Source organism: Theropithecus gelada, chromosome 18, assembly GCF_003255815.1.
Source record: "Theropithecus gelada isolate Dixy chromosome 18, Tgel_1.0, whole genome shotgun sequence".
Lineage (NCBI taxonomy): Eukaryota > Metazoa > Chordata > Mammalia > Primates > Cercopithecidae > Theropithecus > Theropithecus gelada.
In genome coordinates this window covers 59,773,604-59,917,782 of record NC_037686.1, presented here as the reverse complement: position 1 = coordinate 59,917,782, position 144,179 = coordinate 59,773,604, and the positions used below count along the sequence as shown (strand labels likewise).

Here is a 144,179-nt window from a genome sequence, read left to right as displayed (position 1 = left end):
TTTATTTTCTAGGGTTACTTCCAGGATTTTTAGAATTTGGGGTCTTATATTTAAGTCTTTAATCCATCTTGAATTAGCTTTTGGTATGATGAGTGTAGAAGTCCAAATTCTTTCTTCTGCACATGGCTAGCATGTTTTCCCAGCACCACTTGTCAAATAAGTTACTCTTTACTCATTATTTATTTTTGTTGACTTTGTCAAAGATCAGTTGGTTGTTAAGTGTGCAGCTTTACTTCAGGGTTCTCTATTCTGTTCCATTGGCCTATATATATGTATTTTTTTTTGTATCAGTCCCATGCTGTTTTGATTACTGTTTACTTGGAGTATAGTTTGAAGCTGGGTAATGTGATACCTCCAGCTATATTCTTTTTGCTTAGGGTTGCCTTGGCTATTTGGAGTTTTTTGTTTGTCTGTTTTGTTATGCTTTGTTTTACATAAATTTTAGAATAGTTTTTTTTTTTTTAATTCTGAGAGAAATGATATTAGTAATCTGATAGGAATAGCAGATAATTTGTAGATTGCTTTGGGTGATATGGACATTTTAATTATATTAATTATTTCAATCCATGAGCATGGAAGTCTTTTCCATTTGTTTGTCACCTCTGATTTATTTCAGTAGTGTTTTGTAGTTTTCCTCGGAGTCTTTTACTTCCTCAGTTAGATGTATTCCTAGGCATTTTATTTTTTGTGTATGTGGCTGTTTTAAATGGAATTGGATTATTGATTTGGTTCTCAGCTTGAACTTTATTCATGAATAGAAATGCTGCTGATTTTTGTATGTTGATTTTCTCTGCTAAACATTTTCTGAAGCTGTTTATCAAGTCTAGGTGACTTTTGGTAGAGTATTTAGGGTTTTCTAAGTATCAAATCATATTATTAGAGAAGAGAAATACTTTGACTTCTACTTTCCTATTTGGATGCCTTTTATTTCTTTCTCTTGCCTGATTACTCTGGCTAGGACTTCCATACTATATTGAATAAGAGTGGTGAGAGTGGGCCTCCTTGCCTTGTTCCAGTTCTCTGGGGGACTACTTCCAGCTTTTGCTCATGCAGGATGATGTTGGCTGAGGGCTGTTACAGACATGTCTTATTATTTTGAGGTATGTTCTTTCAATGTCTAGTTTGTTGAGGGTTTTTGTCATGAAAAAATGTTAAATATTATCAAATAATTTTAGCACCTGTTGAGATGATTATATGGTTGTTTTTAATTCTGTTTATGTGGTGAATTACATTTATGACTTGCATATGTTAAACCATCCTTGCATCCCAAAAATAAAGCCTACTTGACTGTGGTGAATTAACTTTCTGATATGCTGGTGGATTCAGTTTGTTAGTAATTTTTAGAGGATTTTACATCTCTGTTCTTCAGGATATTGCACTGTAGTCATATTTTTTGTTGTGTCTTTGCTCAACTTTGGTATCACTATGAAACTGATTTCATAAAATGATTTAGGGAGAAGTCTCTTTAATTTTGGGGAATATTTTAAGTAGGAATGGTATCAACTCTTCTTTGTACATCTGGTAGAATTCAGCTGTGAACCCCTTTGGTCCAGGACTTTTTTAGTTAGAAGGTTTTTATTGTAGATTTAATTTTATTATTTATTACTGGTCTATTCAGAATTTTTGTTTATTCCTACTTCAATCTTGGAAGGTTATGTTTTTCCAGGAATTTATCCATTTTCTCTAATTTTTTTAGTTTGTGCACACTGATATGTCTGCAGTAATCTCCGAGGACCCTTGTATTTCTGTGGGATTTGTTGCACATAAAATAGCATAGTTAATGCTATTTTAATTGTGCATGTAGTAATAGGGGTTTCTATTAATGTGTGTTATATAAGAAAAACAGAAGTCACTCCAGATATTTAAATAACCAGATGTAGATATCAACATTTCCTTTAATACAGGAAATTAGAAGCTTAAGTGATTATTCAAATGACTGGGGAGTAAAGATTAGTGAAGTATCCCTATGCATCACCAGATCGAATGGTTCTCAAGAGCTCATCTAAAATTATAACTTGCTCAAGAACATTTCTTCACCAACATTTTCAGTCTGCAAAAGCAGAGAAGTCAGTAGTTCATCTGTAAAATAATTTGAATTTCATTTATGCTATCTGATCAAATTCTTGCCTGCAGTTGTCTCTGGAAAATAATAATTCCTTCTCTTCTATCAAGTCTCTTGGAGGAACATATCCAAAAATAATGAGACATCTATAACAAACCCACAACTAACCTCATACTGAATGGGCAAAGGCTGAAAGCATTTCCCCTGAGAACTGGAACAAAACAAAGATGCCCACTTTCACCACTCCTATTCAACATAGCACTGGAAGTCCTAGTCAGAGTAATCAGGATATGGAAAGAAATAAAAGGCATTTTATTTATTTGCCTGACAGACTGTAACCTGTACCCAGGTATATAAACAATTAATCTTCTGTGCAATTAATTAGTAGGCCCCCCTGTATTGAGTTGCTATACGTTTACATTAACTTTCATCATTAGATGTAGGAATACTCACAGATAATTCTCTGCTTTCAGATGAACTCCTCCCTGCCCACACTGGGTAGTAGTATTCTGTTTTCCCTAGATAAATTGGATTAGTCAACCCAGCCAGCAATAATTTCTCTGGTTGGTTGGCACACAAAGAGCTACAGTAGCATGAGGAAAATCTCAGCTTCTGATAGAATGGAAATTTGTTATATCTGTTGTATTTCTTTGAACACTGAGATATACACTTAAAAGCCAAAATTTTAAAGTGTATTAGGGTAAATAGTAAGAAAGCCACTCTCATGTCACTTCTTGCTTTCTGGACACATGAATTCTAGCCACATATGGGCTTTCCTAACAACGTGTACGAAAGCACCTCAGCCCCACAAGGTGTTGTCACATAGCTAGTACCATAATCAAATTTGGAATAAGCCATCCCACCTTTAGTCAGAACAGATGCTTCAGGATGACATAATACATAATAAGACCAGGGCATCTCATAAGTGTGAGAACATTCCTTGCCACTTTTGCTGTGAAATGAGTTTCTAGTTAGAAGCAGTGCTGTGTGGAATATCATAAGGGTATGTAATGTATTTTTCATGTAATATATTTTTATTTTCAAAGGTGGTGCAAACAAAAACAATGAATATAAAGACTAAGCATGTATTCCATTGAAGAAGAAAATCCCTGCTCCTGTTGTAAAGGATCCATGATGATCCACAAGGCACCAGGTGCTTGGCTATTCCTTTAGGAATACTGCCATTTGGAGAGCTCAACAATTGTTACCACTGTTTTCCAGATGGGAGCTCAGCAGGGGTCTGAGCCAGATCATGAGCCAGATCAGCCTTGATGAGGTTAGATCTATTTTCTGGTGGCCGTGCTGGATAACCTCCATCGCGCAGCCATTACCTTCTTCTTCATTAGCCCATTACATATTACTGGGTAGGTGGCAAAATCTGACAATCGTAAGCCAAAATGACCTAGTTATTTAGACCAATTTTCCTATACAGTTTATGTCTTTTGGTGAGCATTTTCATGAAACTCGAGTTAGGCACATTGTCCTTGGGATGGTACCACATGTCTTTATTGTTCTTCATTCATAATTTCTGTATATCTTGCCAGCCAATCTACCTTCTAGCGTATGTTATAGTCTATTCATTAGAGGTTTTTAGTTCTTGATGGCTGTTTTGCATATAAACTGAAAAATAATCTTATCAAGGTTTGAGTAAAAACTCAGGGTTGTTACCTCTTTTTAAAGAGCTGTATTAACACACATTTAGTTTTATTTATTTACATTTATTCCCAGATATTAGTGTTATCTGATACTATTGTAAAATGTATTTGATTCTGTTAGCTCTGAGTTCTTTCCCTACCCCTTCTTATTTCCATATAGCCCACTCATCTTTGTTTTTACTTCTTTTTAAGTACACCTCTTCAAATTATACAATTGTATATGTGGCATCTGTTTTCTGTTGCATCCATATCAAACACATGAAACTAACATATCATATCGGTTTTCTCTTTGGTAAGGTTATGAATTCCATTTATAAATTTTTAAATATCAAACCACTCTTGTATCCCTAACATAAATTTCATTTTGATATATGTTTTTCATAGACTTGGTTTGATTTGCTATTGCCAGTTCTGCCATCTCGGCACTTACCCTTTGGTCCTAAGTAAGTTAAATGTGCATGAATTAATAATACAGGTACCACCCTCTGCCAGCAGGTAGGGCTCACCTCTGCACCTGCAGACCACAGCACAGTGGCTGGCACAAGGAAGTGCCAGCCTATTGGATTTGATTTGCTCATATTTTGTCTAGGATTTTGCATCTACACTTACAAATATTATCGCCCACCTAGAGAATTTCTGTTTTAACAATGCATTTTCCTGCATTCACTAACATGATTATGCTGTTCTTTTGGAATGAAATACGTATTCTTTATCATTTGTCAAGAATGAAGAAAATAGAGATTTAATTTTAGCTTTATGGAAATTATAAGATTATTTCAGTCTTTCAAATTTGAAGGATAAGATATTTAATCAATGCTTTAATTTATTTTAGTAACTGTATTACTGTTTTTAAATATTTTCTGAAGTCAGTTCTGGTTAAATATGTGTATGTGTGCATATATGTGTATATATATGCGTGTGTGTGTGTGTGTGTGTGTGTATGTAATACCTTACACAGAAACATAATATTTCGTGTTTTGGTTTTCAATTTGTTAATGTAGTTATTCATAATAGTCCCTTAACTTTGTATCTTCTACTTTAACTGTAATTTTGTAATTATGTTCTCATTTCATTCATAACATTGTTTATTTGTATCTTTTGTCTTTTCTTGACTCTCGATCAGTATTTCCAAATGTTTGTCTATTTTGTTAATATTTTCAAATAACCGACATTTTGTTTTCCTGATATTCTCCATTGACATTTGTTTTTTATTTCATTATCTTCTGTCAAACTAATTATCTCTCATTCTAGAATATATGGAATTTCTTTGTTGTACATTTTCTTATCTCTAAAAAGGAGTACTTAAATTATTATTTTCATAATTTTTAATACAATAATCTAAGGCTAGAAATTGCTCTTGAAGTATGATTTTGTGGCATCTCATAAGTTTTAGATATGTTATAATTCTTTAATAATGCAATTTAAATTTTATTTTGTATAAATCAGTTCTTAAATTTATATTTTATTTTGCAACTTTCCCTGTGTACTACAAACATGTATTCTCAATTTCTTACATGAAGATTTCTGGATCATTTCTTCAGGTTAAAACTTTTAACTGTGTTTTCATATAACATTTATTCTCCTTGATTTTCTCTTTTCTTGACTGTTATTAAGATTATATGTTAAGTACACATAAATTATAAATTTTATTATGTAGGGTTATTAATAAAATTATTTAAATTTGCTTCAATTTAGAGTCCATATCCTTTATATTTTATAATCTGGAGTCTATATTTTATTTGATATTAATATAGTCACTACATAAATAGTACTTTTTCTTCAATGAAGGCATTTCTTTTTTTTCAGAGATATCTAGAGTAAGGGCTTGACAATTTCCACTAAATCAGGATTTGTGCCAGTTAAGGCTGGGTTGTAGCTTTAGTTTTAGTTCTACTCTGGCTTTGTATGTCCTCCAAATGATATTTTTTGAGTATTTCTTGCCCCTACTCTCAGTGAGAATTTTGATTAAGGAATTTAGGAAAAACATTTCTACACTCCTAAGACTGATTTTTCTATAGCCGTGGTAACAATTAACTAACGGTTTGAAATTAATTTAAGTGATTAATGGCAGCACCTCATCGGCACAGTTTTCTCACTGGTACAGAGTTCAGTAATGAGAGTTTAATATCCAGTGAAGATTGATATTTCCAAAAATCAGTTGGTAAAGGCCTCCTTTCAGTATCCAAGCTTCTGAAATTCAAATATTTTATTCAGCAACTGCCACATTCTAGTGACGTTTCTACAGTCTGCTTGTAAAACATTTTGTTCTCAAAAAAACCATTGAAATCTTCAACTCTGTAATTCTCTAAATCATAGCTTTGCTTGTAGACACTGGGCTTAATGTTCATAGCATAACTTTAAGTAAATTATAAATTCATTCTTTAGATTTCTTTTCTGTTAATGTCTACATCTGTTAATGTCTCTTACAATTTGTCTCCTAAACAATACAAACCTGAATACCTCTCTTTACAGACCAGCCACAAGTATTCCATGCTGCTCTGCATTTTGCCAAAGACCTTTGGGGAACTACTGGCAGGTAGGGGGACTGTCTCTACCGATGGGCTTCCAGAGATACACGGAAGAATATCAGTGCAGCTAATAAAAGCTCCTTGTTTTTTCCTTACTTCATCAAAGGTTTTCTGTATATGGCAGACCTAGTCCTCTGTCCATCTACACCTAGATTTGGCAATTTGGTGCAGTCTACGGGAAGGAAGGTGAATATTAGTCTCTCGTTCCCCAAGAGAGATTCTTGTCTTTAAATAACTTATTACCGTAACCTGTCTTTGCATTCTGAGATACAAAATGATTTACCCATTGGATTTAGTTATTACTGCAGGAAAGTATTCAGTATCCTTACTGTCAGAGGTATCTTTTAACTGGTGAGTTTAAACCATTTAATTTTTCAAAATTATCAATTTGGATCTCTTTTTTAGAACTAAATGTAACATTTCAGTTTGATCTGCTTTTAATGTTTCTTATTAACTTTTTATTATATTTTAAACGATGTCTATATCCCTTCCCTAATAAGGAAATAACTTTAGCACATCTTCAGGTCTCTTGTTCTCCCACGACAATTCCATTGTTGTATAGACTTCATCTAAATATTAAATTTCCTTTAATTCTGAATTGCTACAGCTATATTTCCCCTTTTTTTCACTTTATTCTTTTAAAGATGACAAAATACTTACCAATAGTTATAATTTTTGTTTGCTAAATATCTATAGGCATGTTCTGAGTTTAAATATCCTCTTCCTCAAACATGTCATGTTTTCAACGTGATTGTGGGGAAGTATTTTTGATACTTTTAATATAGTAGGAAATATTTTTAACATGCTCTTCTATTTGAATGACAGGTTGGCTAAATATTCAATTCCAGAACCTAAAACTTTTTAAAAAACAACCTGACACTTCTCTATTTGTACTTTTATCCAACATTGCTTTTGAAAAATGTGGTATCAAGCTCATGTTTGTGTCTTTGTAGGTCATCGTTCTTTCTCTCTGAAAATTTTAGATATGATGTTTGGAATTCACCACAAATTTCCTTAATGTAATTTACATTTTCCTTTTTCTCCTTTTTGAACTTGTTTGGGCTCAGGTCTAAAATCTGTTTAAATTACAGAAAATTTCTTGCCTATAGGTAATCAAATTACTTTCTCTCTATTTTTATTTTTCTCTTCCAGGATCCTATTTTATGCAGAAAGGGAAAAACCTATTCTATAGCTATGGAAGAATTGTGTCAAGCAGGTGGAGGTTCAACGGGTTCCTAATTTTCACACCACTCCAAAAATTAGTGTGCTGCTCTGTGGCAGTAAAGTTTTTGGCCAGGTCTTTGGAACTCCATAATTTTTGCTTTTGGTCTTTTTTTTTTTTTTTTTTTTTTTTTGAGATGGAGTCTCGCTCTGTCGCCCAGGCTGGAGTGCAGTGGCCGGATCTCAGCTCACTGCAAGCTCCGCCTCCCGGGTTCCCGCCATTCTCCTGCCTCAGCCTCCCAAGTAGCTGGGACTACAGGCGCCCACAACCGCGCCCGGCTAATTTTTTTTTGTATTTTTAGTAGAGACGAGGTTTCACCGTGGTCTCGATCTCCTGACCTTGTGATCCGCCCGCCTCGGCCTCCCAAAGTGCTGGGATTACAGGCGTGAGCCACCGCGCCCGGCCGCTTTTGGTCTTTAAAGACCATTGAGAACACATCTGTAGTCAATGTCAAGTTTATAATTTGCTGAAGCGAAGGGAAGTGTTAAATGAAACCATGTTGTCTTGGTGTTTAATAAACTTGAGTGTCTTAGTTGCTTTTCAGGAAGGTCCAGAAAGTTGCAGAATGTATTCCGTTGCATGCTGTGAGGAGGCAAAGGATTTATCATTTTAATCTTTCTTTTCTTTTCTTTTTTTTTAATTCAGGGGGGCATAAGGAATGTAGCAGGGATAGAGTTGTCACAAGTAAAGGAAAACAATAGAATGCATCAGACAGGGTAGGGGCATGCTTGATCAGTGTTGTGACTGCATAGTGTTTTGGTGACTGGCTTGATCCATTATGATAATGGATGACTACTGTATTGATATTTTGGTAAATTGTTTATGTTTGGCAGGAAATATTCTGATCAGATTATTATTTGACTGGCTAGCTATAAGCTATTACTATTTAAATATTTTCTTTTAGTCTAGATCTTATTTCTTTACCTTTACCTTTAGGTTTCCACTTAAGAACATATAATTTTTCATAAAACTTTTCTATTTGATGTTTTATTTGAATTATGAGATCTTGAAAGGTGATATGATTTATATTTCCAAATGTTTTCTTTCTAAAATCATTATTAGAATTTCTTTTAAATGTAACTGTGCAGTGTGAGAGAATTTGGACTGTATGATATCAGTTATGTTGTTTTTGTTGAGACTTGCTTTGAGAGTTTTTACATGATTTATGTTTATCAATGTTATACATGTGAAGAAGTATAATATTTCCATAATTTAAGATAAAATTCTACATATGTCCCTTAGATAAAAGTTGCAAATTTTTCTATTTAACTTTCTATATCCTTACATTGATTTTATTTATTCTGTTTGTCAAATACACACAAAGTTTTAAAAAATCTTTCCCTATGATTATAAAATTGTTGGCAGCTCGTTATAATTCTGTAACTTTGATTTTATATATTAATATTTACAGTTATGTTTTTAAGTGAATAGAAGTTTATGATTTGTTTCTCTTTTTTGGTGAAACATTACTTTTATATTGATTTAACATGCATTTGTTTTAGCATTCAAGGATTTTGAATTATGCCTAAAATATAGAAGAAAGTTAGAAGCAAATTATCTTATGAGACATTCTAGACTTAGGTAAAGCAAGTGGAACTTATGACATAAAAGAGATTAGAAAAAAAAAAAAAAAGCACTGATAAATAGCAAACAAATACCCATGGTGTATTCAAAATGTATCTGTCTTTAATTATCCATCCATTAGTGACACTCATTTCAGCTCAAATCTTCTGAGTAGGAAATACAGATAAAAGGCAGAGATTCTCATGGGCTAACTGCTGAGCTGTGATGTAGACAGATGTATCACTCCCTTATCTCTTTATTAGAACAGTTGGATGTTTCCTCTAGGAACCTACTCACACGCCCCTATTACCCAACCACAGCTCTTTTCTTTTACCCAAGATAACTTGAAAAGATAAGTTAAAATCATTTTAAATTGACTATAATTAGATGCATTTTGCTAATTAAAATTTGTAAATTAAAGGAGATATACTGTTTGACAGAGTCACACATAAAGATAAGCATAGGAGAGGAATTAACCTCACGTGATGGAGTAAGTATGATTTTAACTCATCTTTTCAATTTGTCTTTGCAATATTTGTATGCTCTTTCTAAATCCTTCCATTTGATGTTTAATTTTTATTTTCCTACCTTCTCCCAAAATGATAGACTTGGGATTTTATTTGCTTTGTTTTGTTTTATTCTCTGTTTATCTCTTTTAATGGTTTGGATATGTGCTATGACTAACAAAAAGTGGATATCTTATGACTAATAAAATTAGTCAAAAGTAGTGTCAGAGGCCATTCATCTGATAAAGTAAATACTCTTATCTAACTGTGACAACAGTAAATATAAAAATATGCTGTCATGTTTGTATTAGGACATTTCAGAGCTTTCATTAGGGCATTTCTGAATCACAGATTTGTACATTTCATACAAAGTTCATTCTAGAAAATATATATTATTGCATGAATATTTTCACAGTCTAGTCAATTCACAACTAATGAAGAAAATAATAATAATTATTACTATTTGTAGCCTCAAGAATAGAAAAAGTTAAAAGTATATATTGCTAGTTTATTTTTTCATATTGTAGAATTCCTTTAAAGATCACATGGACATAGGGAGGGAAACAACTGGGGCCTGTCAGGGGTTGCGGGGCAAGGGGAGGGACAGCATTAGGAGAAATACCTAATGTAGGTGACGGGTTGTTGGGTGTAGCAAACCACCATGCCACGTGTATACCTATGTAACAAAACTTCACACTCTGCACATGTACCCCAGCACTTAAAGTATAATAAAAAATAAATAAATAAAAAAGATTTCTGGCGTAGGTCTGTTTTTACATGTTAAACATGAACACCAACGCTCAGTGATGACTATAGGTATAAAAACAACAGAGAAACATAATATTGTGACTTCAAAAAAGTCAGTTCCATATTATTTCTTGCAGTTGATATGTGTGCATAATATTATAAGCGTGGTCCCTCAGCTTTGTTGTCCATGCTACAACCCCACATCCATCACTTTGGTAAAAAGCTGAAATTCTCCAGTTTCCTTTCTGTCTATATATATCAATATGGATATAGTAGTAGTAGAGATAATTTGGATAAAGCATTTAACAGAGTTCTTGAATATAAAAAAAGTTAATAAATTCTATCAGTTATTATTTATTTATTGCATTAAGATCCAAAAAGGAGACAGAAACCAAGCAGCAAATTGAATAGGGATAGTCTACCAAGAATTATTTACCTCCACCTACAACATATCTGTGTTAAGAGAACAATAATGACGGCTCTAGTACTGAGGAAGAGTTTCCAAAGAAGGAATATAATTGGGAGGCTTCCTTTCTATCAATAGAATTCAGACATCATTGGAGAGGTTGTAACTGAAACTCCAGGAATGGCAGTGAAATTTGCTGGGTTTCTAGGGCCAGAGTTATTCACTAGCCAGACAGTTTATAGCACTGATGCACGGTATGTGCATGGGAAGGGGCAAGGGTGCAGAGCAGCTGAGGCTGGCAAGTGGTCAGCCGAGTGAGTTAAGGAATTAGAAGCCTGATTATTGCAACTGGAGGCCTAGGATCCATGGTGTCTCTGTTTTGTCAGAGGTTTATGGCAAAGTGGAACCTAAAGAGACAACTTCCAATTTCGTTATGGAACAAACTCTATAAAAGGAATGAAATTCCAGTTCACTAGTGATCATCTTGCGAGAATCTTTCCTACCAGGAACTGCATCCCCTCTTTGCCTGAATGTGGTTTTCCATGGAAAGTTACTGTTTAAAAATTCATACTCTATATGCCAGAGATCAGAGACTTTGCTGATACCTTTTATATGAGTTTAAGGATAGAAACTCACTTTTCAAGTATGTTGTCAAAAATAACCTGACTGTTATAAATGTGCCATAAAGATCTATCATATGTCATTATAAATGATAAAACTCTTGACATACGCTGCTATATTTTAACACCCTGCCAATGCCTTCCCTGATAGGACATTTCGATGGGAGCTATCACAAATGCTGCTGTGGCTGTGTGGACATGGGGATAAAGTCTGGCCCTTTGTATCCTTTAAACACGAGGAGCATGGCACTACCACCTGAGAGGGGAGGGAAAAACATCTAAAGCACCACGTTGATGTTCTGTGTTTATGACTGCTGCATTGTTGAAATCCTCAATGAAAATAGTAAAAATAGTATTATATTCACCTTTGAATGAAGCCATTTTTAGTAGATCTTGAGAAAGTAAAATGCTATGACCCTTAAAGGTAAAATAAAAGACTACATATATATTTAAGACCTGGAAAGCTGAATCTGAAAGAATAGATGAATAGGAATTTATGAGACCTGTGTTTCTTTTGCCTTAAATATATGACTTTGAATTAGTCGCTTAACTACACTCAGAACTCATCTTCTCCCTATATTTCTAATGTTGGCTATATATAAGTTTTAAAAAGCCTATAAAATATTTTATATAATAGTAGCATGCAGAAGTAAAAGAATGAAGGAACAGATTTTCACTACGATAAATATATTTAGATTTTAGATAAGTTGAATACATTTTATCTCCTTGAAAGTTACACTGAAGCATTATCAATATTTAGGTATGAATGCATCGTCTTTTTAAGTATGCTAAATCAATTATTAGGACAGAAACGAAGTTACACTGAATTGCTGACAGCTACGTTGAGAAAAGAGAAAAACTTAATATTCAAGTCATTAAAGGATTTCAAGGTCAACTGCCTATCAATGTTTGGCAATGCTGCAAGCAGTAGTCGTCATCTACTAGAGTTATTCTGGCCTTTGCTGAAAAATATTTTGAACTAGTAAGTGCATTTCCATTTTAATAAGAACATTTTTTACTACCATAGTGATTGAAGTTATAAATTTTGTTCATAGTTTATTTTTGTTTTTTTATCATTTAAAAATGGTCATTAGAACTACCTTTCCCTTGAATAAGCCAGTTGGCGAACACTATGCTCATTTAACAAGAAGAGATAATGAACACAAATTGTTAAACTACTTGACCAAATTTATCAAACAGGAGGCTAAAAAGATAAACAACAACAGGAGATATTAAGGACTTAGACCCTGTGGAAACCAAAGTTTGAGTTATTACTCTGTTAATGCAGCAGGAGATATTAAGGACTCAGGCCCTGTGGTTAGAGAACCCAAAGTTTGAGTTCTGACTCTGTTAATAAACTGTAAGATAATAAGCAAGTTACCTGAATTTAAGCCCCAGAAATCTTATTTGAAGAAGGAGCATAACAATATCATAAGATTGTTGTAGAATTTAGTTAAGAGTTTGGCTCGGAATGCCATTTGAAGTAGAATAAATATTTGGATAAATTGATAATCACATTGAAAAATATGTATGTATTTCTGTTTAACAAAAAAGCTTCCCAGGTACTCTTTTGTATCCAAGAAAACAGATGACTTAGCAATAAAAAGGTGAGACACTGGTACTCTGAGTGGGAAGAACTAGCATAGAAACTTTTCCTCCAGCTAGGCAGACACACAGTGGAGAAAGAAACAAAAATAACTTAATGTACATAATTAGCTATGAGTTTGATAAGTCAATAACTTCTTTAAATCTCAGATTTTTATAATGTCATGAAAATAATAATACTTACTTCCCATTAGTAATATGAAAATTAAAGAAATAATAAATTTCCTAGCTCTTTGAAAATGTAAAGAGCCATAAGGCATGTTAATGATCTGCAGTTATTAACAAAGGAAGAGAAATATCGACATGGTTTAATCAAATGCTCTTTTAGATATTAATAAAATATTATTTTCCTACAACTGATCTTACTTTTGTATTAACTAAATTATGATCTACAGTTGAATCCATTCAAGAAATAGGAGGAGAATAATAAAACTGTCCTCATAGCTGAAGTAAATGTCTGGGACATCTATCAATTTACTAACAATGTTGAAAGCCATTCTGCAAGACTATTAGTTTATCTTATAAGCTGGATTAGAAATTAATTTATCTTATTACCTTGTTTATTTTTTATTTATTCTGATTAAAATTTATAATAATCTACATGCTTTATTTATTTATATATTGTCATGGAATGAAAATATTAGGCAGACAGAAAACAACGTTTTGTTTTTCTTTAGTTTTTGTTCCCGTATGTATCTCTGCCGCAAATTTGTGTGAAAACAGTGTAGGCATTCAGTAAGTATTTATGGAAAGGAAAGAAGGAAGGAAGGGAGAGAGAGAAAGGGAAAGGAAAGAGAAAAGGCGGGAGAGAAATGGTACCGACCTCACAATGAGATTTTAAAAGAAAAGGATCGAAAAAGGTAATATGATACTGTTAGATATAAAAAGAAAACACAAAGCCATATAGACACATATATTGGTTCCATTTTGCAAAACATGGATGTGCTTATGTGCTTAGGGGTGTGTGTGTGTGTGTGTGTGTGTGTATATATATGTACAGAAAATGTAAAATTTAATGCAGCAACCATCAGGATTTATTTTATCACTTATATTCCAGGAATAATTAACTTGTATATATTCCCTTTTACTTTTCTAGATATTTTAAATATTCTATAATTATAAAGACTCACCTTTATAAATAAAAATTAGAAGTTATCATACCAAACTTATGTTGGTATAAAGCTAGTTTTACCTAAAGCTCACCTGTGTATTCTAATTTGATCTAACAGAGATTATTATAATATGATTAATTACAGAGCATATAGCACATTGGCACATACTGTAGTGTTTAAGGTCACAGATTCTAAAGCCCGATTTCTTGAATATTAAGCAAGATATGTCATTTCCTAGTAATATAACTAGGTAATCGTTTAACCTTTCCACGCTTACATTTGCGCTTTTGTCCTCACAGAGTTGTTTCGAGCACACAAGGGTTAGTCAATGCAAACCTCTGAGAGTTATACCTTTCACACAGTGACTGAAAAGCAAATGAAGCCAGACTGACAGCATAGCCCATCGTACAGCAATGAATATACACAAATCTCAAAAATCCTATTTTTTCTCAGCTTATTTTTCTCACCAATTAAATATTTCTCCATTCGAAAGTTTTGTATCCACTGCCCACTGTGAATGAAACTGCAAGTTTCTGTTAAAATATATATGACAGGCTATAACTTAATTCTTCCTTAAAATTATTTTAGTTCTCAGTGTTCTACCAACAAATGCCAAAGTAATAAAGGGGATCTAAACTTTTTAAATCTAAATTAGGATGAAAATATTATCCAAATTTATCTTTAGTATATTTTTTCTCATCTACTCTTCAAGCTGAAATGAACATGACATACTGTGCTTTCATATTCACATGCTCGCTGTGTTCTTGGTATTACCGCCATAAATATCCCTTTCTCAATTACAAGATGTCTTCTCATATAATCATGACATTTCTGTTGATGTTTCATATTTTCTCCAATCAGAGTATATATTTTTCATTTCTGTCTCACTACACATTAACTGTAATAGAATAATACATATATTTCATTTTACCTGATATTGCAATTACTTTTTCACAAAGGTTTCTTTAGGTTTATGTTACCATAGAGACCACATCATGTTCACATTTTCATTTAGCACAATAATTATAACTATTTTTTACACATACTGCTGGTGCTCCATTAATGTTTTTGAATAATTAAATGCCTCAATGAATATAGGATAATCAGTACTGAGGCTGACAGTAAGAATTAGAGTTGATTCTATTAATGTTTCAAACTATATCGATTGCTCAATTTCTTATATCATCTGTAAGTATGACCTTTAAAATTTCTGGCAGCAGTGATAGAAATTAAATAAACAAGAGAACGGAAACCAAGATAAGGGGAATGATTACATAGAAGATGAAGAAATGGGAAATTTAACAATGTTAAGGAAAACAACTATTACATAAAGGTCATACAATAATCTGTTCTGTGCGCATGAATTTGCATTATGGAATAGGTATCATTCAGTAATTAAACACAGTTGCTAATTTAAAACTGGCAATAGAAAAGTAATTTATTATAAATAATTATAAGGCTTTCCCTATTATAGTTATTTACATCATAATGAGCCAATTATTATTTGCTGTGTTAATTTAGTGAACCTCAATGGCAAACAAACAGAAAGGACAATTAACAGGCACTATAGACACAATGAAGCTGGAATATGTTTCCCTTTGTAACTTTTTCAATATATTTTGTAAATTATTCAGATTTTTATGCAGACATGATAATTTTAATGGTTGACAATTATATGTGTATAATATTAATAAAAAGCCATATATAAAGTGTATATAGTGAAACATACAGTATAATGGCTAAGATCAGGGACTCTCAAGTAATTTTGTATAGTGTTATAATTTAGATGTGCAATTTATTGCTCTGCAACTTGGGAAGCAGCATATCTTTGTGCTTTAGTTTTATCATCTACCAAATGGGAATAATAATAATAATGGAACTCTTGTGAGAAATAAAATCTATATCATGCAGTGTTTTGACCATAAAATTTGATATTAATCAGCATCCAACAAATAGCAATTATAACAATAGAAGTAATTATTATTATGTAAGTCTTTGACTCACTCAAGAGCAAATAAGTAAAAAGAAACACTGGAATATCTAGTTTCAAGATGACAATCTGCAGTTATACATAAATTTCTCCATTTATAATAGATCACAATAAAAACATAGAGATAAATATATAAAATAAAAAGGAACAAAATAACAGAAGGAAGGATACTTCCAAGAAACCACTTTTAGGAATGTTTTCAACCATTAAAGACAAAAGACTCCAGTTATAGGAAAATATAGTGGTTGCCAAACATGCAAAAAGAAAAAGAGAGAAAAAGACAAGAGTATCCCTCAGAATTCAGTGAAGAGGTGTCTAGGACAGCAAAAGAAAATCTCCTGGACCCAGAGCTTAAGGGCTGGTAGCACGATTGGATCATGAGGCAGGTAGTGACTAGTGCATTGAAATGATCTTTTGGAATTTACTTCAGGGTCCCACACACAGAGTGTCATGGTCCTATGTCTAAGTTTCCCATTTCACTTGCCTTTTATTAATCAACAGTACAGTACTAATCATAAGTCAAGAAGCTTGGATAGAAGAATGTCTATACCTAAGTGATTTTTTTTTCCACCACAAGTATGGCAGATATTTCTGGTTTCAATTATATGGAGTAGAGTTAAACCATGTAAGAAGATCTATTTTTTTGGTTGTATCTCTCTCTAGATTTCACTGGAAATGAACTTCTAACATCACAGCAATGTCTCTACACCCTAAAGAAAAAAAAAATGATAAAATAGGTGAGTTGAGAAGCGCTCTGTAAAGGATGGTCAGAAGGTCCAATAGAACAGCTCTCACACATAAAACGCATTACTAAAGATTATGCTACATGTTTCTGGGTCTTTGCCTCTCAAATTCCAAATGCATGCACAGAGTTGTTGGTCTGTGAACACTGTCAGAAACTCTGTAGCCTGGCCCTTTGTTCTCATTGTTCCCGTAACAGTCTTTCTATATGTACCAGTGAAAACATCTCCTATTTAATGAGAGTACTGGATAGGATGGAGGGTGCTATTCAGGGAGACAGAAAAAGAATGATTGAAAAGAGAAGAGACTTGCTAGAAAAAAATGGATTTAGTACCTACAGAATTGTTGGTTGTGTAGCTATCTATTAATGTGAACACTGTTTCCCTATCCCAGACTCTACTGGGGAGCCTTTTGAAATCCAATAGACATATTATATTTCAATAAATATTGCTAGAACAAAAATAATAGGAAAAAGATTTCTAACTACTACATGTATATTGAATTCATGTGTATAAACCATTAACAGGAATTTCTCCTACTTTTGCAACTTTTGTAAGTTTTTATTTTCAATATTCAATGCATATATACTTTGAAAAAACACCATATGTATAAATTTAAATTTTTTAATGTGACAATTTTGTTAGCTTCTTGTTTGCTAATCTAATTTATATTATGCCCGTGACATCACTACTCAAAGGTAATACAATGTACATAAAATATTGTGTTTTGTTTTAATAATACTTTAATAATACTCAAGATATTGGCCTGTTGATGGAAATGGAGGTTCAATTTTAGAGTAATTTTATAGTAACCACAGGAATTTATTTATTGAAAATGAAACAACTAATCCGGTAATATCAAAATCCATCTTCAAAGTTTCACTTATAGTCAGTTCCAGCAACGTGTCTTTAAAGGTATTGTTAAATTTAAATTATCTCTTGATGAAGAAAATAAATATATATTGTGTATTTTATGCATGTTTTACTTTATTTAAAATTATTGAGATAATTTTAGATTTAACTGCTGTCTTAGGAAAGTATACAGAAAAATCTCACCTATCACTTATCCATTTTCCATTTTCTCCAAGAGGTAGCATCTTCAAAATATCACAGCTAGCTAGAGCTTTGACATTGATACAATCTTCCAAGGTTACTCAGTTTTGTATACGTTTTGTATATACTCAGTTTTTTATATATATATTATATATATAAAATATATATTATATATTTATATATACACACATACATATATATTTGTTATATGTATCAAATATATAGTACAATTTAGTATAAATATAAATTTAAGTTTACTATATATTAAATATACATAGTACATATATACATTTGTTGTGTGTGTATATTTAATTGTATGCACTTTTGCCACGTGTAGATTTGTGAGTCAACCACCATATCAAGGCACAGAGAAGTTCTATCACTGCAAGTATCGATCATGTTATCATTTTATAGGTACACCTTCTTCTCTCCTCTACTCACCACTGGTTGCTTGTCCCTAAGTCCTGGCAATGACAACACTGTTCTTCATTACTAAGGTTTTATTTCTAAAATGTTATATAAATAGAAACATGGATTATGTAACCTATTGGGCTTGGCTTTCCTTTTTCCTTCACAGAGCATAATTTTCTGTAGATCCATCCAAGTCATTATATATATCAACAATTAATTCATTTTTATTGCTCAGTAGTATTCTCTGGTATGCAGCTGTAGTCTGCTTAACCGTTCATTCACTGAAGGTCATATGTTTTGTTTGAAGTTTTGGACTATTATGAATGTGGTAGGCTGAATGATAGTCCCCCAAGACGGACACTTCTCTGATAGTCCCCCAAGATGGACACTTCACAAGTCTGTAAATCTGTGAATGTTACATTATATGACACAACCCTGGCTTTGAAGACATGATTAAATTAATAATTTTGAGATGTTAGAGATTATTCTGGATTATCTGGGTGCGACATAAATGTGATCATAAGGGTCTAAGAGCCAGGCCAAGGGAGATTTATATGCAGACAGAAGAGGGGAAGGCAATATTATCACAGAGCAAGGCAGAGGTTCAGTGAGACAGAGGCAAGCCAAGAAGTGCTGGCAGCCCAGTGGAAGCTGGCAGAGACGAAGAGCACTCTCCCCTAGAGGTGTGAGAGGGACTGATGTCACCTTGATTTGAACCAAGGGATGCTGGTAACGGACTCTGGCTTCCAGAAGTATGATGGAGTAAATTTCCGTTGTTTTAGGCTACTAGGTCTTTGGTAATTTGTTACAGCATCAACAAGAAACTCATACAATGAGTAAATGTACTGCTTTAAACATTTTTATACAGAATTTTATGTGAAGGTAAGTTTTAATTTATCTGGAGCAAACTGCTCGATCATATGAAAAATGTGTATTTTGTTTTACAGAAACAGTCAAAGTTTGCCAAATGGCTTTACCATTTTATGTTCCTGTTAGCAATGTATGAGTAATCCAGTTTCTCTTCATCCTCAACAGCATCTGAGGCTATCATTGCTTTAAAATTTTATCTGTTCTGATAAGGATGTAATGATATCTCATGATAGTTTTAATTTGCATATCCCTAATTGGTAGTGATATTGAACACATTTTAAAGTGCTTACCGTCTGCAAGTGTTCTTCATCGAAATGTCTGTTTATGTTGCTTGTCCATTTTCTAATTAGACTATTTACTTACTGTTAAAATAGAAGAGTTCTTTATACAATCTAAATACTAGTCCTTTCACAAATATATACTTAGCAAACATTTTCTCCCAGTAAGTAGCTTGTATTTTCACTCTTTTAATGGTGATTTTCACAGAACAAGTTTTATTTTTAAAAATTTTAAAATGCAACTTACAAATTTTGCCTTTTACTGATATTGCTTTTGTTATCAAGTATAACAATTCTTTTCCTAATTTTTTCTTTATTGAATTCGTTTTGCACCTTTCTCCAAAAGCATGATGACATCTTTGGGCATCACTTCTACCACAAAAATAGAGCTAGAAAGTATTCAAGAACAAGAATATTTCCTTCAGTTCAACAGAACTTGTAGAGGAAATAAAGAAATGCCCTGTTCTTGCAAGACTGAGAGGAACCACAACAGGTAAGAGGAATGGTCATTTCAGCTTCAGTTGCTACTTCCTATCGCTGGCATCATAACACTCACAGGGCATTTTCCTAGACCCGGAATCTCTGAGCTAAGAGGAGGGAGTTGGAGGGAGATATTCCATCTTTCTACCAGTCTGGGAATTTTGATGGGAAGGTGACTCTAGTCACATTATATGGGAAACTCTGGGAGCACAAAGAAGGCTTAACCACCCAGAGTGAATTGCAGACAAAGAGAGTTTCTTTAATAAATGGTGCTGGGGCTGAGCATGGTAGCTCATGCCTGTAATCCCAACACTCTGGGAGGCCAAGGTGGGCCGATCACTTGAGGTCAGAAGTTTAAGACTTGACTGGCCAACATGGTGAAACCCATCTCTACTAAAAATACAAAAATTAGCTGGGTGTGATGGTGAGTACCAGTAATCTCAGCTACTTGGGAGGCTAGGCCAGAAGAATCACTTGAACCCAGGATGTCGGGGGTGGGGGAGTTTCAGTGAGCCAAGACTGCACCACTGCACTCCAGCCTGGGTGATAGACTGAGACTCTGTCTCAAAAACTAAAATTAAATACATACATACATACATACATACATAAATGGTGCTGGGAAAACTGAATATCCACATGCTTAGGAAAAAAATTAAACCCCCATCATTCACCATATAAAAAGCAAGAGAAAATCTTTAAAGTTTTAAATATCATACCACAAACTAAATCTACTAGGAGCTAATAGGGGAGGTGTTTCAGGATATTGGTCTGGGCAAAGAATTCATGGCTAAAACTTCAAAAGTGCAGGTAACAGAAGCAGAAATTAACAAATGGGACCATCTGAAGGTAAACACATCTGTATAGCAGAGGAAAAAATCAACAGAAGGAAGAGAACCTGCAGAATAGGAAAAAAATATTTGTACACTATTTGTTTCACAAGGGGTTAATAACTAGAATATACTAGGAATACAAACAACAGCAATAAAACAAATATGACAAAAAATGAGTAAAGAATCTGAACACACATTTCCTAAAAAAGATACACAAATGGCCAATAAGTATGTGAAAAAATGCTATTCACAATAGCCAAGAGATGTAATCAGCTCAAGTGTCCATTAATGGCTAAATGGATGAAGAAAATGTAGTTTATAAGATAATTGGATACTTACAGCTATAAAAATAATAAAATTCTGTGGCTCAGACCCGGGAGATGGAGACTGCAGTGAGCCGAGATCACACTACTGCACTGCAGCCTGGCGACAGAGCAAGTCTCCGTCTCAAAATAATAATAAATAATAAATAAAAATAAATAAATAAATAAAATTCTGTCATTTGTAACACGCATAAACCCAGAGGACATTATGTTAAGTGACATAAGCCAGGCATAGAAAGAAAAATATCACATGATCTCTCTCATATGTGGACTCTCATAGAAGCAGACAATAGAATAGTGGTTAGCAGAGGGTGGGGAGAGAAAGGGAAGGGGAAGATGGACAGAAATTTGTTAAGGGTACAAAGTTACAGTTAGATAGGAATAAGAACTTCTTGTGTTCTATTCCACAGTAAGGTGACTATAGCTAATAACAAGGCATTATATAATTCAAGATAGTGTGAAAGTTATCACCATAAACATAATAAAGCCTTGAAGTGATGGACATACTAACTACCCAGATTTGTCGTTTTTACCAACTGTCAATATTGAACTATTTTCATTATTGAAATTTCTCCCTGTTTGTTAAGAAAACTATCTTTTTGTCATTGGATTTCATTTGCTTCCGTTTCAAACAAACAAACAAACAAACAAATAAAAAACAACTCTGGTTGATCCATGCAGTGGACTGTTTTTCCTGATAAGAAGTGACCTATCAAACCATAACAAGATATGGAGGACACTTAAGTGCATATTGCTAAGTGAAAGAAGCCAGTTAGAAGAGGCTATATATACAGTATAATTACAACTCTCTGACTTTCTGGAAAACCTTATAGAGACAATAAGGAGATCAGTGGTCGCCAGAGGCTGCAGGAGGATGAAAGAGGGAGAAATAGGTGAAGCCAAGAGGATGTTAGGGTGATGAAACTATTCTGTATGATAGTGTAATGGTGGATACATGACATTTCATATTCACCAAAACCCACAGGACTGTACAACTCAAAGAGGGAAGCCTCTTGTGAACTATAGACTTTAGTTAAAAATTATTTATCAATATTAGCCCATCAGTTGTAACAAATGAAACAAACGAACGCAAGATGGAGATGTCACAGGATCCTTGGGTGTTACTTTTCCAGCTGGAAACCTCTGCGGCCAGTGGTACCTTTTCCCGAGTTTTGCTTGGGTCTACTGGGCTCGTTCTGACCACTCAGCCTGGCAGGCTATACTACCAGCCTGGATCCAATGCCTGCCAAGAGTGAGCCAGGCATGGAGCAGTGAGGGGTGTGTAAGTGAGTGAGCATGGGGTCTGGCCTGTCTACAGACAGGCATGCCAGCTGCAGCAGGGCAGGCAGCTCCAGGCCCTGACACGGGCACCAGCTACCTGTGTGACTGCGGCTGGAGCAGGCGCACCATAAGAAGCTTCCATGGCTGGCACTGGGAAACACGGTGGTTCCTGGAAGCTTGGAGATGCCATAACTGGAGAGCTCCAAAGAGAGTGTCACAGGCCTGGGTTTGGGGAGCTCCTAGGTCTGGGATCCCCTAAGAAACACAGCTCTTCTCTCTTCTTTTTCGTCGCCCACAACATGGGGAGCAAAGGGTGTGTTTAAGCCTTGTTCGTTTTACAGCTCCTTCAGCCCTGTCATTTGGCGGGTCCTGAGTTCTTGTCTTGCATCCAGTAAGAATGAGGTACGTGGACAAGTGGAGGGTGAGCGAGGCAAAGAGGTGCGCAGACAGGTTTTCCTAACATCTGCCCAACTCTGGCGGAGTTCAGGGTTTTTTCTGGGCTTCAGAGGGGAGGAAGTGCCTGCTGACTGGTCCATGGGCAGCATGGGCAGCTATGGGTAGGCTCAGAAAAATCACCATAAGTTCTCACTCTGGTTCGTGGAACTGGCAGCCCAGCCCCAGGTCCGCAGACCTCCCTGGCATGAAGGTGGGGTTTCCAATGGGGACCGACCCGTTTCCACCCACGAGACTGTCTGCCTCCCACCGCCATTAACTGGCTGCCCATGGTGCCCACAGCATCCAGGCTGTTTATGCTGAGGGTTGCCTGCAGGCTCATGTTGAGCAACCCTCAGCCCGCCTTGGCCTCCCTCCCATGCTCCTAGGCGCCCATAGCCTGAGGGTGCCCAGGCAGCAGAGTGCTGGTGTGTCAATGCTGCCCCAAGTGCAGGCACAGCTGGCTGGGTTGTGACAGCGCTGGGACTCCATCACAACTTCGCTAAAAAATCAGGGCAGGTGCTGGGAGCAGGGAGAGGCCAGGTAAGGGGAGCAGGCACTTCCCAGCCTGTGGGGGTAGGGGAGCTTCCCGGGCCTCCAGGAATGCAGAGAAGCCCAGGTCTGCAGCCATGGCCAGGAGGCTGCAGCCCCTCTTGGGAGGGCGAGGCTCCCACCCTTCCAACTTGGAAGTGGGCGGGGTTTCTGCCTGTCCTGGCTCACATTGGCTCTGTGGAGTACATAGTCCTGGCCATGCCTCCCCCACTGCAGCTGGCGTCATGGCAGTGGCCCCTCCAGAGGGTCTGCCATTATTAACAGTAGAGGAAACTCTGTAGGAAAATGGGAGGAAGAAAGGTATTTAAGTATTCTTTTTACTTGCTCTTCAATTGCTGGATAAAGTTAAAACTACTCTAAGAAATAAAGTATTTTAATAAAGAAAATGAGGAATAGAATATTAGTAAAATATGAATATAATGAATATAATAAGGGATCTAAAATCAGACAATGACATAGATATAGAAATAGTAATAACATCTGCCACCATTATCATCATATTATGTCATTTCTGTAGTGATGCATGTTTACACCCAATGAATCGGTATCAGAATACTAACGGGGAGATTCATGACCTTACACTTTCATGTTCAGGCAGTTATCATGCATGTGTGTGGGCAAAATGCCTACATCTCCAGACATAAAAGACATCTTACTCATGTCTACTTTATGAGGAACTAATAACTCAACATAATAAATTACCCACATATATTTGGAGAGAGAGGAAGGGAGAGAGAGAGGCATTAAACAAAATGTCAAAACAAGAATTAAATTTATAATGTCATAAACATAATACAATTCAAAATTATTAAGGTAGGGACATATCAATTAATAATAATAACATATATTATTAAAAACTTACATTTAGTTTGTATTTCTTAGCAACCAGGTAATATTTTAGGAATTCACACACACACACACACACACACACACACACACACACACACACCCATATTTGTTTAGTCCTTATAGCAATCCTTATTTTTACTAGTCACTTTCCTTCTATTTCTGACTTATCATGCAGCAAAAATTCACTAAATTATATTTTTGAAGTATAATCTTAACTATTAGCAGAAACTAGAAGTTAATAGTTCTATTATAATTATTATGCTCTATAATTCACATTTTAAAGCTATCTTGTTAAAAATTAAAGAGCCATAAACTACAGAATATTAAAATTAGTCAAATTACACACATATGCAGTAGGAATCATTTTTAACTACTTTTAGATTTTGCTTAAGTTGGTAATTTAAAAAATGACCAATAGAATCTAAATAAAATCATATTTATGGATTGACCCTTTGATAACATACCAATTCAGTAAACTAAATCTCACTGTATAAGTACAGTTACTTTTAATTATACCATTTATACAATTACTTCAAAATAAGCTCTGAATTAAATAGTTTCATTGAATAAATACTGCATTTGGAAGCAATGCAGTTTGGAAGTTACTTGATTCTCTTCACAAAATGGCTAGTCAAAAACAAAGATTCAAGGGACATTTTATGTTAGATTATCAGAAGTTAGTGGCTTTTGCTGAAAAATCATTATTTATTTAGCTCCTCCATGTATAATCAACATTTAAAACAAAAACGTATTGTTGTATCTTTAAACCAATCACTGAGTGGAGCACAGTGCCTATCTCAAATTGGCAATACCTAAGTGTAGCTCTGAAAACAGAATCAATATTCCCTGTGTAATTTCTTACACGGTCTTTTATTTTATGCATCCCATTTCCCATTTCCTTTCTGCCTTCATTTTTGACCTGGTTTTCAAAGTCTTTTTTATAATCAAATCACTAAACACCTTTCAGTCTTCACACTTGTGGGGATCAGATCTGTCAGTGACTTACATACTTCGTTGCTCAGCATTGATTTGATTCATGCCTTAGAATGTCAGAGCCTAAAAGTGCCATTCCACTTCACTCTTCAAAGCCAGTTTCAATATCAACATATAATTGAGTAGCTAGTATTTAATATAGTTCTTCTTCAGCAGGCAATAATACTTTACCCCAAGGATCTTTGTTTTATATTGAACAAAAGAATGCTGAATCAGAAGTTTTTTTGTTTCTGTTTTACCCCCTGCTGCCACTTTAACTCGAGTTGAGAAAAACAGTTTTACAAGTTGAAATCCCTAAATTAGCCAAAAATATAGATTTTTAAAAATACTTTTAGTGTTTTAAAGGTAATGGATTTTAATTTTAAAACACTGTACTAAAATCATAGGAATGTAAGTGCTATCAGTTATAAAATCATTCGAAATAAATTGAAAGAAATATATTTATAATCTAAATATTTTCTTGATACTTACTGAAGATTTGATTAACTTCCCATGACTGATATAGGTCAAACATTATTGCCAAATTTAAATATCAAATGAAGAAAAATACTTTCTAAATAAACGCACTTCTTAACTCTGATATCAGCTCTGCCTTACTAATAAAAGCCAGTATAAGACAATTGAATAGGCATTACTCCTACTTACACATTTTCAAAAACATAGTATGTCAAATGGGCAAAAAGCCCTCAGCTTCTCTTAAATTTCTCCAAATGATTCCTCTCCAAATTCATAAATTTTAATATACAATGACAAAGTGAAGTTAAAATTAGAGAAAAATATCACTAAAGATACAGTAAAAATGTTTTTTTTTCTGAATAATTTGTATAGTTTTATATTTTACATTTAGGTCTACAGTCTATTTTTAGGTGAGTTTTGTTTATGACATGAGGTCTGTAAATAGATCCTTATATATTTTTTTTCAATGGCTGTCCAATTGTTTCAGCACCATTTATTAAAAGGATTATCCCTTCTCCTTTGGATTACATTTGCTATCTTATCAAAGATCTACTGCTTATACTTGTCATTTGTGTGGGTCTAATCCTGAGCTATCTGTCCTGTTCATTTGGCCTATTTGTCTAATTTCTCACCAATGCTATCATGATTAGTGTTAGACTAAGTCTTAAAATTGGGTTGTACGTATCCCCTGAATTTGCTTTTTTTCATTATTGTGCTTCATATTCTAGATATTTAGCCTTTTCAATTGAACTTTATGAACAATTTGTCGACATTTACAAACTGATTTGCTTAGGATTCTGATTAGGATTTCACTAAATTTATACATTAATTTGGAAAAACTGATGTTTTCATAACATTGATTCTCTTAATCTATGAGCACAGAATAGCCTTCCATTCATTTAGAGCTGCTTTAACTTATTTCATTGCTATTTTATAGTTTTCCACATACATATTCTGTACATTAGGGGTGTATATGTACATTTTGGGTGTTAAGTCAACTAAAACAACCGCATGTGTATAATTCAGAGACGCCTAGCATAATATCCAGAATGATCAAATTTCAGTTGAAAAATCATTCATTATATCAAGAAACAAACACAAATTGAATGAAAAAAGGAAATCAATAGATGCCCACACTGACTTTGTTACATAATGTTAGAATTATGTAACAAAGATTTTTAAATAGCCATCATAGAAATGATTCAATGAGCAATGATAAGCATGCTTAAAACATATGAAAAATATTGAATCTCAGGACAGAAATAGAAGATATAAAAGAACATAACATTTTATGATTAAAATGTGTAGTAATGAAAATTTAATGGGTGAACACAAAGGCAGCATATAGCATATAAAGGAAACAGAAATCAATGAACATGAAGCCAGAACAATGAAAATGACACAACCTGAACAGCAGAGAGAAAATAGAATGGGGATGAAACAACGAAAACAACAGACCTTCAAGGATCTGTGGGACTACATAACAAAAATCTTAAATTTACGTCACTGGAATTATGGAAAGGGAAGACAAAGAGGGCATGGCTGAAAAAAAAAAACAAAAAACTGAAACCATAATTGCTAAAGAATCCCCAAATTTGGCAAAGACATAAATCTGATAATCAAGGAAGGTGAACAAGTTCAAATGGGGTAAATCTAAAAGAAAGCATACCAAACTACATTAATAGTCATAGTTCTAAAAACTAAAGACAAAAATGGCCAGATATGGTGGCTCATGCTTATGATCCCAGCACATTGGGAGGCCAAGGTGAGAGGATTGCTTGAGCCAATGTGTTTGAGACCAACCTGAACAACATAGTGAGACTTTATCTGTACAAAAAAAGAGAAGAAACAAACAAACAAACAAACATTAGCCAGGTGTGTTTGCATGCATCAGTAATCTCAGTTACTCAGAAGACTGAGGAGGGAGGATCCTTTGAACCCAGGAGTTTGAGACCACAGTGAGCTATGATCATGTCACTGCACTCTATTCTGGGCAACAGAGCAAGACCCTGTGTCAAAAAGCAAAAACAAAACAAAAACAAACAAAAAGAAGACCAAGAAACATCTTGAAAGCAACTGGAGACAGACGATACCTAACCTGTAGGGAAAAAACAATTTAAATGATAGTGGATTTTTCCTTAGAAACCATGAAACCAGAAAGAGTGGCACAATAGATTACAAGTGTCAAAATAAAAGAAGTATCAACGAAAAACCTCATATCCAAAGAAAATACCCTTCAGCAAAGAAAAGCAAATTAAGAAATTCTCAGATAGACTGGGTGCGGTGGCTCATGCCTGTAATCACAGCACTTTCGGAGGCTGAGACAGGTGGATCACCTGAGGTTGGGAGTTCGAGACCAGCCTGACCAACATGGAGACACCCCGTCTCTATTGAAAATACAAAAATTGGCTGGATGTGGTGGCCCATGCCTGTAATCTCAGCTACTTGGGAGGCTGAGTCAGGAGAATTGCTTGACCCGGGAGGCAGAGGTTGCAGTGAGCCGAGATTGTACCACTGCACTCCAGTCTAGGCAACAAAAGCAAAACTCCGTCAAAGAAAAAAAAAACAAAAAACAAAAAAACAATCGATCAAATAACTGAAACTCACCGCATCACCACATCTGGACAGTGAGAAGTGGGATCCCTCACTCATTATAATTGCTTCCTTGTCTCTCCGTAGTTCCTGTTTTTCACACATTGTTAGATTTCTTACCTACTATATAAATCTCTAATTTTAGTCAGTCAGGGAGATAGATTTGAGACCCAGTTCCCATCTCCTTGGCTACAGCACCCGATTAAAGCGTTCTTGTTCTTGTTTGGCAATACTCATCATCTCAGTGATTGTCCTTCAATGTGGTAGATAACGGGACCTAAACCGAACCACTGCTGTTTCAGTAACAATACTTCACTCTTCAATTTCATATCATAGATGAAATATGCCAGCTTCTCAAAACACCTTACCCAATTATAGATATATAATTTGAATAGACCTATAAATATTCAGAAATTTAAATTTGTTATTAAAAATTAACAAATTTCCAGGCCAAATGGTTTCACTGCAGAATTTTACCAACATTTAGATATGAATTAATACAACTTCTACATAATCTCTGTCAGAAAAAACAACAGTATAAATATGGACCACTTCTCAGTCATTTTTAATAAAGCTAGTATTACTTTGATGCCAAAATCAGATGAAGAGAGTTCAAAATAAGTAAAAGTAAAGACCAGTATCCATTGTTAACATATTGATACCAGTAGCATACAAAATACTATAAAATAGAATGAGTAATGTATAAATAAATTAAACACCATGATAAAGTGGTGTTTATTCCCAGTATACAAGAATGATTCAATATTCAAAAAACAATCAGTGTAAAACACCTCAATAACAGGCCGGGGTATAAAAATAGCAATATCATATTTATCAGTGCAGAACAAGCATTTAACAAAATCTAACATCCTTTCATGATAAAGCTTTTAAAAGGAATAGAAGAGGAACTTTCTAAACTTGAAAAAAGAGCATCTACAAAATAACTGTAGCTAATACCATAGGTAATGTTGAAAGAGTGATTGCTCTGTTTTTAAAGTCAGAAATAAGGTAAACATTTGTGCTCTAAAGGCTCCTGTCCAACATGATGTTGGAGATTCTAGCCAATGCAATAGATAAGAAAATTAAAGGAATTATATACAGATCAGAAGGGAGAAAATCGAATTGTCTGTATTTGGAGATAACCTGATTGTCTATAAAGAATGGTCTGAGAAATCTACAAAACCTGAAATTAATGAATTTATAAAAATCACAGGATACTAGATAAAAAAGAACAAAAATCTATTTTATTTTTAAACACTAGCAATGGATCTGTAAATCGATATTTAAATTACAATGCCACTAAAAACACTCATAAATGAAATAAGTAGGTGTAAATCTAACAAAAGGTATACGACTTCTATGCTAATTATCTAAAAATATGGATGGACTAAAAAATATGTAAATGAATAGAAAGTCATACTATGATAATTGATTGGAACACTCAAAGAAAAAAATATGTCATATGTCCTCAAGCTGCTGTGTGGGTTTATCGCAATTCCATAAAATTCTAGAAAGGTTTTTGGGGTTTCACGTTCCTTTGCTTTTTCAAAAGTTTTTTTGTAGATATAGACAAACTTATTATAAAACTTATAAGAAAATGCTAAAACTAGTGAAAACAGTTTGAAGAAGAATAAATTGGGAGGATTGTCTTTTTAATTTCATAACTTGTTACATAGCTACGGTAATCACAGTAATCAAGACCTAGTAGTATCAATAGAGAAATACACACTGTAATCAATGGATTAGCATAGAGATCATATTAATACATACAGAAAAATAGGACCTAGATTTGTTTCACAAAGGCACAAAAGCAATTCAATGGAATACAGTTAGAATTTAATAAATGTTACAAAAAAAAAAAAACCCTTGAACATATACAACTCATAAAATAACTAATTAAAATTTATAGTGAATTTAAGTGGAAAATATAAAACTATAATATTTTTAGAAAAAAATAACCTTCATGATACTGGGACAGGTAAAAAATTTTAGACTTGACACCAAAGGCATAATCCATAAAGAACTTGATAAATTTGACTCCTAATTATAATTAAATATTTTGAACTCAAAATACTGTTACAAAGGATGGAAAGATAAGACACAGAGTTGAATAAAGCAATTTAAATCCATATATCTGAAAAAGAGTCAGTATCTGAAACTTAACAGAAAAACAAACAAAAATCTAATTGGAGAATGAGCAAAACATAGGCAGAGATATTTCTTTGAAGATGATATACAGATGGCAAATAAGAATAATCAAATGCTGGCAAAGATGTGGAGTAACTGTATGTCTCATACATTGTGGGTGACAATATAAAATAGTACAGCCACTCTGTAAAACTGGCAGTTTTCTACAAAACTAAACATTTAACTACACCACAATCCAGCAATGGCTGAGTGAAAATTATGAATGGAAAAAAAAATCCTGAAGTGTTACATACCAAATGATTTTGTTTATATAATAGTCTACAAATTATAAAATTATAGAAGTGGGATAAATACTATGGATTGCCAGAAGTTAAGTATAGGTTGGGCAGAATAGGAAAATAAGTGTAGTTATACAAGGATAGTGTATTAGTCCATTTTCACTCTGCTATAAAGAACTAACTGAGATGGGATAATTTATAAAGGAAAGAATTTTAATTGACTCAGAGTTTCATATGACTGGGGGATCCTCAGGAAACTTACAATTGTGGCAGAAAACAAAGGAGAAGCAAGGCACATCTTACACGGTGTCAGGGGATAGAGAGGGAGAGCAAAGAATAAGTGCCACACTTTTAAACCATCACATCTCATGAGAACTCACTATCAGGAGACCAGGATAAGGAAAACCATCCCCATAATTCTATCACCTTCCACCAGGTCCCTCCCTCAACATATGGGAATTACAATCCAAGATGAGATTTGAGTGGGGACACAGAGCCAAATCATATCAGGCAGTATGAGGGAGAGGTCCTTTTGGTGAAGCAATATTCTTAACTGTATCAATATCAATATCCTGGTTGTCATAGTATACTATTGTTTTCCAAGGTGTTAGCATTGAGATAAACTGGGTTAAGTGTACATTGAATCTTTCTCTATTATTTTCTAAAAGATTCATCTGAATATACACATATAGCAACATTTTAAATAAATTTTAATAAAAAAGATTACCTGTAATGATCTGTAAACACCAGCTGTATTTTTGTTTTTTCCATTGCTGCTTACCAAATTACTACAAGCTTAGTGGTTTAAAACAACAGAAATTTGTCAACTTACGTTTCTGGAGGTCAGAGTCGAAATCAAGGTGAAGACAAGGCTGTACTCCTGGAGGCTATAGGTTGGAATCTGTTTTCCTGCCCTTTTCAGATTCTAGAGCTGTATTCCTTGAATTCCTTAATTTATGGCACCTTCTTCTGTTTTCAAAGTCAGGTGTGTAGCTTCTTCAAATTTCTCCCTCCCTTCTTTGCCTTGCTTCTCTAATGAGGTTAACTTCCGCACTTGTGATCGCCTTCCTTCCTCTAACAAGGAAATCTGCGATTACATCAGAGTCACCTGGAGAATTCAGGTGAATCACGTTCTCCAAATCCCTTTTGCTTTATAAGATTGGATTCACATGCTCTGGGGATTAGTGGAGGGGAGTTTGCATTAGCTAGTTTACAACACAAGCCAATAATGAACTTTGGGAAATATAGACAACACCATAGCTTGTATTGCCAAAGGGTAGTAGAACCTGAATTCAAAGGATAAAGTGATTTAAAATATACATATGTTTCTTACATTAAGGTATAGTTCATAAAAATGAGAAAATCATTAATTTTAAATAGTTCATGGTGATTTCTAAGTATTGAATGCCATCAAGAATACATTTAAGCATCTGTTATGGTATCGTGAATTAAAATCAGGTTAAACACACATGACATTAATAAATTGCCACATGGAAATAATTATATCCTGAAAAATAGGAGAGTATATTCAATAGTTAAATGCATTAATTTAATTATATGGTTTAATTATTGGTGGGGTTTCAAGATAGTAATGAAGAGTTTTCAGGTTTGAAAGATAAAGCCTGTTTATTTTATCTTAATTTTCACATACTGAAAAGAAATATACTAAGAAACTACTCAAGGGAAACATAATTACTTTGATAAACAACCTTTATTGAAAATGTTTGGAGGACTACTTATTACAGGTGCATTGCATTTGAAGTGCAATTTAATGGAATTAATTAAAGCTGTGTTTCAGACCGCTCACCTCATTCACTGAATCATTTGTTGTTGTTGCTCATGCCCAAATCTAATAGAGTGTACAGACAGAATCAATTTGTCTATCAGTAAAAGTGTAAAAAAAATGCAATTAATTGAAAAATACTGTTTCTTTGCTCTGTCTAGAGGAAACGAATGTTTTAAGATGAGCGTGAATATTAAAAGCTAAAAAGTTGGAAATTCTCTAGTTACCGTGAATTAAATTGCATTCTTTTATGTATGTTTCTAGGATTGTTTGTATAATTAATTCTATTTTCTATATTATAGGTAAAATATTTTTCACATATGTTGCTGTCATCATATAGGATCAGCTAGGCATCAACAATACAGAGATATCTAAGAGATTGGCATAATATCTGACTTCAGTAAATGTGTCTTATTCTTTCTCATTTTTCTCCTCAATGCAGTCAATAAACAGTTTTATAGAGCTTGATTATTCTAAAGTCCTTTGTTCTGTGTTTTCCTGTTTGCCCAATGTTGAGACAATTTAGTGATGATCTGTAACTAGAAAAATAATTGAGAAAAGATTAACTTTGCTACTTATTTCAATTTTTTTCTTACAGTGAATTAATCCTAAAAAAAGTTATGAATCTAATTAATCAAATTTGTGAATATCCCATTGCTAATGTATTTGGATTTGTTTCCACAAAAGTAAGAACAAACACCATATGCCCTGCAGAAAATTAGCCAGCCAGTAGCTCAATGTGATATTCCATAATCCAGCTATGTGCATTGAGTATATACATTGGAAATATTTCCCTATCCAAAAAGTTCTAAATTAACTGAAATATTCATTTTGGAAAGGAGAAACTGAAGGAAAATAGTTATATCTTATGTTTATCATACTTAAAGCAAGTTTAATTACAATCTCATTTATTTATTAAATAATTATGCAGTACGTACTACTGTCAGATATTCTAGTGTACACAGTTACAGAAGTGGACAAACGATGCAAAGCTCTTATTTTCTTGAAGCTTGTCCATTTTGCTGAACAGAGAGACAAATCTGAGTTAAAAGCATGAAATATCAGAAATTATATATATATAAAAAATTAAATATAAAAGAAAAAATAATACTTGAGTATTTTATATGGTTATATGAAAGATTTTGTAATAAAGTGCAATAAATAAAATAAATACATAAAATAAATAAAATAAAGTAGTACAAATCCAAAGGACCTATCAGTGTGAACTATGTGGTGACTTGGGGAAAAGAAAGCATTTGTAGCTAAGAGAACAACACCTGTAAAAACTTTGAGGCAGAACTGTCCCTTCTATCTTTAAGGAACATCAAGAAAACAATTTTGTGGAATGTGGTTAATGATGTCGGAAAGAAGTTGTGTAAGAAAAGTTCTACAGGTAACTGGGGCCAAGATCAAGTGTTACCTTGCACAATGTTATACGAATTTTATCTTTTCTTTGAATAAAGTGAGAAGACATTGGAAAGTCTCAAATGAGGGGAGAGACAAGTGTGTGTAGTAGATTAAGGAGGGGTGCATGAAGCCCACTTGAGAATTTATTAAATGAGGATTGCCTGTGACTTCTTCAGTGTGGTGATGGAGGATATGAGAGGAAATATTCCCCTTGGGTAAATATTTCAAAAACAGAGACAACCGCATGTGTTGGTGGTTTGAATAAGCGATGTGACAGCATGAAGGAGCTCAATAATTTTTTTTAACGTGGGTATAACCTGAGTAAATAAAAGCCTGAAGGAACAATTCACTGATACAGGAAGATGGAGAGGAAACAATGTCTGAAAAACAAAAGTTAAAATATTTATTTTGTATTACTTAAATATGGCATGCCAGTAGTGTGCTGAACTCTTGTATTATTTCTTGCAAGAAACTATTCTTAATTTTCAAAAATTTGACAGTCTAGTTCTTAAATTCCGTCACAATTAAAAATTAAATTAGATGATTTTGCAAGTAAATAAATTATAGTCAAAATAAAAATTCAAAGCTCATTGCCTGTTAGCTATCTTAATTCATTTTACTTTTATCAATGCTATGAAGGTTCATGCCTATTTTATCATATGGTGAGTGATATTGTTTGTGTTCCCACCCAAATCTCATCTTGAACTGTGGTTCCCATAATCCCTACATGTTGTGGGAGGAACCTGGTGGGAGGTAATTGAATCATGGGGGCAGTTACCCTCATGCTGTTCTCATGATAGTGAGTTCTCATGAGATCTGATGGTTTTATAAGGGGCTTTTCACCCTTTGCTCGGCACTTATTTCCCCTGCAGCTGTATGAGGAAGGATGTGTTTGCTTTCACTTCAGCTATGATTGTAAGTTTCCTGAAGCCTCGCTAGTGGTGAGGAACTGTAAGTCAATAAAACCTCTTTACTTTATAAATTACCCTGTCTCAGGCAGTTATTTATAGCACCATGAGAATGGACTAATACAGTGTGAGTAGTACGTTATAGTGTGCTGCTGAGGCTTGCTCTCCAACTCCATAGTACTCAAAATAGGTCATTGTGGATGCATTTAAGCCACAGAATTTAAAAAAATACTACAAATACCAAAACTTGATTTTTAATTTTCTGGAAATAAGAAAATAATGGAAAATGATAATAATGCTAATTAAACTTAAAGCTGCATCATGTCTATAGCTATTATACTGTGAATAGCAGAAAAATGTTGAGAATTATTTTTTCAGTATTCCAATGCTTCTATCCAGCTCAGCAAAGATGCCACTCCCATCATTGATAAGCTAGTTGAATGTCTTCATTGTGCTATTTTCATGTTTTTCTCTAAGGAAAATGAATACCAGACAATATTTATGTGAGAACAATACTCATTCATGAGTGACATAACTTCTTTGATGAATCAGAAAGTAGTTATGCATTTATTCGCTGTCTAATTTCGTCAAATCATGGCTAATTTCAGCCACAAGTTGGCTATAGATAAAAGGATTCTGTTCAATTAGCATATTTCCGGAGAAACAACTGGGTATGTAGGCTATATGATAAAGAATATTTTATATTTTACTATTGTTTTTTAAATTGTGTACTATGAATACTTTATATCAGCAAAATTTATGATGAACTTATATATGTACATATATACTGTATTAGCCCATTCTTGCATTGTTCTAGAGTAATACCTGAGACTTGGTAATTTATAAAGAAAGGAAGTTTAATTGGCTCACAGTTTTGCAGGCTTTATAGGAAGCATGGTGCTGCTATCTGCTAGGCTTCTGAAGCCTTAGGGAGCTTTCAATCATAGGGGAAGTTGAAGTGGGAGCAGGTATGCCACATGGTGAGAGCAGGAGTAAGAGAGAGAAAGTGGGAGGGAGGTGTCACACACTTTTAAATGACCAGATCTTATGAGAACTCATTACTGTTGCAAAGACATCACCAAGCCATAAGAGATACACCCACGATTCAAATACCTCCCATCAGACCCCACTTCCAGCATTGGGCATTGTATTGCAACACGAGATTAGTGCAGGGATAAATATCTAAACTGTCTCATAGACATATGAGACTCCCGCTTGATGGGTTTCTGTGATGGTTCATTTTACATGTCAGTATTATTCTAGGTGTGTCTTTGAGGGTGTTTCTGAAAAGGATATGCATTGGAATCAACAGAATGAGTGGTGGATTGGCAGACATCATCCAATTAATTGAGGGCCTGATAGAACAAAAAAGGCAAAGGAAGGGGGAATGTGCTCTCTCTGCTTGAGCTGGGACATTTATCTCTTTTGACCTCAGCCACTGGTGTTCCTGGTTCTCAGGCCTTCAGACTTAGATGGGAATTGTACCAGCTTTCCTTGTCCTCCAGTTTACAGAGAGCAGGAGATCATGGGACTTCTCAGCCTCCATAAGTGGACGAGTCAATCTCTTATAATAAATATCTATCTATCAATCTATCTATCTATCTATCTATCTATCTATCTATCTATCTATCTATCTATCTATCTATCTATCATCTACCTTCTATTGGCTCTATTTCTTTGGCGAACCTTGAATAATACAGTTATAGGGAAAATTTTGGAGTAGGCAGTTATACCTATGTGTCTGAATGAGGCAGAGCACAGCAAACGCCCTTAATCAAGATGCCAGAGCTGAGAGGCTGGGAAACAAAGGTTGTCGGAGCTCCCAGAAGAGAGGAGAGAGTTGCACAGGATCCTCCGGGAGAAGCCAGCAGTATAGTGATGTGCACATAGGCATAAGAAAACTGTTTGAGACAAAGGAAATAGGTACTCAAAAAACTATAGAACAGTACCCGGTGTTCTCACCAGGCCAAGAATAGTGCCCATTTCCATCGGTCAGACTGTGAAAACCTCATAATTCACCGGCTATTGATTAGGGTAATATATTCAGAATTACCTTACCTGGGCATGTTACATATTCTGCCAACACTTTGTATCATTATGGGTGAGTTGTCATAATACCTTGTAGCAGCCTTTCCTACACTGCAACCACTAAATACAATTTCTCTATATAAGCAAATTATCATGAGCCCCCCATAATCATATGAACACCAAACCAAATATCTCCCCACTTCCATTTCCCATTACCTGGATCCTCAGAAATCCTCACTGACAACTAACAATTGAGGAAGTATAAAGGACAGCCAATTAGAATTCAAAAGTAGTCTTAGCTTCTTGCCATTAAAGTGTTTTTCCTTTTACAAACTATTAAAAATCATGTAATACCATGTAAATGCATTGTTAGAACTCTTCCTGGGGCCTGGGAAGGGGCCATGCAAGGATGTGAATTCAAGTCAAATCTTCATTAGATTTATGATAAAGTCATGTTTTCTACCTTTGCTAAATTAATTAAAAAAATATTTTGAAGCAGGCAGAGGTATACAGGATCCAATAACTTGCCCAAAGGGAAAATATTACTAAGTAGTACAGTGGATCCATAACATATCAAAACATGAGCCTGTAATTAATATCCTTTTTTGTTTCCACTCCAGAAGCAGATTTCTGTTGCTTTTTACAGAGTATTTTGGTCAGGCATGGTGGCTCACGCCTGTAATCTGAGCACTTTGGGAGGCCGAAGTGGGTGGATCACGAGGTCAGGACATTGAGACCATCCTCGCTAATATGGTAAAACCCTGTCTCTACTAAAAATACAAAAAATTAGCCGGGCGAGGTGGCGGGCACCTGTAGTCCCAGCTACTCGGGAGGCTGAGGCAGGAGAATGGCGTGAACCTGGGAGGCAGAGTTTCCAGTGAGCCAAGATCCCACCACTGCACTCCAGCCTGGGTGACACAGGAAGATTCAGTCTTTTTTTTTTTTTTTTTTAAAAAAAAAGCTATACAGAGTATTTTACCATTATTTTGGCTCATTGTTTCTCTCTACTTTGTTTTGTTTTTGTTACTGTACAGGTAAAAAGCTACCACTTATTTCTTGTGTATTTCATGGCTTCCTTTATAAGGGGGATTGTTTTGCTTAGGTATTTCTATTGACATAAGGTCTGCATTGTCTTGTGCCTTATGAACCTGATGATTTTATCCATGTGTGTTTGTTATTCTGTCACTGCACTGAGAGTTACCATTATAACATAGTTCATATCCAAATGTCCTTCAAGGGATAATATGAGTTCACTAATTGCAGCCACTCCTGAAGCAAAGTTACTTAAAAGGCAAAATACAGACTTACGGATTTTCTCTCCCTTAGGTCAAATTTCACTTCTAATGTAATCTATTGTTATCAGGATTGTCTAGTTTCACTGTCATCTGTCTTCAGTAAGAGCCATAGATATAACAGACATCCAAATTGATCAACTTATCTGAATAATTATACTTCCAATTTGTCAAAAGTCTTAAATTACTGTAAACTGAAAACTTTTCTTGATAACATTCTATCTCATTTATATCTAATTTTTCTCTAATCTATAAATAACAAAAATAAGTATAAAATGTAATCTATAATTATCAAATGATTTGAAAACCTATTTGATCTGATATATGTAGATTCATATTGCCAATTAGGCTTAACACAATTTTTAATTTTCTCATGTTTTTTAAACTATTATTAATAATAAAGACTATATAAAGTTCTATATGATGCATATTTTAAAAATATGCTTCAAAAATTTTTTATTGTTAAAAAATAGCAATTACATTTTCATATATTTCTGAAATAATACTCATGTCAAAATTATATATATATATACACACACACACACACACATATATATATATATATACACACACTTTTTTTTTTTTTGAGACAGAGTCTCGCTCTGTCACCCAGGCTGGAGCGCAGTGGTGCGATGTCTGCTCACTGCAAGCTCTGCCTCCCGGGTTCACACCATTCTCCTGCCTCAGCCTTCCAGCAGCTGGGACTACAGGTGCCCGCCACCATGTGTGGCAATTTTTTGTAGTTTTAGTAGAGACGAGGTTTTACCATGTTAGCCAGGATTGTCTCGATCTCCTGACCTTTTGATCTGCCTGCCTCAGCCTCCCAAAGTGCTGGGATTACAGGCGTGAGCCACTGCGCCTGGCCCAAAATTATATTTTTAACACACTTTAAATAAACAACGAAAACTACATTCAGTCTCACAGTCACAGACTATATGATCAATTCAGCAATATTAATAATGTGATATATTTGGGTGTTACTTCAAATTATTTTCTTTACCATCTTGTAAATTATCACTACAATCTCTCTTATGTAAGGAAAGTTGAGAACACTTAGTAACTTAGACACTTCTAAATAAAAGAATATGAAATCAATTTTTTATTATTACCTAAATAAAACACGTACATATATTGTTAAGCAAGTTACAGAAATGGAAGAAAATAAAGCATTGAAAAGTTTGCCACCTGTCAACAATGATACTGTGAACTGCCATCAATCTTTCAAGTTAGCTATACATAAATATATACTATGTATATTCAACAATGAGAACATACTGCATAGACCTTTTAACCCTACATTTTTACTCAACAATTCATAATATACTTCAGAGAGGTAAGTCATTCATACTTTTATTTTCATTCAATATTCTTAACTCATTGCAAATTATTCATTAGCAGAAGAAAAATATTTTATCCAGTTTTCCCTATATCTGCCAAACTACTGAAAAACATCTCTAGGAGAAGGTTCAAGCTTGGTGCTTTTTTCCTCTCTACCTCTTAAAGATGCATCAAGTGTTTCTAGGAACTCCACATTTTTAAATATTTCAAAGAATAATTTCAGAGCCTTTTCTCACCAAAATGTTTTCATTCATTTAATCAAATGTTATCTGTTGATTGAAAAATGGCAATGGTGTGGTGGTATTGTCCTCTGTAATAATAGACACTTTGATTTTAAGTGCATTGCTACATGTAAAAATTGTATTGATTTTAATATGCATTTTAATGTAATTTGAAAACAATTAAATTAGAAAACATTCCTTTCAAATCTAATTAGATAGATAAATGGTTTGTGTTATTTATGAAATATGTTTCCACTCAAGAGTATAACAGACTTTTTTTAACCATGCCTTGATTAAACTTAAATCTGCATTTTAAAAATAACCATGCCTTAAAAGTTCAGATAATTGATGGAGAGAAAATGCTGTGTTTTCTTTTGTATTATGACTGAGGTTGATTATTACTTCATGAGAAATAATATCTGAGATCTTTTTATTATTTGCATAATCCTGATAAGAAACAATCGAACAAAGCCCACATAACCCCTTCAGTCATAAATGTCAGTTGTACAAACTGTTAATCCTTAAAAGAAACCATTTCTTAATTCACAGCTCCATTATGCCTAATACTCAAGAACATATTCAGGTTTCTTACAGGAAAACTCAGCTTTATTCAGACTTTTCCGAACATGTTTGGGTAAGTACATATTCAAATTAAAATCTGACCTCTCCTTTGAACATTTTGCTGTTTTATGAAGGAGGGTGGCTTATTTTAGCTACTGTATAAATTTACTGATTTATCAGATGCAGAGTTTCTTTCTATGCTATTTCCAAGTAGTTGAGAAATAATTTCTCTCAAATATTTATTTATTTTAAAATCACACGTCTCTAATTTAGAACTTGACTAGATTAAATGTTTTCAAAGGAAACAAACATTTTTAACTCACTAGTGGAAGATCACTAGAGTCAAAAAATATAGAGCCTTGGTTTATCCAAATGTATTCATAATACAAATATGATAGAAAAAATGACAGAAAAATAGCATGTATTAAATGGCTTTTTCCCATATATTTTTGCCATTTAATTTACAAAATAAAATAATATCATTATGTAATGTATAATTTTGTATAACAGTATCGATATTAATTTTGAGTTCTATGCAGTTCTAATTGTGTATGTGTATTCAGAAGCCATTTATAGGAAATATGAAAACAAGTTTAAAAAATAATTCATCTTGATAGTTCTTCAAAGGTTATGTTCATTTTCAGTAACAATATAATTAAAAATAGTGGATTTTAGTAGTGATTTTATTTCTAAATAGTAGTTGTACTTATTGAGAATTATCTCTTCTTACTTACTCAACAAAACTGTTCTAGTAGTTAGTCTCTCTATACTGTGTCATCAGTTCTTTCCTCCACCAGACCATGCCCATTAATATAAAATCACACCGTTTGCCTTCACTCCATTTTTCCCCTCTAGCAACTACTGTTTTCTCCTCTTCCAATCAAGCAAAAATTATGATCAAGCAAAAATTATGGCATGATCTCTACTCTGTGTCTCTAGGATTTCTCTTCACATTCTCTGGTAAGTTTCTATCAAAGTAGTCTTTGTTACCTCACTGCAAAGATTCTTATCAAAGACAACAAATGTAATGGTAAGTAGCTTATCAGATGTTATCATCTTTAACAATCAGTGGTGGTAGATTTTACGGAGCTCACCTTTCTCCTTGATAAACATAGTCTCTCCTCCCTTGGCTGCTCCCACTGAGTCCCTTTTGCTGATTAATCCTCATCTCAACCTTTAAATGCTGAACTCTTAGCCCTTAGTCCTTGAAGCTCCTTTATTTTCTCAGTGCACTTCCTGTTTTGGTCAGCTCATCTAGTCTCATTATTTTGAATACAAATAAAAGCTGATTGCTTCCCCATTATTTAAATACAACAGGGATTATTCCTGTAGAACTTCTGAGATCCTGATATACAAATCCATTTGGAGTGATAATAATTATTTAAAAATTGTTATGTCGCAAAACTGGTTATCTTTTTCTCCCAAAGTTGATTCTCTCCTTGTACTCTTCCTCTGTAACGGTCAACTCAATTTTTTTCCTTGTACCAGTCAAAACTCTTAAAATCATCTTTGACAATTTTTTTTCTCTCACACTCTACATCTAACCTGCCACCACTCCCGGCTAATTTTTGTAGTTGTAGTAGAGACGGGGTTTCATCACGTTAGCCAGGCTGTTCTCAAACTCCTCGTCTCAGTGGTCCACCTGCCTTGGCCTCCCGAAGTGCTGGGATTACAGGTGTGAGCCACCATGCTCAGCCAAACAGATACATTTATTCAAAGACAGCTAGTGTTACTGAAATCTGTAGTTTCATGTAGATCATCTGCTGTTGCTGAAACCTGTAGCATTTTTGTTTGTGAGTTACTTATTTGGTAGAAAGAAAAAGATTGTTTTTCTGAAAATGACACTTCCTCCTATAATTTTAGTCTACATCTACTGACAACACAAATAATTCTCTTTATTGTAGTTAATTGTATGTGTCCTATCATATGTTAAATGAAAAATCATCTTTTACTACTAATCTAGTTATCAATAACTTACAATGGTACATTAATACCATACTTTCCATCATAAATAGATGGTTGTAACATCTGTGTTAACATACTGAAGAACAGTGCTTGCTGATGAAACAAAATGAAATCTCCAAGTGAATCAAAGCTGTCATTAGAAGTATAGATGCAAGATTCTTTTCTTCTGCAAATTAATAGTGAAGAACCGTGGGATTCTTGGTCTCACAGATTCCAAGGAATGGAACCTTGTGTCATGCGGTGAGTGTTACAGCTGTACTAGAAGCTGTGGGTCACTGAAGAGAACCGTGAAACCTAGCAACTAGTGTTCAGTTCATTAGCACGAACCCGGGCACTTAGCCGCGCAGGAACAATGCTGGGCCTCTAGCCCCATAGGGAGAGGCAATGGGTGCCTCCCTGGATCAGAAGCTCAGCAGATATCCTGCTGCATCTGGAGGGGTGGAAGTCATCGGTGGTCTTCGTCGGCGGCAATCAGCAGTGGTGGACGGGGGAGGAAAGCACAGCTCAAGCCAGAACACACAGGGACCAGAAGAGTGTGCAGCTGCAAGATTTAACAGAGTGAAAACGGAGCTCCCATACAATGGGAGGGGAACCAAAGCGGGTTGCCCACTCCCTGCTTGAATGCCTGGAGTTTATATCCCAATCATTGTCCCTCCCGCTGTGCTCTCAGATGATATAAGATTTGACTGTTTCTTTCTGTCCTGCTTTTAGCCTAATTTATATTTTAGTGAGCCCTCTTTCCTACCTGATTGGTCGGGTGTGAGCTGAGTTACAAGCCGGGTGTTTAAAGGTGGGTGCGACCACCTTCCCCAGCTAGGCTTAGGAATTCTTAGTAGGTCTAGGAAATCCAGCTAGTCCTGTCTCTCATCAGTATCTCACAGCAGTACCTGGTGACTACAGAAGATTACTACCTAAGTAAGTAGGACAGAGACTCTGGAAAATGGAGGAATTTAGGACAGGAAGAGAAAGTGTAGGTTGCCTTAGGAATATTTAATAATAGATTACACTGTTGGTAAAAATGAATTTGCATGCAATAACTTCAATGGATTTTTTTTTTTCTTCTCTCTATCTGCTTGGTAGGCTGAGGCAAGAGAATCACTTGAGCCAGGAGTTCAAGGCTACGGTGAGCTGTGATTGCACCACTGCACTCCAGAATGGGCACCAGAGCAAGACCCTGTCTCTATGCTCTATTTAATGTTACGATGCGGAAGAATAATGTCTAAGACACATAAATATTTGAATACTTTTATTAAATAGCACACAGTTTTGTTATGTATTATTTCAAGGAGGTAAGAATGGTATAGTTACATTTTTATCATGTTTTCTTATTGTTAGAAACAACAGAGAAGAAAGCAAACAAAAAATGGAAATGGCTTCTGTTTCACAATCCTTTCCTAAAAGACAATTCATTTTACTTTGAGAAAAGATAGGCACTTGCTTTTTATCTTAAACTGTAATTGAAACTGTTAGTACAACAAAGTAACAATGTATTGGCAAAAATACGCTTCTACAGTAGTTCCTTTCTTTTGCAATGAAAGCACTTTGCACCTGTGGAGACAAAAGCAGTATTTTTCCTTGTCTAAAATGTCATAATGTATAATGATAATAGTGATGTTTCTATGAGTGAACTACTGTACTATTTCAATAGTGTGAGACATATTGAGTTCTAGTTCAACAAATCGTGCTCCTTGTCCAATTTCATAAAATACTAGATACATTAGCCATGACAGAAAGGGCTGCTGAGTTACTGATAATGTGAGTTAAAACAAGACTTTAGGTAACATTGTATGCTTCTAAAATTTTTATTCTTTTCTTTCTTTCCATAGAATAGTTCTCATGGAAGGTTAATCCTTCGTTTAAAAAGTTATGGTGTGATATTCTAGTATACTCGTGCCTTAGTGAAAAAGTTCAATCATAGTTTTTATTCCATTGTATTTTAATATTTATCTCTACATGTAAAACTTGGGTTTAAATCTTCAAATTCAGAATAAGCTCTGGACATTATGCATACATCATACCAACTAAACATTACTATATTTTACCAAGATTTATCAAAACAGGATTCTGACTGAACACTGTTAATAAGTCAATTTTGAGTCTTTTATTATAAAGTTATTTTTACTTTATTATCAGTGTAGTTGGGAACAAATCAAAATAACAAGGCTATACTTTTATCTCCACTTATTCTTCTTCTGAAATAAAATTCCTAGTTTCAAATAACAAAATTATTGGTCTCATGGCATTTGTATTCACAGAAGACACACTTCAAACTCGATAAAACTACTGGTAGCTGCATGATTTAAAATGTAATAAGGAAACACTAGGGCTTGGTGCACTGAGCATGTTTTTGAAAAAGCAAATGAAATCACTACAGCCATTACAATACGCCCCTCACTGTGACGGAGTAATCACCTGGCTAAGAAAAGTAAGCCTCACACTTTTGAAGCAACATACTGATGAGGTGATTTGAATGGATACCTATCCAGGTAATAAATTAACATTCAATATAAAGCTATATCACATTTGCTGACAACATGTTTAATACTTTTTTAATATGCTTATTTTTAAGTTATTTTGGCCATACCCAATCCATTTATCATTGTAGAGCCATATTCCATTACAAGATGTTTGCACTCATACACACACCTAATACTGAAATAGAAAATAAAAGTAGAAAGGTTAAAGAAATAAACTGTTATTAATTATGGCAATGTTATAGCTCCATGGTTAAATCAAACTTATGCTAGAAAATTTTGTTGGAAAGGCAAAATAGAACTATTATCCAGGTGCCTAAAATTTTGAAAGTAGGTGGGGAGACCTGTGCTTTATAACATAATGTAATTACTGCTTTTTAAAATTTACATGCCAGATAATTTCTTTTTCTGGATATGAGCTTTATTTGAGATTTAGGGTCAGTAAACTGTATTTAATATTACCTTATTAATTCCTAATTTAACTATTCTTGGACACACATGGACTTTTATTGCATAGCAAAACATTTATTCTTAATCTTTTAGACACAATTTGCCAAATGCTGCTGCTCTGTCACTTACTAACGTGACTCTGATATATTTTGTTCTCTTTTTCAGATACAACTGTGCAATGTATAAAGCAAGACATTCATTAAAACCGCAGATGTAAAAGTCTTTGAATCTCAAACAATTTTCTTTTACAAATAATATAATTGATATCTTGAAATGAGTTCTGCATGACATAGTAGATTATTACAATTAAATTGTAACCATAAACATCACTGAATCATCCTAATTGTCACTTGTTATTTACATGCAAAATTACTAGATTCTTCCTATCGGGTTAGAATTTTAACATTTTCTATGATTTTAAATATCACTGATGTCAAATGATAGCTACACAAGATATCTTTAAGAGCATCTAACTTGAGAGAAAATATAATTAATGTTGAAATCAGCATTGTCATACTTTAGAGAAAATGATGTAGATGTTTCTTGTGGAAAGTCTCCAAAGTGATACTGTACACTAAGAAAACTAAAAAGGACATGAAGTTCAACACAGCAGACTGCAGTTAAACTGTTTTATAAAAGCATTATGTCTCCCATGAAGAACATAATGCTGACTGCTGTGATGGCAGTTAAAAACATATATCCTTCAAATAGTGCTATCAGCCACCCAAAAAGAACAGAATACAGAACACATGTATCAAAAAACATGAAATTTGACGAGTTGCAGTTTTCTTCACGCTAGCAAATATTAAGGGTTTTCTTTTGAGTTTATAAGCACGATTTCATGAGGTGATTGTGGACGTCTGAATGTGTGTTAAGAACACCACCCAGTAAGTGAGAAGCTGGGGTTGGGAAAAACTAACAGTTCAGCATTTTCATACACTTGTTACCAAAGCTTTTTTTTTTTTTTTTTTTTCTCCTGAGTCACTACTGATTATCCTATAATTTCAAACATATAAAATATTTTAACTCTTTTCTTCCTTGAAATTTTTTATCTTAAATTTTTAGTCAAACTGTTTTTCTAGGCACCAGTGGGAAAATTAATAAATGCTTAATTGACAAATATTAAATATTTTTAAAAAAAGTAATCCTAGTTTACTTAAATACTTAATATGGTGGGGAGTATCTTTTAAATGCTTAAAAATTAAAAATAGGATGTTTCTAATATGTTCTTTTTTCAGTTTTGAACGTGGCTAAAACTATAGCATGATTCAGAAAATATGTCTATTTCATATGGGCTCTTACAATGTCCCTATAATATCAAAATATTGAATAGAAAATTATATTGCATGAACATTTTTAGAATCTGGATACCTTTACAAATAAACTTTACTCACCATATCCAAATGTTAAGTAAACACGTAAAATAACATATCTTCATAATAACTGAATAAATGGGTTACCTAGCATACACTAATAGGGTTAAGTTTAATAAGAGTTCTTGCATGTTACTAGATGACCTGTAGAAAACTTGTTTTTTTATTTTTTTATACAACTATTGTTAGACACGTACTTGTTATTTGAGGAAAAAAAGAAAGATGAAGGGAAGGGAAGAAAATGGCAGAATGGAAATAACCCAAAGGCATTATTTTAGTTTTAGCAATATTTTCAGAATAAAATGAAAGTTGGGTTGCTTTTGCAAAAGATAATTCCAATTTCAAAGTAAATGTTTCTTTTAGAAATGGTAAATCCTATCTGGAAGAAGCTAATAAAAGTGATATATCCTAAATCCAGGCAGTGGAAATGAATAGTCACAGCCAAGTCCCACTTTTTATATTTCTGTGAGGTTATTTTTTTTGTGTGTGTGTGTGTGTATACACACTATATATACACTATATGTGTATATACACATATATACACACACACTATATATATACACTATATGTGTATATACACGTATATATACACTATATGTGTATACACACACATATATACACACGTATATACACTATATATACACACATATATACACACATATGTACAATATAGACACACATATATATACTATATACACATATATACTATATATACTATATATACACATATATACTATATATACACACACAGAGACATACTCTATATGTACACATATGTATGATTTCGTAGTTTGTTAAAAACAAACCAAACATGTAAAGCAAAACAAAATAAGAAAGCAACAGAAACTTCTCTTCTGCCGTTAATCTCATCTCCACTAAAGGTTTCACAAGAAAGCTATTGCTATAATTGTTACTTAGATGTTGTATGACATAACTAAATAAGTATAATCATAAAGTCTTTAAGGTAATAGGAGTTATATAGATAATTATGGTTTTAGAAAGGATAAGAACTTAAGAATATAGTGTTCCTGTGAAGCGGAGTCTGGAAAGGCTGGTTATTATCAAAATGAGGCATCATGAAAGCTGAACGCTGAGGAAAATTGCTTATGTTTAGAGTGAGCAGGGCTGTGTATTCATGTCCGAAAATAAGAAAAGAAGATGGGTCCTGATATACGTTACCTATAAAAAGACACCAGAAACAAAGGTCATTAAATTTGAAAAGTTTCATTATGACTATGTCTTTATAGAAAATTACAAGAATTCATAATAGCTTTTGTCTTTGATGAACATTTTACTATCCCTATAGTCTTAAATTCCTGATTTGGGGTATCAATGTGGATGAGTCACAGACTTGGTGAAGATATGGTATCAAAAAGATCAATTATCTCAGCCTATTAGTCAAATCTCTTTCAGTAATGCAGGCTTTTTCATGAAATTATTTAATCTCTTTTTTTCTCCTATTTAGCTCTAGCCCATGTATTCTGTCTTCAATTTCATTATGTACATCACATTTCTTCTGTTAAACAGATGACCATTGATTTATTTTTTATATACAGTATTTGCTCCATAATTATTTAATTTATGAACATTAATTCATTTATGAAATTAGTTCATTTCATGAACATTTTGAGTACTTACCATGGACTATACAAGATATTGTGGGCTGGAAGTGTGATAATGAAAAAAATATAGTCCCTGAACTACAGAGAAAATGTTTGTACTGGATCAAGTGGTTTATATTGGCAAAGTACTTTTCAGTTTGTTTTTCCATAACTATTTTCAAATTTAATTCTTATTTCTCTATAATCTGGTGTATTGCATTAGTTTCCTCCCACATATTTCACCTAATGAACCTCAAATATTATATTTACTTAAGTTGTGTCACTTTTCTACCAAATAATTCTTTACAGGTCTACAGTAACTATATTTCAGACAAAATATTCTACTCATTGTTTTTTATCAGAACTTTTACTTTCTATCTCTAAGTCTTTTCTTGGGTTATTTCTTACACAGTCAATAGCTATGTACCATATCAGTAAATACAACTGTAGAAAGAACAAAGTATTTATTTACTATTTAGTACAGATGGCTCTAATTCTACTAAGTTTCTTTAATTTTAGATTTTTAATTTTACTCTTCTTAGTTTTATTTTACTACCAATTTATTAAAATTACCTTTCAAATTGTCATATTTCACTAAAATATATTAAACATTAGGATGAGAATATTGTGATTGTGTGCGCGTGCGCACACACACACACAGTCACACATGCATTTAATTCCTAGTGCTCGGTGAGGTTGATTGACATAAATTAAGCAAAATACAATCTACCAGTTATTCATGATTTATAGTGCAATGGGCAGGTGTTGTTTAATACAAATTTTATAATCCCACTTTATTTAACAACTGTTATTCATTATTTCTGCAAAATTGTCCATAATCATTTATCTTCATCCACGTATACAATGGCTCCTATACATGATTGCTTTTTGTTTTTTCTTATGGAGAGCATGAAAATCTGACAAAGTGGAGAAATTGTTTATTTTTGCATTTAGTTCTGAATTTTATTTCTTGGAAGATTATCATTAAATATTCTTCCTCAGATAAAAGTGACAGCACTAAGTGTTGGAACTCCTTGAGAATTGAAGAACTAGCTCAAAAGCCATCCACCTTATCTATACATTGTCTGAAAGTATCCTCAATAAGCAGTGAATTATCCAACACCTGAAATGTAGTATACTTTATTTGTATGTGAATTGCATAATTGCCTTAAGCTTTAATTCAGGTATCATAACCTTCAAGAGACCTTTTGCAAGTTTGGTTGAATGCCTACCCCTTCTGTTTTTTTCAGAACTGAGTGTCAAATGCTAGCAAAAACTCAAGGCCTTAAATGGAAAATATTTGTTAATGTGTACACCTCTTTCATAGATGTACTCATCTGGAAGATGGTTTTATTCAACCAATTATTCCCTATACATATCAAACAATTTGACATAGAGTAGATGATAAATGAATGTTTCTACTTAAGTGACCCTTTAATTACATTCTATATAATTCCTGACTTCCAAGTCTGAATTAAGTTAAGAAAACATTTTAAAAGCACTTATTGTGCCTTACATTTTTAGCCTAGCAGTACAGTATATACAATATGTATAATATTAAAAGGATTTATGCAGTTGTTTATTTTTTACACTAGAATGTGAACTACTTAAGAGATTGGTTCTTCTTTTAATGTATCTGGAACATATTAGGACCAAACTAACTTTTTTTCTTTCTTTTTTTTTTGTTTTTTGAGACTGAATCTCACTCGCTCTATCACCCAGGCTGGAGTGCAGTGGAGTGAACTCAGCTCACTGCAGCCTCTGTCGCCCAGGTTCAAGCATTTCTCCTGCCTCAGCCTCCTGAGTAGCTGGGATTACAGGCACCCGCCACCACACCCAGCCAATTTTTGTATTTTTAGTAGAGATAGGGTTTTACCATGTTGGTCAGTCTGGTCTCGAACTCCTGACCTCAACTGTGAAGACAAGAATGCACTGTATACACTTTTAGCACTATACTGTGTTCATTTTTCTGCTCTCCATTTAAAACATGAGAACAACAATCAACAATTAATGTATTAATTATTGTGATTATGTCATCCCATACATGTAAAATAATATCCAAAATTAAGCTTTTTAGGTAGAGGCCAGGAATTGAAAATGTAAGCGAACTAAATGTCTGTAGTAAAAGTGATAAAGATTTACACTGAAGAAGACAGAACAATAAAGCAAAAGGAGGAATCCTGACATAGAACAAACAACAACAATAAAATTCTACATCCTGTATCTATCATTCTTCTTAAGCAGTATTATTAAGTATTTATAATGCAACACATAATTTGTGCCGGTCATGTGTTACTCTTTACTCATAAAAAATGAGTATCTTTAATATCCTTAAGCTCATATCTCTTCCTTGATATATTCACAAAATTAAAGTTCAAATCCTTTTGTTTCAAAACAGATGGAATATGAGTCAATTTAGCCACTTGGGAACACTAAGTCAACCACATGTAAGGATCGACATGCCTTATGACACATAGGCATATATCTACTTGAATACACACACTACTTGTATTGAATATTGACGATGATCAGTTTCTGGGAGCTTTTTTGTAAAGTTTATAAAATATCAACATTAGTTTCATAATGTATTTCCTTCCTGTGTCTAAAAATATATGAATCCACTCAGTGATAATTTTTGTGTCTTCCAATCTCATAAAACAGCAACACAAAATGAAACATTGTTATCTTTATCTTGGAAAGAGAGAGACAATTTAGAGTGAATGTACTTGGAAAATTTGGGGAATTAGAGCTGTCTTTGTAAAATGGCCCTATGTCTGGCAGCAAATCCATAAACTTAAAATTTTGGGTCAATGTTGTAGCTTCTTGACCTTTAAATTCCAACATTAGCACAGGTGGGTCAATACATCTTAGTAATGTCCTTAATTAAAGTTGCTATGTCCTTGCTATGATTACAAGAGAACCGCCATAAACAGTTTGCTGTAAAAGCAGCCTAAGTGAATGGAAACCTTTTGCCTTGTGCGTATCGTGGTCATCTTCTGTGATAGATGCTTTTGTAAGTCAGTCTGATGACTTGAACCAAGTTAGAAACAATATAACCCTATACAGAGATGTAAATATAATAAGATTCCAGAGTATTGGCTTCCCCAAGATACATAGTACAGTGAAATTCTATTAAGCTTTTCACAGAATTAGCAGTAAATAAATATGAAATCATCGTACAAATAACATGGTCATTTTTTAAGATGATAAACTCAAACTTACTTTTGAGGAGTCTTCTCATTCAACAAGCACACCATGAATTATAACTAATCAGCAATGTAATAGGTTAGTGGTGACAAAGATGAATAAGCCAGTATCACCACTTTAAAAAATTCATGGAATCCTGAAATAACCATTGTAAAAGCTCACCATCATAACACAATATGATATTGGATGTATAGAGATTTTTCCAAGTTACTGTGGGATACCTGAGGAAGAAAGGATTTTGTCTGTTTGTAGAAGTCCGAGTTTTCACAGAGTAAATGACCAAGAAGTGACAAACACAAGTAAGGTTTTGGGGATCTCAGGATGGACCAGGTGTGAAGAGAATATACAAGGAAAAATTTATTTGAGGATATTACGTGTCCTTTAGAAACTGCCAAGTGGTATTGAGGCTTGTGAAAAACTGCAGAACATTAGGCTGGAAAGACACAATGGAATGTAAATGGTTTTGATGTTGATCTGCTAGAGAATATACTATAATATCATTAAATTGCACAGAAAATTATCTTAGATAAGTCAACTGGTAGCTTCAATGTTCATTTTTTTCCCACCCATGGTTATTATAGTTATCAGATCTGCTCAAATTCATGTTTTATTACTCTATATGTTTTTTTCCTGGTTAAATTTGTTTCTGCTTTTAGAATTACTACAAATACTTTTCTCCTAATATTTTTGCAAGAAATGTAGAAATTTTGTGAAACGTCTGAGATATTAATATCAAATAATAGACTTCCGGCAAAACTGGCGCTCTGTGTTGACAAATTCAAATTTCAATGACTAAAACGGTATGTGACTGGTAGGGTTGTAAATACTTCTAAGTCAGAAAATAAGTTAATATGGACTATCTCAGAAAACCAAGTTATAATCACCTAAAGAAAGCAAGAACATAATTATGACTAATTTAGTCATGTTATAATATTGCACATAAGAAAGCAAAGGGCAAGTTAGAAAGCAAATAGAGATAAGATTTGTACTTTAAACCATTTGATTGTACTCAAGCAAATCAAATACCATTTAAACTTTTTTAATTATAACGAGAAGATTAATGTTGGTTTTCTTTTTAAATATGACATTACACAATAAAATTTACATCACACATTTTGACTTTTCCTCAAATTCTTTGATGTCTAGAATATGGTTCACTTTGTTGTAAAAATAGAAAGACGTCCTTGCCTGGTCATCTGCTGAGTATTGGGATGCTTCCTCATTCATAAGCAGCTGTGAAAATTCAAACTACAAGGATTTTATTCAAGAGAAAAATTGCCCGATGATCTATCTTACACATATTGAAGTAGTTTCTTGAAATATAACTACAATTATTCCTTGCTTAATGATGAGAATACATTCTGACAAATGCATTGTGAGGCAATTTTGTCATTGTGTGAACATCGCAGAAGGTACTTACACAAATATAGATTTACAACCTACTATTTTCCCTAAGGTATATGGTCTAGACTATTGCTCCTACACTACACACCTATACAGCATGTTACTATAATGAGTACTGCAGGAAATGGTAACAAAATGATAAGTATTTTTGTATCTGAACATATCTAAACAGATAAAAGAAACAGTAAAAATGTAGTATAAAGATTTTTTTTAAAGTACACCTTATAGGACACTTACCATGAATGAATCTTGCAGAAATGGAAGTTGCTCTGGGTGAGTGCGAAGTGACTGTGAAGGTGTAGGACATTACTGTACCAGTACTGTATGCTTTATAAACATTGTACACTGGGCTACACTAAATTTATTGAAACTTTTTATTTCTTCAGCAATAAATTAAACATGGCTTACTATAACATTTTTTACTTTACAAACTTTTTAACATCTTTAAATTTTTCTAATCCTTTTAAATAAGTTTAAAACACGAAGGCATTTTACAGTTATATGAAATACTTTTAAATTTTTTTCTTATTATATAAGATTTTTCCTTTCTTAAATTTTTTTAACTTTTTAAACTTTTTTTGTTGAAACCTAAGACACATAGCTGTATATTAGCCTAAGCCTACACAGTGTCAACATCATCAATTTCAGTGTCTTCCACCTTCGTATCTTGTCCCACTGGAAGGTCTTCATTGGTAATAACATGCATGGAACTGTGATCCTATGAAAACAATGCCTTCTTCTGGGATACTTCCTGAAGGACCTACCTGAGGTTGTTTTATACTTATCATGTTTTATAAGTAGAAGAAGAAAACACTTAAATAATATTAAAGTTACAGTATGGTAAATTCTAGGTGATGGAAAATGTTCATCTCCATTATAATCTTATGGAGCCACTGTTAAATATCTGTCCATCATTGACCAAAATGTCATTATGCAGTGCATGAGTTATAGACTTGCCAATGTGGTATCTTCATCAGTGAATTCCAACAGTACAATTACACGTTCATTGGTCAGATTAGGAAGGATTTTATCCACTATGGTTTCAATGTTTTTGCTTCCTTCTAAATTCATTTATTTTTATTTTTATTTTTAATTTTTTTGAGACGGAGTCTCGCTCTGCCACCCAGGCTGGAATGCAGTGGTGCGATCTGGGCTCACTGCAAGCTCCGCCTCCCGGGTTCACACCGTTCTCCTGCCTCAGCCTCCCGAGTAGCTGGGACTACAGGCGCCCGCCACCACGCCCGGCTAATTTTTTGTATTCTTTTAGTAGAGACGTGGTTTCACCGTGTTAGCCAAGATGGTCTGGATCTCCTGACCTCCTGATCTGCCCGCCTTGGCCTCCCAAAGTGCTGGGATTACAGATGTGAGCCACCGCGCCCAGCCCATTTCTAAACTTAGTTGTCAATGCAACAGTGTTGGGAGGGTGAGCCTAATGGGAGGTGTTTAGGTCATGAGTGGCCTGCCTTCATGAATGAATCAATGCTGCTACGAATAGAGCCTGCAGGAGGGGCTTGCCCTTTAGGGTCTTCTGTCAAGTGAGGAACAGTGTTTCTCTTCTCTAGAGAATGCAACATTCAGGGTGCCATCTTGGAAGTAGAGCTGGCTCTCAACAGACACCAAACTGGCTGGCACCTTGATCTTGAACTTCCCAGCTTCCAGAACTGTGAGATATAAGTTTCTTTACAAATTGTCTAGTCTGTGGTATTCCATCATAGATGCAAAAGCAGACTAAAGCAGTATCTGTACAATCAATATTAAATTATAAGGTTATTGGGGTTTTCCCAGAATTCTTAGGAACAATCCCAAATCATAAAGTTAACAGAAGTACACAGAGTAATCCCTTTTCCAGAGTACAGAAAATATATTAGCAACAGCTTTGACTTTTACCGGCACAAGCTTAACTAACATTAATTGATTGACTGTAAAATAATAATGCACCAAACTCAGCGCTTTGTTCAAAATTATCTGAGAATATCATTGTTAAAATATTGCACAGCACACTTAAAAGTTATCTCTAGAAATAAGAAAAATGTGAAGAATCTTTTTTATGTTTTGTTCCTTGACTAAAAAAAATGATATTAATTCATTATTTACTATTATTTCTTATGGCCTATTTTTACTTTTAAGGCCTTTTTTGGTGTTATAATTTAACATGTCATTATGTATATCACTGAAAATAATAAACTGCCATACACACTACAGCATTTTTCAACAATACTATAAGCATAAAACTGTTTAAGAAACTGGTTTGTGCTCATGAGTTTCGAACTCAATTATAGGATATGCTATATAGTAGTAAATGTGTTTGAAAATACAGTAAACCTTTTTCTCTACTTTTTAAGGATTATCAGGAATGCCATGCCAACAACTTTCTTATGTGTGATTACATGAGCCTATTGTTAATAGACAATTATAAACTACTTAAATATGAATTATAAATGATAATGGTAGTTTTTACTTCTCAATAACTAAAACTAAAATTTCCTCATTTTCAGAAATCAATATCAAGGTAACTTGACTGAAAAGATCACCCATTTATTAACACTTGGGTAATGTCCAAAACAGTTCCACAATTGACTCGCCGGCAATGACTTCCCAAAGTAATCTGATTGAATTGAAAGAGAAAAGAATTAAAATGAATGAATGAAGAGGTGAACTATCTGTGTTTAATCTCCAGTTTCATCAGAAATCGATTAACTAGCTGACTTTGGGTCCAAAAGAATTAATTACACTCAGTCTTTAGTATAATTAACAACACTATGGCCATCTCCCAAAATATTCATTAAACAGTCAGGAACAATATGAAATTCAAATTAAAATTGGAAAAGAGATTAAATAGAAGTAGTCATCTCTAAAAAGAATCATACTACATCTGAGATGAAATCATTTGAGCAATACAAAATATGGAAATACATTTTGTGTTACATTTAATTATCATTAATTCCAGCACTGCAAGCTGGCAGCTATTTTAGGCTCATTACAACGACTAAAATGGGCTAGAATGTTAATATGAATCTATCCTCATTGGAATAATGGGAATATGTGAATATGCTTCAAAGTTAAAGAAAGTTTAAGAGTCAAGTTGAGTTTCAGTTAGTTTCCTAAATTTTTAATTGGGGATACACATTATACATAAACTGCTGATAATATATTGATAACAATACAATAAACAAAAAAAGTCCAGTGACATTTTCTTTCTGATGAAATTTTAAAATATATACCCTATTTTGTGGTTTCTTAAAAGCAATTTTTGTTTTTGTGCTTTAGTGAATTTAAACACAAACTTTAAACACACTATTTCAACACAAAATGTAAATACACTAAACACACAGTGTTTAGTGACTATGAGTCATAGTATGAAATGCCTCAAAGGAGGGAACACCTATTGTTTTGTTTGAAGTAAGCAAGCACCCAAACTTATGGGGATATGCTGTTAGAATATCTTATAAAACTACAAGTTTTTATGATATTTGGGACTTCTTGTTCCTGGTTTTTCTACTTGTCTGGCACACTATTTCTTCAGATGATTATTTAAATAGAAGGATTTGAGGCCTGCATATACATGACATCAGATGTACATTAAGTACCAGGATATTTCATTCATAGCCAGAGCTCATTAGTTTGTAGTTAAAATGAAAAATTTAATGTGTAGAAAGATACTAGTTTAACATATTTTGAAAATTGATATATGCTTAATTCTTTTACCGAGGATTGGGTTTTACATGCTGAAGGTGTTAGTATGGTACTGACTATTCGGTTCATTATGGGTTTGTGTTGTCATAATTTTCTAACAGAGCAAGAATTTTAAAATGTCCTTATTTCACTTTCGCAAAAAAAAAAAAAAAAACCTGTTCTTAAAGGCATAACCAAAGTTATTTTTGCAGTTTTGACAGTTGCAGTTTTGAAATGTATATATACTTGAAATACATACATATATTTCAAATATATAAACACACACATATATACAAACATTTGTATAGACATATGTATATACAAATATTTATAGATATACATACATTCACATATGCATCTATGTATTTATGTTCGTTTTAATGCATATAACTTAAATGAATGCTATAATAACCTTTTTAAATGTCCATTATCTTTATTTTTAAATTTAGAATAGTTATAAAGAATACACAAGAAATTACATTTTTAGAAACTGGAAGGACAAAAATCCTCAAATAATGGCTTTTAATTACACAGAAAACTGGAATCAGACTTAGAAATGATGACTGATATGAAGCAATTACTTCATGTAATTGGTAGTATACAGACAGGGCAAAACCATCATTTCTCCACGTGGACATGAGGAAAGAGGAATAAAAAAAAAAAAGCACTTTGATGGCCCTTGGATCCATGTGTGTTCTAAGCAGTATCAGTGTTTTATGGGGTTTGTAGAGCAAACCTCCAGGCTGCACATTCTCTTGAGCAAGAAAAGTTTACGCTGTGCTTCAGCTTAGCAGCAGCATATCTTCAGACATAGTTCAAACTGAATTTTAGACAGGCTTACAGGGGAAATAATGGACATGAGGTTAACTGGAAAATATTGCTGAAAAATTTAAGAGTTTTAAAATTAGAGTAGTAAAGCAAAGTGTAACACAGCAAAAACTAGGAGAAAAAGTAGTTCTGAAACGCCTAGAAAATATGAGATAAATGCAGGAAGACTCAATCTGACATACTACCTAGAAAAATGTAATTATTAAAGTAAGCTGAATACAGGTGCACCTTTTTTTTTTTTTTTTTTTTTTGAGACAGAGTCTTGCTCTGTCGCCCAGGCTGGGGTGCAGTGGCCGGATCTCAGCAGGTGCACCTTTTTATTGCACTTTGCTTTATGGTGCTTCACTGATACGTATTTTTTATAAATTGGTTTGTTGCAACTCTGTATTATGCAAGTCTGTCAGTGCCATTTTTGAACACCTCATGTCTCTTTGTCATATTTTGGTAATTATCATAATATTTCAAGCTTTTAAAATTAGTATTCTGTTTGGTATGGTGATCTGTAAAGAATGATCTTTGATGTTACGATTGTAATTGCTTTGGGGCACCACAAACCACACCCACATAAGACTGAGGACTTAACAACTGTGTGTGTTTTGACTCTTTGATTTATAGGCCATTCTCCCATCTTTCTCCCTCTCAAGACTGCCTATTCCCAGAAATGAAGTAATATTGAAATTACACCAATTAATAGCCCCACAATGGCCTCTAAGTGTTCAAGTGAAAGAAAGAGTTTCACATCTCTCACTTCAAATCAAAAGCTAGAAAGGCTTACGTTTTATGTAGAAGGCATATCAAAGGCTGAGAAAGGCCAAACGCTAGGCCTATTTTGCCAATTAACCAAGCCGTGAATATAAAGGCAAAGTTCTTGGGGAAAAAATGGAAAGTGCTACTTCAGTGAACAAATGAATGATAAGAGAGAGTCTTATTGCTGATATGGAGAATGTTTTAGTGGTATGAATAGAAGATCAAAGCAGCTACAGTATTTCCTCAAACTAAAACCTAATCCAGAGGAAGGCCCTAATTCTCTTCAATTCTCTGAAGTCTGAGAGAGCTGATGAAGCTGCAGAAGAAAGCTCGAAGCTAGCAGAGGTGAGTTTATAAGCTTTAAGGAAATAAGCCATCTCTATAACATAAAAGCTTAAGGTAGAGCAGCAGGTGCTAAAGTAGAAACTGCAAGTTATTCATAATTTAGCTACAATCATTGATGAAGGTGGTCACGGTAAACAACAGGTTTTTAATGTAGAGATGAAACAACCTTATTTTTGAAGAAGATGCTACCTAGGACTTTCATAGCTAGAGAGAAGTCAATGCCTGGATTCAAAGCTTCAAAGTACAGATAGGTTTGCTCTTGTTAGGAGTTAATGCAGCGGGTGACTTAAAGTTGAAGCTAATGCTCATTTACTGTTCTGAAAATCTTAGGACCATTAAGAATTATGCTAAATCTACTCTGCCTGTGCTCTGTAAATGGAACAACAAAGCACGGATGATAGCACATATGTGTACAGCATGGCTTACTGAATCATGAGCCCACTGTTGAGACCTACTGCTCAGAAAAATGATTCCTTTCAACATATTACTGCTCATTCACAATTCTCCTGGTTACTCAAGTTCTGATGAGGATACACACGGGAATTAATGTTTGTATGCCTGCCAACACAACATCCATTCTGCACACCAGGGACCAAGGAGTAATTTTAAACTTCACATATTATTAATTATGTATATAATTAATAATTATATATATATCATGTTGTTAGCATATATATATGTACACATACATATATGCCATAACTGCCATAGTTAGTAATTCCTTTAATGGATCTGGGAAATGTAAATTGAAAACAATCTGGAAAGGATTGAAAGGATTTACTTTTCCAGATGCCATTAAGAACATTTGTGAATGATGGGAGGAGGTAAAAATATGAACATAAATAGGAATTAGGAAGAAATTGATTTCAACCTTCACGAATGACTTTGAGGGGTACAAGATTTTAGTGTAAGAAAGAACTACAGATATGGTGAAGATAACAAGACGACTAGAGTTAAAAGTGGAGCATGAAGACGTGACTGAATTACTGTAATCTCAGTGGAGAGGAATTGCTTCCCATAGATGGTTTCTTGAAATTGTATCTAATTCTGGTAAAGATGTGGTGAACATTGTTGAAATGACAACAAAGAATTTATAATATTACATAAACTTAGTTGATAAAGCAGTGGTAGGGTTTGAGAGAACTGACCTTTATTTTGAAAGAGGTTCTGCTGTGAGTAAAATGCTATCAAACAGCCTCACATGCTATAAAGAAATCTTTTGTGACAGGAAAACCAGTTGATGTGGCAAACTTCATTGTTTTTGGTTTGAGGAAATACTTTGGCTGGTTTAGTCTTCTATTCATACCACTAAAACTTTCTTCAGATAAGCAATAAGTCTCCTCCTTATTACTCATCTCTTCACTGAAGTAGCACTTTCCATTGTTCTCTTATTTTAAGAAATTGCCACTGCCCTCCTAACCGTTAGCAACCACCAACCTAAGCAGTCAGCAGCCATCATCATGGAGACAATGAAGGCTGAGAGGATTGTTAGCATTTTTCTAGTAATAAGTATTTTTAATTAAGGTATGTACATTGTATTTTGTTATGATGCTAATGCACACTTAATAAACTACAGTATTATGTAAATATAACTTTTATATGCATTGAGAAATCAAAAAATGTGTGATTTATTTTGTGATATTGGCCTTACTGTGGTGGTCTGTAACAGAACCTGTAATATCTCTGAGGTATGCCTGTATATGGTAAAGAAATATTTGTAGATAAATAGAAATTAAATGTCTATAGATTAGAAGAGGAAAGATGAACTGTAATTAAACAAATCCTCTGAAAAGAAGAAAATGAGAGACCCATCTTAAATTTCCTACATGACCGTGTTTTTCAGGTTGAATTCTGGTATACTCAGGTATTCTTTGGATTCATCAAATCAAAGGCCTATTTTTCTATCACAGTGTCAGTTACACAGTCCTAAGAATATCATACCATGTTTCACACAGAGTAGATGAAGCATTTGTGCTTTTCAGAAAGGATGCTGAAAAAGAAAATTGTTTTCTTCATAGGTTATACTTGTTTTTTGGTTATTTTTTAGTAATAAAACATTTATTTGCTATGGTTTTTCAAAAGAAACTCCCCAAAGACACCTAACTTTAAAGGATATCTTGAAGAGATATAAAAAATATTTTTTGATCCCCATTTTCTATATTCAAAAGACCCAGCTATTATACCAAAATACCAGGGACACTGAGCCATTAAACAATAATAACAACAACAAAAGTACCATTACAATCAGAAATTGTAATGAAGAATGCATATTTCCATGTAGTAGTTGCTGGCTAAATGTGTCTGTTGGCACCAGCTACTGTTACCAGGGAAATTGTTATAATTTTCATTTAGGAATTGATTTCCATACTAGAACAAACTTATTACACTGTTTAACTTGGCTGAATTCCCATTTAATAAAAAACACCCAGTGTTATACTATACATGTAAGTCACATAGTAACTGTAGTTGCAGAATATATAAAATACGTAAACACAGTTTCTTTATTGTACAATATTTTAACCCTTTAATCATACACATATGCGAATGTGTTCTTTATTGTGCATTCAAACTAGAAGAAACTTTGAAAGAGCTTGTCAATATACAAAACGGTCATTTTTCACCATGTTGTAGCTTCTAAAAGGATCTGCTTCAATCAAATCCAGAATTAGCCAGTGATAGCCACGAGAATAAGCATAATTTTGATGGCATAAAATCAGTGAAAGATACACTCTGGGGAACAAAAGCAAGTTAACAAGTTTTCCATGATGCCATGCAAAGGAACAACTAAGATCATTCAAGCAGTATGAGTTTCTAAACACCTTTAAATTCTACAAACACATGGTATCTCATGAAACTGCTACATAATCATGAAACATCATTTTCATGATATATTTTGCAGACTCTAAGTTTGACTAAGTCCTTTCTTAGACTTCCAACTTTTGGTGCATAAATAATGCTTGCCTCAAAAGTAATTCATAAGTGAACAAACACATTTATTTTAATAATTCATAAAGAAATATGAAGTTTACCACATAAAATGCTGAAAACAGTTAGTAAGTACCACAACATCAATACAGGTATAATATATTAGTGTTTGGCTGAATTTTGTAAAATCAATCTGAGTCAAATACTCAAATAAAAGAATCAGAACATCAATTTATTATGGTGGGAGAGCAGATGTAACAAACTGAAAGAAGAGCAAATAAAAGACGTAAGACATTGAAGATCTAGAGAAGCAGAAGTATAGGTTGAAAAAATCTGCGGGCAAACTCTAAAGTTGCTGTATCAACTGATTTTTACCTTTATAATGTTAGCACACATCTTCTAACAGGAGGTGAGAACAGCAGGAAGCTACTTACCAGTCCCCAAATGAATGAATCCTGTTGTCAGCACACCACGATATAATCAGTGTGCGATGTCCGCATATTTCCTCAGAGTATCCTCAATTTCTCATAAACTCAGCATACATTGAGCAGGCTTCAGAAAACTTTGTGAACGTCAAACCACTCATTCCTCTCAGAAAAGACAAAGTAGACACCACACTATAAAAGTAACAATAACAACAAATATAAACTATACATCATATTCAAGAAAAGCTTCTTCTGCACTAACTTGCTTATCTTGTTGTTGTTCTCAAAAGATGTTAACCTCTAAGATTGTGTTTAATCTTTTCAATCAAGAAGTATTTCCTTTGCCTTCAAAAAATATCTGTCCAGGTCCTTTGCACATTTTATAATCAGGTTTTTATTTTTTGCTACTGAGTTGAGTTCCTTCTACATTTTTGATGTTATCTCCTCCTTACATATATGATTTGCAATTATTTCCTCCCAATTAATAGGTTACCTTTTTATTTTGTAAATTATTTATTTTGCTCGGCAGAAACTTTTTAGTTTGATGTGGTCCCACTTGTTTATTTTTGCTTTGTGGACTATGCTTTGGTATCACGTCAAAAAAAATTGCCAGAACCAATGTCACGGAATTTTATGATTTCTGGTCTTATATTTACATTTTTAAGCCATCTTAAGTGGAATTTTGTGTATCGTGTACAATAAGGGTCCAATACAAATGGAAAACATGTATATGAAAAGGTGCTAAACTTCACCGATTATCATAGCACTACAATTCAAACCACACTGTGATATCAACTCACAGTTGTTAGTATGGCTGTTATTAAGAAGTCAAGACATAGCACATGTAGGTGAGGATGTGGAATAATCAACTAGTACGTTGTGGTGAGATGTAAACTGGTATAGCTATTAAAGAAAATAGTATGAAGTCTCCTCAAAAAAGTAAAAATAGACTTTTCATATGAAATGCAGCAATCTAACTTCTGGATAAATATTCAAAGGAAATGAAATCAGCATTTAAAAAGATACCTGCAATTTCATGTTCATTACAGCATTAATTTACAATAACTAAGATAGGGAAATAGCCTATGTGCCTTTCAAGAGATGAATGGATAAAGATATATATATACACACACACATATATACACACATACTATGGAATACTGTTCAGCTTTTAAAAAGAAGAAATAAAAGGGTGAAAACGGGTATTTTTGTATTGTTCCATATCTGAAAGTCCTCGGAAGAGCAATTCAGCAAGAGAAAGAAATAAAGGTCATCCAAATCGGAAAGGAAAATGTCAAATTTTCCTTGTTGGCAGACAACATAATCTTATATTTAAAGAAATCCAAACACACCAGCAAACAATTATTAGAACTAATTAAAAAATTTGGTAAAATCCACATACAAAAATCAGCATTTCCATACACTGACAGTAATCGATCTGAAAATTAAATTAATAAAGCAATCTGATTTACAAACTACAAAATAACAGAATACTTAGGGATACATTTAACAACAGAAAAGATAAATGTCTCTACAGGGATAACTGTAAAACACTAATGAAAGAAACTGAAGAGGACACAAAACTAGAAACATTCTCCTTTCTCATGAATCAAAAGAAATAGTATTGTTAATGTGTCTGTGTACCCAACGTGATTTACAGCTTAAATGAAACCCCTATCAAAATATAAATGACATCTTCAAAGAAATAGAAAAAAAAATATAAAATTTGTGGAAATCACATAAAAATCTGACTAGACAAAGAATCGTGAAGAAATAGATCAAAGTTGGAGGCATCACACTACCTGATTTCAAAGTATACTGCAAAGCTGTAATAACCAACAAACATAATGTTGGCATACAACAACAGCAGCAACAACAATGGAACAGAATAGAGAAACCAGAAATATATCCACACACTTACAGCCAACTCATTTTTGACACAGGTATCAAAATTAAACACTGCAGAAAGTGCAGTCTCTTTTAAATGGTGCTGGGAAACCTGGATATCCACATGGAGAAGAATAAAACCAGATCCCCACATTTTAACATATACAAATATCAACTCAAAATGAATTAAAGACTTAAATACAAAACCTGAAATTATGAAACTCCTAGAAGAAAACATTGGGGAAACACTACAGGACACTGATTAGGGGAAAGATTTTTGGGGTAAGACCACAAAAGCTAAGTACACCAAAAGAAAACTAGACAAATGAGATTGTATCAAACTTAAAAGCTTCTATACAACAAAGGAACAATGAACAAACTGAACAAAACGTCTACAAAATGGCAGAAAATATTTGCAAATTATTTATCAGACAAGGGATTCACATCTAGGATACATTAGGAATGCAAACAACACAACATCAAAAAATAAAAACACAAATAATCTGATTTGTAATGTGGGCAAAATTTCTGAATAGGCATTTCTCAAAAGAAAACATACAAATTCAAACAGGTATTTGAAAAGTTGCTCAACATTACTGATCATCAGAAAAATGCAAATTAAAACCACAATGAGATATCACCTGACCCCAGTTAGAATAGCTGTCATCAAAAAGTCAAAAAATACGTGCTTACAATGTTGTGGATGGGGGAACCTTATACACTGTTGGTGGGAATGCTATGTAGTACAACAATTATGGAAAGCACTATGGAGTTTCCTCAAAAAAATAAAATAAAATAAAATGAGAACATCGATATGATCCAGCAATCTCACTGCTGGGTATATTTCCAAGGAAAGAATGCCAGCATATCAAAGGATCATCTGCACTCCTATGCTTATTGCAGCACTATTCACAAGAGCCAAGATACATGATCAGTCTAAGTGTTCATCACTGGATGAACAGATAAAGAAAATGTGGTATATATACACAGTGAAATACTATTCTGCCATAAAAATAATGAAATCTGGTCATTTGCTGGAACTTGGAAGGAGCTGGAGGTCATTATGTTAAATGAAATAAATCAGGCACAGAAAGAAAAATATTGCATGTTCTCACTCATATGTGGGAGCTAAAAAAGTAGATCTCATGCAGCTGGAGAGTACCATGGTGTTTCCTAAAGGTTGTAAAGGAAAGGAGGGAGAGAGGTGGAAGATAATTTGATTATGCATACAAAGATACAATTAGATAGGAGTCAGTTCTACTATTCCATTGTACCGTGAGGAAATTATAGTTAACAAGAATTTATTGTACATTACAAAATAGGTAGAAGAGAATTGTTATGTTTCCAATACAAAGAAACACAAATATTTGAGGTCCCAGATATTCCAATTACCCTGGTTTGATAATTACATTGTATACACATATCAAAATATTGCATTACCCCCCAAATACGTCCAATTGTGATACATCAATAAAAACAAAACAAAAATAAACACTAAAATTTTAAAAATTAATTAAAAAATAAGGAAATCCTGTCATTTGTAACAACATGGATGAACCTGGAAGAATTATACTAAGTCAGATAAGCCAGACTCAGAAAGGCAACTATTGTATGATCCCACTTACAGGTGGAACTAAAAAAGCTGAACTCACAGAAACAGAGAGTAGAACAGTGGTTACCAGGAATTAGGGGTAGGAGGTAGAAAGGGGTGATTAATTTTGGTCAAAGGGTATGAACGTGTAGTTATAAGATAAGTAAGTTCTGGAAATATTAAGTACAACATGTATTACGTACTTGAAATTTGCTAAGAGAGTAGATCTTAAGTGTTCTTGCTACACATGCACACACAAAATTACTGTGTGAGGTGATGGATGTGTTAATTAGCTTGATTGTGGCAATCATTTCATGATGTACATGTATGTCAAAACATTATGCTGTACACTATGAATATATACATTTTTTTTATTTCTCAATTATACCTTAATATAAAGTTGAAAAAAGAGAGGCATTTTCTCTCATTATATGTGAAAGATTAAATACATTCCATGTCCTTAGAGACAGGCACAATGTAGGTCATGGGTCAGCACACTACAACTGTTTTTGGTTTTTAAATGCAATTTTCTTGGAACACAGTGATTCCTATTTACATATTGATTATGGCGGCTTTCCTGCTAAAAGGGCAGAGTTGAATATCTTTGCAACAGAGATCAGGTGGGCCTCAAAGCTGAAAGTAACCAACCAGACTGTTTCAGAAGAAGTTTGTCAACCTTTGTCATGAATGTTGAAAAGGTAGATTTAGAATCCAGAATCTTGAAATTACGTAAGGTCCACTTTCTTTGTTTCTTTCTTTTTATTATTTATATATTTATTTATTTAGAGAAGGAGTTTCACTCTTGTTGCCCAGGCTGGAGTGTAATGGCAATGATCTCGGCTCACTACAACCTCCACCTCCTGGGTTCAAGAGATTCTACTACCTCAGCCTCCCAAGTAGCTGGGATTACAGCCATGTGCCACCACACCTGGCTAATTTTTATATTTTTAGTAGAGATGGGGGTTTCGCCATGTTGGCCAGGCTGGTCTCAAACTCCCCACCTCAGGTGATATGCCCACCTCGGCCTCCCAAAGTTCTAGGATTACAGGTGTGAGCCACCACGCCCCGCGAAAGTTAAGGTCCACTTTCATCTGTTTCATAAGTTACTTCCTTTCTTTGAGCCTTAGTAATAATGCATACAGAGCAAAAATATTAACCATTTACTTATCTCTCTCAAATAGAAATGAAAGTTAAAAGTTATAAAATACAATGCATTATAGATGCAAGCAATGACTATATATTCAACGGGACAATATTGTGTTCTCTTTTTGCTTTGATATCCTTTTGGTTATTCAGCAAATAGTCCTTGGATGCATATGTCAAGTATTCTATTAGGTACAAAATATACAATAGAAAACATAATAGCAATTTTTAAATTTAAGAGATTTAAAATCACATCTCCAGGTTATTTAGGATGGGGTAAAAACAGGGTTTAGTGTAACATTAATAAAAGGACTTTGGCATATGCTGACTTTTCCTTAAATGATGTCCCATTACCACACATGCAAACACAGCATAACTTTTTTATGTACACTGTTGTCATTTTCCTCTTTTGAATTTCACTTGAATGCAAATCTGGGTGATTTTATGTTATGGCACACTAGTATTTTTGTAGATTTTTTTTGTCCAACAATTTTTGATACAAATTGCACATTATAAATGCTTTATTCTTTAGGAAAAATATGAAGGAATAGATAATATTCTGGCTGCAAAGCAAGAGAACCTTGGCAAACTTGAAATACAGCATAGGTTCCTAATGCATTTGATTCCAACCAACCGATTATCCCAAAAGATGAAATTAAAATACCAAGTTACAGAATTATGACAGGAGGATCAGTAAGCAGAAAATAGGGGAACTTACTTCATCATGTAGAAAATTAATATACATATAATGAGTATAGTTTTCCTTTTATATTTATTTATTTTGTAATGTTTGAAAATATAAAAACACAAGAAAGGATTTTTTTTTCCTGTTTCAGGTTCTTCACCAGGTACCATGTGGCATTTAATTGTCATATCTTCTTCAGGTCCTTTTGGGCATTGCCATTTCTCAGGCATTTCCTATTTGTGATGACCTTGATAATTTGAGAGAGTGATGGTCAGATATTTTGAAGAATCTCCTAATATTAGAAGTTGTCTGATGTTTTCTCCATAAGTAGGCTCAGATTATAAATTTTGGGGAGGAAGACCATAGGGTGGCATGCCATTTTCATCACACTGCAACAATGGTACATACCATCTACATCACTTATGACATTTGATGTTGGCTTTGATCAATTGAGCCACCGTGCCAGGCAACAATGGATTTTCTATGTAGCCTTGTTTGGGGGCTTGTTTCTAATAATAAGTATAGCATTTCCTGTTTCCATGTGAATACAGAGTAGCGAGATGAGATCCATTTTATGACAGTTTCTCAGAGTACCTGTTCTCGTATCATGTGTGGTATAGAATTATGTCTTTGGCTTCTCAGTGATTACATTTTTTCTCTACCAATGTCACATTCATTTTTCTCAAAGGTGCATTGATCACATCTATCACACTAGTCACCACACAGATCTTCAGGCTTGCCATCATTCATACTGCTTTATCTTTTGTTTTGGGGGAGAGGACAGCAAGAGTTGGCCTCATTACTCTGAAAAGAAGAGTCTTGCTAGTCCTCATGTGTACACTTCTGCATTTTATATCTTTGTGCACCATTTGGTCTATTGTAAATGATGAAGTACAGAAATAAATTTTCTGCTGACCTGCCCATAATGCATTTCCTGTGCTCTGAACTTTACATACATTTTCTTTTTTATTAATCTACTACTCCCATTTGGACTTAAAGACTGAGTCAGTATAATTACCAATCTCTCTGGAAATCTTTGTTTCTTCCTTTATTTTCCCATTAAAATCTCTGGGTATATAATGAGACATCACAGTATATTATAACCATCAATTTACCTCTCTGGAGGTGGGAGGGCCAGACATTGAGTACAGAGACATGACAAATGCAGGGAAATAGCACGAGAAAAGAAGCGGAACAGGAAGAGGAAATTGAGTTAATGAGGATGCCATGCTAAGACCTATGAGGTTTCTCATAGGTCTTTATGAACAGATTAAACAAATCAGTAATATAATCAGGAATAGTTATATATATATATATTTTTTTTTGCTGGAGAGGATATAACACTTGAAATTTAAAAGTTTAAAAAGATTATGTCTGTGAGATAAGAGGGTAAACACATTCATATTGAGAAAACTGAAAACACATTATGGCTTGAAATTCTTAGTGTATGCAGAATACAACTTTATTTTGTTTGGGAAGACTAGAGGTATATTTTATTATTAAAATAATAAATCATTAATAATAACAGCAGTAGCATTAACAAAATTAAGGAGCAGATTTTAGATTTCATAGTTGGATTTCTAGATAGCATATTTCCAAGTATCGTCATAGTCACATCAGCTAATCTTTCATTATCATTATACATTAATTGAACTTGTTAGAGAAAAATAACCCTTAAATCATTCAATGTTATATTTAAGTAAAAACTAAATATATACAGAAATAAAACTTCAGAAGCTGTTATTTTCACACATGCCATATGATTATTAATTTCATCTAATATTCTGTACCACTTGATAAGTAGGATGATTGTACAGAATATTTAAGTTACATAAACAGAAATTTGTATTCTGGAATAATTTCATCAAGAACATCACACATCCTTAGTAAGCAGTAAGTGGTATAGCTGTTGTGTGGTTTTTTAAAAACTTTTTTTGTAGGTCAAAACGAAAGTTTAATTCCATTATAGTTAGCCTCAGTCCATTTTTATCACTCATTGTAACACTGCTCTTCATTAAGGCAAGAGTGTTATTGACCAAAGTTCAATAACTTTGATTCAATTTATCCAACTGTTCTCAGCATGGAAAACAAATAGTAAACTTAATATGGGGGGAAAATAAACTTAATTCATCAATAGTCACATCACTTACGAAGTTTTGTGAATCATCTGAAAATTTGAGTGAAATTTAGTACTTTGTCATTTATCAAAAAATTTTAGGTAATATAAATAGAAAGTATTAATCAAACCATACACTTAGGTAATCTATCTAAGTTATAATAAAAAGGAAAACAACAGGGAAAATTTGGGATACTAATTTTGTTTTTAATCAGCCTAATAGCAGTGCTCAGATCAGGATCAAACAGTGACATCATGATTAGTGTGCAGTGTATCTCCTTTATATGTCAATGAGCAAAGCAAGGAACTTTCCTATACAGAATGTTTTTCATTGCCACAACATTTGTCAAGGCCACAGCTACATGTGATTTCATGAACAATGATATTAACTGCTCAGAGCTGGTATTTTTGACTCATAGGTTTGATCAGTACCAACTTGTAGGGCTAAAAATTCCTGGAAACTAAATTCAATGTTTAGTCAAACCATGTCTAAGAGAACATAGAGAAATTGATAATAGTGTAGCCACTGGGGTGGGAGTGGGGGGAACTGTCAAATATGCAGGTTGTATTGAAGATAGAAAATCGTGCGGGTGTTGTGGTTTTTTGCTTCTGTTTTTATCATTGACTCCGGCATTAGACAGCCCTATGTCTGAATCCTAGCTTTGCCATTCCCTATGTCTAGAAACCTGGGAATTCTACTTGGCTTCCTTGAGCCTCAGTATGTTCACTTGTAAAACAGAGATACATAAGGTATCTATTGCAGGCCATAGGCTTGCTAGTAAGCGGCATAATGCAAAAACATTTGACACAGGGCCTGGGACATAACGAACTAAATAAACATTAAATATATCAGTAACTATTTAATGTCTCTATTTTTATTTTTTGTTATTCTTTGTTTTTTTAACCTTTTATTTTAAGTTCAGAAGTACGACTGCAAGTCAGTTACATAGGTAAACTTGTATCATGGTGGTTTGCTGTACAGATTGTTTCTTCATCCAGGTATTAAGTCTAGTGCCCATTAGTTGTTTTACCTGATCCTCTCCCTGCTCCTACCCTCCACCCTCCGAAAGGCCCCAATGTGTATTCTTCCCTTCTGTGCGTCCATAGATTCTCATTATTTAGCTCCCACTTATGAGAACATGTGGTATTTGGTTTTATGTTCCTGTATTAGTTTGCTAAAGAATGAGATCATAGGTTGGGCACAGTGGCTCACGCCTGTAATCCCAACACTTTGGAAGGTCGAGGAGGGTGGATCACCAGAGGTTGGGAGTTCAAGACCAGACTGACCAACATGGTGAAACTCCATCTCTACTAAAAATACAAAAAATTAGCTGGGCATGCTGGTGGGCTCCTGTAGTCACAGCTACTTGGGAGGCTGAGGCAGGAGAATCACTTGAACTCAAAAGGTGGAAGTTGCAGTGAGATGAGATTGTGCCACTCCACTCTAGCCTGGGCAACAGAGTGAGACTCTGTCTCCAAAAAAAAAAAAAAAAAAAAGGAAAAGGAAAAATGAGAACATGTCCTTTGCAGGGACATGGATGGAGCTGGAGGCCATTATTTTTACCAAAGTAATTTCTCTATTTTGGTATACAAGCAGCAAATAGTAAATGACAGATAATTTGATCTCAAAATTCATGTTTCACAAGGTTGAGAGTCACAGTTGTCTGATTAGTTGATAAGAAAACTTGTATGTATAGGGTTGTGAGTGGATACTTAGCAGTCAGAGACTCTGTGATTTAGGAAAGACAGTTTATCATCTTTAAAGAAGATAAATTAAACTTTAAATCTTTCTGTCAGGGACTGTCCTTGAAAAATTTATCAAGGTAGATAGTTCTGCAAGAAATTTAAATCATAGCTTGAAATACAGTAATTTTGCAAACATAATGCATTTTCTGAGTGCTGTAATTACTTCTTAATTATTTTATGTCGATAGAAATTGAGAAACCCTAGAGAAGAAGTAGTATGGGAATCTATAAATAGTGATACCATGTCATTCCCAAGTTATAACTTGTTTAGAATGCAAACAGTGTTATGCAATTTAAAATTAAATAATTTTGGCATATTCATGTATTAATTGATGAATTCATTTTATTAAATTTGTGGATCTACAAACAAACCTTATTCAAAACTATTATTCAAAACTATTAAAATCATATTCTGTTAAAATATTTAATAACATCTCTTTGTGTTAAAGAAAAACACAGAAAACCTTTACTTTTTTCAAAGATTCATCTTACTGTTAGAGAATTTATGATTTTGACCACTTCAATTAAACATTTTCCATAACCGTATCATTTTCAAAGGAAAAAAATCTCTTACAGACTAAATGGAATTCTCTAAAATTTTCTCTTTTGCAACAAAGAGAGTAAATGAAACTCAATGTCACAATCTAGACAAATGGCAGAAATCAGTGCCATCCTTGGAGACCCACGGAGACAGAGGTGGAATGCTTTGTACAATACTGCGAAAAAGGATATAATATACAGAACAGAGTTGGCACAGTGCTTGTGTCACTGTACTCAATAAATGGTAAATGTATTAATAATAGTTTATTTGATTTTTCTAATTTTTAAAATTGCAATAAATGGTTGAATTTATATCTCCAATATCAGCAAACTACTTCACCCCAAACCAAACATGGCATCAAAGCTGATAGTTGGATGTATGTTGACTGTAGCTCCACAAAAACAACTAAGATATATCTTCAATAGCAGATTCTGTTCCTTGCACTATATGGGATCTTTGTTAGATAAAATTAACATACAGTTTTAGGTGTACTAAACAAACATCTCCATGAACTTATCTTTTGCAGATGTATGGGAACTGGTTTTGAAAAGGAGAAAATCATCTACTTGGGTACACAGAAAGAAACATTATAATTTAAGCTTAAAAATACAAATTTACAGGGTGGGCATGCTGGCTAATACCTGTATTGCCAGCAGTTGTAGAGGCCAAGGCAGGAGGATCCTTTGAGATCAGGAATTCAAGATCAGTCTTGGTAAAAGGGGAAGACGTCTTATCTAAAAAAAAAAAAAAAAAAGTAGCCAGCCATAGTGGCATGCCCCTGTGGTCATAGCTACTCAAGTGGCTAAGGCAGTAGCATATCTTTGAGCCCAGGAGGTTGAGGCTGCAATAGCCATGATGCTTTGCTGGTGCCAGTGACTTAACTGGTGACGTGACCCAACTGGTGACGTGACCCTGACTTCACGTCAGACCATTCTCAGGCCAGGATTACTGCACTTGTCTTCTATCATTACATTCGAACTATTGAGTATCAAGGACACCCAAGTGGACCACAATGATACCAAACATAGTTATTTCTGCCTTCAGTCTATAGTAACAGCTCTGCTTCTAATTAATGATCATTATCTGTTAACCCTACCAAAATGATAACCTACCTGTCTGTGGGTCCCTTAGCACAAGTCGACCTAAGAGTCTGGTGGTCACCTATAGTTTATGGCAAAAGGGAGCTAGTTAAGATACTAGACTGCAAGAACTCTTGTGTCTTTCCACTTGACTTTTGATGCCTTTGTCTTTTTAAAATTTTCACCAAGATGCTACACCAATCCAGTGTGATCCCCAGATTAAGCATATTTGGGGTAGACTTGAGCCTAAACTCAGGTAAGAGCCAAACCTAGACAGGTTCATAGCTTGAAGAAGAACCTCCAAATTAGTCTCAGCCTTGATTACCTGGCCCAGTCAACCCAAAATTGCATGTGTAATAAAGGATGTGTCTAAAGCAACAGAATTTTGAAATGGTTTGTTACAGAGAGAAAACTAACTAATACAGAAATTAATACCTGGAAGTGGGTTGCTGCTGTAGCAGAAACCTATATTTAGCAGGAGCATTTCTTTTGGAGTAGTGTGGCTAGACGTGAGAAACCAAATAAAAGGCTGGATAATGAGTATGAAATTTTTATAAATGTTTGGGAAAATGACTAACCAAAATATTTGGGAAATGACTAGCCAAAATATTTGGGAAAATTGTCATATGTAGTTATTTTTGAAAGAAAATATATACGTGGCATATTTTTAGACTACATAAAAGTAACTTCTGGGCAGAAAGTGATAGAATAAGAACCTGTGGTTGATACCTGAACACAAACCTGAGTAAGGAGCCAAGACCAGGTAGAGTTAAGGCCTGTGGAAGAACTGTCTCCTTATGCCAAGATGACTGAGCTCTTAGTTAACCAAAAAACTTATCTGCAATATCAGAGGACATTCTAGTAAACCACTGATGTTTAGAGTGGATTGTAATTCAGCAAAAGCTAATCCCTAAATGAAAGAAGAATGAGACAGTTGAGCTGGTCTAAATTTCCTGTTGTTGCTCATTAAATAATGCTTGATTTTAAAAAACATTGTAGTCTACAGATGTAATCAAAGCTTGGAAAACAGTGGAAAATAGCATAAAAAAGAGGAAAAAGTAGGAAATTAGGAAACAATGATTGAAATGTAGGGAAAATGGTATGGTGAGGTAAATGGTATCAACAAGTGGGAAGATAATTCTGTGAAAGAAAGAAGTATGGACGCTGGACAAAGAGAAGATGAGGAAAGAGAAAGTCATGACAAAGGTATTGGAGAAAGAGAAAGAGAAAGTGTGGCAAGAAAGGCACAGGAGAACAACGAATGACATTCGAGAACATTCTGTGAATGTGGGGTTGCACAGATTCACTTAATTATAGTCTATAAAATAATATGAAATTATATTAAAAAGGATTAGAGTTAGTAAAATTTTAGAGTATTGAAATTTTTTGAAATACTCTGCTAAGTTCTGAGAAACGCATAAATGCTCTGCCTTTAAGTCTAAAACATACATTCACAAGGCACGGAAATATTAAATTAATATCAGTAACAAAATGGTCAGTTGCATGCAGAATAAATACGTGTTTTCACCAATGTTTTTCTTTTGTTTCCAAACAATTTTTTTCAACACAGTAAACTCTGTAGTCACACAATTTCTGCTGTATTAGAAAAAAACAGACACAACTCAATTTTCTTATCCTCTATCAGAAAATAGTTTATTTCATATATAATTATTGCATGGCAAATAATCTGGCATGTGGCCTTTATTGTTCTTTTTTAAAAAAGCTATTTAAATGATTCATTACGGATGTGTTACCAGTATCTTGCTTTCTGTGGACTGTGATGATTTCCAGTGAAGTTTAAAAATAAATAAATAACAAGGAAACTTTAAAAAAAATGCACTGGCCTATTGCTTTGGGGTTTGGAGTAATCATAGCAAAAATGCTTTGTTGGCTGATTTCATGTTATGGACTGGGCTCTTTTCTCCAAGCAGAGTCATAAAATTGCTTTGCCATTTTTTTCAATTACCAATAAAACCTGTCAAAGAGCCATGCTCAAAAGTGAGTCATTAGCTGAAGTCAGCTCTTTTATTTATATTTAGTGGACCCACAGTACCTTTAGCATTTAATATTCCAACCAAGATGTAAGCATCCAAACAATTATATATTACCCCAATGGCACATAATGCTTTAAATATTTTTATTCACCTGCTCCCAATATCATCTATTTAGATCATTCTAAAAAGAGGAAACACTAATCATTTTCTATCGCAGATGCTATTTAGGGAAAATATCTGTCGTATGACAAACTACCATAATATTTGAAGCATAGCATATAATGTAAGCATATGCCAGTCCAACAGAACTGTGTTTATTAAGGTACTTAGGAGATTTTTTGGTTGATTCTGTGGAGGAGATTAAGGTATGTGCTGCAATATTAAATAGTATGAAGATTTTCTCGTGACAAATATGAGGACATATATAACCTGTTCTTAATTATTAGTGTTGGTGGCAAGAAAGTTGTCACCCACGATCTGCAGCATTTTCAGCATCAAATAAATATGACAGTGTGGAAGAAGAGTGCTAGATAAAGCAATGACTACAGAGGAGGAAAAGGAAAACCTGGTGAAAAGCCACTTACAGGATGAAAGGGTACAAGTGATGGCGGCGCAGAGCCTGAATGATTTCTACACTGAAAGAACAACTTGTGAAATGTCTTGAGCAGTGTCCTTGTCTATTCAGCACATACCTGAACTGTATGACGATGGCAAAGCAGATCTGCTTCCCTACAAATTTCAAAGAATCATATACCTCCCAGATAAGTAAGGAGACTAGATATGCATCCAATCTACATATTTTGTAGACATGTGGGCAAAATAACACATTTTGTCCACCACAGCCTTACCCCTTTAAAATGGTTATCTGTGATTATCCTTTGAAAGCAGCAGACTCCAAGGGGCCCGAAATATATAAGGTAAAATGCCATTTAAAAGCAAAGGCAGTCTTCCATTGTCGTGATTATTTACGTGTCCATCTGTACTCTGCACAGTGCAAGTTTTGTGCACTGTCCATACAAGTCAGCTAACACACAGTGGTTTAGTGAAAAGAGTAGAGTCTTTGGAACAAGGCAAAGCAAAATGAAAACCATCTGCCATTGTCAGGAGATGCAAGCTTTTCTCCATCAGTTAAAAAAAGCTAACAATACGTACGAGACAGGATTATTGAATGGAAGACAGTCAATAACTTGGAAATTCTTTCCATACTCTCTGGGAGAATGGTATTTTCCAATAGTTGGCTTCCTTTCCATTTTCTTAGTGCCTTCTTACAACATACATGTCACAAATCTAGGATCTGCTATGTCTAACTACAAAACTGAGGTGAAGATGCTATTGATTAAAAAAATGTTCTCTGGAATTTCCATGAAGTTTAGAATGATTTTTGATTGGAGAAATAAATTTGTAGATATTAAAGAGTAACTAAATAAATCAGGATGTGATTATGGACTACATAGTGCCAGATAATAGTGATGCTATTCAGCATAAAAGAAAAACAAAAGTTGGGCTTCCTTGGGTAATCAAGGACAAAGTTAATGCAGAAGGTAATAGAAAGCAGAGCTGAATGGGCAGCATGCTCTATGACATTTACTTTACTGTAAACCACTGCATCAATTCTTACATGGACTGTTGTACCTAATGCATTTTTAGTGTTACCCTCTTGATAAATTCTGAAGCTGTGCAATATTTTGTTTTTTTAAAACAATTCTCAATATTTTATGTGTAAATAGAATAAAATGCTTAATATTTCCTCATAGTGCATAAATATTGCAAATGCATATATTCAGCTATGATGCAAACAATATTAAAAGATCTGTAAAAAACGTCACAATGGTTGCAGGAAAAGAAAGAGAGTAATACCAACATTCAAAACTTTTTTTTCCATTTTATTTTTATTACATATTGGCTAACTGGTTACTTCGTATATTTATTCTAACAAGGCCCCAAACGAATTAAAAATGAAAAGCCTCTTGATCTCAGTCCTCCATATTTCCTGCTCTTCTGGCCTTTTTCATTTATAAATTATACAAATATTCAAACAAACACTCAAGCCAATCACTCTGGGCTAATCATTAATTTCTCTCTTTTCTTCAAACGACATTCAATTCATTGACAAATGCTCTTAGCTCTACCACAAAAGTGGGTCTTGTTCCAAACATTTTTGTTTCAATGATAACATACAGCAGAACAATTTCTTTTTTCCTTCTTTCTTTAAACTTACAAATCACTTTATTTGGGGGAACACATAAAGATTATATATTCAATATTATGTCTTATTTTGAGGGAACAAATGCACTAGGTATGATTTGACATAATCAAGAAACTGAATACACTGACCTAATACATTTGTTTCAATTATTTTATAAATTTTAGTGTTAATGGAACTAAAAGAAGAAAGATATTAATGCCATTTCTATTTCCAAGTTTTTTTTTTTTCTTTCAGTTTCAGGGGTACATGTGGAGGTTGCTCCTATAGACACGTTGCATGTCATGGGCACGTCATGGGGTTTGGTGTACATATTTCATCACCCAGGTGATAAGCACAGTACCCGACAGATAGTTTTTTGATTTTCGTCTTCCTCCTATCCTCCACCTTTAAGTAGGCCCTGGTGTCTATTATTTCCTTCTTTGTTTCATGTGTATGTACTCAGTGTTTAGCTCCCACTTATAAGTGAGAACATGTGGTACTGGGGTTTCTGTTCCTGTTAGTTTGCTTAGGATAATGGCCTCCAGCTCCATCCATGTTGCTGCAAAGGACGTTAGCTCATTCATTTTTATGACTGCATAATACTCCATGGTGTATATGTACTACATTTTCTTTAGATAGTCTACCACTGATGGGCATTTAGATTGATTCTATGTCTTTGCTAATGTTTTTTTTTTTTTTTTTTTTTGAGATGGAGTCTCACTCCGTTCACCCAGGCTGGAGTGCAGTGCAACCTCCACCTCCCGGGTTCAAGCTATTCTCCTGCATCAGCCTCCTGAGTAGCTGGGATAACATGCGTGCACCACTATGCCTAGCTAATTTTTGTACTTTTAGTAGTAAAGACAGGGTTTCACCATGTTGGCCTGGCTGGTCTCGAACTCCTGACCTCAGATGATCTGCCCGCCTCGGCCTCCCAAAGTGCTGGGATTACAAGTGTGAGCCACCACGCCTGGTCATGTTTGCTATTTTGAATAGTGCTATGATGAACATACACATACGTGTGTCATTATGCTAGAATGACAACATATTCCGTTAGTATATACACAGTAATGGAATTGCTGGTTGAAAGGTAGCTCTGTTTTAAGTTTTTTGGGAACTCACCAAACTCCTTTTCGCAGTGACTAAGCTAATTTACACTCCCACCAGCAGTGTGTAAGCATTATCATTTCTTCACAACCTCACCAGCATATGTTATTTTTTGACTTTTTAATAATAGGCATTCTGATTGGTGTGAGATGAGATCTCATTTGCTTTTGCTTTGCATTTCTCTAATGAATATGATGTTGAGCTTTGTTTCATATATTTGTTGGCCATAGATATGCCTTGTTTTGTAGTATCTGTCCTTTGCCCACTTTCTAATAGGGTTGTTTTGTTCTGTTAATTTGTTTAATTTATAGATGCTGGATATAAGACCTTTGTAAGATGAATAGTTTTCAAATATTTTCTCCCAATTTTTGAGTTGTCTATATACTCTGTTGGTAGTTTATTTTGCTGTGCAGAAACACTTTAGTTTAATTAGGTCCCATTTGTCAATTTTTGCTTTCAGTGTCTTCCTCAAGAAATATTTCCTGATGCCTATGTCTAGAATGGTATTTCCTAGGTTTTCTTCAAGAGTTTTTATAGTTTTGTGCTTCATATTTAAGTCTAATCTATATTGAGTTGGTTTTTGTATATGAGGTAAAGAAGTGGTCCAAATTCAATCTTATGCATATGACTAGCCTGGTATGCCAGCACCATTTATTGAATAGAGAGTCCTTTCTTCATTGCTTGTTCTTGTCAACTTTGTCAACGATCAGGTGCTCGTATGTGTGTGGCTTTCTTTATGGGCTATTTTGCTTCTTTGATCTATTTGTCAAATTTTGTACCAGTACCATGCAGTTTTGGTACTGGTTTTTAGACTTGTAATATAGTGTGAGTTCAAGTAACGTGATTCCTCCAGCTTTACCCTTTTTGCTTAGATTGTTTTGGCTCTGCGGGCTCCTTTTTTGTTCCATATGAATTTTCTAATATATTTTTCCAATTCTGTCAATAATGTTCTTGATAGTTTGATAGGAATAACACCATATATGTACATTGCTTTGCACAGTATGTCCATTTTAACAATATTGATTCTTCCTATTCATGAGTGTGTAATGTTTTCCCATTTGTTCACGATATCTCTGATTTGCTTCAGCTGCATTTTGTAATTCTTGTAGAGATCTCTTACCTCCCTGGTTAGCTTATTCCTATTTTATTTTTTTTTTGTGGCTACTGTGAATGAGATTGTGTTCTTGATTTGGCAATCATTAGTGTATAGAAATGCCACTAAATTTTCTACTGAAGTGGTTTATCAGATCTAGTACTTTTGTAGACAGACTATGGGGTATTCTTTTTTTTTTTTTTTTTTTTTTTTTTTTCCAGACAGAGTCTTGTTCTGTTGCCCAAGCTGGAGTGCAGTGGCATGATCTCAGCTCATTGCAATCTCCACCTCCAGGGTTTAAGCAATTCTCCTGCCTCAGTCTCCTGAGTAGCTGGGACTATAGATGTGCACCACCATGCCTGGCTAATTTATTTTATTTTATTTTATTTTTATTTTTAGTAGAGACGGGGTTTCACCATGTTAGCCATGCTGATCTTGAACTCCTGGCCTCATGCAATCCATCCGCCTCGGCCTCCAAAAGCACTGGGATTGCAAGCGTGAGCCACCGCACTCAGCTGCCTATGGAGTTTTTTAAGTATAAAATCATATTTTGAGCAAGCAGAAATAGTTTGAATTTCTGTCTTCCTATTTGGGTTCCTTTCATTTATTTTTCTTACCTGATTTCTCTGGCTAGGACTTCTAGTACTATGTTGAATAGGCGTGATGAGAGTGGACATCCTTGTCTTGTTCTGACTGTCAAGGGAAATGCTTCTAACTTTTGCCCATTCAGTATTATGTTGGCTGTGGCTTTGTCATAGATGGCTCTTATTATTTTGAAGTTCCTTCAGTGCCTAGTTTGTGGCAAAATTTTAATATGAAGGGATGCTGAATTTTATTGAAAGCCTTTTCGGCATCTATTGAGATAATCTTGTGATTTTTGTTTTCAGTTCTGTTTATGTGTTGAATCAAATTTATTGATTTGCATATGTTGAACCAATCTTGCATCCCAGGAAAAAGCCTACTTGATGGTGGTGGATTAAATTTTTGATGTGCTGATGGATTTGGTTTTCTACCCCTATTTTGTTGAGGATTTTTTCATCTGTTTTCATCAAAGATATTGGCCTGAAGTTTTCTTTTTTGTTGTAACTTTGCCAGGTTTTGGTATCAGAATGATGCTGGCCTCATAGAATGAGTTGGGGAAGAGTCCCTCCTCCTCAATTTTTTGGGATAGTTTCAGTAGGAATGATTCTAGCTCTTTGTTATATATCTGGTAGAATTTGACTGTGAATCAATCTGGACCAGGGTTTCTTCTGGTTGGTAGGCTTTTTATTCCTGATTCAATTTCAGAACTTGTTATTGGTCTGTTCAAGGAAACGCAAGTTCTTTCCATCAAGTCTTCTTAAATAACCTCTTCCGAACTCCAGATTAATTCATTTACTACATAGTGACTAAGGTGTTCTTTTGAAAATAAAAATTGCATAACTTCATTCCCCTCTTTGCTCACTCTGATTATGTGACTCTGCCCCTCTTTCTATTCTGCAAACATGTCAAACATGTTCCTGCCTAAAGCCGTTTCTCCATACTGTTCCATTTTTCTCCAATGCTGTTTTCACAGAATGTGGCTTGAGGGGCTCGTTCTCTACTTCAATTTAAGTCTCAACTCAAATATCACCTGCTCAGGGAATAGTTTCCTATGATACTGTCTTAATGGCTCTTCCAATTACATTGCATGTGATCATTTCTGTTTTATTATGGTGTAGAGCACTTGTGATTATCTAAAACAGTCTTAACATCTCTCCTCATTTTAATGCCATCTCTTAGAAAGCAAGGTACTTAAGACTCTTGCTTATAGTCTGGAGGCTAGCCTGTCACTCACTATTTTGTGAATACTGGAGGAGGACTCAATACTCTTAGGTCAGAAATAAAGATGTTACTAATTACGACACATCAAATGCTATGAGCTTCATCTTGAGTCAGCTCCTAATTCCCCCACCCCCTCATCCTACCCCCCAACAATTTTATGGGTCCGAGGCAGAGGAGCACAGGTGAATGATACACAAACTATGGGTTTGTATCACACATAAGGAAATATGAGCTTGGGGAATCCAACTCTTTTATAGTGGACTATTAGCAAGCGCTCTTTATATGCTGCAAAGAAAATGCTGAGGAATGGCTGGACAAGGAGCAGTCAGGGCCTTAAGTCTTGGCATTTTCAGTGAGAAAAATGCAAGGATTCAAGTCTCATAACTGATTGCGTCTTCCAAAATTCCACCCCTTAGCCTGGGAGATTTTTGAATAAACTTGAATTTTAACATGAGTGTGTTATTCTGTCAAGTATTCTTACTAATTTGACCAGAAGGTGCTGGGACAAAATCCATTTAATTTGTTCTATATAGCATTTAATTAAGGCTACTGTCAATAGGACTCAAAAATGAGCAAAATGAGGCCAGCCAAATGAGGCCAAACCACAGTGTTGAGTTTTCTAAGCCACCCTCCCCAAGGACAAAGGTACAGCAAACTGTGCATAGATCCAACATGGGAGTGGGGAGGAGGGAGGCTTTGCCATGTACTATAAGGTAAAGTCTATTACCCTTTATGATGGATGGAAGGGGGACCTGCCAATCTTTGGTAACGTTACCAAAAATTCTCTAGAACAATAGCCCAAAAAGCAACACTTGTCTGCCCTGAAGAAATATTCCATGCCCCACTCAATCTTTGTAGAACATATAACTTGAAGGGGCACAGCTCATGTTGGCTCAGCGTTTCTTATTTAAAGTGGATTTGGATTGCCAAACATTGTTTACGGTAAGCCATGTAATTATCAATTTGTGGTTGCAGCCCAGTAGCCACATATAGCATAAACCCACACTGCTTAGGCATAAAGTATACGGATTTGTATCAGTGAGATTTAAACAAAGCTGGTCTGGTGTCATGTTTGTACATACACTAAGGAGATCCACATTTAGGAGAGACTGGTGATGGTACCAGACACAGCATGATAGATCAGGAAGTTTATTATTATTATTATTAGTAGTAGTAGCAGCAGCAGCAGCATTAGTGGCAGTAGTAGCAGTTTGAGTTTTCATAGCAGGTGAATGGGGGTTTTAATCCAAGAAGCAGGTCTAATTGCCAACTACAGCTACTGCTTGACTCAGGAAGAGGATAGAATTCTTTAGCCTTCAATGCCTAGTTTGGTCTTCACCTTGTGAGCCTAATGCACTCCATTTCCATGTGCCACACAATTGGCATAAATTGTCCCAGTCATGATAAGCCTACTATTTCTCTAATAGTCCCCTACTCTCACTGACACCTTTCATCTAACTAGTCAGGTTCAAGAGGATCAAGGAGGTTCTAATAAAATTGACAAAGACTCATAATCTCTCTCTCTTTGGCCTGTGTGAGACACTGCTGGGGAACCTAACAAATGGTGCAGACTACCAAGTATTCATTGTCTGTAATCTAGGATGTCAGTCTAGCATGAGAACCAGGTGAATGAACTGAAGGTAAGTTTTACTCCCTCAAACCCCTTTTCCCTGGGCTGTTTTCCAGAAGGTTATGTTTACCTGGCTGTCTTGAGATTGTTGCCAGGAGAAAAAAGAGGCATTATATGCAAAAATGCTCATGTTATAACAGTCAATTTTTAAAATAAGTCTTCCTATACTCCATCTACTTTGTGCCTGATCATTTGCGACATTGTGTCCAAGAGAAGATGATCTCTTTATGGGCATACCACCCTCAGTAATCAGATTAACTTTATTAAAATCTTTGGACAAAAAAGAGACCAGGACAAAAAAGAGTTTTCGTACTGATTTGTGAGGAAGTGCTCAACAATACCAGATGTCTGTGAATGATAAGAAACACAGAATGTTCATCAAATTCCTTTTACTTTTGGCCCTTTATTGAGTAGAATTTGAGATGAAAGGCACATTTTTGTCAGATTATAAATGATTTATAAAGCTTAAATCCTAAAACTGTTTTTTTTCTGAAGTGTTGTAATGGTGTAGCTTAGGTCTGCTGATTGGATTATAAAGTACCAACAGTAGGGAGGCATGAATGACAGCCATGAGATAAGCTTAAGGGTTTGATGTAGTCAATTTTCCAGGATCAGGCAACAATTTTCCAGGATCAGGCAACAACAGGATCTGTGCCACATGACCTCTTTCACTGCATAACAATCTAGAGTTTGGTAGAAGCCACAAATACGGCATGCAGTGGGGAATTCAATATCAGACACAAAGTTTTTTATTCCGATCCAGTCAACAATGTTGTCCTGCCTGATGAGGTATTTGATCCAGGAAGCAAGGATAGCAATCTGAAAAGTGGAGTTTTGATCAGCAGCTTGAACCCACTCAGTCTTATTAGATAATTGGCTTTCATCATGGGCATCTGCTTGAGTACCCAGGCTGTCCTATCAATAGCCATAATTTGTTTACACACTTCGCATCCCCAAAGAGGGATATCTTAATCTGACTATCATCTTTCAAGTAATAGGCCAGTAAGCTATGCTATTGCCAACAACTCAAGAGTCAGTAAAATATATATTATGTATGATCTACAGAAGGATTTCTGAACCAAGAGTCATACCTTTTCAATCCTTGCTTATTATGCTGATTAGCTCTGACTACAGTGGGTCTCCAAGAATTGTCCTTGGAGCCAGACAATGGGTGTCATTCATCAGCTTTTTACTTATGAATACCATCAGACAGACATTTAGAGGAGCCTCTATAATCTGAGGTCCTGTTGAGCCAGAGACATTTTTGTTTGTTTGTTTTCTTGTGTGTTTTCTTCAGGTAGAATGGCTTTTTTTTTTTTTTTTTTTAAAATTTTTTCCCAAAAAAGAGCCGAGACCTTTTTTTTTTTTTTTTTTGAGACAGAGTCTCACTCTGTTGCTCAGGCTACAGTGCTGTGGCACTATTTTGGCTCACTGCAACTTCTGCCTTCTAGGTTCAAGCGATTCTCCTGCCTCAGCCTTCCAAATAGCTGGGACTACAGGCATGCCCCACCACGCCTGGCTAATTTTTTGTATTTTTGGTACAGATGGGGTTTCACCGTGTTAGCCAGGATGGTCTCAATCTCCTGACCTCGTGATCCACCTACCTCAGCCTCCTAAAGTGCTGGGATTACAGGGGTGAGCCACCGCACAGGGCGGCTGACACTTTTGTTGTTGTTATTGTTGTTAACCTGTGTTGCTGCTGGGCTAGGCTGGCCATATTCTAAAACATATTATTTTAATTTGGAAATTGAGGCCTAATAAAGGCCTTTTTCTTGTTAGCGGTGGAGTCTGAGTTGACTCAGCAAGTTAGGTACATGGTGCTGCTGGACTGAAAACTAGTCTGTCTAACCAAAAAACCAATATCCTATATAGATAGATCCACGTGAGAGAGAGGGACCTATGTTACCATAAAGAAGATAGCAGAAGGAGCTCATGACCACAACATCTAATAACCTTATCAATTCAAAAAGTAAAAATGTAGATCGTATTGTGCCATCCTGATGATACTGGCCTGATAGAATGATGGATAACCTGTTGAGACGGCACAGCATGGGCCAGCGAGTAGATTACGTTAGACCAGAAGGGGGCTCTGTCCTCCAGGATGGAATATACATCTTGAATCAAAGACTTTTATCTCATGTCATCTGCTCGATTCAAAGGAATTATAAGTATTCAAACAGGTTGAAAGCAGCAGTTGTCTCTACTTGCCATCATCCCAATGACCCACTTAGGGAATTTGTGTATGTTCCCTAATTCTTCATTCTGTGGGTTTAGAGGTTCTTGTTATCAAAGTGAAAACAATTACATAATGTGATCCATTGCCTATGACTGGATTCCTTACATCAAGGAAGAAGCAGGCAAAAGAATCGCAGCATCTTGGCAGGAGTAATTGGCTGTGGTCACCAGGAAAATGTACTTTTGTTATTACCCAACTGGGATAGAAAAAGATAGATATATTTAGCACGTGCATGTTCTATATGGGTGCCTCCTGGTGTCCTTTTGCCCAATTTTGGTAGAAAATATATAAGTGCAGCCACTCGATCCTCAGAAAGGCCAAGGAACCATGGGCTCATTCTGCTCTGGGATGAGGGTTGGTCATGGCCCTAGTAAGTCATTATTGCCCAGCAGAAGTGCTACCTTAGAGTGAGGAAAACGTAAAAATAGAAGTAGAAAAGGTAGGCAATGTATATTAGTTGTGACTTCAAGACCAGCTGTAGCAGTGGGGTGTGAGGCTCACCCAGTAACTTTCCTCTATCTCTCAAGAAGAAAGACACAGTTGAGTCCTGGAGGAGCTACTTCTAGAACCTGTGCAAGAATGTGGATCGGTAGACACAAAATGCAGATTGTGATGGGCACTGTGCTTTGCCTCCAATATTTCTCCTGAGGAATGAAGGACTTGTTTTCTTAGGTGCTAAGTCCACTGTCACAAATATTCTTTATCTGTTTTATCTGCCTGCTTCCCCATAGAAAATGAGCACTCGTCTATATAGAGTGGATGATTCATGCTATGTGTAAAGTCTTAGTCTTTGCTCCAACCTGGTACAACTCTGAAGGAACACCCCATCTCCTAAGCATTACACAGTGTCAGCCGAGGCATTTGTTGTGCCTGCATAGAAGGTAAGCTTCCATTTGCCAAATCTTTTCTTCCTTTCCTCAAATGCTGATCTCAAAAGAGATTTTTAAGTATGTCCTATATATTTATCTATTTCTCAGAATTTGCTTCCAAGGAAACCAGCTTGGAAGACAAAGTAGACACCCATATAACTATTAATTGTGAAAAACCCTGTAAGAGCACACTTAGAAATGTGGCTTTCATTGTTGAAAAGAATCTCTAACAATTTGTGTTTATTGATTGTTGGATATAGTAAATACAAGCCAGTTTTGTCATAAATACAATGGTATTTTGAGTAATACTAATTGAAGTATAATGTTCATAGCAAAGAGAATAAGGAGTCACCTTTTCACAGTGACTATCCTAAGACAAACTGGAAAACAAAGTCTAGTAAGAAAAGCACTGAAAACCTTGGCTGACTAAACAGTAAGTAAATTACTGCGAGCAATATTGAGCTGTTAGAATAATTGTGATAACACTAATTCATAATAGTAATTCATAAGCATATTTTATATTGATAATTTCAGAAAAGTAGCCTTAAATATCTTAGTAAAGAATAATAAAGGATTGGTATTTAATGTATGCAATAAATTAAGAAAGTAAAAGAAAGCATATTTTACACGAATAGATGTCTTGAAAAGTTGATTATATATGCTGGTCTTGGTAAAATATAATCACTTGAATATACAATAGTTTGACAGCAATTTCAATTAATTAAAGATATGTGTTGAAGATCATTTGACTTTGTGCTGCTTGCAACATTGGAAAAATGATCTTAGAAGATTGAAATAAATTCACTTATTGACCTTTGAAACACCCCAACAAAAAAGATACATTTAGCTCATCTAAAATAATTTATAATGTCTAAAAATCTAAAATTAAATTTAAATATATTAATTATTTAACCTGAAATGTCACCTTAGCAAAACCAATTAGACCCTAAAGAATATTTAATAATTAAAAGATTTCTGTTCTAAGACAAATGATATCCTGTCCTTTTTAGTTATCACTCTTTGTAGATACTGACTTATTCAGAAGTTACAGATTAAGCTTAAAGGTCTAGTCAATATGTTTGAACTTGTATAAAAGACTCTGAAAAAGGAACTGCTGGAAACACATTCAATCTGTACTACCAAGAAAATAAAACCTGATTTGCTTCATTACAGTTAGAGCGGGTAACAGTGAATGTATTACTCAAATTCTCTATCAATCATGTTTGAGTAAGAGTGGGAGGCAGAGACAGAGAGAAAGCTTTCTGAGAAACAAATCTAATGCAATCCAATGGCCATTGAATTTACGCCTTTCTAAAGAGGGTTTACATTTGTGAAAAGGACAATAGCTTATTTATTTAGCAATGAGAGGTGTCCTAAGGGTTTCATTATTCTTATTGGATCTCATATAATGCAGGACATTAGTAATTAAAGTGCATGCACAGTACAGGGATATGGTGTGCAGATAAACAACAACTGTAAATCTGAAAAGAAAATTATATTTATATGTACATACATAATTCTATTAAAATGTTACTAATATAAAGGAAATATGCCATAACATTTATAAACAATAATTGCATTTTAAAAGGATATTATTCCACTTTTAATAATGATGTGCTTGACAACAGCTCACAACAATTTCTGAAAATTTAGGAATCAGCTTTCCTAGGCTGATAAAAGTCAGTCCCAGCACATTGTTGATACAAGGAAGACACGTAAGTAATGAGCAAATGTAGGAACAGTAACCGTGGTGAGGAAAATAAAGGACTGAGGAGAAAACATTATCTTTAAAATTTGAAAGAGTATGTATGGAAGAGGAACTGCCCTAATTTTGAATCTAGAGATTTGTTTGCAATCCCTGATGCAATGTAAGAGAGATTACCTTTAATTTAATGTAATACCATTCAAGAAAATTTTATCCTCAAAAATGTACTCTGGAGAAACAGCTTCATTTGAAAAATGTAAAGAGCTTAGAAGTTCTCACTCCATACTTTCAAGATAAATGCTGAACTAATTGAAAAGCAACAGCTCTTCTTGGATATATCAGAGAACTACGCCTGCACAGCAAACTATCACCCCCAAGTCTGGAAAGATGGAAAAATGCAGATAATCACAGTGAGCTCTGCCTACCTGGGACAGAAGCCACTAGAGCCCTAAACTAGTAGGACAGTTAAATATTGATTTTGACATACACCTCAAAGGCAAGTGTGGATAAGAATGGGAGAAAGAAACAACTGGTTGCTCCAACCTTAAAGGAATCCCACATTTTTGTGAGATTTTCTCCATGAACTCCATTATGTTGTTACAAATAAAAATGAGATAATATTCTTATTATCTAGCAAGGGGAGGGGAAGAGCGATCGTTATAGACTACACCCAGAGTTTTTCCAGAACAAAATTTGCTCTCCAAGGAAAACACTATAGCCGAGTCTTATTCCAACTGTGGGGAATTTATCCTCATATTCTAGCATGGTCTAGCCTTTCTGACTAAGTTAAAACTGGGGAGGGGGTTAAGGAAGGACACAGGACTAGAGAAAAACTTGTGAAGCTTACAGCCCAGAGACACAGACTCATTAAAGACTAAGATTTGTTCATAAGATTACAGCTCACGCACCTCCCACACAACTGACCAGCACACCAGTTGGCTCAGTACAAAAGTACAATAACAGCTACAAGTTTTAGCCTGTTGCTGAGGAGGAATATATGGTAAAGCCGTAGGTCAAAAACAAAGACACTGAATATATTTAAAGCCTACGGCAGCTGCAGCTATTGAAAACATTCAACAAAGCCAAACATTTAGCCAGATGAAATAAAACTTCACACTAAAGGGCAACTTACCTCAGTTCCTAAATCTGATAGAAAATGTGTAGCTTTCAACCAAAAAAGTAGAAGGCATGCCAAAAGGCAAAAAAAAAAAAAAAAAAAAAGACTGAATGGAAAAAAACAGCATTAGAACTAGACTCAGATATGACACAGATGTCAGAATTATCACACAGGGAATTTAAATGACTATAGGCCCGGCACGGTGGCTCATACTTGTAATATCAGCACTTTGGGAGGCCAAGGCAGGCAAATCACCTTAGCCTGGCCAACAAGGTGAAACTCCATCCCTACTAAATATAGGAAAATTAGCCAGTTGTGGTGGTGCACATCTGTAATCCCAGCTAATTGGAAAATGAGGCACAAGAATCGTTTGAACCTGGGAGGCGGAGGTTGTATTGAACTGAGATTGCACCACTGCACTCCAGGCTGGGTGACAGAGTGAGAATCTATCTAAATAAATAAATAAGTGAAATCTGTATAATAAGGGCTCTACTGGAAAATTTGACAATATGCAATAACAAATAGGTAATATAAGCAGAAACATACAAACTGCAAAGAAGAATAAAAAAAATGCTAGCAATATAAAATGCTGGAACAGAATTGAAGAATGGCTTTGATGGGCAAGTCAGTTACGGACATGTCCAATGGAAGAATAAATCAGCTTGATAATAGAAATACAGAAATTCCCAATATGAGAGACAAACACACACACACACACACACACACACACACACACACAAAGTAAAACAGAATATCCAGTAATTTTAACACCACGAGAAGAAGAAAGAATAGAACCTAAGAAGTATTTGTTTGCTTTTTCTAACTTTTATTTTAGGTTCAGGGGTACATGTGCAGGTTTGATATGTAGGGAAACTCATGTCAGGAGGGTTTGGTGCACAGATTATTTTTTCACTCAGGTACTAAGCGTAGTATCCAATAGTTATTTTTTCTGATCCTGTCCCTCCTCCTACCCTCTTTCCTCAAGTAGGTCTCAGTATCTGTTGTTTCCCTCTTTGTGTCTTTGTGTTTTTATTATTTAGTTCCCATTTAAATGTGAGAACAAGTGGTATTTTTAATACTAATTTTAAAAAAAATAACTATAATTTATATCATATGGGTGATAAAATGGATTAATATGATAGTTAATTAAAAACAGAGAAGGGAGAAAAAGAGGAAAGGGAGAAGCAAAAATCAAATTCAATGTAAAGAAAATAGTTGTAAACATGGCAGATATTAATCTAGTTACGTAGATAGTCATTTTAATATAATTTTTAAAAAAAATTTGTTCTCTTTTTTGAGACAGAGTATAGGTCTGTCTCCCAGGCTGGAGTGCAGTGGCACGATCTTAGCTCACAGCAACCTTTGCCTCCCGGGTTCCAGCAATTCTTCTGCCGTAGTCTCTCGAGTAGCTGGGACGCGCTACCAAGCCCATCTAATTTTTTGTATTTTTAGTAGAGATGGGGTTTCAACCTATTGGCCAGGAGGTCTTGAACTCCTGACCTCAAGTGATCTGCCTGCCTCAGCCTCCCAAAGTGCTGGGATTACAGATGTGACCAACTGTGCCTGGCTGAATGGTTTTAATGTACCAATTAAATAATGCATTTTTAGATTTAATAAAATAATTAAGTTGCAACTATATGCTGTTTAAGGAAATTGATTCTAAATATTAAAACAGAGGTTAAAAGGATTTGGATGAGAAAAGATATCATTAACCAAATAAAAGATAAAATAACTATAATAATTTAAGTAAAGCTGATATCAGAAAAATGAAAATACTCAAATATAAAAATAGGCATTATGTAAATGATAAAGGGATCAATTCTCCATCACACATAACAATCCTTAACTTATATGTACTTAACAACAAAGCATAAAAATATATGAGGCAAAAATTGGCAGAACTGGAAGATGAAACAGACAATTCTGCTATTAAAGCTGGGAACTTCAAAACTTTTTTCCCAGTAATTTGAGTATATTTTAAAAATTTAGTACATGTGATATGAATAATACTCTCAATTATCTTGAACATTCAAAGAATACTTCAATTAAAAACAGCAGAATATACACTCTGCTCGAGCTCACATTACATATCTACTAAGACAGACAGCGTTTGGACTTAAGGCAGACTTTAAATACCTTAAAGATGAAAACTTATACAAAGTATGTTTTTAGACTGCAATATTTTTCTACTTTAATTGAATTCAAATTAACATAGAAATCAAGAGCAAAAACATACTAAAAATGTTGAAAAACTCCATTTTTTAAAATTACATAATAAACTTCACAGAACTTAATGAGCAAATAAGAAATCTCAAGAGAAACTGAATATATGTTAATCTAGAGGAAAATGTTACTAAAATTTATCAAACAGTAACACTTGGGGAATGGATATATAATAGTAGTTAGATAAAAAATGATGTACTTAAATGTGTATATTAAAAAAGAACAAAGATCTAAAAAAAGTATATGTCATTAAAAAACTAGCAAAAGTCACTAAAAAACTAGCAAAAGAAGATAAATTTAATTTTTAAAAAAGTAGAATAAATCTAACAATATAAACGAGAGCAGAAACAATGATATTGATAACAGAAAAATAATAGATAAATAAACCCAAAATCTAGTCCTTTGAAAGGGCTAATAAAATGAATAAAACCTTAGTTAGACTAACTAGAAGAAACAGCAAGAGAGAGCAACTGTGTGGTGTGTGTGTGTATTTGTGTGTGTGTGTGTGTGAGAGAGAGAAAGAGAGAGAGAGGGAGAGGGAGAGAGAGAGCGATGAGATTACTTCTTTATCTTCTAAACACTAAAATGATTTTTAAAATATTTTTAAATGTTTGAAACAACTCTGTACCTCCAAATTGAAATAGTTACAGCAAACAGACCACTTTCTTGAAATAATCAAAGCAAAAGTCACACAAAGAGAAAAATAAGCTCTTTTTTTTTTTTTTTTTTTTTTTTTTTTTTTTGTTTTTTGAGACAGAGTCTCGCGCTGTGTCACCCAGGCTGGAGTGCAGTGGCGCGATCTCGGCTCACTGCAAGCTCCGCCTCTCAGGTTCAGGCCATTCTCCTGCCTCAGCCTCCGAGTAGCTGGGACTACAGGCGCCCGCCACCACGCCCGGCTAGTTTTTTGTATTTTTAGTAGAGACGGGGTTTCACCATGTTAGCCAGGATGGTCTCGATCTCCTGACCTCGTGATCCACCCGCCTCGGCCTCCCAAAGTGCTGGGATTACAGGCTTGAGCCACCGCGCCCGGCCAAAATAAGCTCTTACTAGGTCTATATCTACTAAGAAAATTGAATCAATAATTAATAACATTCCAAAATTGTGCACTATACCTAGATTGTTTAACAGTTATATATCAGAAGTAGAAGGAACACTTCATTTTTTTGAGACGGGGTCTCGCTGTGTCCCCCAGAATGGAGTGCGGTGGCGCCATCTTGGCTCACTGCAAGCTCCGCCTCCCAGGTTCACGCCATTCTCCTACCTCAGCCTCCCTAGAAGCTGGGACTACAGGCGCCCGCCACCTCGCCTGGCTAATTTTTTGTATTTTTAGTAGAGACGGGGTTTCAGCGGAACACTTCTTAACTCATTCCATGAGTCCAGTATTAACTTAATGCCAAAACGATACAAATGTTTTCCAAGAAAATTATCAACTGATATATTGTATGAATATAGGTGCAGAAATCCTCAACAAATATTAGCAAATGAAATTCAACAATGTATTAACAAAGGACACATATTCAAAATCAACTAAAATATGATAACCAAGTAGGATTAATTCTGGGAATGCAAGGCTAGTTCAACATTCGGAATTCAATGGATGCTATCCATTACATTAGCAGGTTTTTTAAAAAACATAAGGTGATATAAATTTATTTTTAAAAAGTTTTGACACAATCAAAATTCTCTTATTAAAAACTTTCAACACACTATAAATTGAAAACTCCTAAGTTTGATGCAGAAATTTATAAAAACCTCCAATAAGTAATCACGTATAATGAGGAGAAACAGGGTGCTGTGCCCCCTAAGACAAAAAAAGAGGAAAAAAAATGCACCTTTCTCCAGTTCAACCCAGTATTATAATGAAAGTCCTAGCTAGTGTAAAAGGACAAGAAAACAAGAAGCTATACCAATTGAAAAGAAAGAAATGTAACATTTAAATGTTTCACAGGCAATGGGACTCTCTATTAGAACATTTCAAGGAATCAACAATATAACTGCTGGACTTAATAGCAAGGTCACATGATACAAGGTTTCTGTAAAACATTAATTGATTTCTTATACAAAACCAATAAACAATTGAAATTTGAAATGTTAAAAACAAATCCATTCACAACAGCACCAACAAAAATGAAATATTTACAACATAAGTGCAAACTACATATGTGGAAAAATATAAAAATTGTGAAAAAAAAACTAAAAAAGATCAAAAATAGCAAATTCTCCATGCTGATGGATTGTAATAGTCAACATTGTCAAGAAGTCAGTCCTTTCCATTTTGATCTATGGAGTCAATGCAATTACAATAAAAATTCCAGCAGAATATTTTATTGACACTGACAAACAGATTCTACAGCTTTATAGAAAGTCAAAAGGTCAAGAGTGGCCAACATAATATTGAAGGAGAACAAAGTTGGACATCTTATATTACCTGATTTCAAGACTTACTTTAAAAGTGCTATCATTAATGCTTTTTTTTTTTTTTCCCTGACAGATTCTCACTCTGTTACCTAGGCTGGAGTGCAGTGGCTTGATCTGAACTCACTGCAACCTCCACCTCCCGGGTTCAAGCTACTCTCCCGCCTCAGCCTCCCGAGTAACTGGGATTACAGGCACCCGACACCATGCCTGGCTAATTTTTTGTTTTGTTTTGTTTTAATTTTTAGTAGAGACAGGGTCTCACCATGTTGGCCAGGCTGGTTTCAAACTTCTGATTTCAAGTGATCCTCCTGCTTTGGACTCCCAAAGTGCTAAGATTACAGGTGTGAGAAATAATAGGCACATATTTCAACAGAACAGAATAGAAAGCTCAGAAATTGTCCCCCATGAATATAACCATCAGACTTTGAGATAAGCGTAAAGTTAATCAAGTGAATAAAGGATGTTGGTTTCAACACATGGTGATGGGGGGAAAAAAATAGAGGTCTATTTGAAAAGAAAGAAAGAAAGAAAGAAAATCTAGACACAGATATTACAATTTTTACACACACTCCCCTTGCCCCCCAACACACACAACTCAAAATGAATCAAAGAACTAAACATAAACTGTGTAATTGTAAAGCTTCTAAAAGAAAACATGAGAAGAAATCTACTTAACTTCAGCTTTGGTGATAGAACACCAAATAAATTAGCCATGAAATAATAATTGATATTTTGAAGTTTATTACAGCTGAAAACTTTTCTGTAAATGATACTATCAAGTGGATGAAAGAAAAGTTACAGATTGAAAGTATTTGCAATATATTTGCAACATATATATCTGGTTAAGAAAAGGACACATTCAAAAAAATCTTTAAAATATCTTAAAACTCGACATAATTTTTTTAAAATTAAAAATGAACAAAAGATCTGAGCAGATATTTCACTAAAGAATTATATATATAAGTGTATATATATATATATATGGCAAAAAATAAGAAGATACACAACATTATTTTTCATGAGAGAATTCTGAATTCAGACAACCATGAGATACAACTATACAATTATTATTATGGCTAATACCAAATGCCTGACAATATCAAATGATTTTGAGAAAAAAGAGCAAGAAGTTTTCTTAATTGCTAATGGGAATGCAAAATGGTATAGAACTTTGGCAGACAATTTTTTGTTTCATACAAAGCTAAAAATAATTTCATTGTATTTTTCAGCAATTTTAAGATATGTCCACATGAAAATTTGCATCTAAATTGTTATAAAACCTTTTTTATATTGCCAAAAGTTGGAATCAAACATTCTGTAAAAAGTAAATTGGTAAATAAACCGGTACCTTTGTAAAATGTATAATGCATTTTGCTGCACGGTGAATTATTCCTCAGCAAAAATTGAGCTACCAAGTTGTGAAAAGGTATTGATGAATCTTATGTGCATATTGCTAAATAAAATAAGCCAGTCTGGAAAAGCTGTATACTACATGATCCCAGTTATATACTGTATAAACAAAAGTAGAGGTCTAGTGAGAAGAGTGGTTTTGAAGAATTAAGAGGAGGGTTTAAATAAGTGAAACACAGAATTTTTTTTTTTTTTTTTTTTTTGAGACGGAGTCTTGCTCTGTCACCCAGGCTGGAGTGCAGTGGCCGGATCTCAGCTCACTGCAAGCTCCGCCTCCCGGGTTCATGCCATTCTCCTGCCTCAGCCTCCCGAGTAGCTGGGACTACAGGCACCCGCCACCTCGCCCGGCTAGTTTTTTGTAATTTTTAGTAGAGATGGGGTTTCACCGTGTTAGCCAGGATGGTCTCGATCTCCTGACCTCGTGATCCGCCCGTCTCAGCCTCCCAAAGTGCTGGGATTACAGGCTTGAGCCACCGCGCCCGGCCGAAACACAGAATTTCTATGAAGTAATTATCTACCACATAAAATACTTTTTTGAAAATCCATAGAAATTAGTAGCATTAAGAATATACTTTTGATATATGATTTCTCAAAAAATTACTTATCATAGGATTTGGGGATGGATTTCAGAATGTGACAAAACAATCCAACTGTATTACTATATATACATGAAACAATCTCAGTAAATTGAGCAGGGGTGGGATGGGGAGAACTGATCAAAGAAAGTAGAATTGAGTGAAGTCTGTAAAACTAAATGAAAATAAACTGCATGTAAGCACTGCACTCTAATAAGCTTCTTTTTTTTTTCCTTATGAAAGTGTACACTAACAACTCTGATATCATTATATCAGTTATCATTTAGGAAAATGGACAGCAAATTGTAGAAGCTACATTGATCACTGTTAAAATGGAAATCTGCATAGTTTGAGGTTGGAATGACCCAAATAATAGTTACAGGTTGGAATAATCCATTAGGTCATGTATCAGTATGACATCAACATACACTCACTTAAAGGTTAAGATAGATGAAAATAGTTGCAGCTAGAACTATTAACAGACATGTTTATATACATGGGATGTCAGCTCAGAAGTTCTTGAAGCAATGACACCCCAGTAGCAATGGGCACACCTAGAAGCCAGGTCTTTATTTCTAATATCATTCTTCAATAGAAGGACCCAAAACTCCTTGTAAAAATAGCTGATCCAGGGCAAAACCAAGACACAAACAAGATGAAACCTGGAGCAGATTATTGTGGCAGAGAGTAAGAAATTACTAAACACACACACACACACACACACACACACAAACAGGAATATGTCAACGAAACAAGGCAGTTACCTGAAGAGTTCTCAATGTCCAAAGCTGAAATGATTTGAGCAATAAAATAAATAAAGGAGCACTGGGTATAACACAAAGCCCTAAATAAAGATCTGTGAGTTCATATTCATATAAATAAATGACTGAATAAATAAATAAATAAATGGGGAGCAACAGAAAATTTTCCCATGCAGACTTCAAATAATGTATGAAATACTATCTTCTCAAAGAGGTGGAATGTAACTCCTGACTCCTTAAATCTGGGCTGCACATGGTGAGTTTCTCCCATAAATAATAGAGAGGGAGAAGGAAAGGATAGCTTCAGTGGAGAAGCATAAATACCACTCAGTCTTGGGATCAAGATCAACGTCAACAGTGGTATGTCATTGATATGTCACGTAGATAGGATGAATCATTGAAATGATGTGATGACAATGACACTTTACCACTATAGTCATCCTTCTAAAATCATAGAATCCCTTTCTAATCATAAGGAAAAGGTCAAACAAATCCCAATTGTGAATCATTCTACAAAATACCTCACCAGTGCTCCTCAGAACTGCCAAAGTCATCAAAAAGAAGCAAATCGGATAAATTGTCACAACCAAGAGGAGTCTAAGGACATGACAACTAAATTAAATTTAGTGTTCTGTAGAAGACCCTGGAAGAGAAAAGGGACATTGAGGTATAAGCAAAGGAGATTTGAGTAAATTACAGACTTTAGTGAATAATAATATAACAACATTGCTTCATTAATTGTAACATATGTGACATACTCATGTAAGATGTTAATAGTCAGGAACACTGAGTGGGGAGTGTATGGGAAATCTCTGTACCATCTTCACAATTTTTCTATATACCTAAAATATTTCTAAAATAAAATAATTTTTTAAAATACAAAACTCTCTACTGTGCTCATAAGCTCCACAATACTAAAAATGCTCAAGTAGAGGCTGGAGGATTGTAGATTGGGCATTTTCCTAAAATGAATGTGAACCTGGCCTAATTTCCTCATATAAAATGCCTTGTATTATATTACAAAGTCAGGACCGCCTTTCAGACACCTGAGCCTCAGCATAGTTTGTCTCTGTATAAAATGCTGAAAGAGTCAGTGTCTTATCTATTAGGAACTTACAGTATTTATAAAAAAGCACGCTTAAAGCTTTCAGACCTATGATAAGGGAGAAGCAGACGAGGAGCAACTTCGTCCAATTATAGAGGCTTGGGGAGATTTTCTGGAGGAGGTGATTTCCCATTTGAATTTTGAAAATAGGTAATAATTGTTTAAACTAGGAAGGGAGCAAAGAGCATTATATAAATATATTTATTTTATATAAATATAATATATATATATATATGAAAATCAGGAGGTCAAAACTAGAGGGAGGTGAGAGAGCATCTTAGTGACTTGAAGTCATGGTGGTTAGGGAACTGTCATATCCCTGGATTATTCTGAGGGAATATGTAGGAGCCAGACTATGATGAGCTCTCTTTGTCATTTTAAATAACTTGCATTTTACCTGTATATTCAAATTAATCTTCCTTTTAAATATGTAAATTAACTCTATTCTCTAATATAAATTTCTTTTACCCTAAAAGTTGTTATGAAAATACATATTTTCCTCTTGTTCTGGTTTAATGTGATTGTTTAGCAGGAACATTTTAGGGTATAGTTTGAGTAACAGCTGGATATTATTACAAATTTGCCCTCAGGGATATATTTCAGAATGGCTGCTATGAAGAATATACATACAACTTTTCTCATTTGAAAGAACACACTAGATTGCTTTTTTTCTTCCTCAGAGAAAACTTACAACCTAATGGAATTAGGCAGATGCCACTCATTATTTATCAAACAGTCTCAACCACTTCCTCTAAGAGCAAACTAATGTGAAATGTTGTTTTTTACATATATTAATATATTTTATATCCTTTTAAAAGTCTTAAAGAAACAGAATGCATTTATGCATAGGCATTTTAAAAATGTTTTAGGCACTGATTTGTGCTTATGTGCACAAAATGCCAAAGACAATGAGAGAGTCCTTAAACAATAACTAAAATGCCAGCTGCTGATTCTGTAATCCGGAAAGGTTTACATAGACAATGCGTCCTCACCACACATGCTTGCATTCTCATTACTTCCTCTGTATGCTCAAATAAATGTTCAACGCATAGTTCTTTTTCTAATTGTAATTTCTTAATTAAGTTAATAGAGACAAACACTGTGAATGTGCATCTCATGGTGTGAAGAAAATATCACCCACCAAGTAACACATCCCCTACTGGAGTGATTATATTAACAAAACTGTAATTAAATGAACAAGAACTGTTGGTTTCAGAAGTGTCTCATCCACATTATTTTATAAAGTGACTAAAGGCATTCCTATGCAGAAAACTTATATTGCCTTGTTATTGAATAAACTCTACAAGAACTGTTAGTGTGTTAATCTTTGTTTATGTAATGATAACTGCTACAAAAATCTTCTTAGAAAACATCTAATTTATGTATGCAGAAATAATCCATGTTCATTGATATCAAATTGAGAGCACATTCATATCATTTGAAAACAATAATTACACTAGAAGCTGCAAAACATTTTTGAGGCTCTTGAATATTTGATAATAAATATATTTTCCAAAATAACTGCCTTTCTTAAGTTTTCCAAAACACTGTGTTTGATTGTAATTCTTTTTCATAACAGTTTATTGAGGGGAGATTATATACAGAGTTGTATAGATGTGAGTTTACAGTTTATAGAATGGATTAAGATACAGCCTTTTCGGTGAAGAGAATCATTATGCTTTTTGATTGAGAACATAGAAAACTGCCAAAAACACTGGGGCTCAAATCTTAGTTCTGATCACTGTTTTACCATATATTGGCTGAGAGAGAATCTATTCTGTTGAGGCCCCATAGGGAGATGGCTTTAAGACCCAGCCCCCTGTGTATGCTCCAGGTTGGACACTCCTGTCTATGATGACCCATTCCTTCAGCTAATTACAATACTCTCAGTACTAGGCCTTGCTCACTTTGAGCTGCCAATAGGAAGAGAAGCCTCTGCTTTAGCCTATATCACAACTGTTGTCCCATACCTCTCAATGGTCTTCCAAATTTATGGCTGTGCTGCTACTTAATAATATATTGAGTTTACCACTTTTCAAATGGAAAAACTTTGGTAAATCACTTCATCTACCTGAAACTTGTTTTCTCCCTATGTAAAATCGATAACAATTATACTTCAATTCTGATTCCTCCCCCATAAAATAAATCTAAGAGGAGAATGAAAGCACAGGAATTTAATTTGGGACGTGATCACAGGAATCAGGAATGAGGGAGTGAGGAGAGTTGAATAGGGAATGAGAATGAAATAGAGCCGATAGATATAAACAATGAAAGTTCAAATCCACAGGGCCTCTGTAAAACTGAGAGTCCTCCTAGACCTGTTCATCTGAGGAATGGGTAGCTGAGAATTCATCTACTAGATCTTGCACTCCAGTTAGTTGAATCTCCTGCCAATAGTTGCCAGGTAAGTCTTGAGGCAGTAAACTGCAAGCATAGTGCAGTGTGAAGGGAGAAACTGCCAGAGTGGATCTGAGTTCTCACTGAACTGTTCACTGTAGGTCAATGGAAGATAATGCAGGCAGTAAAAACTGCTGTTATACATTTCTAATATATGGGATTATCTTGAATAATAAATATAAAAATGTATGTAAAGCATTTCAAAGAATTATGGGAACATGCAGCAGGCATGGAATAAATGACCATCCTTCTAGTATATATTTATTGTCATTAGAATGAGAATCATTTTTTATTATTCTGTGATGAATCACATAGTTTGAGAAAGTTCATTTATTCTGACACATACATTGAAAATAAAATGCCTTTAATCCACTAGCTTATAACCTACCTCACATATAGATTGCAGGATATAAAAGAAGGTATGCTATTTATATCACTTTCTTATATAAATACATAAGAAAGTTCGTGATCATAAGATAATTGTATCTAGGATACAATTTAACAATCCTGCCATAGTTCCCCATTCTAACTGGCTGTGGTGATCACCGCATTAAATGAGTCTTATGACATCTGAATAACAGCATATATTCTGATTGTGAAAATACCTATAGGAAGCTCACATTATTGAACAGCTCACACCCCTTCAATCCTTCTCTCCATCTTCCCCTCTCTATGGCCTTGCTTAAAAATGGAATCTTTTATAATTCCCAAGTACACTATCACTGCACAAGTACTATTCTCTATATTCTTACCTTTCCTATCTTTGGCCTCATGTTATATGACGTTTTATCCCCCTTTTCTTCTCATGTAGTACAGTCTCAATCACATGTCCTTCTGAATTATGTTCCATTCTTTCTAAATTTTTTTCTTTTGTTAATTCATTCTTTCACATAACTGTGTTCCATATATTGTGCTATGAGCAGGGTTTAACTCCACCAAATATGGAACCCTACTTTTGTTAATTTGATGGCTGAAAGAATAATTGATAATCTCCATTTTTAAACATCTAGTAATATTATAACATCTTGAAATATTTTATATATTTAAAATAATATATTTATGCATGATTTTATTTGAAATAATCAGGAAATAAAATTTAGATGGAAAGAGAAATCTATAAAAAGTACTGCAAAAGAAAAAAAAATCACATACCCAAATGTATACAGTTACGATTTGCCAATTAAAATGACATCCATATTGGAAAAAACATTTAAATTGTCTCTTTGCAAATGTCTTGATCCACACATATACACACACACAGCCCTATATATACACATATACACATATATATATGCATGCATATATATAAACATATAGACATATATGCACATGTGTATCTACACACATACACACACACACATATATATACACCTAAAAATTCCAGCAAAAATATCTTAGAGCTTATAAAGGAATTTAGTTATTTTGCAGGACACAAAAATCAACATAGAAAAATCAATAGTGTTTCTATACACAATAAAGTACTTGCGAAATAAATCAAGGAATTAATCCCATTAATAATAGCTACAAAAATAAAATAACTAGAAATAAAATTAGCCATGAAGGTGAAATATTTTTACAATAAAAATCTACAAAACACTCATAAAGAAATAGAAGAGGAGATGAAAAAAATGAAACGAGATTCCATGTTCATGAAGGTAGAATTAATTCGGTTAAAACAAACATACTATGCAAAGTGATTTACAGATTCAATTCATTCTTTACTAAAAGACCAATGACATTCTTCACAGAAATAGAAGAACAATTTTAAAGTTTATATGAAACCACTGAAAAACTTAAATACCCAAAGCAATCCTGAACCAAAAGAACAAAGGTGGCGGCATCACACCACAGGACTTCAAAATACACCACAAAGACATAGTAATCAGAACAGCATGGTACAGGTCATGGTACATGGTAGATGTCAGGTATAAAACCAGACATAGACCAATGGAACAGAATGGATAACTTAGAAATAAATAGACATGTTTACAGCCAACTGACTTGATAAAGGTGCTGAGAACAATCATTGGGTAAAGGACTTTAAAAAACAGTGCTAGGGAGGCCGAGACGGGCGGATCACGAGGTCAGGAGATCAAGACCGTCCTGGCTAACACGGTGAAACCCCGTCTCTACTAAAAAGTACAAAAAACTAGCCGGGCGAGGTGGCGGGCGCCTGTAGTCCCAGCTACTCGGGAGGCTGAGGCAGGAGAATGGCGTAAACCCGGGAGGTGGAGCTTGCAGTGAACTGAGATCCGGCCACTGCACTCCAGCCTGGGTGACAGAGCGACACTCTGTCTCAAAAAAAAAAAAAAAAAAAAAAACAGTGCTAGGAAAACTGGATATCCACATGCAGAATAATGAAACTAGACCCCTATCTCTCATCATATGCAAAAAATGTCCTCAAAATGGCTTAAAGTCCTCAATGTAAGACCCAAGACTATAAAACTTCTAGAAGAAAACATAGAAAAAACACTTTAGAACATTGGTCTGGGCAACAATTTTATAGGTAACATTTCAAAACCACAGGTGACAAATGCAAAAGTAGGCAAATGTTATTATATTAAACTAAAAAGCTTCTACACATCAGAGGAAATCATTAACAGGGAGAAGAGACAACCTGCGGAATGAGAGAAAATACTTGCAAACGATTCACCCAAAAAGGGATTAATATCCTGATTATACAAGGAACTCCAACAACTCAAGAGAAAAAAAAAATAGGCAAAGGATCTGAATAGACATTTTTCAAAAGAAGACAAATACAAATACAAAGACAAATAGCAAACAGATAAATGAAAAAAATGCTCAACATTATCAATCTTCAAGGACATGGAAATCAAAACCAAAATGAAGTATCATTTCACCCCAGTTAGAATAGGTATCATCAAGTAAACAAAAAATGACAAATGCTGATGAGGATGTGGAATAAAGTGGAGCCATTACAAAATCTAATATGGCAGTTCCTCAGAAAACTAAAAATAGAACTATCATATGATCTAGTAATCCCAATGTCAAGTATATATTCAAAGGAAAGGAAATCAGGATATCAAAGAGATCTCTGCACTCCCATGTTTATTGTAGCATTATTCACAATTGCCAAAATGTAGAATCAACAGATAAATGTATAAACCAAATACTGCATATATACAAAGTGAATATTATTCAGTCATTAATAAAATCCTGTAATTCTAGGCAACAAGAATGAGCCTAGAGTATCTTAAGTTAAATGAGTCAGGCACAGAACATGCAAGCATATGTTCTCATTCATATTTGGAAGCTAAAAAAGTTGAGCTCATAGCAGTAAAGAGTACAATAGTGTTTATTAGAGGCTGGGAAACAAAGGGAAGAAAGATGATAGAGGGTGGCGAGTGGATACAAAATTAAAGCTAGATAAGAGGAATAAGTTATAGTGTTCTGTAGCACTGTAGGGTGGCTATAGTTGTTAAAAAATGTATTGCTTATTTTCAGATAGCTAGAAGAGAAGATTTTGTATGCACCCAACAAAAAGAAATAACAAATGTTTGAGGTGACAGATATGCTAATTTCCCTGATTTGATTGTAACATATTGTATACATATATGGAGATATCACTCTATACACCTAAATATGTACTATTATTATATATCGATTAAAAGTTAAAAGAAGAATAGCTAGGAGTAAATTTCAAACGTCTCCTCCAAAAACATAAGTGAGGTGATGGACATAATGATTATCTTGATGCAATGATTCCACATTTATGCATCTATTAAAACATCATATTTTACCCAATAAATATATACAATTATGATTTGTCAATTAACATATTAATAACCAATAAACAAATAAATGTGATTACTTAATACTATATCTAATTTTTAAAACCTAAAAACTTTATTATTATTCTCATTGAAGACAGAAAAGAAGTCTCTTCTTAGCATTGCATCTAAGATACTTGTTGCTTCCACCCTAAAACTAGTATTTCTGTTTTCTCTAATCTCAGTCTAAAAAATGCACCTGACTTCCCCATTAAAATACGTATCTTTCAGTTTTCAGTATACTCTATGATTTCTTCTTTACACACGCCTACATTTCATTTGCTGCTGCTTTGATTAAAAACATAATTTTTAATCTCTTTTTCTTTCTTTTTCCTTTCTTCCTTTCTCTAATTTTAGTTTAGCTAAAAGTAAGATCCAGCCTAAAGGTTAAATTAACTATGAAGTCATCTTCAGATAACCCAAACTGCCACTTTTTCTGAGTTCCCATGTCATATACAATCTGACTCAATTAAACACGCCTAATATTAATTTACGATGATTTGCTTATCACTCCTAAGATAATTCAGATAACTAAGAGTAGGAACAGTGTCCTATTCATCTGCATGTTATTAGATGTTCTTGGAATGCAGTACAGTGTCTAACTAAAAGAACAAGCGAACATTTTCCTGGGTACAAGTGAATTAAGCTGATAGTTCTTTTTTTTTTTTTTTTTGGCAGAATTTTCTACATGGGATGCATGCTTTCTTCTTGATTTTTTATGTAATTTTGAACAAAAAAAATGTGTCTAACCATGAAATTGTTTGTGACAAAAAATATCTCTCATCTGAAGTGGATGATAATAAAACTCAGTTATTTTAGGGATGAAAGACGCAGATTGGAGCTGCAGCATGTCTTGCATAGCATTCACTTATGGACTTGTTTTCTAAGTATTTGAATTAATACAAAATGTCCCAAATGATAGGAGATTAGGTTCTCTCCATTAGCTAATCCTTTGTGAAGTAACAGCATGCCCAAATGTTGCTTAGTTCTAATCAAAGACCTGATCCATGTGGTGAAATAACAGCAAAAGGAAAGCTGCTTTGATATGCTAATGATTCAATGTGTTATTCATGAAGTGTCGCTCACCATGGACACTGATAACAACTCTAGAAGAGAAAATAGTTATTACACTTTGTTTTATTTAATTTCCATGCTTTACTTGAGAAGGGAATATGAATGAAGAGAATGCTAATCTTTGTTTTTAGGAAACCATATCTTCAGGGGAACAATAGATCTTGCTTGTCCTTTTCCTTAGATTCACTTTAGCTTTCTAGAAGATATATCACTTTTCATAGAGGTATGTGTTTTCATTCCTGGCATGATCTTTTGCTGCCACACGCTAGGTAGTTTTATTGAATAATTGTTACATTGTTGACCAATTTCTATTAATAATAGATACAACTTATGGAATGCCTTCTATATTAGTTGTTTTACGTGTATTATCTTTAACAAGAGACATTTTAAGAAAACTGATATTCAGAGGATGTACACAATTTCCTATAGTCACACAAAGGAAAATGTGTGGAAAAGCATTTAAATTCATGTTTACTTTGTTCCACTGGCCATGTCTTGTTAACACCATTGTATTTATTTGGATGAGGTGTTGTACTGTAGAAACAGATGCCTGATCTCAGTGACATGGCACAAAATAAGTTTACTTCTTTCTCAGGCTGTCTGTCCTGTATGAGTTGACAGGGTGACTGTAACTAGTGTGATGAATTTGCTGCATCACCACAGCTGTGGAAAGAGAATATAGTAAAAGGCCATCTGGTCCTTCAAGCTTCTGTGTGCAAGGAACACATTTTTGTTTACATTACATTGACCAAAGCAAATCCCACAGCCACCACTTTGAAAAGCTCTGGGCAGTTCAATTTTTCTTCTAGCCTGGAAAAAAAGAGCTATAAATACCTGATGAGTGACATTAATGACTGCTGCACCATGTCATGTCCCAAATGTATTCTGAAATCTATCATTCTGGTAACTTACATCATTGAATAGTGAAATATAGAAATCAAAAATCTGATAAAATATAGTGTTAGCATCTGTGAAATACATTTCTATTGCTTCTTAGTAGTGGCCTTTGAGTACTCTGTTCTAGCTTTTCTATTGTACCTCTGTTTCCTTTTTCTCTTTTTTAAAGTGTAAATTGTTTTTTATTCCATGTTCTCCACTTTCCAAATAAGGCTGAAAATGTGCTGCCAGCTTAAATGTCCTAAAGCTCTGCTTATTCATTTCACATCACCTTCAAAAGAGTCACATTCATAACATGATTGGGTTGAAAGAGAATGACAAACCAGATTAGTACTTAACACTGCCTGATTTTTGTCAACCTGGCACTACCACTCATATACACAATGGATAAATTTCTTCCAAAATCCTATTGCTTTGTCATTTGCCAACCAGAGACGCTCACATGCAATTTGAAAGGTAGAAGTAAAAAAGGGGTTTTTATTGATTAATGGTCTTTCTGGTCACAGAGAACTGCTTGCTCAGACACAGTGGCCTCCATTCATGTCTCCTTCAACTGTCATAGACAAAGCAGGTTCCCCAAAGCTCCCCCAAACTTCATCTGCTGTCCCAGTGTGGTTGTCAGATGGACTCAAATTCTGACTCTCCTGCACTCTCTAGCTTTTCCATCTGCATCAGTGTTTGAGGCTGATATGTTTAGGAATTATTTCTCTGAAACTCAACCTACCACTTTCCAAGTTTCTCTATTTCAGCTCCTCCCACATTCCTGTGAAGCCATTCCATATTATGCACCAGAAATATGCATTTTCCAAAACTATTATGATCTGGTATGATAGCCACAATCTTCAGCCTAGAATGTGTGGACTTCCAAACTGAAGCATAGCTATAGTCTCTGCTTTTCTTTTATAACTTAATTAATCACTCTGATTAATCAAGCAAGAATCAACTATAGGCTTCATAATAAATATGCACTTTAAATACAAAGACACAGAAATTAAGAGTAACTAGATAGGAAAAGATACACCGTGAAAATCATAGGCTTAAGGAGACCAAGGTGACTATATTAATACCAGGGAAAATGAACTTCAAGGGCTACTACAAAAATAAGAAGGACATGTCATAATGATAAAAGAGCCAGTTAATCAAAAAACTGTAATGGTCTAATATCTAGGATCCACAAGAGACTTAAACAAATTTACAAGAAACAAAACAAAACAACCCTATTAAAAAGTCGGCAAAGGACAGGAATAGGTATTTCTCAAAATAATACATGTATGTGGTAAAAAAACATATGAAAAAAAAAAGCTCAACATCACTGATCATTAGAGAAATGCAAATCAAAACCACACTGAGATACCTATCTCATGCCAGTCAGAATGGTCATTACTAAAAAGTCAAGAAACAACAGATGCTGGCGAGGGTTTGGAGAAATAGGAACGCTTTTACGCTGTTAGTGGGAACGTAAATTAGTTCAACCATTGTGGAAGACAGTGTGGCAATTCCTCAAAGATCCAGAACCAGAAATACTATTTGACCCAGCAATCCCATTACTGGGTATACACCTAAAGGAATATAAATCATTCTAATATAAGGATACAGGGATGCATATGTTCCTTATGTTCCTTGCAGTACTATACACAATAGCAAAGATACAGAATCAATCCAAATGCCCATTAATGATAGACTGGATAAAGAAAATTTGGTACATATATACCACGGAATACAACGCAGCCATAAAAAGGAATGACATTATGTCCTTTACAGGGACATGGATGAAGCTGGAAGCCATCATCCTCAGCAAACTAACACAGTAAGAGAAAACCAAACTCCGTATGTTCTCACTTATAAGTGGGAGCTAAACAAGAGAACACATGGACACAGGGAGGAGAACATCACACACTGGGGCCTGACAGGTGGGTGGTGGTACAGGAGGAGGGAGACCATCAGGATAAATAAATAGCTAATGCATGCAAGGCTTAATACTTAATACCTACGTGATAGGTTGATAGGTGCAGCAAACCACCACGGCACATGTTTACCTATGTAACAAACCCGCATTTCCTGCACGTGTATCCCAGTAGTTAAAATAAAATAAAATAAAATAAAAACTGTAATGGTCACAAATGTGTAAACGCTTAATAATAGGGCCTCAAAAACACATACAGCATGATTGAAAAAAATGAACAAAGCAATAGAAAATTTCATATTCCTAAAGTAAGACATTTTAAAATACCTGTTGAATTATCTTGTGATAACTAAACAAAATTATCAATATATTTATAAAGGATGTGGACAACATTATTGACTTCTGAAACCATTTGACATTTTTAGAGTTCCACATCCAAAAAATAAAGAATGCATAGTTATTTTCTACTGTGCATTTTAAACCCCCAAACATAGTTTATATACTGGACCATTAAACAAGTCTTATTTAATTTAAAAGAATTAATATTATATAGAGTATGTTCTTTAACCACATCACAATTAAATGATAAATTGAAAAAAATTATGAAACAAAACGTAAATACCAATAGAAATTGTACACCACAATTCTGTATCATCCATACGTGAATTGATAAATCACAAGGAGCAAATTTTAAACTAAATAATAACTAACATGTAAATGAAACACAAACATTACTGGAGTGGTGATAAAACTATTCTTTTGAGAGCATTCTGTATACTTTAAACACACTATAAAAGACGGTTTAGAATTAATTACCAAATGTGCCAACAGAAGCACATACAAATAATTATGTATTAGGTTGAGAACTGAATAGGATCAATCATATACCACAAACAAATGGTATTGACACCAGCAAACCAATGACAGTTTAACCTTCAAATGCCAATCAAGTTCACATTGGCAATAAGAAAAAATATATGGCTTGCTAGCATTTTGAAGGGGATAGTATCAAATTGGAAACAACCGACATTTTAAAAATATTCAAGCTTCCGAACTATGAATGTGGCTTATCTCTGTGCTTATCTAGATCTTTTATTTCTTTCATCAGTATTTTTTGGTTTCTGCATAAAGATCTTTCACCATTTTTCTTAGATTTATTACTAACTTCTTTCATACTTTGATGTTATTACTTTTTTATATGAGTCAAATTATTTATTAAAGTTATGTAGGAATATGAATGAGTGTTTTATATTGACCTTGCATCTTTCAGTCTCATTAAATTCACATTTATTGCAGAAATGTGTTGTTGTTTTGTGTACTCCTTGGAGTTTTATATTAATTTATATTGGATTTTTTTCTAAAGTCTAAAAGATAGGAACACTTTTACACTGTTGGTGGGATTGTAAACTAGTTCAACCATTATGGAAAACAGTATGGCGATTCCTCAAGGATCTAGAACTAGATGTACCATATGACCCAGCCATCCCATTACTGGGGATATACCCAAAGGATTATAAATTATGCTGCTATAAAGACACATGCACACGTATGTTTATTGCAGCACTATTCAAGTCACTATTCAAGTCTCTTTGAATAGTGACTTGGAATCAACCCAAATGTCCATCAGTGACAGATTGGATTAAGAAAATGTGGCACATATACACCATGGAATACTATGCAGCCATAAAAAAGGATAAGTTTGCGCCCTTTGTAGGGACATGGATGCAGCTGGAAACCATCATTCTTAGCAAACTATCACAAGAACAGAAAACCAAACACCGCATGTTCTCACTCATAGGTGGGAACTGAACAATGAGATCACTTGGACTCAGGAAGGGGAACATCACACACGGGGGCCTATCATGGGGAGGGGGGAGGGGGGAGGGATTGCATTGGGAGTTATACCTGATGTAAATGACGAGTTGATGGGTGCAGCACACCAACATGGCACAAGTATACATATGTAACAAACCTGCACGTTATGCACATGTACCCTACAACTTAAAGTATAATAATAATAAATAAATTAAAAAAAAAAACAAACATGTATTAGATTTCAAAAAAAAATAAAAAATAAAAATAAAAGATAAATAACCAAATGTAATGTATGGTCTTTTATTGGAGCCCCCAGGGAGAAAACAAGGTAAATAATATATTTGGGGGATAATCGGTAAAATTCAAATACCCAGTGGGCAGTGAATAACGTTTGGAAATTATTATAAAATTGTTAGGTGTGGTTCTGACAATTGTCTTTATTTGACTCATGCGTAAATATCTTTTCATGAATATTCTTCAGGAACTATTATAGCAAAATATTAAAATGTATTATCAAATCTGCACATATTTTGGTATTTATTGTGTTTCCATGTTTACTTTTATGTACATTTGGTAATTATCATTGGAAAGAATTGTGTAAATATAAATATTTGCTAGGGTATTACACTATCTTGGACATATTTGTTTTATTAGAAATCTCCAAACACTCTAATGGGACACTTTAGTGAGTTAATTCTATTTATGCGGTTTCAAACACTGCACATTATATCATTCAGTAATCTACAAACACATTTTAGGGCTAACTTCTGGAGAAACCCTTGCTGAGGAACGGCTGCACTTTGCAATGTAAGTAGCAAATTCTACACATAAAAAGTTATTTTAATTTTTAGGTTTTGATATACATATATACATACATATAATGTACAGATATGATCTATAATTTTATATATAATTCCTTTTATCTTCTTTTTGTGTAAAACAGATAATATAAGCTATCTGCTGAGATGAGGTCAAACCATGGGAGGCTAAATTACAATTTAGAAAATAAGAACCAACATTTCATAGAAAGAACATCTGGTGACAGACATCTTAGTTTTGTCAGATCACGGCCACGTAATAAGAAAGCAGAAGAAAACGTCAAGAAATCTGTGGCTGACACATCAGGAATCATTTTATATCAATATTTTTCCAAATTACATCAATAAAAGGATGTTTTAAAATCTGACCTGGAGATTATTATGGGGTTAAAAATATCCATGCAAAGGAAATTGTATTTATGCAACAAACATGTATCCTTTCACAACCTGTATTTATTGTATAGTGGCTTTCATCCTGAAGTGTTTCACAAATTTGATTTACAAACTGTGTACTGCAATCATTTTCATTTCTGAAATGCACCTCATCCGTTATGTACCCATATATTGCATTTTATGAATTTCAGGATATGGCAGAGTAATCCCCAAATATAACAGAGTTTGAAATACTATTTTATGGTTGCATGAAAACAACATGACAAATTGCTTACTCTGGTTTCTCTAACAAATCTCTCTTTTCAGTAAGTGGAGATCTAATTGAAATGTATGCTTCCATTTGCAGGCAGCAAAAGACAAAAAATATCAACTAGGGGCTCATGAATGGGAGATGCATTAGTTAGCAAGAAATTTATTGGGTTACCACTGTGTATAGAAAACCTATTTAGGTGCTACACGGGGAAATCAAAAGTACAGCCTCTAGTCTTGATAATCATACCAATTAATTTGCACAGGCAAAACATATCCACATCTGGATTTGAGTATTTTCTGCAAGTGGCAAGCCAACAGATGTGAGCAAACATATGGATCAAGTTCAATTCACAAATACTGAGTGAGTGAGGTGAGAATAGACTAGTCAGAGCAGGACTGACTTTAGTTCTTGAAGGAAGTAAATTTGAACCAGCTTTCTAATGCCAGAAAGGTTAAAATACTCCTAACACTTACTGTGGACTTACTAGTAACACTGATTGTACTTTTATTGTACTAACAATATAAAAGTTTATACAAATTCCGTATTTTTATTTATTTGCTCATGTGATGGTTCATTCATTCCTTCATCCATCCATGTATTCGACCACACATCCACACATGCAATCACTAATTATTAAGGATTTCATATATGTCAGAAAAAGTGATAGAAATCAATGACAAACTAGGGAACAAAACAGTCTATATCTGCAAGAGAGGATTAATATTATTAAGACACCATTGTTTTTACTACATGATAACACTCACAGATTTAAACAATGATTATAGATTCAAAAGCCTAATAGCTAACGTCTGAACAATACCTGTTTGTATATATGAATATGTATATTATGGGCTACATTTTGTACCCTTTCCTCACAAATGTCAAAGCCCTAACTTCTAGTAGTACTTCTGAACATGACTACATTTGGAGATGAGACTATTAAAGAGGTAATTAAGGATATTAGCGTAAGCCCGAGTCCACTATGGCTATTGTAATTATAAGAAGAGGAGATCGGAACACAGACACACACAGGGTGAAAGATGACTAAGTGGGGACACAGGCAGATAGCAGTTGTCTCTAAGCCAAGGAGAGAGGCCTTAGAAAACACCAAACCACACTGACTCTTTGATCTCGGATATCTACCTAACAGAACTGTGATAAAATGAATTTCTGCAGTAAAAGCCATCCTGTCTGTGGTATTTTATTATGGCAGCCCTAGCAAACTAGTATAGTAAATCTGATAAATATCTAAATCAAGTACTATATCATTCCCATATCCTGATCCTCACGCATGACATTGTTTCTTCGGCAGTGAGCAAAGTATAATTGAGTGACTATAACTGTTGAAATTACATTTTTGGAAAGCGTGTTATTAACTACACACTGTCAATTCAAGAAGATGAGAATATTGGTAGAAAATTATCTAAAATATCTATGAAGGATATAATAGTGTATCTATGTTTTTTGTTCAAATTGGTTTTCCTAAGAAACTGGAGGTATATTGCTACAAAAGCCATGTTTCCCTCAAGATACAATAAATCATATTTTGAAACTCAGAGAAAGAAAGCCTAGAATTAGACAAGATGAGGGGGAAGTAAAGAAGATGGGCTGCAGAGAAAAAATAATGAAATAAATACAAAAAGAAAAACTAGAATATAGTTTTAACTCATTTATGATTACTATTTCTAAACTACCTTTAGAAAAACAGAGATGGGGCAATACAAACTGAATCTCCCTTGATATAATTTACTCCTAAATGTTTTCTTCTTTATTTCTTTCTCTGTCTGTAAGTACATGTTTATCGTGAAAACTTACCTTCTTTCTTTTGCAATTTCCTGAATATACACAAAGACCTTTGTTTCTCTATGAATGTCAATGTGTTTTTTGAAACTATGACCAAATTGGTTAATCTGCAGTCAAATTTATGATGGAAGGTCGGCTATATTGTTTTGTAACAAGTATGTTCACAAACTAATTTATTCACAAAGTATGTGTAGACTTCATCAAATTTATAAATAAACTTACATGAACCTTTAACATCATGCAGCTAAACAGAGCATTGAGTATTGAAAACCATATCCATTTTCAACTTGCTTAGTCATGTGTAAATTTATATAGGATAGTCCAAGTTATAGATATAGTTTTGTCATCTCCAATACCGTATTTGTTCATAACAGTAGTGCTATAACATGGCAGGTATCATTTGCTTTTTTTTCTAGAGGAGATTGGAAGGTATGTGAGTAACAGAAATAGAAAGCCTGGTGTTCTGTATTTGAAATCCTGATTTATCTTAAAATCAATGGTAAACAACTAATAAAAAGCATCAAAATCACTGACAAAGAATTATAGAATGCAATGTCTGAAACCTATCTGAGACAGACTCAAGTGGAATTAATTTTGGTCAAGCTTAGACATTGGCATTTTGTTTTAAGTCTTCAGTTGATTCTTACCTACACATTTGGCAAAGAATAGACATACATTAAAATTAGCATGGAATGTCTCAAAAAATGCTGGAATTATTCATTAAGAAAGGGAGAATAGTCTGGGCGTGGTGGCTCACGCCTGTAATCCCAGCACTTCGGAAGGCCAAGGCAAGTGGATAACCTGAGGTTGGGAGTTCAACACCAGCCTGACCAACATGGAGAAACTCCATATCTACTAAAAATACAAAATTAACCAGGCGTTTTGGCACATGCCTGTAATCCCAACTACTCGGGAGGCTGAGGCAGAGATTTTGTCATTGCATTCCATCCTGGGCAACAAGACTGAAACTCTGTCTCCAAAAAGAAAAAAAGAATAATGGGAGGATAATTTTGGATTTACTCAATGTTGGCACAATAATAATTGTATATCCTATATGTGTATATATCTCCAATAATATATATTGGAATTATATATTATATATATGTAAATATATAAAATATATTACATATATTTATATATAACATAAATATTTGTATATAAATATTTGTATATAAATATATAATATATATAATTATTGTATATATGTATACTATATATAGTATACATATATGTACACATAATATAAATATAAAATAATTATATATAATCATAACATATGTTATATATTAATTATATCATATATATCCTATATATAAACATACAATAATATATATGATATATAATTATTATTGGATCCAAACATATGTATCCCTTAATTTTATGAACTAAGGAATAATAAACTATAAAGAACTATATAAATCATATTAAAGTCATTGCTTAGTTTATGAATATGGGTTTTTGGTGAATTAAACATTGAGTCAATCAAATAATAATTCTTCCATTCTTAATATATAATCCCAGCATTTTGTCAGCAATTCCATTCCTTCATCATTTATTCACAAATATTTCTCTTCTCTGAACAGATCAAAATATAGAGGTAGTGAACTGTAATGAATACACTAAATAATATACTTGAATATTAGATATGAATAGAATCTATATTTTTGGAAATACTGTTTATACACCCACAAATATGTGTACAAGGATGTATTCAGGTATAATGCCTATCATATACATATGTGCACACATATGCATTCTGTATTCCTGTACTTTTATTTACATTTTCAGAATTTCACAATAGATGAGAATATGATTTATTTTCAAAATGCAAGCTTGCACCAAGGCAGAATTAATTTATCTACTTTAAAAGCAGAATTTTCCTTTGAAAAAAAGTGACAACTTATATTCAATCGGATAGTAAGAAAAAATTTATCTCAGATATAACTTAATAAGTCCAAAAGCTTTTCTAGGTTGTAAAAACTGCTAGTTTCCTCAGCTTCCTGACAGGCTTATATAATGAATGACAATTAAATATCCATTGAATGAATGTGAAGGATAATAAAAATTATTAGGGTGATGAGAAGAGGAAACTGATAAAAAAATTGGAATTGCTGAGAAGTCAAAAAGCAAGGAAAGAAAAGTGGATAATTAGAAGGCAAATAGCAAGAATAGAGTCAATAAAGGGGATATGGTATATAAATTCAGACAGAAATTGTTTAGGGCATCTTCTCAATATCGAGAACAAAACTCATTAATAGCACTTGTGTGACTGACTCTTCTTTCTTAAAAACTAAATTAACGTTTTTTTTATCCTCTGTGTATTTTTAAACTTTACATGGTTTACTAAGCCTCGTCTGCACAATTCCATTATTTTCAGATGAATTAAATATCCCCGTTTACTGTTGGCATACAGAAACGCTACTCATTTTTGTATGTTGCTTTTGTATCCTACAACTTTACTGAAATTTCATGAGTTCTAATAGTTTTCTCGTGTAATCTTTAGGTTTTTTCACATATAACATTACACCATCTGCCAATAAGAGTAATCTGACTTCATCATTTCCAATTTGAATGCCCTTTTTATCTTTCTCTTGTCTGATCATTCTAGTTAGGACTTCTAGTAGTATATTGAATAACAGTGGTGACTGGAAATCCTTGTCATGTTCCAGATATTAGAGGAGAGGCTTTCAGCTTTTCCCCCACTCTGTATGATACCAGCTGGGGAAAATTTAGCTGATGTATGCAATGTTTATATTACGAGTTTTAATATATTTAATAATTTTTACTGTTTGTTCACTTCAGTGTTTTTGGCAGACATTAGTTACTTTGTTTTTTTTTTCAACTTTTGTTTTAGGTTCAGCAAGTACATGTGCAGGTTTGTTACAAAGGCATATTTTGTGATGCTGAGCTTTGGGGAATGACTAAATCTGTCACCCAAGTAGTAAGCATAGTACCCAATACATAGTTTTTCAGTTCTTGTCCCGCTTCCCCTCTCCCCAGTCTAGTAGTCCCCAGTGCCTATTATTTATATCCTTGTGTCTACGTGCACTACGTGTTTAGCTCCTAGTTATAACTGACAACATGAAGTATTCAATTTTCTGTTTCTGCATTAGTTGGCTTTGTATAATGACCTCCAGCTCCTGGAAGTCCTAGTCAGAGCAATCAGGCAAGAGAAAGAAATAAAAGGCATCAAAAAAGGAAAATAATTAAAACTATCTCTCTTCATTGATGATATTTTTATATACTTGGAAAAAAAACGACTCCACTAAAGTGCACCTACAACTGATAAATGACTTCATTGAAGTCTCAGGTTACAAAATCAATTGTACAAAAATCAGTAGCATTTCTATACACCAATAATGTTTTAGCTGACAGCCAAATCAAGAACACAATCTCATTTACAGTAGCCACACACAGAAAATGAAATACCTGAGACTACAGCTAATCAAGGATGTGAAGAACTATAAAACACTGCTGAAAGAAATCACAGATCACACATGCAAATGGAAAATGCTTCCATGCTCATGGATTAGAAGAATCAGTATCATTAAAATGGCCATACTACACAAAACAATTTACAGATTCATCACTATTTCTATCAAATTACCCAACATCATTTTTCACAATTGGAAAAATCAACTATTCTTAAATTTATAAGAAACCATGAAAGAGCCCAAATAGCCAAAGTAATCCTAAACAAAAAGAACAAAGCTGAGATCACCACATTTCCCAACTTCAAACTATACTACAAGCCCACAGTAATCAAAACAGCATGGTATTGATACAAAAACAGAAACATAGACTGGTAGAACAGGATAGAAATCCCAGAAATAAAATCACCCACTTACAACCATGTAGTCTTAGAAAAACTTGATAGAAATAAGCAATGGGAAAAAGATTCCCTCTGTAACTGGCTATCATATGCAGAAGACTGAAACTGGACCCCTATGTATCACCATATACAAAAAAATTAACTCAAGATGGATTAAAGATTTAAATGTAAAACCTTATATCAGTTTTTTATGTTAATGTTCAAGTGTGTCAGGTTGCTTGATACCAGCTTGTCCACATAATATCATGCAGAAAAAGGCACAAATGAATTTCTAGGTATTTATATTGCAACTTTATGAAGTGCTTAATCTTCATAGCTAGAAAAGAGGAAAGAATCACTGAATGTCAGAATCACTGAATGTCAGTGGAGATAAACAGGTATCAATCTATAGCATCTCCTTACTTCTTCTGAAATATAGAGTATAAATTATAATTTTTCAAAAGTACTTTTCTAGAAGTTACCTTTGAAAACTAAATCAGAGTTCCTAAAAACTCTTCTATAAAATATTTTTACTAAAACATAATAGCAGAAGTTTGCAAATAGGACTTTCAATCATGACGTAAAGGAAATATTGCCTTAATTCATTCTCCAGACAGAATAGATGAAAGTTAAGTTTTACTTCAAATAATTGTTCAGAACCTGGGACTTTAGTGCTTTGTCAACTTGAAAAACTGAAAAGACACTTTTAGAACAAATTTACTATGTCAGTATCTCGGATTTGCTATAAATACTTGAAGTATATCACACAGAAAAATGATCTAAGTGTTTCCCTCTTGAAGTTTCTAACTGATTGTATTTGAAGCCTCAAATACATTCTTCAGTATAGGAAGCAGTCTTTCCTAAAAGGTATAATTTTAAAAGTAAGTTGCAGTCATTTACAGTTATTCCAAAACCAAATAAACTGCTATTTTAAACTCATAAATCATACTTAATCGAATTTCCTTTTGATAATCAAAGATAATCCAAATTAAACAGGAAGAAAACATAATTACACATAACATACACATCTTAAACCATATCATATCTAAATTACATTATTTTTCCTGAATAAAAAGAAAACAATTAGATCGTGTATTGCATTACTCATTAATCATACAAATAAGCAGTCATGACACAGTTCATCTTAGAAATAGCTGAATTTTTTTATTTTTTTATTTTTTGAGACGGAGTCTCGCTCTGTTGCCCAGGCTGGAGTGCAGTGGCACAATCTCGGCTCACTGCAAGCTCCGCCTCCCCAGTTCAGGCCATTCTCCTGCCTCAGCCTCCCAAGTAGCTGGGACTACAGGCGCCCACCACCACGCCCAGCTGTTTTTTATATTTTTAGTAGAGATGGGGTTTCACCTTGTTAGCCAGGATGGTCTCAATCTCCTGACCTCGTGATTCACCCACCTCGGCCTCCCAAAGTGCTGGGATTATAGGCATGAGCCACCGTGCCCGGCCGAATTTTTTTTTTTTTTTTGTCTCATTGATTCTGGCCAATAATCGTGATTATGAACCTAAGATTGAAAGAAAATGAAGAATCCATGTTTTTCGATTTGAGCATCTCACAACAAAATTGCCATCCTTGGCTTGCCTTAGAATTCATTCTAGTTTTCCATTACCAGAAAATGACCAAGGAAAAGTTAGCTAAATGTATTAAATACTTGCTTAAACATTTTAATAATCTCCATTTTGCAGATAATGAATCTAAAGATAAAAAAGAAACACATAATAAATAGAAAGTCAAGCTAAAATTCCAGCTTCCTGTACTCAACACTTGTATTCTATTAATTTAACCACATTATATATTTTTTGTGAAACAATTAAATTAAATGTGTGTTTGCTTCTTATTAACCCTTGTAAGTAACATTCATGTAGATCTTAAATTTCTTTAAACATGCTTGTGTTATGTCAATGCTATAACTTTATGAAGTTAAATACAATGTGTGTTTCATATTTTAATCTGTACAACATTAACATAGTACTTGAAATATAGTGTACTTTTCTCAACTGTTGGGAAATTGTATGCCTTTATCATCAGCCCTTCAAGTAGAGTGTGTTTCTTTGTTTGTTCATTCTCATACCCAACTTTTACTCCCTCTGCAATATGAAAAACATTCAACATTTTAATCAGTACCTCCAAATTAGTCTGGCTGTAAAATATTGAAGCTATCTGTTTTCCAGGCCACTAGCTATCAAAACAACTTAGGAGCATAACATTTTTAATTAAAATCTGCATGATGTATATTGGTGATACTTTCTTGAATAACTATTTTCTATTTCAAAATAGAATATTTGGCCTATCATAAATCCCATGTTTGAAAACCATGAAGCTGTTCAAAAAACACATTTTTTAAAATAAGGAGTGGTCAATAAAATTAATCATAAAATATCAATTTATTCCTGTATTTTTTCAGTGAAGAAGAATCACACAACAGTGACTTATTGATTTATTCATAGAAATAGTTCAGAGTATTAAAATATGATAGACTTGTGTAAAATCTCCTATAAATTTAATTAAAAATTGATGAAAAAGCTTGGAAGTGGGCCGGGCATGGTGACTCAGGCCTGTAATCCCAGCACTTTAGGAGGCCGAGGCGGGTGGATCACCTGAGATCAGGAATTCGAAATCAGCCTGACCAACGTGGCGAAACCCCATCTCCACTAAAAATACAAACGAAACAAAGCAAAGCAAACAAGCAAACAAAATAGCCAGGCGTGGTGGCAGGAGCCTATAATCCCAGCTACTTGGGAGGCTGAGGCAGGAGAATCGCTTGGACCCAGGAGGTGGAGGTTGCAGTGAGCCTAGATCACACCTAGATCACACCATTGCACTCCAGCTTGGCAACAAGAGCCAAACTTTGTCTCAAAAAAAAAAACAAACAAAAAAAAAAACAAACTTGGAGAATTAGGATGTTTATTTTTTGTGGTGTGCTTGTTTAAAAATTGTATCACTATCAAACTGTAACAATTTTATAATTTATTGTTAAGTGATCATTTTTAGTAGGTAGCTAAATAGATTATTCAGCTGGTTTGAATTCCAAATATTTAGCAGAATATTTATTAAAATCTTAGTAGAAATTAAAATATCTATTTAACTGTATCTGGTACTTCAGTGACTTTGTCATTCCAACTTTAAAAAATATCTCTAACCCGGGAGGCAGAGCTGGCAGTGAGCCGAGAGGGCGCCACTGCACTCTAGCCTGGGTGACAGAGTGAGACTCTGTCTCAAAACAACAACAACAACAACAACAAACTCTTCTTTGTGTTATCATAAGCCATTTTACAAAACAATGCATTGATGTTTCAGTGACCTATTTAAAACTCCTTTAGCTTAAAAAATATCACCAAAGGCACCTGGAACATGAGATAAAAATAGAAAAGCTATCTATTTAAAATACTATCCTAGAATAATCAAACTTTGAGCCTCAAAAATTGCCCGGAAAGTATGATTGAGTCTTGACTGGAATAAATATTGGAATGATAAACGTTATTTTTGTGCAGTATGGAAAAATAGTAGTGTACCATGCAATTTTTATCAATTTTTTATAGTAATAAATTACCTGCAGATCTGATTGGTTTACATGAAGGCATTTATAGCTTGGTCATGTGCAGGTTCTGCTGAGATGCGTGAACTTGCTGTACATGTCTCATTGACATCATCAATACTGTCTAATACAATTTTTCAATGATGGTGTTATTGAGATATAATGGACATACCATAATTCACCCTTTTGAATTGTACAATTAAGTGATTTTTAGTATATTCAGAGAGCTGCACAGCCATTACCATTAATTTTAAGATATTTTCATTCTCTAAAAAGGAAATCCTGTACCTATTACCAATCACTCTCCATCCTTCTATGCCCTATCACCAGACCCTAAAAAAACATATCTACATTGTGTTTGTAATATTATGGACATTTCATACAAATAAAATATGTGGCTATTTGTGACTGACATTTTTCACTTATAATGTTTCCACAGTTCATCTATGTTATAGAGTATTTTAGTACTTCATTCTTCTTTGTGACTGAATAATATTATTCTGTGTGTGTGTTTATACATATCACATTTTATTTATCCATTCCTGAGTTAAAAGACAATACATGTTTCATTCTTCTGGATATAAACCAAGGAGTGGATTCACTGGATCATATGGTAACTGTGTTTAACCATTTATATTAGGTGAAAAGTAACTGTGGTTTTGCAATTAAAATTTAAATTGTGGAGGCTCCAAGTTCTCTACAGTCTTTTTTTTGGTTTTGTTTTTTAACCAATCATTGTATGAAATGCATTGCATTATGGTTTCAACTTGCATTTTCCTAATAACTAATCATGTGTAGCATTTTCCCCCTGTTCTTACTGCCCCTTTGTATATCTTCTGTTGAAAAGTGTCTATTGAAGTCCTTTGTCTATTTATTAATTGGGTTACTGGATGCATGTTCTTTTACCTTCATCAGATAAATGATTTACAAACATATTCTCCCTTCTGTGGGTTATTTTCACACTTGATGTGTTCTTTGAAGCACTGCAGTTTTCATTCTAATGAATTACATTTTATGTAATTTTTCTTCTGTTATTTGTGTTTTTGGTGTTTTTAGTGTCCTATCTAAGAAATATTTGCCAAATCTAAGATGAAGAAGCTTTACATTTATGTTTTCTCCAAAGGGCTTTATAGTTTTAGCTTGTATATTTAGGTTACTGACACATTTTCAGTTAATCATTTTATATGTTATGTTGTTGAGGTCAAACTGCATTCTTTAACATGTGAATACCCTGTTCTCCCAGAATCATATTTGTAAATTATTTTTCTCCAATAAATTGTCTTGATACCCTGGTAAAAAGATTAACCATAAATTTAAGTGTTTATGTCTATTTGTATGTCAGAACCACAAACGTTGCCTTAATGTAGCTTTCTAGTAAATCATGAAATTGGGAAGTGTGAGTCTTCCAACTTTATTTTTCTCACTTAACACGATCTTGAGTATTCAGGATACTTTGTTTTTCCATAAAAAATTTAGTATTATCTTGTCCATTGAATTGACAGTGTAGGTCAATTTGGAGAACATTGTCATCTTAAAAATATTACATTTTCCTTTGGCTTAGGATTCTCTTGGCAATGCGGGATCTTTTTTGGTTCCATATGAACGTTAAAGCAGTTTTTTCCAATTCTGTGAAGAAAGTCATTGGTAGCTTAATAGGGATGGCATTGAATCTATAAACTACCTTGGGCAGTATGGCCATTTTCACGATATTGAATCTTCCTATCCATGAGCATGGTATGTTCTTCCATTTGCTTATGTCCTCTTTTATTTCACTGAGCAGTGGTTTGTAGTTCTCTTTGAACAGGTCCTTTCCATCCCTTTTAAGTTGGATTCCTAGGTATTTTATTCTCTTTGAAGCTATTGTGAATGGGAGTTCATTCATGATTTGGCTCTCTGTTTGTCTGTTATTGGCGTATAAGAATGCTTGTGATTTTTGCACATTGATTTTGTATTCTGAGACTTTGCTGAAGTTGCTGATAGCTTAAGGAGATTTTGGGCTGAGATGATGGGGTTTTCTAAATACACAATCATGTCATCTGCAAACAGGGACAATTTGACTTCTTCTTTTCCTAACTGAATACCCTTTATTTCTTTGTCTTGCCTGATTGCCCTAACCAGAAATTCCAACACTATGTTGAATAGGAGTGGTGAGAGAGGGCATCCCTGTCTTGTGCCAGTTTTCAAAGGGAATGCTTCCAGTTTTTGCCCATTCAGTATGGTATTGGCTGTGGTTCTGTCATAAAGAGCTCTTATTATTTTGAGATACGTTCCATCAATATCGAATTTATTGAGAGTTTTTAGCATGAAGGGCTGTTGAATTTTGTCAAAGGCCTTTTCTGCATCTATTGAGATAATCATGTAGTTTTTGCCTTTGGTTCTGTTTATATGCTGGATTACGTTTATTGATTTGTGTATGTTGAACCAGCCTTGCATCCCAGGGATGAAGTCCACTTGATCATGGTGGATAAGCTTTTTCATGTGCTGCTGGATTCGGTTTGCTAGTATTTTATTGAGGATTTTTGCATCGATGTTCATCAGGGATATTGGTCTAAAATTCTCTTTTTTCTTGTTGTATCTCTGTCAGGCTTTGCAATCAGGATGCTGGAGGCATCACGCTACCTGACTTCAAACTATACTACAAGGCTACAGTAACCAAAACAGCATGGTACTGGTACCAAAACAGAGATATAGACCAATGGAACAGAACAGAGCCCTCTGAAATAATACCATACATCTACAGCCATCTGATCTTTGACAAACCTGACAAAAACAAGAAATGGGGAAAGGATTCCCTATTTAATAAATGGTGCTGGGAAAATTGGCTAGCCATAAGTAGAAAGCTGAAACTGGATCCTTTCCTTACTCCTTATGAGAAAATTAATTCAAGATGGATTAGAGACTTAAATGTTAGACCTAATACCATAAAAACCCTAGAAGAAAACCTAGGTAATACCATTCAGGACATAGGCATGGGCAAGGACTTCATGTCTAAAACACCAAAAGCAACGGCAACAAAAGCCAAAATTGACAAATGGGATCTAATTAAACTAAAGAGCTTCTGCACAGCAAAAGAAACTACCATCAGAGTGAACAGGCAACCTACAGAATGGGAGAAAATTTTTGCAATCTACTCATCTGACAAAGGGCTAATATCCAGAACCTACAAAGAACTCAAACAAATTTACAAGAAAAAAACAAACAACCCCATCAAAAAGTGGGCAAAGGATATGAACAGACATTTCTCAAAAGAAGACATTCATACAGCCAACAGACACATGAAAAAATGCTCAACATCACTCGCCATCAGAGAAATGCAAATCAAAACCACAATGAGATACTATCTCACACCAGTTAGAATGGCAATCATTAAAACATCAGGAAACAACAAGTGCTGGAGAGGATGTGGAGAAACAGGAACACTTTTACACTGTTGGTGGGACTGGAAACTAGTTCAACAATTGTGGAAAACAGTGTGGCGATTCCTCAAGGATCTAGAACTAGAAATACCATTTGACCCAGCCATCTCACTACTGGGGATATACCCAAAGGATTATAAGTCATGCTGCTATGAAGACACATGCACACGTATGTTTATTGCAGCACTATTCACAATAGCAAAGACTTGGAATCTACCCAGATGTCCATCAGTGACAGACTGGATTAAGAAAATGTGGCACATATACATCATGGAATACTATGCAGCCATAAAAATGGATGAGTTTGTGTCCTTTGTAGGGACATGGATGCAGCTAGAAACCATCATTCTCAGCCAACTATCGCAAGAACAGAAAACCAAATTCTGTATGTTCTCACTCATAGGTGGAAATTGAACAATGAGAACACTTGGACACAGGAGGGGGATCATCACACATCGGGTCCTATTGTGGGGAGGGGCGGGAGGAAGGATAGCATTAGGAGATACACCTAATGTAAATGACAAGTTAATGGGTGCAACACACCAACATGGCACATGTATACATATGTAACAAACCTGCACGTTGTGCACATGTACCCTAGAACTTAAAAAAAAAAAAAATTACATTTTCCAATCTGTGAGTTAAGGACGTCTTACTATTTCTTCAGACATTTTTTACATTTTCAGTGTTTTTACATTTTTAGTGTACAATCTTTCTCTTGTTTTGATAATTTATTCCTAGTTGTTTATTTTATTGATCCTACTGTAAATTATACTGTTTACTTAATTTTATTTTTGAATTATTTCTACTGTATAGAAATGGAGGGCAACTGAATTTCTTCTGACTTTATATACATTATCTTGCTGATCTCATTCACTATTTGTAATAGGCTATTTTGTGCATTCCTGACTATTTTCTATATATAAGGTCATATCACAAGCAAATATAGATAACTTGACTTCTTAATCACCAATCTACATGCCTACTTTTTCCCCTAAAAGCCCGGAAAAATTTCAGCAAATGTTGACAAAAAGTGGCAAAAGCAGACATTTTATTTCATCAGTGAGACCAATGAAAAGCTTTCAATCTGTCATGATTAGTATGATAGTAGTTTCAGGTTTTTATAGATATACTATATGAGGCTGAGGAAGGCCCCTTCAACTTCTATTTTATCGAGTGTTTTTTCTTTTTTTTTTTCATGAAAGTTTGCTGGACTTGGTGAAATGCTTTTCTGTATTTATTGAGATAATCATGTAATTCAGTCCTTTAATCCATTAGTATGATATATTATATTGATGACTTTTAAGATATTAGATTAATCTTGAATTCCTGGGGTAAAGCCTCATGGAGTTAGTTGGGAAGTGTTCCCTTATGTTCTACATTTTGGAAGAGTTTGTGAAGGACTGTTGCTAATTCTCCTTTAAATGTTTGGTAGAATTTATCAGGAAAGCCACATGGGCCTTGAGTTTTATTTGTGGGATTTTAAAAATTATTATTTCAATGTTTTATGTGCCTAAATTTATTTATATTTTTAATTTCTTAAATGAGTTTTGTAGTTTACGTGTTTCTATGAATTTGTTCATTTTATCTTGATTATCTACTTTTTGTGTTAAATTGTAGTATTATTATATTGTCCTATTTATTATTCTAAGATCAAGTAATGTCCCGTTTCATTCCTGATTTTAATCATTTTAGTTTTTTCTCTTGTTCTCCTTGGTCACTATAGTTTAAGTTTTGTTAGTTTTGTTACTTTTGGTTTCACTGACTTTCTCTCATATTTTTCTATTCTCTATTTCATTTATTTCTCCTCTGACATTTATTTTTTTCTCTTTATGTGGTACTTGGGTTTTGCTTTATCTTCCTTAATGTTTTTTAGGGTGGAATGTTAAGTTATTGATTTGGGGTCATCTTTTTTAAATACTGGCATTGAGAGCCTTAATTTTTATTCTGAGCATTGCTTTAGTTTCATCCCATACGATTAGGTGTGTATTTTTGTTTTCATCAATCTCAAAAATTTTTATAATTTCCCCAGTGATTTCTTCTTTAACCTATTGGCTATTTGGAATGCACTGTTTAATTTTTATGTATTCGTGAAATTCACAAATTTCCTTCTGTTATTGCCTTCTAATTTCATTTCATTTTAGTCAGAGGCTTGCATAAAGGCCTTATACACATTTTATCCTGGAGAATGTGCCATGTGCCCTGGAGAAAAATCTGGGAGAAGAATCTGGGATTCTTTCTACTGTTGGGTGGAGTGTTCTTTATCTGTTAGGCAGATTGTTTAGTGTTGTTTACATCATGTATTTCCTTGTTGATATTCTGCCGTGTTGTTCTACTTATTAAAAGTGGGATTTGGCATTTTAAAACAATTATTGTTTTTTTTTTTCTCTCTTCTTGTTTAGTGAATTCCCCTGATTCATTATGACATTAATTATTCTTTGTCATATGTGGTCACTGGAATTTAATTCAATTAGTACATTGTTCAGATAATGTTTACACAGAGACTTCCTTGAGTGCCTTAAAGGTGTATGTCTCCTGGCATTTGCCAAAGTGGGGTGTGTGTGTGTGTGTGTGTGTGTGTGTGTAGGTATGCACGCTTTTCTGGCTCATCTTTAACACTCCAGCAGTTTTTAATTTTCTTACCTTTCATTCCCTGCTGTGTAGACCCTTAATAATAGCCACAGGTGAGATTCTGCTCATTCTCAGGTATTTGTCATGCCCACAGCCCTGCACACATACATGGCCTTCTAGATCGTCAAGAAACTGTCTGATTCTTTTTAAGTCCTCATATGTCCATAGTTTTTTCCAGATTTTCCTTTTAAATGTTTTTGTTTGCCTCTGATTTTTTAGATGCCTGTCCGGGAGATAGGGCTGTTCACACTAAATAAGCTCTGAGTTAGGTAAACTAAAGACAGTCCTGTGACTGGAGAATTCCCAGGAAACTTCCAGATAGACCAAATAGCGACAATTTATTAGCTATAGTGCTATTTGAGTAGTTCCAACTGTTATGCCCCTTTAGTGATAGCTAGAGTGCTCATTTTTATGATTACTCTGCTTTTGAGGCTGTTGGTTTCAAGACTACCATGGAACTGGTCGAGGAAAGGTGGAGAACGGCATGGGGCAAGTAACATATCATAAAACTTGCTGTTGTTACCAAGATTCAACACTTTAAAAAAAAAAAAAATCCCCAGATTGTTACAAACATTTGAGTAATTTCCAGAGCTTTAAAAAATGAAGATTTACATATATTGTTTGCCAGTGTTCTTAATGCTTTTATAGAAAATTTCTGGAGGTTCTTTTATTTATTTATTTATTTATTTATTTATTTATTTATATTTTAAATTATACTTTAAGTTCTAGGGTCCATGTGCACAACATGCAGGTTTGTTATATATGTATACATGTGTCATGTTGGTTTGCTGCACCCATTAACCCATCATTTACTTTAGGTATTTCTCCTAATGCCATCCCTCCTCCATACCCCCATCCCATGACAGGCCCTGGTGTGTGATATTCCCCGCCCTGTGTCCAAGTGTTCTCTTTGTTCAATTCCCACCTATGAGTGAGAACATGCGGTGTTTGGTTTTCTGTACTTGTGATAGTTTGCTCGGAATGATGGTTTCCAGCTTCATCCATGTCCCTACAAAGGACATTAACTCATCCTTTTTTATAGCTGCATAGTACTCCATGGTGTATATGTGCCACATTTTCTTAATTCAGTCTATCACTGATGGACATTTGGGTTGGTTCCAAGTCTTTGCTATTGTGAATAGTGCCACAATAAACATACGTGTGCATGTGTCTTATAGTAGCATGATTTATAATCCTTTGGGTATATACCCAGTAATGGGATCTCTGGGTCAAATGGTATTTCTGGTTCTAGATCCTTGAGGAATCGTCACACTGTCTTCAACAATGGTTGAACTAGTTTACACTCCCACCAACAGTGAGAAAGCATTCCTATTTTTCCATATCCTCTTCAGCACCTTTTGTTTCCTGACTTTTTAATGATCACCATTCTAACTGGTGTGAGATGGTATCTCATTGTAATTTGATTTGCATTTCTCTGATGACCAGTGATGATGAGCATTTTTTCATGTGTCTGTTAGCTGCATAAATGTCTTCTTTTGAGAACTGTGTGTTCATATACTTTGCCCAATTTTTGATGGAGTTGTTTGATTTTTTTTCTTGTAAATCTGTTTAAGTTCTTTGTAGATTCTGGATATTAGCCCTTTGTCAGATGGGTAGATTGCAAAATTTTCTCCTATTCTGGAGGTTCTTATTCTAGTCTGAAAAATTGCTTCTTATAATGCATTATTAAATATGTTAACTTCACATAAACACAACATAAATGCAAATATATTGGTTTCATATAATGATTAATGGTATAGAAAATTATTAATTTTCTCTCTCTCTTTCTCTGTGTCTCTTGTCCCTTACCTGCACTCCCACCTATCCACCGAACGCATGAAAATACTTCTATACCTTCCAGGGTTAAAAAAGGCCACAGATTGCACAAATAGAAAAAGATAATGGAAAAGACATGCTTCTATTTGCACTGTAGTTGTTCAGTTACTTAACACAGTCTTTGCTAAATCCAAATAACTTACAATTTCCAAGTGAAATATTTGTGTTTGGGTTTATATTTTGCACAACATATACATTTGAAACATATTGAAGATATATATGTGATCAACACACAGACACACACACATACATATATACACAGATAGCAACATGTATCAACATATACACACTTCAAGATATATATGTATGTATTTATATGTGTGGATACATCAATTTACCTATATATCTCTATGTACACATATCTACTTTCATTAACTGTAACTCTATTTTCAATGTTTTTCTAATAAAAAGTATGACCTAATAAATAAAGTAGATTAATTTTCAAATTTAGTAACATTTCAGGGTTACCATTTACCATAACATTGTATTATCAGTGTTATATTAAAAATGTTGAGCATAAAAGAGGACCTTTGTCTATTTCTGATAATTACGTTTATTGTAACAAAACTATAAACTACCTTCGATAAATTAATTTATGGCAGAAACTCTATTATCTTATTTAACACTTTTATCTATGTACAAATTAGGTCCAGATTGTCATTATCTTGTGAAAAACTTATATAAGGCCTATTAAGGAAGGGGCATTGTTCTCAAATAAATTCTATATTTTAAGCAATTTGTTTATCCCAATATATCTACGAGAAGTGTGCGAGTATCATTCCGTTTACATGAGCAAATTTTACACCATAATATTTTATGTTACTTGTCTATCACCACACTACCATGTAAAGTGTTGTTCATAATAATTTCTAATAAGGGAAAATTGTAACTCTTGCAAATATAAAAAGATTACATGTCAAATGTATTATTTAACACATTAATGTGGATTCAGTAAAATGTCAGATACTGTTCAACAAGCACTTGAGATACTAGATATTTGTAGGCTATTTAATAAAAGAATATTAAATAACTTTGCTCCATTAATCAATTGCTTAATATCCTACAGAGCTATAAGTCATAATATTTGGGAATTTATTTTCCACCAGACAGAATTTATTTTAATCTTCATCAGATAAAATTTTATAAGTTAACCTCTGTCCCTATGAAGTTATAAAAGCCTTGGCAGCAGCAAGGCAATTACAAAACTAAATTCATCCCTGCCATGCTTATAACAATAATTAAATGAACAATAGAGCCAAACAAGAGGGCACATATAAAGAAATGTGCATTTAGTTGTTGCTACTCTACTAAATATAACATTAATATCTATAATTGTGAAGTAAATATACTGTCAAATCTACTTGTTCTCAAGTTGGCTAACATCCTGCATAATAAATTATTTGCAATATTCCCCAGGATTTAGAAGTCATTAAAATAACCTTAAATTGCATTATATAATGCTTGAAGTCTCCTGTAAATTCAGTTTTGAAATTTATTTGCCATTTATGAAATAAAATATTTATGATATTTTTCCTTAATAAACCAATATTTTGACCATTTTAGTTTTTATTACTGTTAAGAGTGTCTTAGTTGTACTCTCTTTTATAAAATGGCAGTCATTTACTTGACGACAAAGTGAAAAACTTGTCTTCCCTGACATCAATGTCTATAAAATTAAGGCATCAAATAAAGACTAAATACCACCTTTCTCCATGTTTATGTTTGTCCTTTTGTAACTGGAGACAACTATGTCCATATTTAAATATCTCAATTTGTTACTAATGGTTAGAAAGACAAGGAATAGTCCCCTTGAATGTGATCAATATTTAATTTGGTCTACATTGATTTTTTTTTTTTTTTTACCACAGTCTCTATATTTCTCCATGTTCTTTTCCATCTGCCCTCAAAATAACAACCTCTTGCCCCATAAGACTCGTATATGTTCTCTTGCATACTCACTTTCTGTTCCTACTTCCTTTCTAGTTTTTATAATTTTCTTGAACTTGTTGCTTTCTCTTAGAGTCTTCTTGTTCCATTCCCAGATCTTTGCAATGTGGCTTTTGTCTCTACAATTTTCTAGACTACTTTTAATCTTCCAATATTGTTTTTTTAACTGTTGACAGTTTTAAGGCAGTTAATAATTTCTGAATTTTTTTTTTTTTTTTTGACTCAGGCTCTCACTCTGTCACTCAGCCTGGAGTGCACTGGCACAAACTTGTCTCACTGTAACCTCAACCTCGTGGGCTCAAACAATCCTTCCACCTCAGCCTCCCTAAGTAGCTGGAACCATAGGCATGCACCACCACGCCTGGCCTCTGATTTTTTTCTACTTGGCTACTGAGACACTTCTTTTACAGATTGTCCTCTTTAAGTAGTTTCCTATTGGCTTACTTTAAAAATTATTTTATTTCATTTTATACTTTATTGAACATCCTTTGTGTCTAGCTGGTCTTTAGGGTTGTGTTTCAAAACTCTTCCTTTTTAATATATACTCACTCTGAAAGAAATTGAATCCTCACTCTGGGCTTCATCAGAGGGTGGGGAATTTGAATGACTTAATTTAAAAGATATTGTAGGTAACAAATTATTTAAAAAATTACAACAAAAATCTGAAATTACTTTGGGATTTCTCAAGATTAATTTCTAATGTTTCATAGTTTGAGATTATAAGCTAAGCATTAAAGAATTAAGTGAGTCACAAAAGTCAAAATACTTATTAATCAATAATCAACATGAAGTCTCTTGAGTGACACATACGAATCTTGACTATGTCTAAGGACCTTGCAAGTTTGGTATTTTGAGTATTATAATCAGCTAAAAAAATGACTTTCCCAACTGTACAAAATCCTTGGTTTTCTCTCAAGACTTAAGGTAGCTCTATAGTCCTGCTTACAACATTTAAACATGTTATAAGAAACATGTAATTTATATCATATCTCGCATCTTAAATGAATACCAGCACAAGGAAATCAAATCAATTGACTAAGCCAGAAATTAGCATTCAGAAATCATCTTTTTAAGAGTTATGAATAATTAGATTTTTTTTGAATTTTTGCATCAATGTATTTTTATTCTATTCTGTTTTCCCATTACTAGTCTACATTTTCCATAATTATCATTAATCCTTCATATTTCTTTGACAGATAATTTATTAAATATGTGAATTCATACTGATATGGGGGGGGGGGCAGGGAAGTGCTGGGTAGAGAAAGGCAGGTACCTGGGTAGGGCTCCACCCCCGCGGACCTAGATAAGGACAGGCACTCCTGCTTTTGTGCCCAAATGTTGCATTTTCCAAGACCACCCTGGCCCACCACGCCCCAATCCTGGGCCTCTAAGAACCTAAGACCCTAACAGGCAGATAAACAGGTGGCCAAACTTCGAAAGGGGCGCATTAGTGGAAGAAGACACAAGCGCATTAGTGGAAGAAGACACAAGCCAAGCGCGAGGACATGGAGGAATCCCGACGGGAGCACGCTGGTGGAATAGGACACTGACAGATGCCTGCACGCCGGCAGGCCATGGGCCAGCAGGACCAGACCGAGTTTGCTGAGAGCAGTTGGAGTAGAGCTGGGCCTTAGAGCAGCCCAACTCCAGGGGAAAAGCACCCCAGGGCAGTGTCTAGGGGTGAATGTTTACAGCTCTGAAGCCCCAGTGGGCATGTGTTACAGGGTGCTCTTTTAGTTTGCTGTCTACAGGCAGTTTGTGTTAACCAGCTCAATTAGACCCTCTTCTTTGTCGCAGGGATAGAAGGATTTCTGTATCCGGAGTTCTTGCCATGCTGTACCAGAAAAATCGGATCACACATGGGCTTCGAGAATGAGTGCAGTTTTATTCAGTGGAAGTAGCTCTCCGGCGATGGGGAAGCCAGCCCCACAACCCGTGCCCTAGAGGTTTGTTCCCCTAGAGATTTGAACAGCAGGGCACTGAAGAAGTGAGCCACTCCCCCTGTCTCATGCCCAGGGAGGGGGACAAGGGAACCTTTCCCGCTTCAATACAAAGGAATTAGAACTTTCAATTAGGTAAAAAATTAAGTGCATTTCAACTACATAAAATACGTAGAGTTGGATGTAGTACATGACAATAATTTGTTCTGATTTTAATGGAAGAGAAAATGACAAAACAGCATTGGTGGTAGAAGACTATTATGGCATTTTCTATTTTCCAGACATTATCCCAAGTGCCTTAAAGAAAGCAAGCAATGTAATGATCTCAAGAAAGCTATGTAGCTGATACTAATTTAAAATGACTAATTTAAAGAAAAATAACTGATGTATAAAGAGTGGTCCAAGTATGGCAGACAGAAGTTTCCATGTGTTTAGTTATTGGATTAGTTAAGCCATTTCAGATGCTACAGAGGGTACTCAGAGGAAAGAGACAGGAAAAAAAGTAAAGAAAATAAAACATTTGCAAATTAAACTAGAAGATTATTCCAGAGAAATAAAATACTCACTTTTCTATTACAGCTGGGCAAGAATTATTTAGATACATAAGCAACTGAAGTTTATCATTTAATCATTCTATAATATATTTTAGGAATTTGGTAATAAGTGTATATTTTTGCTAAATGAAGACAGTATGGAAAAATCAATTTATCTATCATATTCTTAGCATTTTGTTCAATATAAACAGTATTCAAAATATCTTATACTAAAAGCTAATTCCATAAGCAAGCAGATGAAATTAAACAAACAAACAAAAACAACACATGTTATTCTAAGTAGGAAAATTTTGCTTACTACATCTTCTCACAAAACTCATTAGCATGTTAAATCTCTGAGTAGCATGTGGTGTGAAATTTCTCAACTTTCCGTAACTCAAAGGTAGCAAATAGGGCACTTCCACAATCCCAAAACCCCAAAAGGAAAATAGTAGGATATTTTGGAAACCCTGATATATAGATTACCATTATATCTCTTATTATTTTTGATAGCAATGCCATCATTCTTTATGCAACATTTTATTATGTTATCTTTTAGAACTTTTTAAAATTATTATTATTTTCAGGTTCTGGGGTACATGTGCAGGATGTGCAGGTTCGTTACATAAGCAAATGTGTGCCATAGTGGTTTACTGCACCTGTCAAGCCATCACCCAGCTATTAAGCCCAGTGTGCATTAGCCATCCTTTCTAATACTCTTTCTTCCTTGACTCCACCCTGAAACATGCCACAGAGTGTTGTTCCCCTTCCTGTGTCCATGTGATCTCATCCTTTAGCTCCCACTTAAAAGTGAGAACGTACAGTGTTTGGTTTTCTATTTCTGAGTTAGCTTGCTGAGGATGACGGCTTCCAGCTTTATCCATGTCTATGAAAAGGACATGATCCCATTTCTTTTTATGGCTGCATAGTATTCCATGGTGTATATGTACCACATTTTCTTTAACCAGTCTATCATTGATGGGCATTTCAGTTAATTCTATGTCCTTGCTATTGTGACAAGTACTGCAATGAACATACGTGTGTGTGTGTCTTTGTAATAGAATGCTTTATATTTCTTTGGGTATATAGCTAGTAATGAGATTGCTGGGTAAAATGGTATTTCTGGTTCTAGCTCTTTGAGGAATCGCCACACTGTCTTCCACAATGATTGAACTAATTTACATTTCCACTAACAATGTAAAAGTGTTCCTATTTCTCTACAACTTTGCCAGCATCTGTTGTTTCTTGACTTTTTAATAATGGCCATTCTGAGTGGCATGAGATGGTATCCCATTGTGGTTTGGATTTGCTTCTCTCTAAAGTGATGTTGAGCTTTTTTCATATGTTCGTTGGCTGCATGAATGTCTTCTTTTGAGAAATGTCTGTTCATGTTTTTCACGCACTTTTTAAAGGGGTTGTTTTTTTCTTGTAAATTTGTTTGAGTTTCTTGTAGATTCTGGATATTAGACCTTTGTCAGATGGATAGATTGCAAAGATTTTCTCCCACTCTGTAGGTTGCCTGCTCACTCTGATAGTTTCTTCTGCTGTGCAGAAGCTCTTTAGTTTAATTAGATCCCATTTGTCAATTTTTGCTTTTTTTGCAATTGCTATTGACGATTTCATCATGCAATCTTTGCCCATGCCTATGTCCTGAATGGTACTGCCTATATTTTATTCTAGGATTTTTAGAGTTTGGGGTTTTGCATTTAAGTATTTAATCCATGTTGAGTTAATTTTTGTATAAGGTATGAGGAAGTGGTCCAGTTTCAATTTTCTGCAAACAGATAGCCAGTTATCCCAGCACCATTTGTTGAATAGGGAATTATTTCCCCATTGCTTGTGTTTGTCAGGCTTGTTGAAGATGAGATGGTTGTGGATGTGCAATCTTATTTCTGAGTTCTCTATTCTGTTCTGTTTGTCTATGTGTCTGTTTTTGTACCCGTATCATGCTGTTTTTGTTACTGTAGCCTTATAATATAGTTTGAAGTATGGTAGGGTGATGCCTCCAACTTTGTTCTTTTTGCTTAGGATTGTCTTGGCCATACAGACTCTTGTTTGGTTCCATATGAATTTTAAAACAGTTTTTTCTAAATTTGTGAAGAATGTAAATGGTAGGCTAATAGGAATAATATTACATCTATAAATTACTTTGGGCACTATGGCCATTTTCACGATACTGAAAAATATGAAACCTTCACAAACATGCATGTCACCCTTGTGCAGGGGCCATGCTAATCTTCTCTGTATCATTACAATTTTAATATATGTGCTCCCAAAGTGACCACATTATATGATTTTTGTCTGGTTATTTAAATAATGTTTTTCAGTAAATCTTTCTTATATCATTATTTTAATGCTTAAAATGCATATTGCTCTTCATATTTTAACATGTGCAACCCGGTATTCTGTGATATAATGCATAATAGGTTTTCCATCTCATCTTTGTAAATGTATGTCTGATCATATCTAGTATATTCCATGTATTTTCTTAAAAAGCAGATGCAGAGCCTTGAGTTAATTGTACATCTCAGTCCTTTGCTCATTATCACGTAATCCCCATTAAGTTCCCTTAGGCTATTATTATTTCCCAGTGTCCCTGTTGTCCACTAGTTTTTCTTCCACCACTCCCACTCCCCCTATAGAAAGTCACTAAACATGCTTACTGTACTTCGTTTTATGCGTACATGTTTTAGTAAAATGTTTTGGGATTGTGCATATACTTTATATTTATGAAAACTGTGTTATATGTCTCATTCTTTTTTCACTTGACAATGTGTTTTTAAGACACATATATGTTGCTAAGGTAGCTCATTTCCATTACTGCTTACCATAACCTTTCCCTCTCAGTGTGAGCATCCACTGCACCCTATCTTTCCACTCTCCCTGTGATATTCACCTTGCTAGACTCAAGTCGCTGTCCCCAAACCAAGGAGTATCCAGTGATAACCTCAAGTAGAATCCTATAAAATTGTATTTGGGTTATATTCTCAGAAGACATGTTTACTATTTTCATGTAAAAAGTTCCAGTATCTAGAGTTACTGAGCCCAAGGATATGCAAGTTTTAACTATTTGATACATATTATAACATGTATTCCTGCAAATTAAAACTGATTTAAACTACTCTAATAATATGTAGACACACTCCTAATGATACCAATAGTATTAATATTTTACAGTGTGAATAGTGATAAAATTATCTTGTTTTAATGTTGTGTCCTTTAACTGTATGTGATTTTGAACATTTTTGTATGATTAAAACAGCTAGTAGTATTTTTCTATTGTGAATTGGTTACCTATAAACTTTGCTAATTTTTTTTTCTGGTGGGATAGAACATTTTATTATTTTCATTTATTTGTATAAATGCTATATTTTTGAGACTATAACTCTGTTATATATCGTGAATGTATTTGCAACATGTTATTTGATTTTGAACGTAATATAGGACATATGTGCATGTGTTTTATTTTTCTATTTAATTAAATTATGAGGTTTTTAAAGATTTATGTCTTTAACAATGTATTTACATATATTTTTAAGTAACATACACATATTTATCAGTCTTCTAAAAATATAAGAAATTAATCTGGCCGGGCGCGGTGGCTCAAGCCTGTAATCCCAGCACTTTGGGAGGCCGAGGCGGGTGGATCACGAGGTCAGGAGATCGAGACTATCCTGGCTAACATGGTGAAACCCCGTCTCTACTAAAAATACAAAAAATTAGCCGGGCACGGTGGCGGGCGCCTGTAGTCCCAGCTACTTGGGAGGCTGAGGCGGGAGAATGGCGTGAACCCGGGAGGCGGAGCTTGCAGTGAGCCGAGATCACGCCACTGCACTCCAGCCTGGGAGACACAGTGAGACTCCGTCTCAAAAAAAAAAAAAAAAAAAAAAAAAAAAAAAAAAAAAAAAAGAAATTAATCTATAGAATTATATTTGATGTATGCATCTAGGTTACTTCTTTTCTAAAGACTTAGTTTTTTCTAGTATAGTTTATTAAACATGGATCCTAAATAAAGGTATAATTTTCTATGGTCTTTCTTCTAGTATCAGAGTATTTAAATTACTCTACTTTTATCTATGCAAGATATAATGTTGTACTGTAGAATTTAATGTCCTTCCTTGAAAGGCAATATATTTTGTAGAAAAGACTTTCCTCATATTATTAGAAAACTTTCTGCTTCCATTTCCTGTTTTATGTATGTTTCCAGATTAATATTGGAGTATTTCATATGCAGGGACAAAAATATTGTATTTTGGCTTTATTTTCTCATTTTAATATCTAGCACACTATCCTACAATGTATATTTGATAGCACGTTGTATAGGAACATTTAATCAATTGGCATGTAATCCATTTTACTGATATCGTGCAACAATCATGTATAATATATTTTCCTGGAATTAAGTAACTGAGGGAGAAATTCAATAGATAAGTAAGATTCAGAACTTGTTGGGCATTTAGATTTATTCTGCATAAGGAAAAAGTCTTGAGATTTGAAAAGGTAATAATTGAATTAATGAATGAAACATGACATGCTCTAATTTCCTTAAGAGACATTGTGGCTGCCATTTAGAATCAAAGAAGAGAGCAACTGTAAGAGGCAAATTCTGTAATCTGTTCAAAGATAATAGTGACTTGGAGTAGAACTGTCATCAAAAAAGTTTTATGGACTCAATAGACATTTGCTAGATTTCTGAGGAAAAGGCAACCCCTTGAAAAGGATTTGACTATAGAGAGATAAGAGTCAAAGATGTCTCCATAGATGTGTTTTCAGCAGCTGGACCAGAAGGGTGTTTACAACTTTTGAAATACAGAAAGTTAGGAGAGGAACTTTTCACGCTATGCAAAAATAAGCTAGAGTTTAGGAATTTGAGCTTTAGATGTTTCTAATACATCAGTGTAGAGGTAATACATTGGACAGAAAACCTTAAATTCAGGGACGAGATCTGGGATAGCGTTATTTGGTTGTTGTAGTACCACAGATGGCTGGATTGTCAAAGCAGATGCACAAGGATAATGGATCTTGCTTAACATCAAACTTCCCCAATGATTAGTGAAAGATATAAACAAAACGTAGGGACATTGCAGCCTTACAACATTAGTCTTTCAAATAGCCTCAAAGCCAACAGATACAGCTTCCAAAACGAAATAAAACAAAACAACACAATGCAAAACAAAGCAAAACCAGACTCATTCCCACCCTGGAATGAGTTTTGATTTTGGAGAAACAGATTGCAATATGTGTCTGCGACAATTTCGCTTGGAGAAAGTCGCTTTAGTTTGAGTTTTCTTGGTTACCATACTTTATTACTCACATAGGTAGATAGTCTATGTGGCTAACTTGCATTCTCCAGCCAGCTTTGTCCTTTAAGTCTGTAAGTTCCAGGTCTTTGCAATGATCGATATAGACAAACATTCTTAGGTAAGAACCTTTGCAGATATCTTTCTGGGATAAATCCCAATGCCATGCTTATACTTAGAATTTTTCGAGGTCAGCATTGCCTCCTCTGTGCCACGAGGAAGGGAAGTAGCTGCAGACCTGATGTTTGCTCTTTTCTTCCCAGAGTCATCAGCATGCAGATGGCATCTGAAGCAATGAGACTGTGTAGACCCACACGGTATGTTAATATTTCCTACCAGAGCAAGAGAGTAAGTGCTGCTTACTTTTAGTCCACTTTCACCGACTGTTTTCCCGGTTCAGAGGAGAGCGAGCACTGGATTTAATAAGGCTTGGCAATTGCAAAATGAGTACATAGAAGTGGAATGTAGATTTAAATGTGTGTGTGTGTGTCTGTATGTAAGTGTGTAAAGTTATAGGAGGGTTGAAGGGGAGAATAAGGAAACAATATCAAGCAATAAAGAAACTGCTACTAATTATCTTTGCTTACTTGCTTGTCACAAATTGTGGATATCAGAGACCCTAAATATGTTGGTGTTAGAATGGCAATGGACCTAAAGGAAGAGAGAACAACAAAATGCACTTACACCTTCATCAAGTTTGGTAGAAAATCTTTTCTTTCATGAGATAGGACCTATGAATGTCACAATTTTTCAATACAGTAATACTGGCCAGAAAGCTAATGGATATTCATTTCAGATTCTGAAAATAGCTTGACTGTCAACCTTGGCTTGTGGTAATATTTCCACCATATACATGACTATACATACATACACACACACACACACACATCCCTACTACAAGTGTGTGTATATGTTTCATTTAGAACATGGGAGAATCCACTTCTTAAGGACTGCTTGCTTCCACTTTCTAATAGAACTATTCCTAATGTAAAAATTAGCTCATCTAGATAGAAATAGCATTATTAACTGTCCTTTCTCTGGCAGATATTGCTTATTTTGCTTTCCAAGTCAGTATGCCTAAATTTTAGATCAAAATTAAGGTAATGTATATCATTTAACTGCATCATATATGTAAAGTTTGTTAGACTTCATGAAGATTACATTTAAGTTAATTGGGAGTGAAAGCGTTGTGATCAAGAATGAGAACAGTGTATACTTTATTCCAATCTAGCTTAAGCCTAATCATATGCAACAAATAAAAAATTATATTATAGTCACCATCTGTTAAACATGCTTGTCCAAAACCTCAATTTGCTAATTCTCCACATTGTGAATTTATACCTTCCTTAGGTAGAATCAAAATGTTAGGTTCCCAGGGTTCCTTGCCACAAGAGTGGAGCCAAGCAGCAGCCTCCACTTCCAAGGAAGAAGCAACATTTGGAATGATGGCAATGTGCTCTCAGCTCTGGTAGCAATATTCATTGTGAAGGTTATCACTCTTTTTGGAGAACTTTGTCACAGATGTTGGCTCTCTGGTATCTGGCCCCTGGCTTTTTGAATGGCCATTGGTTTCCTTTGGCTGAAATTATTTCTGCTTAAAAATATATGGTAAGTTTGGACAATTCTCCTGGCTGTGTATCACACAGTTTGATTTCCTGGCCCTTTCAAAAACTGTCAGCCAACCAATAGCCTCTAACAAGACCCTTTCTGTTTAAGCTAAATGAAGTAGATTCTGTAATCCAATCTTGGCAAACGTGTAATAATCACATGCGTTCAATACTGAGCAATTGGCAAAAATACTTAGCCATATGTGGCTAAGGTAATTGTCTTTGTTGTATCCTATTGTGAATTCATGTGTTCTGTCCAGAGAATGTGTTGCTAATTTGTTCCTGCACACTCTGCACTGTTCTTGTCCTAAGTTTTTATGCACTATGATGACATTTTATTTTTCCTTTTTTTTTTTGCAATAATTTAGATGTCAAATCTTTGTCAACTAGATGCCTAATATTTGCCTTTTATTTGCTCTGCAAAATGTTACCTAATATTTAACTAATTGAGGCAGTTTCCCCATTTGCACAGTGCTGCACACCCTTCCCACATCCAATTGTTCTCTGTACAATAAGCAGGAGAATTCCAGCTTCTTGGCCAATTGTCTTTATGGTACATGTATGTGCTGGTGAGGATAGTATCTTCTAATCTATTCCTTTTAGAAGAAAGGGCATCTTTCTGTGTTGGGTGGGGGCAAAACATAAGACTAAGTGCTCAGGAGAAATATTTCTATGATGATGCTTACTTCTTCATTTCTAGAAGTATTTAACATGTTGCCTTCTCAGCTTAATGTTTTCATTTTCATAAAAATAAGGAAATAGAGTCTAGATCAAGGTGGAGGTTGCAGGACAAAGTCTATTATCACAAGAAGTGAGCAGATGAGAAAATGCTGGGAATACCCAGAGGTGACTATTTCAGGCTGTGTTTAGCATTCTAAAACCACCTTGAAAAAGGAAGGAACTACAAAATAGGGGTACAGATAGGGAGTCAATGCTAACGAAGGAAGCAACTGAGAAGTAGGTGGGGTGACGGCAAGAGTGGAGGACTTCTCAAGCTGCCATGTGGGCCTCCTGAAGTAGTTTACAGGGTTTCTTTAGTAGGTACATATAAGTTTGCCAAAATAGGCTGAAATAGAGCATAAAGTAACAGTTTGGGGATGAGATTTGGCTTTTAAACTTTCCATACTTCTTAAGTCTTGGACTGAATGACCAATACAAGAAGTTGTAGAAATAAATACATATAAAAAAAGTTTCTTCCTATGGACAGATCCTTTCTATTTTTTATTAGAAAAGATATGACAAAATATAAATTACATGAATAATTTAGTTATACAAAAGCTGAATTATTGATTTAGTTAGAATTATTGAAGGAACTTAGGGTTCCAGGATTTTCCTGTATGAAGGTAAAATAGGCTTTCTGAGTTGAAGAAATTGTTTCACAAAAGCTTGTTTATGTGGCAGCAGTGAGAAGTAATAGGGTTTATATATTTATTGTGTGTATAAATATAAATACATATGCAAATATATGCAAAATGTTAATATTTGGTATTAGAAAAAATGTAAAACATATAGTGAAAGTTATATAAGTTGGTTATCTGATATCTTAAATACAACCTAGTCATTCTCAGATTTTCATTAACGTGCAAATACTTCTTTAAATAGGAAATTGCCAAACGTCGCCTCATTGAGAATATAAGCTTATAGAGTGACTGTAGTCAATACATGAAAGGAAGACATGCACAAAACATACACGTCCCTGTGTATAATACAGACTTACTGCAATTTGGTTTTCTATTTATAAGTTAATGAACATCTGGTTTTGCCCATATTTTAGTTCAACGACGAAAGTCAATATAAACATTCACATCTTGATTTTTGTGATAGACATATGTTTTCTTTTCTCTTGTATAAAAATTTAGAAATGGGATAACTAGTTTTATGGTAAGTATATCTTTAACTTCATGAGAAATTGTTCATTTTTAGTGGAAGTTATTACTACATTTTGCAATTGAATGAATAGTTTGTGTGTTTCAGTAGCTTTGCCCCCACCAGCATTTTTTATCACCTTTTTTTGTTTGTTTTGTTTAGTTTGGACATTCTAGCAGGTTATGCAATGGTATAAGTGTGGTTTAAATTTTTTTCTAATGACAAATTATTTTAAACATTATTTTCTCACAACTATTTTCTTTCTATAGCTCTTCTCTAGTCACATGTCTTCAATTTGTTGCCCAATTTTATTGGGTGTGTCTTATTATTGAATTATAAAAATTCTCATCAACTTTGTATTTTGTACATACTTTCTTCCAAGTTGTGACTAGTATTTTAATTTTATTAACATTCTCTCTCAGAAAACATAAGTTTTCATTTTTTATAAAGTTCAATTTATAAACTGTTTATGAATCATAATTTTATGCTCTATTGAGCTAACTGTTGGCTAATCTTGGTTTGCAATATATTTCTTTTATATTTTTCTATTAGATATCTTTTTTTTTCATATGGAGATTTGGGTTGTATATTCAGGCCTATAATCCTCTTGTTTTAAATAAGATTTAGTTTATGTCACAATATACTCATGAAGGTTCATTGTTTTTCATATGACTATCCAGTTATTCCAGAACCACTTGTAAAATGGTATATTCTTTCTCAAATTGAATATTCTTAACACCTTAACATATATCTGGACTTTATGCATGACCTATATAATTGCCCTAAAAGAACTCTTATTTATTCTAGCTATAATCCCAAATATATTAGAAACTAATCAAGTAATTTCATTATGTGTTTCAGTTTTACAAGATAATGCATCAAATTTCTCATGAAAATTACAGAAGGAATATGACTTTGAGAGTACAATTTGAAATTATAAATGTCTATTATTTGTTTAGCTGAGAAGCTATCATTTGGCACAGAGAAGAAAACTGAAAAAAACAAGTTGTGATTTTTTTCATTTCACTCAAAATGTCACCAACAAGTAACAGATAAAATAAATAGAAAGGCACATCTCTGTCTCACACATACACACACATACACACAGAGAAAAATGTTAACACAATTGATAGCACATTCTTTATCTGGAATTAGATTATGCCTATGATGTTTAAAATTAGACTCTCTTTCTTACATAAGGAGCCTGTGTTACCAAAACCCAAGGGGTTTGGTCTAGGCCCTGCTGCTCGCTGCACAGAAAGCCAATCACTGACAAAAGTATTGCCAGGGAGGAAGGCTTTAATCGGGTGCTGCAGCCAAGGAGATGGGAGATCAGTCTCAAATCCATCTCCTTGACTAAAATTAGGGGTTTGTAGAGCAGGGATAAAATATAACTACATGCAAGAAAACAGGAATTAGGCAGTGGGAAGGAAGAGAAGTGGGTCAATAGGAAGCAGATGGTCAGTTAGGCCATCATGACAATTGAGGGGTCTTGTAGATCATTGTACAGATACTATGATATGATTGGGTGAGTTTAAGTTCCTTGATACTATCTGAGAGGCTTGATGGTTGGTTTCCTGATAAAGGAACTCAGATAACGCAAATGTAATTTTCTCAAAGTTTAAGACTGGGAGAGTCAATTTCTGTGTTTATTCAAATAAACTGAAAACATCAATTCTATGGGACAACTGGGTCGGTTTCACCTGGTTGCTCATTGGGACTGAGACAGGTCATGAGTTTAGCAAGTACAGGGAAAATAGTGTCCAAAAAAGTCATGAAGATTCGGGCTAAACCTATTCCAGAAAGGACATAAAGCTGAGAAGACCAAGTGAGCTAAATTCATGCCTAATTTATGACATTTTTCTGTCCCATTTGAAGAATTGAAACATATTCAAAAGATTTGATGCCTCTATGAAATATCTCTGCAACCACTACGTTATAAAATCTAAGTATAAGCTAATCAAGAAAACCAGTGAGACTGAAACAAACAAACGAAATACATGAAGAGTAATGGGCAGCTTGTTTATGAACTGCAGTGGCCATAGTTACTGCCAATAGGTTTTCCTGGGAAGACAACTCAGTAGTAGGCTTGAAACAGGCTTGGCTTGGGTTCAAGATTGCTTTTACATTTGTTTATTTCTGAAACAGATAACCGTCAATGCAAAATTTATGCACTGTGAAGATGTGGGTGTGTAAAATATGTGCTCCACTGATTTTGTCTTTTCTAATAGCAAGGCAGCCAAAAATCAGAAGACTTGATGCAAAATGCTGGTCAGAAATGTTTCATGTGCTCAGAGCCTTTTATTTTTGCCAGCACATTAACACCAATTAGCATTTACACTAACACAGAAAACGGTGCTTTTCCAGAAGTTCCAACACCTAACCTAATCCTTATCTTCTGAGAGTTAAGTTTTCTGTCTGAGATTTTGTTGTCAGGGTTGGAGTAATCTCCCTTTATTTATACCCCTATGAAATTTTCATTTTTGTCCACTTAGGGGATCCTGTGGCCATGCTTACTCACAGCCTACCATGCGGCAGTGATAAAAATGATGAGAAGCTCTCACATCAAAAACGAAAAGAAGATGGAAAGTGAGGAAAAATAATTCTGTTGTTGAGGGCAGAAACCATTCTACCTACACTACTGGAAAAGGGAGATTTTCATCTTATTATTCACTCTATAATCAAGATATATATCTTAATAGTTACATCAAAAGAGAAAGGATACTTTATATTTTGCTGAATTACAAACAAATCTCAACATCGCTTGAAAATTTTGACAAAAAAACTGTGTGGGTATTTTTCCTCATAAATATTCCAAATATGATATTTCATAATACACAAATATTCATAAAGATATTTTCTCTTTTCTCTGGTAAAAGTGCAGTTCCAAAATAGAAAGTCACATCTGAAGTGAACTGCATTGCTTTAAGGAATATGATCACTATTGCATGTAGTGATATAGTTCCTTTGGGTAGGAGGTGGGAGGAATAATTATCTTAGACTAATTTTAATGCATATCCATTCAAATAACCAGAGAATACATGAATTACAGAGTTAATATCCTTGAGGAAAATAAAACATGAATGATCTCATTGTTGAAAAAAACAAAGGAAATACTTCTTTGTAACAATGCAGGTGGTACAATACTGCATATAATCAAAAATTTTACTATACAACATTTTGGAATAATATTGAATTCTGTCACATATGGTAGTTCATTGTATTATGATCTGCTGCTCTCGGTGGTGTAGGTAAACCACATTTCCAGATGGCAGAAGTAAATATGGACTCCGTATGATTAAAAAAAAAAAAAAAAAGTAGGCAATTTTAGTTTTGGCATACTCTTTAATTACTACACAGCAAACAAAGATGAAAACAGAGACATCTTTGGAAAGTTTATTGATTGATTTTATTTCCTGACTCAATAAGTAACACACACTACTGTGGAATATTTTTCAAAAAGAAAATATTTGGAAATTTGGGGAACATAATAAACATAAAGAGAAAACAAAAATGACCTCTAAACATACAGTATAGAATTTTCTGTGACTGTGGGAATGTAAGTGCATGTTTTTGTGTGTGGTGTCTGTGCATTAGAACAAGTTCATTTGCAGACATTTATCATAAAGTAGGAACACAAATGATACAAAATATCTACACTGTAAATGTCTTTTAAAATACATCATGTAGTGCTTGAATATGTACTTTAAAAAGTAAATACTATACGATTTTTTTGTAGTATAATGCTGTCACATCCTAAACCACCCACTAATGTCGATAAAAGTATTATGAATACTTTGCAGTTGGCAAAACTGGATAAATAACTTATACAATGTCACACAACTATTTCGTGTGAGACTTTCTGCAAAGATAGTTTCCTTAATAACTACACTATTGTTTATCTTGAGTTGTATAATTAGGTCCAACAATATAAAAATTGCTGAAGTAGGTCTCAGACAGGTTGTAAAACCATACATTTTGTGTAACAAACAAAAATGAAAGTATATTCAAAAGCAATTTGAAAGAGTTCATTCTTTTGTTTTAGTTCA

The 144,179-nt window shown here is 34.3% G+C and overlaps 1 non-coding gene across 1 annotated transcript; it reads right to left on the bottom strand.

Moving 5' to 3' along the window:
• Positions 1–133,535: 133,535 nt before the first annotated feature.
• LOC112611797 lies at positions 133,536–133,642 on the bottom strand. The gene has a single exon (XR_003116758.1). It is a non-coding gene; the product is annotated as a U6 spliceosomal RNA (small nuclear RNA).
• Between the last annotated feature and the right edge of the window lie 10,537 nt (positions 133,643–144,179).